Consider the following 127,326-nt stretch of genomic DNA (forward strand, 5'->3'; position numbering starts at 1 on the left):
AATTACTCGAATAAAAATTTAAATGATAGTTGAGATGCAACTGAATTTGGGGCACGGATTTTTACTTTGAATTTGATTTTAGGGAGTCAAGTGAGACTTAATTTTCTTGGAATTTGGTTAGTAATTTCCGTTGGAATTTGTTAAATCGACACGGGTCTGTTTAGAGGGCATTTCCTATCATGCCCCAAAGGATTTTGTAAAGTTTTGAAATACTTGGCTTTCCTGATTGGTAGTTCCAGGACAGTTTTTGGCTTGGTTACATACATAAATAAAATTGGGTGGTTTAATCTGACAATGAAATACAACAAACTTTCGGTTAGATCGTATAATTTCCACTTCTCGCCCATTTCTAGCTATATTTTATATTTTATTTCATATTTTAATTACCCTACATCGCTCACTACTCTACATACTACCTGTCCTTTTTGAAGCTATAGCACTTTCCTTTCTACCAAAACAATAAAATCGCTACTTTACTATTTTACTTCCTCACAACCAATTAGCATTTTATTTACAGGTGCCAAGACATCAATTTGGTTTCAAATATGATGTTTTCTAAAGAACATAGAGCTGGATTGCACTCAAGACTCATCTTCAAATGCGAATCATGTCATGAGGAAGCCACAATTCACACAGAAAAACCCCTTGCTCCTAGAAGGCTTAAAAAAAAGACTCAACGAAAACCGTAGTCAAAAAACGGAAAAGGACTGATTTTGATAGTGTGAATACTATCAGAAAGAAACACAAAACAGAAACAGGAACAGTAAGTGTCAACAAAGAGGTAGTGGTTGGTGCAATAAATGGTGGAATGACTCACGCCCAGGTTCAAGAACTTTTCTCTACCATTGGAATAAATACCCCGTCTCAAAAAGTCTTTACGAAATTTGAGAAAGAAATTTGCGTAGAATTGGAAAAAGTTCTCTATGACTATCTTATCGAAAATGAGAAAACCGAGCGAAGGATGGCACTGGAAGCAGGTGAGAAAATTCACCCAAATGGAGCTGTAGAGACATGTGTTATAGTTGATGGAAGCTGGTGTACACGAAGTTATGGGAATAGATATCGTGCACTCTCAGGCTGTGGAGTGGTGATAGGTTTCTATTCGAAGAAACTCTTAAATCTAGGAATTAGGAACAAATATTGCTGTACTTGCGTGAAATACAATAATCAAGTTAATAGATCTGTTCCTAAACATACATGTTTTATGAACTGGCAGGGGCCCAGTACAGGTATGGAGTCAGATATATTAGTTGACGCATTCCAAATAGCAACATCCATGCACAATCTAACATATACTCGATTTGTTGCCGACGGCGATTCAAGTACCCATTCTAAAATTATAGCAAGGGTACCATATGGCAGAAATGTAGAAAAAATTGAGTGTTCTAATCATGCGTGCAAATGCTTGAAAAACAGACTATATAAGAAGCAGCATGAAAATGCCGAATGCAGAAGATTTCTTAGTGCGGCAATAATAAAGAAAATGTGTGATTTTGCCAGAAATGCAATTGTATGTGCCACCACAGAGAAGAAAAGCGTGAAGGATCTCATCAGTGCGCTGAAGGCAATTCCTCTACATTTTTTTCCGTGGCGACCATAGATTTTGTCCTACACGCTGCTTGTTCTCCGGGAAAGTTCTACAGGTCAATCCTGAAGACACCCCTAGCAACATCTTTCTCAGCCATGTGTATTCAGCCTTTGATACCCTGACCAGAAGGGCTCGTCTACTGATAGGAAACCACACGAGCAACCTGGCAGAATATTTTATGAGCATAGTTGCAAGGCTTATAGGTGGCAAAAACATCATGGTTAGCCAAAGTGCGCGATATACCACCCGTGTTAAAGCAGCAGGAATCCGATTTACGAAAGGTCACTCAGCTCGCCTTGAAATATTTCGAAGAACTGTAGGATCTACACCAAGTAGGCAGTTGAAAAAACTTGCACAACCGCGGGCCATGACTACTGCTCGACGTAAAAACTGTCTGCTAAAAAGCGCCTTTTCACTAATGCTTCCACAAAACTCCCTTCAAAAGAAATCAGGGAGCCAACCGGAGCAGACAAAAACTACGGCTCGAACGCAACTGCTCCGGCTCTTGATTGCAGTGCGCTCGAAATTGCAAAAACAGATTTTTGACTCGTCTTCAATGTACTGCAACAGATATCCTCAGTATCGAAAAAGCCACTAGGCTTCAGAGAAATTCTATCGATAATAGCTGGATAGAATACAGAAAAAACAGAATTACAGCTTCCGTAGCTGGTGCTGTTTGTAAAAGGCGGTTGAAGACTGTGGGCTCATTAGTTCGGCAGCTGCTGTATCCCAGAAACCGCCAAACAAAGGCAATGGAGCATGGTCAGATGTATGAGCCTGTAGCTATTGCAGCTTTTGCAAAGAAAATGGGTTGCATTGTGAACTCTGCTGGGCTTTTCATTCACAAGGAATATGGGTTTCTAGGGGCCAGTCCGGACGGGATAGCAATTTTTCCTTCGGGTGAGAAGGCTCTTGGAGGTGAAGTGCCCTTTGACAGCAAAAGGGCTTACATTGGAAGAGTGGATAGCGCTTAAAAAAAATACATGTCTAGAAAAGAAAGTTAATAGTGAAATAAAGCTGAAAAGAACACATGACTACTATTACCAAATTCAAATGCAATTGGAATGTTGTGACATTGATTTTGTATACTTTGTAATATTTTTAGGGGAAGAGGAATTATATTATGAAAAGATTGGTCGTGACCGTGAATTCTGGTCTAACAAAATGCTGCCAAATCTAAAAAAATTTTATTTTGAGGCACTGTTACCCGAAATTGTCGACGGAAGGTTGCCAAGAAGTATGGAGATACGAGAACCGTTTATATAAATCCAACTGTGCTAGGTATTGGTAGTTATCATGTGTCATTACAGTCTTATCCGAATACAAATTCAGATATACAAATACTCAAGCAACAATCGAACTTTAGAATATTTTTTAATGAACCCGTATGGATAAGCTAAATAAAAAGAACAAGTTTTTTTTAACTGAAAGTAAGGAGCGACATTAAAACTTAAACGAACAGAAATCACTTCGTATATGAAAGGGGCTGCTCCCTCCTCAACGCCCCGCTCTTTACGCTAAAGTTTTTTACTGTTTTAAAAAGTAGAATTGAGAGAAAAAGAGTAAAACTTTAGCGTAAAGAGCGGGGCGTTAAGGAGGAAGCAGCCCCTTTCACATACGAAGTAATTTATATTCGTTTTAAGTTTTAATGTTGCTCCTTGCTTTCAGTTAAAAACATGTCTTTTTTTCATTTAATATCTGAACGTTTTTGAACTAATGCATGTTTCGATTTTGGCTCTCCACAGATGAATAATTAAAACGAAATTTCATATTTATATGGCTTTCTCATAATTTTGATATAATCACTTTGAAAAAAAAGGAGCAGGGGAGGAGGCTTAGTTGCCCTCCAATGTTTTGGTTACTTAAAAAGGCAACTAGAACTTTTAATATTTTACGAACGTTTTTGCTAGTAAAAGATCTACGTAACTTACGAGTTAGCTTACGTAACGAACTTCTGTATTCTGTTAGTGTTAAATTTTAATGCTGCTCCTTACTTTCAGTTGAAAAAACTGTTTCATATTTATTTTTGTATTGTTCTATTTTGAAATAAGGCAAGAAATCCTGCGCTCCCTTCATGGAAATTTTCTTCCCCCATGACAAATTCATCCATGGAAAGTTCCCCCAACATAACCCCCTGTTCTCAACCCCCCTCCAACCAAAAATCCTCCTGAAAACGTCTGTACATTTCCCAATAACCATTACTATATAAACACTGATCAAAGTTTGTAACTTGTAGCCCCTTCCACGGGGATTCTGGTGGAATAAGTCGTCACAGTTCGCATCTAGCATTCATTCAGTGCAGTCGCATTTCGCTAGCTCTGATAATTTGTGACGTATGATTTGACCAGTCAACAACTAATTGAATTTAAGCCGGATTAACTCTGTACCTGTTTGGAATAAATAACGAGTGAAATACTTTTGAACTTGTAATTGAAACTTGTTAGATAAATTTATAAACTTGTATATGGTTACGGCTTAATGATTATTTATGGATTGTGGCTGTGAGTTAGTATTCAGCACTACTATCATCTGACTCGTGCATTGAAATATTCGGATTACTTGCAAATCACTGGATTACTAGCCCCACTCAAAGATAAGTTATTATTTATTCTCATTGCATTCATTTAGCCAGTGTGGATCATTTCATAATTGTGCTTATTGAGAACTTCTCTGTGGATATACCTCTTTCACTTAATTGTTTTTGGACTGATGCCGAGCCGTGAGTGAAATTTGCTTATCATGGACAATTGGAATACCAGTACGCTTTATTATTGCCCAGTTTTGAATTTTGCTCAGCACAATCTCGATGAGGGGTTGGACCATCAGTCTATTGTGAAATACGCTAGTGATTTTTTCCCGTATGAAGATGTTCTTGGAGCTAAGAAACTTTTATGTAGCAATTGCTTCCCAGATGAGCCTATACCTCGTCGTTCGGGATCCAGTGCTAAGAATAGTTCATTGTCGGACATTATCGCTACTCTTTCTCGCTGCTCTGCAGAAAATATTGATATTCCAGAGTTCGTGATCAAATCCCCCTCTGAAGTCCCTAGCATTCCGGCGTCAGCTTATTCTATCCTTACCGCCAAAGTCAACCAGTGCCTTGATCAGTTAAAATCGCTTGCTCACCTCAATAGTCCAACAACGTCTATTAATAGTTCTTTGGTCTCAGATAGTAAGGGTACCAATCACAAACCCTCGTACGCCGTTGTTCTTAAATATCCACCTCCAGAACTAAGAGACCCCGTTTCTCGCAAGAAAAAGCTTGATTTTTTCGCCGGACATGACGGTATTGTGTCGGTAAAGTCCGATCCGGTAAGGAAAAGATGGGTTGTTGTTACGCGGGATAAAGTTTCCGCCAATTCTCTTGCCGCATCTGCTGTTGCGAGCTATCCAAATATTCTTGCTAAAGTGATTGATCGCAAACCTCTTGGAGTAATTAGGGGACTTCCCGATAGTGTTTCTAGCAGTATACTCATCTCCGCTATTCCTGGTCTTGTTGAGGCCAGCCAGATCGGCTCTTCTCATACATTCCGTTTAGAGTTCCTTGATTCCGCTGCACTAAAATCTGCCATCGCTACAGGTCTGCGCTTGGGTTACGAGTCTTTTAAAATATCGGAATACAAAGAATTGCCAAGACGGTGTCTTAGATGCCAAAGTATCCATCATTCGTTAGCTCACTGCCCATGTACCCCGAATGAGATGAAGTGCTCTAAATGTTCTGGATGCCATTCCAATACTAAAGACAATCCTTGCTTAGAGGCTCCGAAATGTGCCAACTGCGGCGAAGCTCATGTTTCCTATAGTATGAATTGCCCAGTGATAAAACGCGCTCTGAACTCTGCTCCAAAATGAACCAAGCCACTATTTTAAGTTTTGCTTCTCTTAATATTAACGGCACAAAAGACAAAGACTTGTTAATTAATGAATTATTAGTCCATGACATAGTGTTCTTGCAAGAACATCTTTTGACCAAATCAAACGTTTCTAGCCTGAAACGATCTTCTGTCCACCATTTCTTTTCGCAAGAAGCCAAGAAAACTAGAGGCCGCCCTTCCGGTGGCCTAGCAATTTTTTTCCGTTCCCCATCAAAGCCCTCTGTGATTCATTGTGATGATAACATCTTAGCGATTCAATGTGACAGTACCGCCTTTATAAACGTTTACTTACCTTGCGATCGACGTTCTATAGCATCGTTCACATCTTTCGCTAAATGTTGCTCCAGTTTAAAGTCTCTACTCGAAAGTCTACGTTTGAAAGACCTAAATTGGGTTTTAGCTGGTGACCTTAACTGTGACATTCTTGGTACCTCCGATAGATCAATCCTCTTGCTAGAATCCCTTCCTAGCATATATCACGTCGCAGTTAAGAGCCTCCCATTCACGTATATTCATAACAGAGGCTGTTCAAAATCGAACCTGGATCACGTGATCTCTTCCAGTTCCAGCTTAATATCATCGATTGTCAGGGTGGACGAAGAGAAGATTGACGACGATCACCTTATTCTTAGCTGTAATTTGTCCTGTGAGCTATCTGGCAAAATACTTTCGGCTCAGCCGAAGTGGCATACGACGTTGAATTGGGATCGTGCTAATGTCCCACTTTACCTTGCTACGCTAACTGCTTTACTCTCGACCATAAAAGTGCCATATCACCTGCTGCAAACGTCAGTTTCCTCGCCTTCAAGTACAGTTGACCTAAATTTCTATTATTGTCAAATCGTCCATTGCCTTAAATCAGCTTCCAAAGCTGCAGTGCTTGTGGATAAAGTTAGGATTGGTACAAGAAAGCCTAATTGGAACGTTGATCCTGAAGTAAAACGTGCTAAGCAAAAAGCCAAATTTTGGCTACGTATGTGGATATCATGTGACCGACCATCTTCCGGAGCTGTTTTCTCTGTGAAACAAAAGTGTAAACTTGAATATAAGGCCAGTTTGAAGAGGGCACGCTTGAATGCATGGCCAGGCCCCACCGATAAGGCCTCCTGGAATAAGGTTATTAATAGTGATAAATGTTCCCCATCTACCCTATCTTGTCTCCAGCTAGTTAATTTTGTTGATCATTATAAGCGTGTGTTCAGTGTATTTAACAGTTTTCTTCAGTCTTTTTATTATAAGTTGCTTAAACCGCTTTTACCATACCGTCTCCTGCAGGCTCATGTCCAGCCTGTAGCAATATCTGAAATTCGCCGGGCTTTAAGAAAAATTAAGCGTTCAAATAGCCTTGATAGTGACGGCCTTTCTTACCGATTTTTTGCTTATGATTGTCCTGCTCTACTTAACCATCTACAAATATTTTTCCAGTCTTGCTTAGCACAGTCGCTTGTTCCTGATAGTTTCCTTTGTGGCCGTGTAACGTCTATTCAAAAGCGAGGCAAGGACCCCACGTCATGTGTGAATTATCGTCCCATTACAGTATCGTGTTTCTTAAGTAAGTTGCTTGAACATTTGTTACTACCAGAAATTGAGTCGAATTGTGATTTTACGCCTTTTCAATTTGGTTTTCGGAAAAGTTTCGGTTGCTCCCATGCACATCATGTTTTAAGCCGACTCATGAAAGATGCCGTAAAAGCTAAAATGTCTTTATACTGTCTTACTGTTGATATTTCTGGAGCTTTCGACAATATTGTGCACTCTCAGGCTCTATTTTCCCTTGCGTCTTCAGGTGTTAATCCTTCCGTACTAAGTTTATTGTCTTCTTGGTATTCAAAGTCTAAAATTCAAGTTACCTGGAATGGCCAAATATCTGACCCGGTAAAAATTAATAAGGGAGTTCGGCAAGGTGCCGTATTGTCTCCTAGTATATTTAAATGCGTGCTTGCATCGTGCCTGCGTCCCCTTAGAAGTTCTGTTTTTTACGGTAATACTGGTTTGTCTTCTATTGCATATGCAGATGACGTTCTTCTTGTTGCCCGGACTCACCGTGGATTGCTTTCTAATTTTACTATATTAACCAATGAACTATCTAAGATTGGACTGTCAGTTAATGCGTCTAAATGCGAGTTTATTTGTTTTAATAGCCCTTATGCGGTCGCTCCATTCGTTACTGGGACTGCAGTTCTACCATGTTCTTCTTTAGTTAGTTGGCTTGGTCTGTGTTTCGGCCCAACACTTTCCGCTACCTTTCATCCCTAGTGAATCAAGCCGTGAAAAACCTACGCGTCGCTTACGGAAAAATATCCCCAAACAAAAGCCGTTACAACCGCAACGGTTTGTGCATGATTTATAACGCTTATTGCGCTCCTGTGCTTTTGTTTTTATCAGGCATGGCTCATCTGTTTCGTAAGAAAGATCGACATACTCTACGTACGGCTTATTTCAGATATTGCAAATTCCTCCTCCGGCTTCCTAGATGGCACCGAAACAAAAAAATAATTGCTCGATTTGGTTTAGTTGATGTGCCTTCTCGGATTCGGTCTTCCAGTGATGATTTATGTAAAAAGACTGTCAACTTTATTCACGTTTATGACCCTCTGCAGCCTTTTTTCCATATAGATACTGGTTGATTAGTACATATTGTCTTTTGTTAGTTTGAATTTTGTTTTTCTTCGCTGTTTATCGTATTTGTTTTTGTTTATTTATTTATATTTATTTATAATACTCCGTACTTTGTGTTTTTTATACTTTACGGGTAATAAAGTTCATTCATTCATTCATATGCTGAATAAAATGGCTATCTCAGAATTGAGTTATAAGGTCAGTTATAAGGGTGACTGTGGGAAAATAATTAGCGTGGGAAGAGGCCTAGGTGCCCTCCAATTTTTTAGATCCCTTAAAAAGGGTACTATATACTTCATTTTTTTATATATAAATCACTTGTATATAACTTCATTTCCGTTGGAATGAGCCCGCTCGCAACATTCTATGACAACTGGTTCGATATAATCACCCCTGGAAAAAAAAAATCCATATTTTTGCTGATAGAAAATTAACACTTCCACGGTAGGGTTCCCTGATAGGCTGATTCGGATGGGTGTAATTTTGGTTTTATTACTTTTATTGGGTGTTTCCCTCTATTTTCTAAAATAAGGAAATTTTTCTTAGACTTGTAATTTTAGATAGGTATCTCATATATTTAAAGTCAGCATTAAAATGCGATTTTGTTCATGTAGCTATTGCTATCAAAAATCCGTTTTTTAGAGTTTTGGTTACTATTGAACCGGGTCGCTCCTTAGTACAGTTCGTTACCACGAACTTTTTGATAAAATGAAATAAATTTGTCACTTCGCTGCGAGCAATTATTTAAATTATATTTTTCTAAATAGGTCTGCATGAAGTAAAAACCCAAAAATATGTACTTTTTATTTGTAATTTCCACAATTTTATAGCGCGTCTCCTGGCAAATAGCCTAATGATGACCAGACCACAGGCACACACGCAGGCGAGGGATTCACCCACCTTAAATTTGTATAATGCTTAATTTTCTCAGCGAAATGTTTAATTTTCCTGTGTTTTCCTGGTATTTCTTTCGTAAGAGTTGAACCCCCCTCCTCCAAAAAAAAATCTCGAATAATAATTTCTCTAATTTTCTCCTCGAATAATAGTTCTTTTCCAAATAAATATTCCTATTTACTTGTTGAATTACGAAGAATGAATATACATTAATCATAATTTTCAGTGAGAAACCCCTTGAGTTTAATGACGGCAGTGAAATCTGATAACCTTGAGTGTTTGTCGATTTGCCGCGATTGAAAAAGGACTGAAAAGAGAGTATAATTTCTGGACGTTTGCGCGGCCTTAACTGATTTAATCGTCGACAAAGCTTCACCAACTCTTGATATCTTGGCCATATCACCCAGAGCGAACAGTGAACTCTTCCGATTAGCAGCTATAGTTGAGGCTGTGGAAGGGGATGCTTTAATATCCTATATGGTAGTTCTAAAAGCAGAGAGACCATCCCTTAATGCTTTATTTTCAGTGTCAAACTAATGCTTGGATTAAAGTGTACTATTTGTAATGGAAACTGAAACTATAGAACAGATAAAACTAAAGAGTCCGTCTGCCAAACTAAATTGGCACTTACAAAAATCTCTTTTTGCCACCGACGTTGAACCACTTCCCTAGATTGGCAAATTTTGCCCAAAAGCGGGACTTCAGGCCCTGTGTTTTCAGACTGGGGAACTGCATATATATACAAAAACTTTAGAAGAGGCAACATTGTTCGGTCTATTGGCCCTGGAGTGCTTCAAACACCCTTTAGAATACCAGTCTGTTGCTCGTAAGAAACATATTCAAGAAATAAAAAAAATGCACAAGTTAAAAACAAAATCATACGGTTGATAATACAATTGAACAAACAGACAAGCCATCAAATATATTTCAAAAGATATTGCAGTGAAAGAACCTTAAATGAAAAGACATTCATTTCCACCCCCCCCCCCCAACTCCCCCCAATGACACCAGATCCGGTCGGGATTCAAAATAAGAGATCTGAGTTACGAGGTCCTTCTAAATAAATTTCATTAAGATCCGATCACTCCTTCGTAAGTTAAAAATACCTCATTTTTTCTAATTTTTCAGAATTAACCGGCGCATCGGAATGACAATGGAAATATTAAAATGCGTTTCATTTTCCTCGAATTGCGTTTCATTTACTGTATTTACAGTAAAGTATATTTAAGGTAAAAAATAAAGATTTTTAGCCGTCCTTAGCCATTAAGAAATAGCCAGGTCCCTAAATTAAGGGCCAATAAACTTATTTTTAAGTACAATTTGTTTAAAATGAAGTGTATTTTATGGTAAAAATTAAATAAATACAATTTTTATCTTCACAAAAACTGAAAGTAATGAACAGCATTAAAACTTAAAACTAACAGAAATTATTGCGTAAATGAGAGGGGTTGCCCCCTCCTCAAAATCACGGTCTTTACGCTAAAGTTTTTCAGTACTTTAAAAAAAGCCATTGTGTTCTATTTAATGTTTTTGTGTTTCTGGAATCATTCTGAAAGAATTGGGACACAATTCAAATTTTAGCGTACAGATGGAGGTCCTGAGGAGAGGGCAACCCCCAACATATTAGAAATTATTACTGCTTGTTTTAAGTTTTAATGTTGCTCCTTACTTTCAATAGAAAAAAAAACTTATTTTTTTTATTGAGTTTTGGTTATTTTTAAATAATTCCAGGAAATCTGATCCCATTTCCACGGACGGAACCCCCCTTACCATAGAAATATCTTCTATATAATTCAATCCCGTTTAAAATCTGCCCCAAACAATTACTTTTAACCACTCCACGCTTAGGATTGACACGGGAAAAAGAAAGCCATACATATAAAAAGAATTTTTTATGAGAATTCTGGCAAATTTCTAGTCTATAATTTCCCTTGACAAGTTCACTCCCTGGAAACTTCAACCCCATAGAAAATTCCCCCGTGGAAAAACCCCCAGCAGAAAATTCCCCCTCCTCCCTGAAAATTTATACATACATCTTAATAGCAACTACTATTGGTAAACAATAGATACATTTTATAACTTAAACACCTTTACCCAGGGGCTGTGAGGGGGCAGGTCATGTTATACTCAAGGGCATAGTTTTTAGGCCTTTTAACTAGGATGAAGAAAATGGCTATCTAAAAAAATTTATCGCAGCATTTTTGAAAACAATATTTGGAAGGGAGGTCGCCTAGTTGCCCACCAGTTTTATTGGTCAATTAAAAAGGGTAGTAAAACGTTTCGGTTTTCTTGAAAAATATTTTCTTGTCATACATTTGCGGTGGCCATCTTATTACCCAGTATTATATTCAGCTGCCTATCTGATTGGAAAGTCATGACCAATCGTAGTAGTTGCGAAAACAATCTTACACAATTGATTTTAAGCGTTGATTGGGGTAGTTTTTGACGCTGGGTTATTTTTCATAGTCAAACATGGAGAATTATTTAAAATATCTGTTACCTCAACAACACCACCTGATACTGAAAAAGGGCCAATTCATGGACAGTGCAATAGATTCTATAGATATCAATAAAAATCATAAGAGGATTGATTTTCCTGTACTGCTTGCTGGAGCTGCAGTAATAAAGAACAGTCTTCAAATTAAAAGCTTCGGTATGAAAACCAACTCGATTCTACATTTTGAGTAATAGGTGGGGATGAGTAAAAGAAAGTAGAGATAGGAAAGAGGTCCGAGTAGAATCATTCTTTAAAAACTTTGATCTTGCGACTGACAAACGAAGCAACAACATGATTTAAGTTAAAGTTGAGGAAATTAGCTCAGTATATGGAGTTATCCTTCTTAGGCCACTTTTTTAAGAAACCTGACTAAAAGCTTGCACACAGACGCAAATCGTGAATAAGATTGTTCTTGTTATAATTTGTAGGCATATACACGTTAATTACTACACGAGCTTCAACCTTTGCTGAATCAACCTTTTAATCAGGGTTCCTTAAGTAATTACAAATAAAAAAAGTTTTTTTTTAATTGCAAGTAAGGAGCGACATTAAAACTTAACATGAACAGAAATTATTCCGTATATTAAAAGGGTGGTTCCCTCCTCAACACCCCGCTCTTTACGCTAAAGTTTGACTCTGTTACAACTCTACTTTTTAAAACAATAATAAATGCATAAATGATGAAACTTATATATTTTAAATCAGCAAAATCAGTATATTTAAAATTTTCAATTTATTTTCTTGACTCAGGATGACTCATGCTGGAATTTCTTGGTTGAGTAGACTTCACGAAGAGCAGAAGAGCTGGGATGTGCAGTAAATTCGTTTAGCAAAGGATGAGCGAAAAATATAATTAGTTCAAAAATGTTAAGGGCTCTATTTCTTTTAAAATGTGAAAAAGAAGAAGAAAAAAGGCACAAACAAGAATTTTACAGAGAATGAAACGAATTTAAGGTTGAAAGTCCTTGATTTTTATTTTAACTTTAACATTACAAGAAGCCTGGTCTGATGCAACGCCTTTCTCTGTGAAAATTAAGGCTATCACACAAAAAGACGGCAACAGTGTACAGGCTTACACAGTTAGTTTTGCAAAATTTACTGCTCAGCTACTGCTTAGCCTAGAAAAGAAAAAAGGACGTTAATCGATTAGAGATAAAAGACATGTAAAGAAGTGATAAAATAAATAAATAAACAAAGACCAGATCATTACTTTAAAGGAGCAATTAGAATGGGTCATCGGGTTAAGATCATAATTCTGACCCGGGTGCAAGGAAGACTACAACCGCCACTAGTCATTTTTAGGCAATCTTTTCAATTAGCCTATTATTATGCTCAAAAAAGTGTCATTGTATCAAGCATCAAGATTCGAACCCTATTGCATTCGTTGTTTTTCTTCGAGAGAATTTGGAGTGTTGTCAAACAAAGGAATCAATTTTATTCCTGTGCAAGTTTTTGGTATACTATTTTTCTGAAGTCCTGTGGTTTTAACCCTTCAACGTAATTCGACATTTCCGTTATCCTTACACATCTAAGCTTCAGCTCTACCTATCCACTAAATTTCCTTAAAAAATGGGTTTTTTGAAGATTGAAAAATAAATTGAAAATATGCCAGATAAATAAATTTCATTTATTGCGAAATAAAATGTTGCAAAAAAATTTTACTATTGCGAGATAAAACTTGCAAAAACTTTTTTTTGCAAGTTACCCATTATCACCTCAAACCCCTAAAAAAATTTAGTGATTCTTATTTTACGACAAACAACAAGATGATTTTCTTCACTTTTGAAGTTTCAGGCAGCTAAATAATCCTCGAAACACACTGAAACTTTTCCAGGTCTACAGTGGCACGGGTGTTCTTCCTTTCTTCTGTTTCTCTCTCCTCATTTGAATAATTTACCACAGATGATAAATGAGACCCAACAATAAGAGCAAATTCTGTGGATGCTGTTGAACATGTAAAAATCAGCTAATGGTTTGTACATGCCTTTATTAGTCTTCCCTACTTGTGTTCAGTTCTTATTATAACTTAGAACTTATCAAAAACGGTATTTCCAGAACCGGCGACAAACCTTTTCTTTTTCCACTAGTTCATTCATGTAAACCAGTTTTAAGTTCTATAAATTTTTTTCGGATCCTACAGAATTAAGAATGTTCACTTATCTACTAAATTTGATACGAAATGCAAAATGGGAATCAAACTTTCTTACAAAGAAAAAGGCTGTTTATTGTCCTTCAAACTCGGTGCACAACAGATGAGAACCGATATTTCACTCTGCCGCTATTGGTATGTAAAATAAAATTGATTGATTAAAACAAATTAACTTTTTTAATATATAAGAGAACTTTAATATGAGAACCAAAAACTTAAACTTTAAGGAGAAGCAAAAACTGTTGTGATTTGACTTGCATCTCAATGTTGTCCTTTTCATAAGTCTTGAACCCCCCCCCCCAAAAAAAATGATACCAAGTCTCTCCATCACTAAATTCACAAACTAAACAATTTCTTTTATCAGTTCTAAATAAAAATTAATTTAATTTACAATAGCTAGTGAAATCCAGAGAAAATAGCCTTTTTTCTTTTTTGGTAAAGTGATAATTTTTCTCGATTGTGTGAGGTATTATTGTGTTTATGTGCTAGTCTGTAAATTCACCTTCATTTGGTCAGTCAATTTTGAGTCAATTTGGTGCAATGTCTTATATTCTTGTTGAAAATTATGGACTGAATTAACCCCCAGAAACTCTCAAAAATTCAAATCTAACACTCAAGCTGTTTTTATAGTAATATAGATACGCGATTCAGACAACCTGGGTACACATAGTTTCTGTCGCTCTAGATCCCTGCTTCGAATCGGTAACAGATTCTAGTAAACTGACTGTGCAGTATTTCACAGATCGTGGTAAAACGAATATTTCTGCGCGAAATAAGACGTCTCGTTGAATTGAGCCATGCAACTTCATTCCATAGACACAGGCCTCAGGGACGTAAGACATCCAATAAATCCACATAAGTGCAAGTGTTTTCTCGAGAAGAGCTACACTGGGTCTTGGTACATGTGTCATCATTGACTATTCTTGTACAGTCTGTATTAGCAATTAATAACCTTTAAATACAAATTTTTATTTAAATTTCTATTTCGTTTTCAATTTGGCGGCTGTCTTATATATTATCCTGAAAATTTTCATCTATACTTTTTATGGCACTTGGTATCTGTCAAGTGACATGTAGCTTTCACAAATTCTGTCGGTCGGTCGGTCTGTCTCTCCCGGTTTTCCTACTTTAGGCACTTCCAGGCAAGCCAGGACGACGAAATTTGGCAAGCAACAGGGACGGGCCCAAATTAAAGTAGAAATTGGCTCCGACCGGCATTAAGCCTCTGATTTTCCTCAGATCTCATATTTCAAATCCCGACCAGATCGGTTGACATTGGGGGGAGTTGGAAGGGGAAACCGAAAATCTCGGAAAATGCTTATAAATGTCGTAGATTCGCGATTGACGTAACCGGACTGGATACGCTCTCTTTGGGGGAGTTAGGGGATGGGGTGCTTTAGCGAGTTTGGTGCTTCTGGTTGTGCTAGGACGATAAAATTGGTTGGTGTGTCAGGGAGCTGCACAAATTGACTTGATAAAGTCGTTTTTCCCGATTCGACCATCTGGGGGGCTGAAGGGAGCGGAAAAATCAGAAAAATTGAGGTATTTTTAACTTACGAGTGGGTGATCGGATCTTTATTAATTTTCATATTTAGAAGGACCTCGTGACTCAGGCTCTAATTTTAAATTCCGACCGGCATTAAGCATCTGATTTTCCTTTTAAAGCAATCTATTGATTCTTAGAATTTTGCTAGAGCTCATACCAAATGAGCTCTTGGCTCTTTCAACCCCGTCAAAAGGGTCATATGAGCTCTTTGCTCTTGTTTATTCTTCTTCCTACACTGAGGACGGTAGAGTGGACATCTCTGTTCTCAGAAACTATTTAACCATCACATTTTTGAGGGGGGCTGAAATCAAGGTCGCTAAGAGATTGACCAGGGTACAAGTGTCAGAACTTAAAGTTTCCGTCGATCCTTTTAACATATTTATAATGCTTCGCTTAAGATTCCTGGAATTTTAAGGGGTATTTCTCCACCCCTTATTTCAGAAATCGGGTAAATTTTGCTAGGCCCGTAACTTTTGATGGGTAACACTAAACTTTATGAAACTTATATATCTTAAATCAGCATAATAATTGAATTTTGTTGATGTGTTTGTTGATATTGAAAATCAGTTTTTAGAGTTTTGGTTACTATTTTAATCTTTCAGTTCAAAAAACTTATTTTCCTATTACTTCAGGACGAAAAATTCAAAACTTACAATTAATTAAAGTATACGTATGCTAAAGTTTATGTATACTATATACTAAACTATATATGTATGCTATATACTGAACTATACTAAGGTATACGCAATAATTTCTGTCCATTTTAAGTTTTGATGTTGCTTCTTACTTCCAGTTAAAAAAAAAAACTTTTTTCTTATTTAATTTTTAATCGTGCTCTCAAATAATGCCGGGAAATCTGGCTCCTCTCCATGAAAAATTCCTTCCTCCACGGAAAAACTCCACCGTGGAAAGCTCCTTTCATATAAAAAATACTCCCCCCTCCAGGGAAATTCCTCCAAGACAATTACATTCTAGCTGAAAATTCCACCCAGAAACTTTCTTGGGGCGATCTCAGGTGAAAAATATTTCTTGAGCACTTTCATTTGATAAAGACTGATTTCTGATTGTTTTTAACATCAGACCGGTAATCCCCTACATGAAAAGTTTTCCAACAAAAAGCCAGCAAAAGGGTATTTTTTAACATTTGTTAGCGGGGGGGGAGGTACAAAAGAAACTTTTAAAAACGCATCAAAAATGTGAAATTGACATCTACGCCCTTATGATTTCTGGTTTACACTGTTATTCTAAACTTAAGAATAACGCTAAACCCCAATATGAGCAGAATTTACTCCGTACAGGAGGGGGATTGCCCCTTTCTTGTCCTCACCTCCACTTCAAGGTCAAAGAAACTTCGGAATGTGCTCATTCCACAAGAAATTAATATTTCTAGTCCTTTTTTGTAGTCCAAGGGGATTGGGGACCAACCAGCTGCGTGGGGATGATACTTTCCACGGGGGGGAGGTATTTTCCGTTTTTTTCAGAAGAAGAGTATTTTCCGTAGGGGATAATTTACCGCGTGTTTTTTTGGGGAGGGGGGTTAAACACCAGCCAGCAAAACAAGGACAAGAAAAGATAGAAAAAAGGCTGCTAATATCTTTAGATGCGTCAAACGAGACATGCTCAATGCTGGTAAAAACCAGAGTAAAACAGAAACGTCTACAATCAGAAAAAAGGAATTACAATTGACCAAGTGAAGAAGAGAAGGTGAAAATCAGAATTGCTCGTCAGTAAAACTAAAAGTAATTAAAATATAACCTGCATTAGGCTGGACTCTTATTACCTGGACGGGATTGGAGTAGCTCAAATACATTTGGTATGCTTTTTTCGTGCGGGAAGGGGAGGGGGGTCAATTGTTTTTGGTTTAAAATAAGAGCTCTGTGCCACGATATCCTTCTAAATATCAAATTTCATTGAAATCCGATCACTCGTTCGTAAGTTAAAAATACCTCATTTTTCAGAAATAACCCCACTCCCAACTACCCCAAAGAGAGCGGATCCGTTCCGTTTATGTCAATCATGTATCTAGGACTTGTGTTTATTTTTCCCACCAAGTTCCATCCCGATCCCTCCACCAAGTGTTTTCCAAGTTTTAGGTTTCCCCCTCCCAACCCCCCCCCATTTTCCCCAGATCCGGTCAAGCTTTAAAATAAGAGCTCTAAGACACGATATCCTTCTAAACATCAAATTTCATTGACATCCAATCACCCGTTCGTAAATTAAAAATACATCATTTTTCAGAATTACCCCCCCCCCCAAACTACCCCAAAGAGAGCGGATCCGTTCCGATTATGTCAATTATGTATCTGGGACTTGTGCTTATTTTTCCCATCAAGTTTCATCCCGATCCCTCCACTCCAAGTGTTTTCCAAGATTTTAGGTCCCCCCCCTCCAACTCCCCCCAATGTCTTCAGATCCGGTCGGGATTTAAAATAAGAGCTCTGAGACACAATAAAATTCCAAACATCAAATTTCATTAAGATCCCATCACCCGCTTATAAGTTAGAAATACATCATTTTTTCAATTTTTTTAGAATTAACCGGGCCCCCACTCCCCCCCCCCCAGATGGTCAAACTGGGTCAAACTCGGTCAAACTGGCGATTGCTATATGTCACTTGGTTAATACCAAGTGCCATAAAAATCGTGACAGCATGAAGAGTAAAAGAGAGAAAAGTAGAGAGGATGAGTGATTAACCTAAGAGAAGTGAAGATTGAAAGATAGAATAATAGAGATGACGAGATTTACCTAAGAATAGCTACCTGAGGACACTAAACTAATTATATTTTCTTTAAATTAAAACTGAAAGTTAGAAATATTTACATTTAACTAGAAAGTACACCTTTAAAAGGATTTTAGAAACAGCGTATCGGCGACTGTCGCCTCGCCATGGTTTAATTCGTTTTTTTCATTAAAATTATTTATTTAATGTTATCGTTGTTTAATTTTTGTGTGTGTGTTTTTAATGTTATTGTTGATTTTCTTTTGTGTTTATTCCACTATTTATCTTTTCATGTAAGCGGGTTATAAATAAATATATAGGACATGGCCCCGAAAAAAAAAACCTTTTATGTAAGAGCGTAAAAAAGTTGGTAGATCGCTCAGTCTCAACTTTATTAAATTGGTCCAAATTAATATCATTCAAACATATGTGCACCGAAAATATTAGCTCCCAACCAGCTGTATATTCAAAAGGATTACAATTTTTGAGGCTACTACTTCTATCAATTTTTTTACTAGTGGTAGAGAATATATCCCACAAGGAACTTTTTAGAAAATCCGATGCAACTCAAGATCAAAACCCTCACACTTCCGCCATTTGTGTGATTTTTAAAAACACGTTTCGATGTAGTTCCGCAGATCAGAATATTATCCAAAGCGAGAAGGAAAACTTAAAGGAAATAGAAAATCTGTGAGATCAATTAAATAAAAGAATGAATAAGAAAGTTAATTTTTTTTAGGCTTCAGGGGGGTTCTAGATGCCTGCTGCTTAAACTTTGAGCTTACCCTCATGGGAAAGCCAATCCTTTTTTTTTGTTCACTTTATTTGCAAAATATGTGGAAAACGCATTCTGATTTTTCTCACTCATTCACAGCTGGCAAGTTCCTTAAGGTGAATTCAAATACGCTTGACTATTCCGGCCACGTGCTGTTGGGTACTTTCCAAAATTCTTTTTAAATTATTATTATTATTATTAATAAATGGGTCATAAGGAAACAGCTGAATCTCCATCGAGTACTGACAAAAAAAAGATTACCGCACTAGGGAAAATAGGGTGTTTGGGACGAGTAAAAAACACAAAACACGTCCTTGAAAAAAAAACTTACTCCTCCCCTTCACACCTAAACAATTAATCAGCAATTCTAAAATTAATAAGAATTAAACCTACAATATTTATTAAAATTAAACTTGCAACTGTTCTTTTGATTTTATTGGGTTCCCTCGCTTTAAAATTAGGCTAAAAAAAGAAGCTAATTAAGGGAGGAAAAAACAAACATAAAAATGTTTCTTGTTGAATCTCACTGATTCTCGCGAACCAACCCCATAATTTTCAGAGCAAAAAACCAAAAAAAATCACCTCCTGACGACACTGGATTCCACAGGTGCCCTTTTGGCCGTGGCAAGACGCAAACTTGTCGCCAATCTGTGGAATGCAGACAGACCTAACTTTTATTTTACATACCTGATAACCTTTCTCGTTATTTGTCACCATGACTTGGTCCGTAGTCCCTGTTCCAACATATCTAAAAAATGTTGAGCGATTCCGCTTGTGATCAGAATTTTGTATCTAAAATATGCACATGTAAGTCAATGTTATAAATAAGTCACTCCATGTGAAGCACAAATTAAGCAAATATAATGTTAGACAGTTAAAACTCAAGAGCGCATCAAACACCTGAATAGTGACTAATGGAAGAACTAAGCTCTCTCTGCATTCATCTCTTAATAATTACTGATAATAATCACTGATAGGTTAGATTAGTTTAAGATTCTGATATTTATTCTGGGATTTTATAACCTAACCTAAATTAAACTTTTACCACCAAAGCGTGTATAAGACTGAAAAAGTGTAATGGCAGCGCAGACTAAATCCAAGCAAAGAAAAAAGAATTTCGTACATTCACCGGTGAATGTCGACATTAACCAGATTTCGGACACTCACTGTAACATATATTTGTTATCAAAACCTACTGGACTTGCAAGTAGATCCTTGGAGAATTTTTGTCTTAATAATTTTATATATACAGGCATAACAAATCAATATCCATAATTTTAATGATGTATTAACAAAGTAAATTAACTAAGAAAGCAAGGACTAGGTAGGAAATATCCCCTCTCTCTGCGTACGAACCTTAAATAATTGCGTTCATTCTCCAACTATGTTTGCCCCAATTTACTATGATTCTTCCTATCTTCAAATTCTGCAAAGGCCTTCGAAACGGCAATCTGAATTTCTTACTACTGTCGTTATAATATACTTACCATAGTCAGCTATATCCTACCATACTCCCTGAAAATTGCAAGTGATAGTAATTACCAATGCATGCGCAAAAATGGAGTTTTCCAGGAATGTTCCATAAATTATCTGGAGTGTTCCAGAAACCAAACATCATTAATGATTATCAACTATATCTTATTACGACTGAGTACTCCAAACCTAGTCCCCCTCCCCCCCCCCCTGTGAAGTTCATAATAAGAAAATATGACTAATTTTTCTTTAGTTTTTCTGTGCTTTTAGTTCTAATCATAGACCTGCAAGAGCATCACTAGCCTTTCACCTTTGGGGGGGGGGGACACCTGAGATATGCCGACGAATCTTAGGCAAGTACTGACAAAAATTCTTCAGATGTCGGTACCCTTTGTTGAAATTTAAACTATATAAAAAAAACGTCGTATATGATAGTTTAGAACAATTAAACAAGAGCTAAGAGCTCATATGGCACTTGTGACGAGGCAAGAAGAGCTAAGAGCCAAGAGATCATATGGTATGAGCTCTTACAAAATTCTAAGAATCGATAGATTGATTTAAAAGGAAAATCAGAGGCTTAATGCCGGTCAGGATTTAAAATAAGAGCTCTGAGTCACGATGTCCTTCTAAATATCAAAATTCATTATGATCCGATCACCCACTCGTAAGTTATATATACCTCATTTTTTCTAATCTTTCCTCCCCCCTTAGCCTCCCAGACGGTCGAATTTGGGAAAACGATTTTATCAAGTCAATTTGTGCAGGTCCCTGACACGCCTGCCGATTTTCACCATCCTAGCAAGTCCAGAAGCACCGAACTCGCCAAATCACTGAACCGCCCCCCCCCCCCAACTCCCCCAAAGACAACGAATCCATTACGGTCACGTCAATCACGTATCAAGGACATTTGCTTGCTTATTCTATCCACCAAGCTTCATCCCAATTCTTCCACTCCAAGTGTTTTCCAAGATTTCCCCCTCCAACTCCCCCCAATGTCAAAAGATCTGGTCGGGAATTGTAGTAAGAGCTTTGAGACATGAATTCCTTCTAAATATCAAATTTCAGTAAGATCCGATCACCTATTCGTAAGATAAAAATACCCCAGTTTTCATGTTTTCCACGAATTCCGGTTTCCTGCTCCAACTCCTCCCAATGTCAGAGGATCTGGTCAGATTTTAAAATTAGAGCTTTAAAGCCCAAGATCCTTCTAAATATCAAATTTCATTAGGATCTGGTCACCCTTTTGTAAGTTACAAATATCCCAATTTTCAAAATTAACCCCCCCCCCAACTCCACCAAAGAGAACAGATCTGGTACGGTTATGTCAGTCATGTATCTTAGACAGGTTTTTAATCTTCCCATCCAGTTTCATCCTGATCTCTCCGCTTTCAGTATTTTCTAAGATTTCCGGTCCCCACCCCCAACTGCCCCCCAAATGACGCTAGATCCGGTTGATATTTAAGATAAGAGATCTGAGTTACGAGGTCCTTCTAAATATGAAGTTTCATGAAGATCCGATCACTCCTTCATAAGTTAAAAATACCTCATTTTTTCTAATCTTTCCGAATTACCCCCCCCCCCATCCAATAGAGGGGATCCGTTCCAATTATGTAAATCACGTATCTAAAAATTCTGCTTATTTTCCCCACCAAGTTTCACCCGATCCCTCCAATCTAAGCGTTTTCCATGGTTTTAGGTTCCCCCAACCCAAACTCCCCCCCAAATGTCACCAGATCCGGTCGGGATTTAAAATAAGAGCTTTGAGACACGAAATACTTCTAAATATCAAATTTCATTGAGATGCGATCACCCGTTCGCAAGTTAAAAATACCACATTTTTTCTAATTTTTCAGAATTACCCCCCCCCCCAACTACCCCAAAGAGAGCAGATCCGTTCCGGTTATGTCAATCATGTATCTAGGACTTGCGGTTATTTTTTCCACCAAGTTTCATCCCGATCCCTAGTTTTCCAAGATTTCAGGTTTCCCCCTCCCAATGTCACCAGATCCAGTCGGGATTTAAAATAAGAGCTCTGAGACACGATATCCTTCTAAATATCAAATTTCATTAAGACCTGATCACCTGTTCATAAGTTAAAAATAGCATTTTTTCTAATTTCTCTGAATTAACCGCCCCCCCCCCCCCAGATGGTCAAATCGGGGAAACAACTATTTCTAATTTAATAGGTGTATAGGTCTCTGATACGCCTGCCAAATTTCCTTGTCCTAGCTTATCTGTAAGTGCCTAAACTAGCAAAACCAGGACAGACGACAGACGGACAGACTGACGGACAAACTTGCGATCACTATATGTTACTTGGTTAATACATTTCCCATAAAAACCGTCATTATTTCAGCTTAAACTAATGTGCACTTCTTATAGAAATCAAACTTTAACACTCACAACAGAAAATTTTACGGGAGACCAGCAACATGATTTCTTAACAATTTCAAAAATTGGTATCTATCATTAAATTTCTCCCAGCTCTTGGGATTAAATTCCAAACTTTCGGACCAGTATGATGCAAACTAAATGCTGCTTGCAATGTTGGCCTAATTTCAAACGAAAAATCAGAACTATGAGATGATTAACGGAAAGTAAGGAGCTACATTAACACTTAAAACGAACAGAAATTACTTCGTATGTGAAAAAGGCTGCTTCCTCATCAATGCCCCGCTCTTTACGTTAAACTTTGACTCTTTCTCTTAACTCTACTTTTTTAAATAGTAACAAACTTTAGCGTTAAGAGCGGGGCGTTGATGAGGAAGCATCCTCTTTCACAAACGAAGTAATTTCTGTTCGTTTTAAGTTTTAATGTCGCTCCTTACTTTCCGTTAAAAAAACTTTTTTTTTTTTTATTTAGTTTCTGAACGTTTTTGAATCAATACGTTTTCATTTTGGCTCTCCACAGATGAATGCTTAATACGAAATTTGCATATTTATTTTTTTGGCTAAATGGCTTTCTCATAGTTTTGATCAAACGATTTTGAGAAAAAAGGAGCGGGGGAGGAGGCCTAGTTGCCCTCCGGTTTTTTGGCTACTTAAAAAGGCAACTAGAATTTCTAATTTTTTACAAATGTTTTTATTAGTAAAAGATATACGTAACTTACAAATTAGCTTACGTAACAAACTTCTGTATTCTGATGTTTTTATTACGTATATGAGGGGCTTCATACCCTCGTGAGTACCTCGCTGTTTACACTAAAGCTTAAATTTCGTCCCAATTTCTTAAGAATGACCCCTGAATCACAAACGCGGTAGAATAAATAGTTGAAATTACTAAAAATACTTTAGCGTAAAGAGCGATGTATTAGGAGGAGGTTAGCCCATCATATGCGTAATAATTTCTGTTCGTTTTAAGGTTTTAATTCTGCTCCTTACTTTCAGTTGAAAAAACTTTTTCATCTTTATGTTTTCATTGTTGTTTTTTTTTAAATAATGCTAGAAAACCCTGCGCTCCCTTCATGGAAATATTCTTCCCCCATGATAAATTCCTCCAATGAAAGTTCCCCTAACATATCCCCCTCTTTTCAACCCCCCCCCCCCCTCCAAACCAAAAAATCCCCCTGAAAACGTCTACACACTTCTAAATAACCATTACTATATATAAGCACTGGTCAAAGTTTGTAACTTGCAGCCCCTCCCACGGGGACTGTGGGGGAGTAAGTCGTCCGCAAAGACATAGTTATAAGGTTTTTCGACTATGCTAAATAAAATGGCTATCTCAGAATTTTGATCCGGTGACTTTGGGAAAATATTTAGCGTGGGAGGGGGCCTAGGTGCCCTCCAATTTTTTTGGTCACTGAAAAAGGGCACTAGAACTTTTCATTTCCGTTAGAATGAGCCCTCTCACAAGATTCTAGGACCACTGGGTCAAAGCGATCACCCCTAAAAAAAAAAAAAAAAAAAACAACAAAAAATAAAACAAACAAACAGGCATCCATTCTCTCAAATAATACAAAATTCCACATTTTAGTAGATAAGAGCTTGAATCTTCTACAATTGGGTTCTCTGATATGCTGAATCTCATGGTGTGATTTTAGTTAAGATTCTATGACTTTTAGGAGGTGTTTTCCCCTATCTTCCAAAATAAGGCAAATTTTCTCAGGCTCGTAACTTTTGATGGGTAAGTAAACTTAATGAAACTTATATATTTAAAATCAGCATTAAAATGCGATTCTTTTGATGTAACTATTGTCTTTAAAATTCCGTTTTTTAGAGTTTCAGTTACTATTGAGCCAGGTTGCTCCTTACTACAGTTTGTTACCATGAACTGTTTGATAATCTTAGGAAATTTAGTGAAAGTTGTCCAAAAACATTATTGCAGCAAAAATTAAAAATGACAATAAAATGATGTCAGTCAACAGAGAAGAAACCAAAAGATCCATAAAGATGGCTAACTGGGGATCTATTATTAATATAAGTCGGGTATAATAATACTTGATATACCCATAAAGAAAAATATCCATAAAGAAGGTTCTAAATACGATACTACCCATAACGAAAAAGTAATAGCAAAATAGAAAAAAAAAATCAACAGAAATTTTGAGAAATAAGTAAGGAAAAAGCTGGGTGTGTAGCAGAAAACAAAATAGAGTGTTGCCTAACATCCCCTCTGATTACTTGTGCAGCCATGAACCATCCTTTGGTTGAACGTATATGCAGTCTTTACCGAGATAAAAATTAAAAAGAGGAGCTTCAGGACCTTGTTTAGCAATGAAAGATGGTGTTTTTACTGAGACACCTTTTTTAGTTTCCACTCATATCACGGTAACATCCTCTCTGATTACTTGTGCAGCCATGAACCACAATTTCAACTTTCTTAATTTCCTTCCAACGGCAAACTAAAAAAAAAAAACACTGAATTTTTCTAGTCTTATGATCTTACCGATCCTGCACCCTTTCCTACATTACGTTCAGTTAAAATATTCTTCATAACTGGGGTTGATAGGACAGCCGGCTTGCCTTCAATGAGTTTCCCAGCTTTTTGATTTGCAGCAGTAAAGGCCAAATTTGCAATCAAGCACATCCGGATTTACATTTGAGCTAGGCTCTTCATCATTCTCTCGATATGAATAATCTTTCCTGAAAAAAGTAAATTACTACTCAAAGGAAATGGCAAAACAGGGGGATAGAAGGGTGATGTATTCCTTCAACGCGATTTAACGACCCTCGAGGATAATCTTTAAAAAAAAATACGCCAAAATTCACAACTGCAAAATGCAAAATGCAAAATACACGAAATCTATTCTGTAGATTTCAGTGAATAATTTTTTTTAATACCTTCCCTCTCCAAAAGCCCTACGGTTTCCGTTTATTACATAAACGATACGAAAAAATTATAAAGAAAAACCAACAAGAATACTTAAAAAATAATTAATAAAAAAATATCAGTTCAAATAGCAGGTAGATAGCAAATACTAAAAAAATAATACATTCCTTTGGATTAATACTGAAAAGAAGGCACTGCAGATATTTATGAAGATTAATACCCGAACTATTAGTAATAATTGAACTATCAATTATTATTGAAGCTATATATAAATCCATCATTCAGAGATTATAAAATAGCAGGATTAGATAGATGGAATAAAGAGAGAGGTGGGGTGATTATTGGAATTAATAAGAAAATCAATTATATCACAATTTATTTGTCAATGCAGGAGGGTTATCAAATGGAGGTTGTTGGATGCAAACTAAATCTTAAAAATAAAGTAAAGCTGAATATATTCAATACTAATATACCAGACAGTAACTTACTCTGAAGTGACCATGAAAATTAGAGATACAGTGCCTGGAGGGGAGAAACTATTGATTATAGGAGATTTAAATGTGCACAATGATCTTTGGTGTGGATGTGGAAATGATAATAGAAATGGAAAAACAATCCTTGAATTTTTAATTAAAACATCAGATATCTGCCTGGTTACCCCAAAGGATTTCCTAACTAGAATCAATAGCGGAACAGGAAGATCAGTGACCATAGGGTCAGCTTCATTAGAAGCTTCATCATTTCACTCCAAAAGTTTCAATAATAAGTGATAAGGAATCTACCCAATATAGTGATCATTTTCCCATTTTGGTAGAGATTTCTCTAGATAATAGTATATACACAAATTATGAAGAACCTAGTAAAGTTAATTTAAATAAAATTAACTGGGAAGCTTTTAAGAATTAATTACAAGAAACAGACGTCAAGTCACAAGTGAATTGTTATGAAGATGTCAATGGGAAAATAAAGACATTTCAAAATTCACTCCTAGGGATTGCACAAGAACTGACTAAATAGTGAAAGAGTTCCTAGTCACTGTAAACTGAGTTTTCAGTGGAACAATGAATGTACAATTGCAAAGAAACAGTTATTAGAGGCAAGAAGAAGGTACATACAGTTCCCAAACTTTCTAATGTGTCAAAGACAATATGCAGCCTTTGGTCATCATTTATTGGGTCATCTGCTGTATTGATCCAACCAATCCCAATTTGATAAAAACACATATATTTAGACATTTAGTCAAAATTTAAGATTCTTTAACTTAATCATGACAAACCAGTACTGGTAAAATTCTAGTTTAGTGACTTCTTACTATCTTGGAAAGGGGTTAGGTTAGAAAAATGAAACTTTTAGGGATGGGTCTACAGGCTAAAGTATATCCCAGGAAGGTATTTTAAAGTACCCACATCAACTCCTTCCCCCTCTAAAGGGCCCTGAAATTAGCCTACATGACAGGTCAATACCTATTGAAATTTTGACAAAACACTTTTTTACCTAAATTTTCAGCTACCAATTGCTTTTTCTCTGCCTTTAGTTCTGAAAATGCAATTTCTGTTATTTCAGTAGAATTCTGAGCCTTATCAAAATTTTTTTCTTCAAAATTAAAGAAATGTATTAGCATATCTTTAAACCTTATAAATGGGATTGAGCAATGTGAAGCTGAAAACAATTTTATAGTACTTCATTCAAGCAGCAGATCTATTTTGCAAGGTTTCACCTTTCTAACACGTATATTTTTAAAGGTCATCAAAGGTTAGGACCCTCTAGAAGCAAAGAGAGTGGAGTTCGGTAGTTCAAAATACTTTCCTGGGACATAATTTGGCCTGTAAACCCATCCCTGAAAGTTTCATTTGGTAAAACTCCAGTTAATTGACTTCTTGCTATCTTGGAAAGAGTTTAGGTTAGGAAAATGAAACTTTTAGGGATAGGTCTACAGGCTAAATTATGTCCTGGGAAGGTATATTAAAGTACCCACCTCCACTCCTTCTCCCAATAGAGGGCCCTGAAATTTGCCTACATGACAGGTCTATACCAATTGAAATTTTGACAAAACAACATTTTACCTTAATTTTCAGTTACTAGTTGCTTTTTCTCTGCCTTTAGTTATGAAAATGTAATTCCTGTTATTTGAGTAGAATTTGGAGCCGTATCAATCTTTTTTTTTTAATTTAGGAAATTTATTTGCATATCTTTAAAACCTTATAAAAAGGAATTGAGCAAAGTCATGAACCTGAAAATAATTTTGTTGTATTTCAATACAATGACTAGTGTCTAGGCAAATCGGGAAAAATTAGTGATTAAGCTGGATAAAACCGTCTCCAAAGATTTCTGTAATGCCATACCAAACATATTGGAAAATGCTACTGCAAAAGTCATCGCTTGTAAGTACCTTAGCTTGCTGTCTATTTCGACGCTTACTTTGACGTTTTGCTTTTTAAAGAGTGCCCAGGAGTCGAAGAGACTGTGAGGTTCAGGAGCTCTTGTGCTGTAAAACAAAGTTTTGCTAATGCTCAATCGCTGGAGCTGTTACTAAGAGATGGTGTGAAAGTCAAAATTTTTGTCTGCAAGTGACAATCATTACAATTATGGGTAGCATAAATAAATTGAAAAAAATCATTGAAATGACAATCTAAAATATCATAGCAATGGATTTATTGTTGCCACATCCGATTTTATTAATTTTTTGAGTACTTCGTGTGATTCGTTCCGACCTATAACAGTTTCTTGCACTATTTTTAAATTGTTCGAGTCAGTTATTTTGGATGAAATTGTTTCTAAATGTTATGTCCCACCCCACCAGTTTGGTTACCAAAAAGGTATTAGCCGGGAGCATGCCCTTTTTGCTTTAATGAATGTTCTTGCTGATGCAGAAAGAAGTAGATCCCATATTATCCTTTGTGCTTTAGATGTTGCTCGTGCTTTCGACTCTTGTATCTTTTCCCAAGTTTTATTTGAAGCGTATAAAAGAGGGGTAAATTTTTGTATAGTGAAGTGCCTTCTGTATATGTACCATCACCTTAAGGCGAAGTTAAAGGGGGGATCTTCCCTTTTTAATATTTTGAAAGGAGTCCGTCAAGGTGGCCTTACCTCACCTTCTTTATTTAATAACTCTGTTTTAAATGCCCAAAATTCTGTTAATTTTAGTTGTATTCACCGTGGATTTAACTTGTCTTTAATAACTTTTGCAGATGACGTTTTGAATCTAAGCCGTACTTTTAGTGGATGTGAAAACGCGTTTAATCAGCTTTATAATGAATATAAAAATATTGGGCTTTCTTTCAATGTTGATAAAACTGCTGTTGTAGCTTTCAACTTTAAAGAGACAAATGGCCCTATTTCTTTATCTTTAGCTAATGTTCATGTCCCCCTTTCTCAAAAATTAGTTTACCTTGGAATGCCTATTGGAAAAAATATGAACGAAACGTGAATATGAAAGAAATGTGAATTTATCCCTAGAACTTTTGAAGAAAAAACTGAGAATTGCTTATGCTTCAATTGCATCTAATATTAAACATATTGATAAATTAAATCTTGTGAAAATTTATAATAGCCTAGTTGTACCTCATCTCCTTTCTCTTTGTCCGGTTTGGCAGTTTTTTAGTGAACCTCAGAAACTATCTGTTCGTAGAGTATATTTTCGTTATGCTAAATTCCTTCTCAGTTACCCTCCTTGGACTAGAAATAGTTACTTAGTGAACAAATTCCGCCTAGTTTCTCCTACATCTATTATTGATAAAAGGCTTCATGATTTTCGTTCTTCTATGTCGATAGTGTCTCACCCATGGTCAGCATTACTTATTTAATTGTTTGATTGTGTTGATTTGTATTTATTTGTACCTTTTTTTTTCTCTCTTATTACTCCATCTTAAGGGCTTTCCGCCCTCTTTTTGTAGATGGGTTATAAATAAATTGAATTGAATTGAATTGAATATATAGGTTAGAAAAGTCATAATAGTGAACAAAATGTAGGATAACTGTAAGAAATATATGATGGCAACAAATTTGTTTTCCATAAAAGAAAAGAAAGAGGAAACATGAAAGGGATTTAAATTTAGATTATCTCAGAATAGAACAATCATCACAGGATAAAAGAAAAAAAAGAATTAGACAAGAAGTAGAATAAAATTTTTTTTGAATAATATACCTATCTATAAAAAACCTTCTTTCAACGATCATTTTCGGCAATATTTAAGAGTGGTTTGCAGGACACTCCTAGTTTTTCATTAAAATTCTGTAGAGTTCTATTGTAGCATAGTTGAGTTTCTTCTATAGTATTTTCATTAGCGTTTCTATCTCGGAAATTTGCTCTGGCCTTCAAAACAGAACTTAGAGATACCCATCCAAGTATTAATACCCATCAAGTATTCCAGCTTTGAACACTTCTCCGTCTACCCGATTCTATCCCCAACATAAAAGCACTGCTTACACAAAAACGATGCTATTTCAAAAAAAAATCAATCAAATTAAAATTATGCTTTCTTTTCAGCATAAAGAAGACACAATTTTAAAAATTACGAGCATAAATGCACTCCTGTAAGTAATCAAACTGAAAGAATCGCTTTTCCAATTAACTGCACTATAATTATATTTGAAGTAAGAGACTATTTTATTTATTTTATAATTATTAATCTATTAATTTAGCAGTATAGATTAAAGAGCACAAAGATACTGCACTTCTTTTTCTAAGATAAAAAACAATGACGAATTCTAGGAATAGGATTATGAGCAAGATTGTCTTCCCAATTTATTCAACCTTTTTATCTGGGTCTCTTCTATAAAACCTAACTCTAAGAACATGAAGTAGTAAGTATATGATAAGCTATAAGAAAACGATATAATAAAGTTCTACTTCAACAAGTTTTTTAATTATTATTAAAATAAAGAAAAAATAAAATGTCCTGGGTTCTTTATTTTTACTGTTTTTTGAATCCAAAAGCGGTTTCTTAGCTTAGGAAGGCCATACAGTGAACAAAAGGAGCATACAGGCCATACAAGGAGCAAAAGGAACATACAGGCCATATAAGGATCAAAAGGAGCATACAGGCCATAAAGGAGTAAAAGAGCTTGGATGAGCAGTAAATTCTTTTAGTGAGGGGAGAGCAAAAAAGATAATTTACTCCAAAAATGTAAAGAGTTCTATTTCTTTTAAAATTTGAGAAGGGCAGAGAAAGGAGCAAAAGCAAGAATTTCACAGATAATTTAATGAATTTAAGATTGAAAACCCTTGATTTTTATTTGAATTTTACGATTACTTGATGCCTGTTATGTTGCAACGACTTTTTATGTAAAAATAAACGCCATTACACAAAAAGACGGCAACAGCAAACAGTCTTCCACAGAGTTCGTTATGAATTACCGCTCAGCTCTAAAATTCAACATAGAAAAAGAAAAGGACGTCAATCGATTGGAGATACAAGACAAGGAAAGAAGTGATAAAAAGAAAAAAAGAACAGCTCTAAAACTTAAAACCGACCCTATATATAGAGGACAATTAAAATCTGCGTTTGTTTTAGCCATCCTTAGTTTTTAGTTCTACTAAGATGTCCTCACTAGAGGATCATTGGTTGATACTACACAAGGATGGAGGACAATAAATTCATCAAAAAGATCTTATTGTCTTTTGCTAGGCAAGAACAAAGCATTGGGCAGCAAACAGAACTTTACTGAGTTAAGTAACTGGTAGATGAAAGCCAGAAGCCCTAGAAAAGTACAGTATAATCTGTATTTAAAACAGGGAAAGGCTAAGCAATTCCGGTCAGGTTAAAAAGCTTAGAAAAGATACAGAATGTCAAAAAGGGAGCTATAGAACAAGCAAATAGCTAGAAGAACTCATCATATAGGGAACGGAAACCGCAGAGTTAAAAAGTGGGTAAGAATTTTGCATCGTCAAGACATTTAACACAAACAAAACTTAACCTATGAGACACTAAATATTAATTAGCACATTTTCAAAATAGAACAAAAAACAACCATTAAGTAAAAGCATGAGTTCATTTGATCTGCAAAAAAAAATGTCTTTAGTCAAGCGCTTGGACGGTGGAAGAATAGAAAAGAATTTTAGCAAAGCAGGGTCAATAATTATCTCGATTCCACAGAGTTCGTTAGGAAATATTTCTCAGCTCTAAAATTCAACCTAAAAAAAGCTCGTTTTGGCCATCCTTCGTTTTTAGTTCTTCAAAGATGTCCTCGCTTTTACGCTTATAATGTGTTTTATTTTGTTGTACTAAACATGTAGTTTTAACTGAAAAAACGCCTTACAAGCCTTAGCCAGATTGATTAGCAACTACAGATACAATTTCAATCAACCACATAGAATTTCAACCACAACAAAAATGGAAAGGATGCCTACTTGGAACCTCAAAAAATTTGCCTGATTTTGAAAAAGGTGGGAAATAACCCTAAGGCATCAAGTGATCCTTATAAAAATCTCACCATCAGACCGAGGGTATCAGAGAACCCTCTTGTAAAGGTTTCAAACTCTTATAAACAAAAATGTGATTTTTTTCCCGAAAGAAAGATCACGGAAGGATATTCATTATTTCCTTTTAAAAATGTTTACTGCTCATACTACAACTGTTGCTACATAATAAACAGAGGTTATTACGCTGAAGCTTTCAAGGAACATTTAGACAGACGTTGAACTAAATCAAAACGAACATTTATCATGAATATTGTCAAAAGGGTGACAAATTAATATCTAAAAAACGGCTCAAATTATTAAGTTAGACCTTTCAGGGTCTAAATAGTTCAGCCGTCTCTCTGTGACCAAAAGAGGAAATGATTATAGAAAATGAGAACAATAACCAACGCCATCTAGCTAAAAAAAATCAACATCACACAAGTTTCATCAAAATACTTATTTTTTAAATGTTGTCTTTTCCTTTTGCCTTAACCTTGATCAGAGATGATTGAGGTATTTCTCCCCAAAAAATAGGCCCATCTGTGTCGCGTTTGTTCTTTAACTAACATAGTCCTTCCCAAACTTACTTCTTCAACCGCCCCTTTTCATGAAAAAATATACCTCAGATCCCCCAGCGGATTATTTACTTTCAAATTTCAAAACCAAATAAACAGAAAACAGTAAAAGCATAATACATCTACTTTTTCCGTAAATCAAACTAAACAAAGCAGGGAATTAGAAAAATCGATGCTATTACTAAAACAATTTTTATTGTTTTATAAAGTATAACAAAGTAACAAAATTATCTACATTTGTAGATATTATTATTTATTAGATATTATTGCTATTAGATAATTATTTGTTTTTGACAAAATCTTTAAACTAGCTGTCGAAATTTTTAAGAATAGAAAAGTAATACAAAAAAGTTCAAATATGCAAAATCATCTCATTGAGGAAGATGAAACTTGTTTACTGCTAATTTAGCTAGACTTGGGGCAATAGTAGACTTATGACACCTGTCCTATTCTGAAAAATCATTTTTTTTGTGTATTTGAAAATTAAAAATAAAATAAAATTACAAAAATAACAAAAAACCAGAAGATAATGGTCCAACATTTAAAAAACGTCTTGTTTTCAGACTGACAAGTTTTTTCAACTGAAAGTAAATAGCAACATTAAAAATTAAAACGAACAGAAATTAATACCTAAATGAAGGGGATTGTCCCTTCCTCAACGCCTCGCTCTATACGCTAAAGTTTTTTAGTTCTTGGAAAGAGCGTCTTGCTGTTCTAATTAAACGACCCTAGTGTTTCAGGAATCATTCTTAAAAAATTGCAACAAAATTCAAACTTAAGAGTAAAGAGAGGTTTTGAGGAGGTGGCAACCCCATTCACAGACAGAATAATTTTGGTTCGTTTAAATTTTTAATGTCACTTCTTACTTCCAGTTGAAAAAAAAACTTTGTCTTTTTACTATATTTTTGATCTTTTTTTTAATAATTTCAGAAAATATGACCCCATCTCCACAGAGGAGCCCCACTACTATGAAAGTATCCTCTAGATAATTCAATACCCCGGACAATTACTTTTAATACCCCGAACAATTACTTTTAACCATTCCTCGTGTAAAATTGAGACGGAAAAGAGAAAGCAAGCCAAATAAAAAGAATTTTATTTAAGTTTTGAATTTTATTAAGGATTTTTATTTAAGAATTTTACGTAAGTACGATTTGTTAAAAATGAATTGCATTTTATGTTAAAAATGAAGTTTTTTTTTTTGCAGTACTTAGCCATTATGAAATAGCTAGACCCCTAAATTAATGGAAAATAAACTTATTTGTAAATACTATTTGTTTAAGATGAAGTGTAATTTATGGTAGAAATAATGATTTTTAACTGTTCTTAGCTATTATGAGATAGCCAGGTCCCATAATTAAGGGCTTATAAACCTATTTGTATATTTGATTCATGCAGAAGAAAGTATATTTTATGAAAGAAATAAAAAAACTTAGATGTCCTTGGCTATTGCTATATAGAAAGACCCCTAAATTACGGGCCTATAAACTTATTTGTAAGTACAATTGCATAATTGAAGTGTTTTTTCTGGTAGAAATAACAATTTTTTAGCAGTCCTTAGCTAATACGAGATAGCCAGGCCCATTAGTTAAAGGCCTATAAACTTATTTGTAAGTATGATTTATTTACAGTAAAGCATATTTAAGGTAAAAAATAAATATTTTTAGCCGTCCTTAGCCATTAAGAAATAGCCAGGTCCCTAAATTAAGGGCCAATAAACTTATTTTTAATTACGATTTGTTTAAAATGAAGTGAATTTTATGGTAAAAATTAAATAAATACAATTTTCTTCTTCACAAAACTGAAAATAAGGAACGGCATTAAAACTTAAAACTAACAGAAATTATTGCGTAAATGAAGGGGGATGCCCCCTCCTAAAAACCTCGGTCTTTACGCTAAAGTTTTTCAGTACTTTTTAAAAAGCCATTTTGTTCTAATTAATGTTTTTGTGTTTCAGGAATCATTCTTAAAGAATTGGGACACAATTCAAACTTTAGCGTACAGATGGATTTCCTGAGGAGAGGGCAACCCCCATCATATTAGTAATTATTACTGCTTGTTTTAAGTTTTAATGTTGCTCCTTACCTTCAATAGAAAAAAAAACTTGTTTTTTTTATTGAGTTTTGGTTATATTTAAATAATTCCAGGAAATCTGATCCCACCTCCACGGACGGAACCCCCCTTACCATAGAAATATCTTCTATATAATTCAATCCCGGTTAAAATCTACCCCAAACAATTACTCTTAACCACTCCATGCTTAGGATTGAGACGGGAAAAAGAGAGCAATACATATAAAAAGATTTTTGTATGAGAATTCTGGCAAATTTCCAGAGTCTGTAATTTCCCCTGACAAGTTCACTCCCTGGAAACTTCAACCCCATAGAAAAACCCCAAGCAGAAAATTCCCCCTCACCCTGAAAATTTATACATGCATCCTAATAGCAACTACTATTGGTAAACAATAGATACATTTTATAACTTAAACACCTTTACCCAGGGGCTGTGGAGGGGACGGGTCATGTTATACTCAAGGGCAATATTTTTTTGCGTAGTATACCGACCGCCTTCTTCTCCAGTCAAGTCTTTCCCCTCTAAACTCCATGATTTTTTGCATCGACCTCATTTTCAAGGTAAAGAAGTTATCCTTTCCGGAGATTTCAATATTGACCTTCTATAAGCCTCAAATGAATCTTCTGTTGAGTTATTGTCTTCTTGCTTTTCTGCGTATCTGCTTCCTACTTGCCTGATACCTACAAGAATTTCACCTAGTTCTGCTTCTCTTATTGATAATATTTTTACATCTTTACCAATTCAAGCAAATTTTGCTGTTGTAAGTGATATATTGGATCATTTCGTGGTTTCAGATTTAGCTTTTACTTATAAAATACCACAGGTAAGTAAGGAACGTCAAGTACGGTTAATAAATAAAATAACATTAAAGCACCTGAATGAAAGTCTTGGACTGTTGGATTGGCAGGATGTAATATCAACAGAGGATACAGATATGGCAACTGATAATTTTCTAAGAAATTTCAATTGCTAACTTGATTCTAGTTGCCCATTTGTTACAAATAAAATTTGCAGAGAAAAATTTCCTAAAAGGCCATGGATAACGTCTGGAATTTTGATATTAGTTAAGAAAAAAAAATCAGATATTTAAAAAGCAGTTAAAGAATCCAACTGATTATAATATTAAAAATTTTCGAATTTTCAAAAACAAATTAACCACATTGATATATTGTCAAAACATAGATATTATAGAGTCTTTTGCAGAAGCTCAAAATTCTCCTCGCAAAACGTGGGCTTTAATTAATTCTTTTATAAAAAAAAAGAAAGGAAATCTAAGTTTCCTGAAGTTATTAGCTTAGATGATGGATCGACTACTAATAAATCGGAAAAAGTGGCTGATATTTTGAATACTTATTTTGCTAATATAGGAGAGAAAATTGTTTCATCAACAATGAACCAGTTTGATTCACGTAGTAATAAACATTTTTTTTCATACCTTCCATCTCCTCAAAGTAATTCAATTTTTCTTGGGCCTATTTCGCAGTCTGAAATAACAAAAATAGTGTGTGATCTAAATCCAGGTAATTCAGCAGGAATTGACAGGTCTAGTTCTAAAATTGTTAAAGAGATATTGTCTTCAGTAATACTGAAGGAAAGATATTGTCTCAGTAATACTGAGGAAAACTGAAGTTTTCCCATCTGCTTTTAAAGAGGCGAGGATAATTCCACTTCATAAAGGTGACTCTCCTGAAAACCCATCTAATTACTGCCCTATTTCTATTTTGTCTGCGTTTTCTAAATATTTGAGAAGGCAATCTATAAGAGGTTTTATGACTTTCTTAAATCGCCTAATTTCTTCACAAATTCCCAGTTTGGTTTCTCGTCTGGACACAATACTGAACATGCTATTGTTGCTCTCATCCAATATATTCATGAATGCTTAGATAGAGGTGAAATTCCAGCAACAATATATTTAGATTTTAAAAAAGCATTCAATACAATATCCCATTGTATTCTTTTTCAAAAATTGGATAATTGTGGTATGTGCAGACAGGCGTTATCTAGTTAAATCTTATCTTGATAAGGGAAAGCAACAATTAGATGGAGGCAATTGCCTTTCTTTGCCTCTACCTCAGTCTTTGAAGGTTGGGGTACCTCAGAGCTTTGTTTTAGGTCCTCAGCTTTTTTTAATTTATATCAATGATCTTCATTGCACTTTTACATTCCCATGTCTCAACATACATTTTGCTGATGACATGGCAGTTTCAATTTCTGAGAGGAATGACAAGGAGTTGAAGGCAAAACTGAATACTGCATTTTCTAATGTTCTTGATTGGTGTCCTTCAAATTGTATTGCTTTGAATGCACCAAAAACTAATTTCATAATTTACAGCAGAAAGTCTAATATCTGCCCTCATATTACCCAAGTTACTTCTTCAAAGTATCTATTATCAGTATCTCAGGTGAAAATGACAAAGTACCTTGGACTTGTGATTGATGAAAGCTTATCTTTTAAAACACACATTCAAAATCTATGCTTAAAGATTTCAAGGTATGTTGGTTTAATGCGAAGGTTGAAGCTTTATTTACCCTACTCTGCTTTAAGAAGTATTTACTATGCTTTGATTCAGACTAATATTGATTATTGTTCTCTAGTATATTTATCTACATTTAAAAGTCATATTAAACCAATACAGATTTTACAAAATAAACCCCTAAGAATCCTTAAACTTTTTATTCCGTCACCTATTGAACTTCCAAATAAGTCTTCAACAGCATCGTTATATACTTATCTAGATATACTTCCAGTTTCTCAACAATTTACTTTTGGAGCAATTCTTTTCAAATTCAATTATGACATTAAGAAATTACCGCCATATTTCCTCAATCAAAGTTTGCTCTCCCAATCACAAGATTTACATAATTATAACACTCTACAAAAAAAGAGTATCTACATTGACAAGTATAATACTGAAAGATCTAAATTTGCTCTGTTTGTGTTGATAGCTTGGTGCTAAATTTTCCTCTATCCATTTAACAAAAAGGAAACTTAAATTTCATTTAGTTCAGGATTATTTTTAATTAAGTATTTTTTTTAATAAGGCAAAGTTATTTGTATGGTTTGTTGCTCTGGGTAATTGTGGGCCTCTCAGCTATCTTCCAGTATTAATTTAATGTTAAATAATATTGAAATTTTCTATTTTTCAATAATATTGAAAGATCCTAGGCAGAGATGCTACTTTCATATTATTGTTGTGTTATTGTATCTTTACCGTCATGTGTATCTCTGTATTGTAGTGTAAGTTTGTTATAGTATGCCTAGGCCTAGTTTTTCAAGCTTGTCTCCCCACGGGCCCATGGGCCTATATATACATGTATGTGTGATTAATAAATAAATGAAATAAAATGAAAAATGAAACACAGAAAGTTGTCCACAAGAAGCCTATTGTTGATTGTGAAACTATGAGTTGTCAATTTGAAAATTTCATGGACTGATAAATTATTTCTTATGGTAGCCAAAACATTAGAAAAAAGTTAGATGTTTTGAAACATCTAAACATGAAACATTTAACATCTACACTAAAAAGTTAGTGTAGATAGGAAACTGCAGAGTCCTCCACAAGAGTCTAGATCAACAACCACAACCTACACCAAACAAAATTCTTCATCACTGGAGCATCACAAGGATGGAAATCCTTATATTGCTCCAAGCTGTGATTTAAGGTAATTTAAGGTAAAGTGAACTAAGTCCTGGCTTAGTGCAAAAACAAGCTAACTTCTGATTTGATGCTGAAAGATGTTCAAGGCAATAAATGGGTCTGCAGCCCCTTTGCCTTGCCTTTTTCTCTTCATTCCTACTTTTTAGCTGAAGGGTGGACACAAAAACGACCATTTATACCCTCAGATACCCCTCCCCTGTTTCTAACTTTTTAATGAAGAGCTATGAATTTTACTCCTTGTTTGAAGTGGAATCATTCAAGGATTTTCAATTTGTACAACTGAAAAACAAAAGATCATCCTTCCCCTGTTACCATCTTTAAAGTAAAAAGTGAATGTCTGAGGCATAAAATGGGCCTTTAGACTTAGGAAATAATAGGTGGGCCACTGCCTTACTTTGTTGACATGTGCAATTTAAGCAATGGAATACAATTTTAGTAAAAATGCAGAATAGTGACTCTCAGAAGAAGACATACTAGAAATAAAAAGAGGTATTTTTAGATTACTAATTTTATGCTCTTTTACGGTTAAAGTCACATTAGTGAAAGTTCCTCCAAAGTCCCCTGTTGATCTTATACATAGCCTTTGGACATGTAGGCAATCTAGCTAAAAAAAGCAAACACAATGAAAGTCTTGCTTTTTAATATGCAGTTTGTTTATATTAATCATATTTTCATGTTTCTTTCTATTATCATTTACATTTTTTATTCATTTAAAATGGTATTCTTTATTCAGCACAATACTTCAGACTGAACTGGATATTTGAGTCTACACAGCATGACCAGTTTCATAATAAATCAATCAATGGAAAGAACAATAAATGCAACCATCAGGAGGAGAGGTGTATTGTCAGGGTAATGAGTATTATGTTGAAACAAAGCAAAATATAATGAATCAAAAATGGTACCATTTTCCTTTTTATGCTTGTTCTATATGTACTTGAAGGTAAATATTTATATTAATGGAGTATTCAGATATCTAAGAAACAAAATTACCTCTATAGCCTAATCAACAATTTATCTTGAATCCAAATATAACATTGCTTATGTTGCAAATTCTATGTTAACCTGACATATCCTTTTTAACCTTAGTTAAATATAAAGCCCACATTAGCCTATACATTTCCCATGCAATTACTTATTCTGAATTTTGTCATAGTCAATTTAATTTACAGGTGAAGTGACAATGAGGTAAAATTCTAGTTAACTGACTTCTTGCTATCTAAGAAAGGGTTTAGGTTAGGAAAATGAAACTTTCAGGGATGGGTCTACAGGCTAAAGTATGTCCCAGGAAGGTATTTTAAAGTACCCACCTCCACTCTTTCTCCCTTTAGAGGGCCCTTAAGATAGCAAGAAGTCAATTAACTAGAATTTTACCAAATCTAATTCTAAAGATAAGTTTATTTCTTAGCTATTTGAATAGCCTGCTCTGTTAATACAGAAAATTCTAGTTAAGTGACTTCTTGCTATCTTGGAAAGGGGTTAGGTTAGGAAAATGAAACTTTCAGGGATGGGTCACAGGCTAAATTATGTCCTGGGAAGGTATTTTGAGGCTCCTACCTCCATTACCTCTCCCTCTAGAGGGTCCTGACCTTTAAAAATATGTGTGTTTTAAAAAGTGAAACCTTGAAAATAGATCTTCTGCTTGAACAAAATACAACAAAATTGTTTTCAGCTTAAATTTTCAAAACTGTCATTTTTTTTTCAAATGAATTATAGCCTATTTCAGACCATGCATTCATTTCTGAAAGTTCTATTTACCTGAATTTAATGCTTTCCAAGGTAGCAAGAGGCCCCAGAACTAGAACTTAACCCTTTGCCTAGCAAAGTTAGCTAAACTTTAAATTAGATATGGGGCTTCACAAACTTTTACAAATTCCTCAATAGGAATATTGTATCTAACATATGGCCTATAGCTTGACTAGCCTATAAGCTAGTGAATTTCAAAATTCCTAGTCCAGAAACTTTTCTGTGGTATATCTTATATGAACTTTAATAACTGTATATTGTATCATCTATATTTAAACCTAAACGATATTTTTAGATTCCAGCAACTGGTAAGCTACACCCTAGCCTGTTTTCTGTTCAGTTAACTCAAAGCAGGCCCATTTAATTTTACCTTTGTGTCTACATCAGCTAGACAATCTTTTCTCCACTGATCAAATATTCCTTGAGATTTTAACTGATTAACAATATCTTCAACAAGAGTTGCGTTCGAATCACATTCTAAGTTGACTGAAACCAGCATTTCGACGTTTTATTTGCGATTCCGAGTTAACTTTGAGCGTTCGATTTGTAAAAGTTGACTGAAAGTTAATGAAAAGTTGACTTTTAACGACTTTTACATTTTGTACGTTCGTCTCAAGTTAACTCGGAAAGAAGGCAAAAGTTTCAATTATAGGTAATCACGGAGTATGAGATGGATCCAGGATGAAGGCACCACTTTTGTGTACCAGTGTGGTGAGTTATTGAGCCAGATTTTTTGTTGTTGGGTAGGTTGCACTAAAATAGACTTAAAAACTATGTTATTACCCTAGTTAAAACTGGCTTTTTTCTTGGGTGGGTTTTTTCTTTTACTGGGTGGGGGGATAGGTAGATAATAAAATGGTTAAGAAAAATCTTATAAAGTTATTGCAATATTAGTTAAAGTTACTACTAAGCTACTTGAGCAATTATTTCAGAGCTGGGTATCCTAATACAATTTGTGTGGCCAGATGTTTAATTGTTAGATTGCAAATTGTGATTTTCATTTGTCTTCTTTTAGTCATTCCATTCAAGATGCCTTGGATATTTTTTTTTTATTGTGATGGATTGTCTTAATGCTCTGAAAAGGTAAAATATTTCAAATGCATAGGATAGGTAAATTTCAGTAGGCTAATCAATTTAAAGTCCTAAATTAGCAAGGGAAGCATTTAGTTCACTAAAAAATCACTTATATACAATGATTTTTTTAAAATTAATGTATAATTTGAGTTCTTTGAACTCCAATTATGCAGCCCTGTTTTTGGCCCCCTTTAGCCTGTATCCAGTTCCTGATTGCCATTTAGTCCAAATTGCATTTTTTCTGTTACTCATTTCTTGTCAATATTACTAAGGGGTCATACTTAAGCACTAGAGAAGTATGCAGCTCTGCTTTACTTTAGCACCAACCCTCCTAATATGGAAATCTAAGGCTGAAATTTCATATTTTCTATTGATTCTGCCAACCTATACCTCAACCCTAGAACCTGATAATTGAAGCAACTGTTGCAAAACAAGAACTGGAAAAATAAGTAGGCTAAAAGGTGGCAAAATACATTTAAAATATATAATTTGGGCTATATATTTGCAAATTAGGCAGGTCAGGAGTAAATTTTTTGTTTTTTCATATTTTGACTTAAAAACAAAGTGAATATACTACTTGATGCCTTTTTGCGTGTTCTTAACAGATATAATAATTGCTTATATTACTACTTTAAATTTAAGCATTTTTTTGACCTTAGCTAACTTAACAAATTTTGGCAGTGAAAAACATACATTATTTTGTCAAAAATGAACAAAACACATACTTTAATTGAAAATTTGGCATCAAAGAAGAAGAAAACAGTATAATATTGTAAAATTTATAAATCTAACTTAATTGTGGAAAATCAGTGCTTGTGAATTATATAACATATAAAAAATAGATTAGTAATGAAACAGTGAGTTTCAGAAGGTTCATTAATTACAAGTCCTAAACTAGCCAGGGAAGTGTTTTTTTTTTTCACTAAAAAATCACCATACTCTTTGAACTCCAATTATATAGCCCTGTTTTTGGCCCCCTTGAGCCAGTATCCAGTTCCTGATTGTCATTTACACTAAATTTCACTTTTTCTGTTACCTATACATGTTTGCACCAGTTTTACCATTGGGTAAAACTGGTAAAAAAGTATTACTGGCTTTCATATAAAGTGAATATACCACTTGATGCCTTTTTTAATGCTGTTTACAAATATAATAATTGCTTCTACCGCAAATTCAGATTTAAGCACTTTTTGACTTCTTAAAAATGACCTATATTTGGGGTCATTACAAATCTGTAATAGTTTAGAAACAAATTTGGGCTACATATTTGCACATCAGGGGGTGGGGGTAAAGTATAGCATATATTAAATATGTAAACTAACCATTGCTGGAATTTTTTTATGTGTGTGCTGTTGCACTGGTGATTTCTCTTATTAAAATTTGATGTGCATAAACACATTAAAAAAAAAAACAGCAATGGTTAGTTTACATATATAATATATGCTATGCTTTACCCCCCCCCCCCCCCCGTTGTGCAAATATATAGCCCAAATTTGTTTCTAAACAATTACAGATTTGTAATGACCCCATTTATAGGTCATTTTTAAGAGGTCAAGAGGTGAAAAAGTGCTTAAATCTGAATTTGTAATAGAAGCGATTATTATATTTGTAAAGAGCATAAAAACAGGCATCAAGTGGTATATTCACTTTATATGAAAGCCAGTAATACTGTTCGCACCAGTTTTACCCTCATTTCTTGTTAATATTACTAAGGGGTCATAGTTAAGCACTAGAGAAGTTATTGTTAAATAACATGTTCTTATGTATATATAGCTTTTTGCTACTTATTCTTCTCTGGTTATATAATGCTTGATGTGGTATAAGCCAAGAGAAGGACCTGTAGACCTATAGAAGAAAACCTGTTGAAAAAAGATGATTCTTTGTAATTTACATAATAATTATAGCTTTCTACATACACATTCTACATGCAGCCCTGCTCTACTTTAGCCCCAACCCTCCTAATATGGAAATATATAGCTGAAATTACATATTTTCTATTGATTCTGCCAATGTATCCCTCAACCCTAGTACCTGTTAATTGAGGCAACTGTGGCAAAACAAGAACTGGAAAAACAGGTAAAAGGTGGCAGAAAACATTGGAAATATATAATTTGGGCTATATATTTGCAAATTAGGCATGTTAGGGGTGAATTTCTTGTTGTTCATATTTTGATTTATAAATAAAGTGAATATACCACTTGATGCCTTTTTGTATGTTCTTTACAAATATAGTAATTGCTTATTTTGCTAGTCCAAGTTTAAGCACTTTTTGACCTTACTTAACCTAACAAATTTTGGCAGTGAAAAACATACATTGTTTTGTAAAAAATGACCAGAAACACATACCTTAGTTGAAAATTTGGCATCAAAGAAAAAGAAATATAGCATAATATTGTAAAATTTATTAATCCAACTTAATTGTGGAAAATCAGTGCTCATAGATTATACAACATGTAAAAAATGGATTAATAATGAAAGAGTAAGTTTGAGACCAATGTTTTAAGCTTTTTTATACCCAAAAACTATTTGAGTATACTTAGGTCATTTTCAAGAGCACAAAAACTTGTAGTTGAAGCACTTATTATGTTTGTAAAAAACATAAAAAGGCATCAAGGAGTATGTTCACTTTATTTGTAAATCAAACATATGAACAACAAAAAATTTACCAATTATTAGTATAGCTGCACAATTTTCCCCTGGGTATGTAGGCTTAGTGGAAGGTCAGTTATACCTGATCATGTCCCTTACTTTTTTGTCTTGGTTGAAAAAAATCCAAAGAAAGTTCCTATTGAAAAGGAAAGAGATCAAAAGTGGGATTGAATTTGTCATAGCTTGGAGGTTTGCCCTTTCTGTCTGTTTGAAGAAAACAGATTCATAATTGAAGCTTTGTTCATTTCAATCTTAGGGATGATCTACATTTGTTACACTTAATTAAATGGTTGTAAATGGATACTTTTATTTATTTGTCTTGTTTGTTTTCTACATAATTTTTTCAATCTAAATTGATATACATTTCTTACAAATTAATTAGTCATATCATAGTTCCACTTGCAAGTTTTGACCTACTTCGTAACCCTGGTCTCAAAATTGCATATAAATTTATTGAAGCTAGGAAACATAGAACTCCTCTCTGTTTAAAAGAAAATGGATGGGCATAAGTAGGTTTTAATACACTAAAGTCCTAGGGCCATGGAAATTAAAACAAAACAATGAAGATTAACTTTAAAATTTTGGACATGACATAAATATAACATTCACAAAGAAAAACCATTCACAAAATTTTACTTTTGTGCTCAGTTGCCAACCTGAGCAATTGCCCTAAATTTTTAAACCTTGCAAAACATTCACCAGCCACCTCTTATGACCTACACTCTTGTCTGTACATCAACAATTCATTGAAAAGGAAGGACCACCTTACTGGCATTTCTTCCTTTGTACTTATGTTTAATGGGTTTAAAAGAAAGCTTCTATGGCTAAGTCAGAAGCCCAGTAAAGGACCAGGTGATCCTTTAGCCAGGAAGTGCAATAGGAAGCTACAGGCCAGTCATCCTATGCTTTTATATACCCTTCCTGCTTACTGACCCTAGATTTCTCTAGGTAACCTGTTAAGTTTGGGCCAATTTTGGCTGAACTTACAGAGTTACATCACTGACCTTTGTCTCAAACCAAATAAACTGCTAATGCCAGGAATTAAACCTGTGCCCTTTGGATAAAGGATTCTCAACCTAGAGTGCCAGCCACTTAGGAAGGAACACAAATGTCACCAGAGAACAAAAATTATTTGAAAAAAGAAAATATTAAAAAAAAACTCAAGTCATATTTGCTGCCATTTTTCACTGCTGTCCCATAAACAATATGTATTGTATTTAGACAAATAAATTTTAAGACAGGTATCAACAAAACTCCATCAGGGATTGTATTTACTTAACATACAATTAGCAATATGAATGCTTAGTTTTGTGATATTCTAGTCTTGAAATAATAAAAAAAAAATTGTATTTTCTATTTGTTTTCCACCAGCTCATTTGAGCAAAATCATTTGTGACAGCAATATACCCATGGTTGGCTTAGAATCTCTCTAAAATGTTTTAAACAGAAGGAATTTTAAAAACAATTATACTGATCAGCAAGAAGAATATTAACAGAACTTTTTAAACTTGGCACTTTTGAAGACAATTTTTTCCCAAGATTTTCGGTTCCCTCAACTCCCCCCCCCCCCTAATGACTCTGGATTCGGTTGGGATTTAAATTAAGAGATCTGAGTTACAAGGTCCTTCTAAATATAAAATTTCATTAAGATCTGATCACTCCTTCATAAGTTAAAAATACCTCATTTTTTCTAATTTTTCAGAATTAACTATCCCTCCCCCAATATCCTCCAAACAGAGCAGATCCGTTCCGGTTGTTTCAATCACATATCTAGGATTTCTGCTTATTTTCCCCATCAAGTTTCATCCAAATCCCTCCACTCTAAGCGTTTCCAAGATTTTGGGTCCCCCAACTCCCCCATATGTCACCAGATCCAGAGCGGATTTGTTCTGCTTATGTCAGTCAGGTACCTTGGACTTGTTTTTATTCTTACCACCAAGTTTCATCCTGATCTCTCTGCTTTAAGTGTTTACCAAGATTTGGGTTTCCTCAACTCCTCCCCCACCCCTAATGACTCTGGATCCGGTTGGGATTTAAATTAAGAGATCTAAGTTACAAGGTCCTTCTAAATATAAAATTTCATTAAGATCCGATTACTCCTTCATAAGTTAAAAATACCTCATTTTTCTAATTTTTCAGAATTAACTCTCACTCCCCCCAACTCCCCCAGACAGAGCAGATCCGTTCCGTTTGTTTCAATCACATATCTAGGAATTCTGCTTATTTTTCCCACCAAGTTTCATTCCCTCCACTCTAAGCAATTTTCCAAGATTTTAGGTTCCCACCTCCAACTCCCCCAATGTCACCAGATCTGGTTGGGATTCAAAATAAGAGCTCTGAGACACAACGTTCTTCCAAACATCCAATTTCACTAAGATCCCATCACCCATTTGTAATTTAAAAATACCTCCTTTTTTCTATTTTTTTCTGAATTAAGTCTAGTCCCTGATATGCCTGCCAAATTTTATTGTCCTAGCTTACCTGGAAGTGCCTAAAGTAGCAAAACCAGGACCAACAGAATTTGCAATTGCTTCCCTGAAAGTTTCTTTTCCTAACCTAACCTCTTTCAAAGATAGTCAAAAGTAGCCAAAGTAAAATTTTGCCCCTACTTTATGTTAAAATCCAGTTTAAACAGCAATCTCAATGAATACAGACTATATAACTAGGGAAAAGGGTAAAATTGGTGCAAACAGTATTACTGGCTTTCATATAAAGTGAATATACCACTTGATGCCTGTTTTAGTGCTGTTTACATATATAATAATCGCTTCTACTGCAAATTCAGATTTAAACATTTTTTGGTCTCTTAAAAATGACCTAAATATGGGGTATAAAAAATCTGTAATAGTTTAGAAACAAATTTGGGCTATATATTTGCACATCAGGGGGGTGGGGGTAAAGCATAGCATATATTAAATAAGTAAACTAACCTTTGCTGTATTTTTTTTATGTGTTTGTGCACATTGAATTTTAATGAGAAGAGAAATCACCAGTGCAACAGTACAAACACATAAAAAAAAATACACCAATGGTTAGTTTATGTATTTAATATATGCTATGCTTTACTCCCACCCCCTGATGTTCAAATATATAGCCCAAATTTGTTTCTAAACTATTACAGATTTGTAATGACCCCATATATAGGTCATTTTTAAGAGGTCAAAAAGTGCTTAAATCTGAATTTGTGGTAGAAGCAATTATTATGTTTGTCAAGAGGATAAAAAGGGCAGGGAGTGGTATATTCACTTTATATGAAAGCCAGTAATACTGTTTGCACCAATTTTACTGGGAAAAGAAGCCAATAATTTTTAGTTTTTAACTAACCTATAATGTAAAGTTACAAACCAACCTATAATTTTTAGTTTTTTCAACTAAAAATTATAGGTTGGTTTAGAAACTAAGCCTGTTAGATTTGGTAATATTTGAATAACCCACCAATGTGATAACTGCCTTCCTGAGAATCAACGTTTTTAACAACATAAAAATTTTCTTCTTATTCCTTATTAAGCTTAGCCTATGCAAGATGGGCCTAGAACACCAAAAACCGTTTAAATCCTAAGGAATATGCATAAGATTACTTACAGGTCACTGAAAAGCTAAGATTATTTCCACTATTAACAATTTCCTTGTCTTTTCTTTAGACTAAACGATTTCATATGTTTAAATTTTTTGCCATTGAAGCGTTCGATTCGCAATTCTGTGTTGACTTTCTAGGTCAACTTTTTACTAAATAAAACGGCAGCAGAGAAAAAAGTCAACTTTTAAGTTGACTTTTTCGAGTTGAATCAAACGCAACTAAGTACAGCATCTCCAGGTTGAAAATTTTTTCATTATTGTCCATATTTTTGTTGCATTCTGACGTTGACGTTGACGTTGACGTTAACTCCCCTCTTGCTGTTCAGCCTAGAGGACGTTCTATGGCAAGTCGATTCTCACTTCTTAATAAATAGTAGGAGGAAATCGTATTTCCTGAAACTTTAATTCAAATGTCCTTTAATCTTGCAATTCTGGTCAGAAACTGTATGACAAGACTAACTATCATACAATTTTCTTCTTCACTATCAAATCCTCCTAATAACATATATAGGCTCGACTGCACTTTCTTCTGTCTGAAAAATTCGGTTATTTCACGTCTTTCTTGTTCGCTTTCACGGCAAATTATCATCAAGTGTTCTATAGTTTCTGATGCACCACACTTAGGACATTCCTCACTCTGTCCCAAAAATTTTGCTTTGTAACAACCAACTCCAGCATGGTGTGATCGGAGTCGAAACAGTTTCTTTGCTTCATATCTAGTGAGTCCTTTATACACCTTCGTTTCTATATTTCCTGTTTTTTCATAGTCACAAAAAGATTCCCAGTCAAATCTTTATTCGCTTTAAAACCCTGACGATCAATCTCTTTAATCACTTTATCAAATATCATAACTTCGTATGGAGTGTCCATGTCGGTTACAAGTGTTCCTGACTCAACTGCGGATTTGGCCTTCAAATCTGCTATTTCATTTCCAGAGATCCCAATGTGGGCGGGAATCCACTGAATAACTACTTTCTTCTTTTTTAATATGTCTTGTAGTTTAATGTAACATATAAGGACATCTCTATTTGGTTTTGCAATAGTATTAGCATTTACAACTGCTTGAATAGCACTTTTTGAATCAGAGCAAATGATAACCTTGTCCTCTTCAACAGATTCCTCAATGAACTCCAGCACCTTCTTAATGGCGTAAACTTCTGCCAGGAATACACTGCTCTCTGGAGGTAATTTGAATTTTTTGGACACATTTTTGAAAGGGCACCAAAACGCTGCTCCTACATGCTTCATTTCATCTACTTTTGATCCGTCAGTGAATAGTGGAAGGTATCCCTTGTACTCTTTTTCCATCATCATGCAGAATGCCAAGTCCGCTGGAGTATCTTGGTCCATATTGAATTCTAATCTTGAACTGATCCTGTTTTCCTCCCATGGTGGAGGGACACCTATTTCACCAACTATTAACATTTTGGAAAGTACTATATCAATTCCATAACTCTTACAAATTTCTAATGCTGCTTCAAGACAATTGGATTGATTTCTTGCTTTAGATGTGTTGGCAGTTGCTTGGCGACCAGGTTTGATGATTTTTGACTTAACTGGGTGGTTATTTTCTAAAGACCAAATCCTCTGTACATATTTTAAAAATCTGATCTTTCTTCGTGTTTCCAGGTCTGCTAGACCACTTTCTGATAGAAGGAAACTAACAGGTGTTGTTTTTCTTGCTCCAAATGCAATTCTTATGGCTGAGTTTTGGATTACATCTAATCTTGCAATGGTTGAGTGACAAGCTGTGCCATAAATTTTTGAGCAATACTCCATTTTAGGCAATACATATTTGATATAATACTGGATCAAAAGTTCTGCTGGTAATCCTCTAGCCATATAAGCCAAACTCTTCATAACATTGAGTCTTTTCAAACATGTATATTTAAGATACATCACATGGGGTTTCCAGGTAAGTTTATTGTCAACCACTACACCTAGTATTTTTGCTTCACTAACATATCTGGCATCACATATCTAACATCAACTGGGTGGCCACTTAAGTACAGATCCAGAAGGGTTCCAATTCTTTTCCTAGTGATAACAATTGCCTTCGTCTTTGTTGCAGAAAACTTTAAGTCAGCTTCTTTGGACCATTTTTCTAATTTTGCAATGACCTGGGTTATTAGGGTCTTTATATGGTAGGTGTCACGCGCCATGACCCACGCAGTATTGTCATCTGCAAAAATAGCTCCTCCATCATCCTTCATGTTGATAGGAATATCATATGATCCTATGTTGTACATGTCAGGCCCCAATGCTGATCCTTGAGGGATTCCTCTTTCAGGAAACACTGTTATATTTGAAATTGTTCCACCAACTCGCACTTTAACTTTTCTTCCTATTAAATAATCATTTAAAAATGCTAACATTTGGCCTTTTATGCCAGCTGTTACTAGGCCTCCAACCATTTTTCTATGAAGCATATTATCAAAAGCGTCTTCAATGTCAATTAAAATCGCTGCTAAAATCCACCCATTTTGCAAAGCATATAATGCCTCCTGTTTGAGGCACATAAAACTGTCTTCTGCACTTCTATTTTTCTGAAACCACACTGAATGACTTTCAAAATTTTCTTCTGTTGTGTCACAGCTTCCAGTCTCTTCTTCACCATCCTTTCCATAACTTTCCCCAAAAACAGGGTTTTTGTTGCATTCTATAATGACTGACTTTTCTTAATGTTACAAATATAAAGGATTTCAATTCACAAGAAAATGGAAAAAGAATCAACTTCTTCTCGAAGTATGTTTCATAAAAGAAAATTTTAAGGAAAATATTTTTTTTTTTTAATCAATCATTACTTTCTTTTCCAAAATATTAACAAACTACTGTATATGAGTATTAAACTATCAGTTCCTGAGTGACGTATTTTCATAACAGGCTAATCTATTCTCAACAAAGAGAAATAAAATCATCAATAAACAGCAGTAGGATGTAAATAAATATTAAAATTACTTCGGAATTAGCCCTGTAAAACAAATCTACTTTAACTCAGAGCTAAATTTTAATGTTATAGCCCCATCATCTCCATTCAATAAAAGCTTATCTGAAGGGGGGGGGGGGAATCCCTAAAATTTGAAAATGGTCCATGTTGTAATATTTTTTTTCATTTTTATATGTTTTCGGTGAAATTTATACCGATTTGATGATTTAACTTATGTGTTGGTAAATTTATTTTTATGAGTTTAAATCTGTGTGCCTAAATTAATAAATTAATCTAAGCCAGATTATACTATAGCTAATAGCCCCGTTTTTCTCAGCAAATCTATCTTCTAATATCTGTTACTAGAAAACAGCTTTAATGAAAACATAAGGGGTCTAATTTTACCTCTTAGACTGTTCTATTGAAAACATTTCCCTTCAATTTGCTTTGGCCAGTGGTCTGAGGACTTTGATGAGACTACCATCAAAGTTCTCTCTTCGAAGTTCTATTTGACAGAAATATTTGATTATTTGCTAATACAAGTGAGCTGTAAGATCTTAGCACATTGAAAAAATAGGCTAATGTTTGTGAGTAGTCTATGTGATAATCACTTACTCAATGGCGTAATTTTGTAGTAATCTATCCCTGCCAAATTGTGAAACGACAATAGAAAGTATATAATATCATCGATGGACCTTTGAGTCAAGTCAAACTAACTTATTTTACCAAACATTTTATTTGACAGCCCAAATCCATACATTCCAATCCATACATGAAAATCCAATCCATACATGAAAAAGATCTGTGTGGTGACAGCCCTGTCAATTCTCATAAATATAAAATTTCGACATTAATGTGATGAATTTATTCTTTGTAAATATATTTCCTTTTAGTATATTTGTTTTGAGCATTCCTTATCTTAAATTGGGTTTCTGCCTTATTAGGTTCAACGCGATATTGGTTGGATCTCGATGCTGAAGTTACTACTAGTTTTTGTTGGTTAGATGGCATAAACAATAACATAACCCGAGTCTTGAACTTGTTGGTGGTTCTTTTGCTTTCGTTCATTAATTACAATGAGTCTCTGAGGCTGCACACCTTTTAGTTTACTCGTGAACCTGTGGTTTACACCATCTTCTGTCCACAGACTGAACAGTCAGATATCCCAATGGTGAAACATATGACTTGAAAAGACTTTATGATCGTAAAACAACCCAAAAACGCCCCTTTTTATGTTGAACTTCATACAATATGTCACAATGAACTAGTCACATAATGCTCACTGTTCATCAGAAGTTGAGAGATACCCCTCCCCCCTTTTTTAATGCTCATTCTATTTATTTGAGTTTATTAAATTACTTTTAAAGCCTTTTTTTACTTAATTGGGCTGTAACACCGCTCATATCACTAACTTGTCTTTGGTTTTTATTCGTTTTAATTCATTATGCAAGTTTTAGCTTTGTTTTTCTCTTTAAACTTTTCTTTAAATTTTTTTATTTATAGTCTCTGAAGTGCGAATTTGGCCCATTTTTGATCATCATTTATTAAACTTATCTTAGCCAAGTTTAATCTTAGAACTTTGAAAGCCTGTACTTGGTCCAATATATTGCTAAAACCTCTCATTTACGGAATATTTTTTTTTTTGTTTCACCACCAAGGCTATAAAAAAGCATAAATGGGTGAGTACTAAAGACAGCTAAAAACAAGACGCATTGTTTAAAGTAATTACAGCTTCTTCATTGATAACATTTTGTCTTCCTCTGGGAAATTAAAATTTACTTAAGTTTTTCTGTTTCTGGGTTCTTGAATAGGTAACTTCAGCCAATTTGCATCAGAATCACGCCCCTGCAGTGGCGAATCCAGGGTGAGGCGTGAGGGGGGGGGGGGGGGCGCCCCCCCCCCCCTTGAAAAGGTGGTGGATTTATGGTTGGGACTGTTTGCTCTGCTTTGGGACGATTTTTTTTTGTAATTGGTATTTAATAGTTGAGGTTTCAATAAGTTTTTAATCATTAAGACTGTATCTTTTGGAAACAAGTTTGAAGCAAGGTTTCACTCACTTTGTGTGGTCTCTGTTAGATTTTACAAATGTTGCATACCGTCAAAAAATATTTAATTAAATTTAGGTTTATCAAGGGAATCTGACCGTATTACCACAAAAGCCAACAGGGATGCGAAAATCTTCGTTTCGTAATAACAAGCAGGGGAAATTTAAAATCCTAACTTCTTTAGGCTGTCGAGATGATATTTCAGGATTGTACTGTCACAACGGGGCTGAAAAGCAAAATGTTCACTTCTTTTTACTGTCAAAAATTTGTTTTCGAGTCTTGTTTTATCAAAGTAGCGTGTTCAACGTAAAACATTAAAGCTAAGATTAAGTTCATACTTCATAACTGTAAAAAATTAAATATTTTTCAAAGTGACAAATAGATGTATACTATCACTTCTGGAGAAAAAAAGATAATAAAACGTATCCGTTCAGAGGGAAGACAGAAATTGGCAACATGTGGTTCAGGAGGAACATTTCTGGTTATAGTGGCTTTACATGTCAGCTAATGGGTACTTTTGCAATTGAAGCAAAAGTTAACGCCATATTCTTACCGAAATTGTCCCTTGCTGAGTTGTTTTCTATAAGTATACGAACTTTCTTGTGTACTAGCAACTGCACTAATTACTGATAAACAAATGCATATTTAGGATCACCATAAATAGCTGATTCTTCGATTTAATAGTTAGATTTACATACTCTCGTTATTGACAAGGGTCGTTATTCAATTACCATTCATTACTATGTAACAATTTGATTTTTGTTATTGTTCTAACCAAATCATACAGAAAAATGTTTTTGGAAAACTAGAGAAAGCTCACTCAGTCAGAAATTAGAACTTATGCTTATTTTATTAAAGGTCAGAAATTATTGGCAGGCAGCCAATAATAAGGCAACACACGTTTTTTTTCCTATTCTGCTCTCTTTCCTTTGGTTTGCTTACAATTACTTTATAGCTCCAGATTTCCAGGGGGGGCATGCCTCCGCCCTTGCTGGCACGCATGACTACAACGCTCTTAGGAGCCTAAGTCATTTTTAGAAAGTGTGAGAAGCGCCCTTTGATTTTGGACATAACAATGTTCTCCTGATGGCAAGGAGGTCTAAATCAATTTCAAATTTTATTTTTAGATTTGCCTAATTCCAACATTTCAATGCCTACTCGTTTAAAAGAAGAAAAAAACTACCACTCCTTCTCAATTAATCCCTACATGTTCAAGAGAAATACATTTGTAATTCAAAAATTGGGCTCTGTTTAATCAAGCTTTTCCGTATACCTGGAGTCACAGCTTCTTAGTGATTAGGACAGTAGACAAAACATGATAAGCTCGATTCCGCTTTATCTGAATAGTCAAAAACAAGAGTTGGTTATTTTCTGGCACAGAGATACATTAAAATAATATACTTTTTATAAAGCAAGATTTTTCGATAGTTTATCATAAGAGTTTGTTGATGAAATTTCTACTCGATGTTATCAGAGCAGCACAGAGATGTATATATATTTAGACTTGCATGTCTAGTCACGTGTATGTCAAAACATTAACAACTAGGTGGTCCCCGTTCATATGTAGAATTCGTTGCTTGGCTGCAACAAGTTACAGCTGAGTATCCAGTTCTTGAGTCTAGAATATCCATGCTTGAGCAACTGCATGGCCTGAAACACATGTATAGGCATGGGTTTTGCTGAAAGGGCGTGTGGAAGCTGCTCAAGTTTTGTAAGCTATCATACTCTTTTTACTACTCCCGATGGCTTTACCTCCTGAGAATACCCCGTGAAGGCTGAAATTCTTCAGTTTAGCAATAAGCGGCGTTCACATGCGTATCTAGCTAGAATCCCATGTCAAGACACGTGTCTTGCCAGAAATCAAAGTCTTGGCAATAACCGTTCACAACTAGAATTCATTGGTTAGTTAAAACTACAAATTCACTTTCAAGTGAATTAAAGTCATAATATCTAACCAATGAAATGAACTTATGCTGGAAAAACTTTCAAATTGCAATTCCTGCTTTTGTTGTCACTGAGGTATTGGATGAGATAAGCCAGCAATTGGTTTATCGTGCTTCACAATTATGTCCGATTTTGCATATTTGCTTAAAATGAAAAAAAAAGATTAAATGAAGAAACAAAAATTAAATTTCAATTTAACACCGTAAATTTAGGTGATGAAAATAGTGGAACTTGGACACATTCTGATTGGCTGTAGTCGAAAATCCTACACTTTGGAGTTTTTAGGGTCCAGAACTGGATGCTTGCCAGTAACTTGTTTAGGCAAGCACCATATTTTACTTGTGAATGGTAGTTGCCAAGACATTGATTTCTTACTAGACACATGTCTAGACATGGGATTTTAGCTAGACACGCATACCTCGTGATTCTATCAATCGGTCATTCTATATAAACTAATCCAATATCCTTCCTCTTACGAGCTATATCGACCATTTCACTGTTTTGGTCGCCCGACATATGTCATCCCTAAAAATCTGCTTTGATTCTTTCAAAATGAAATCCCACACACAAAATCCTAAACAAAAGTATCTAAGGAAAATGTGGTCTAGTGGCGACTCAGCCCTAAGTTTTTAGTGATCTAACCCCATGAAAAACATTTCACAAGGGACATGCTTCAAAAATGTATTAAAAAAGTAATAAAACATTCAAACACTTTAAATGCTGCTTTTATTCAAAACTTCGGCTATATATGTAGAAAATATGCACATACAATAATAATAAAAATTCAGGCTCCTACAAAAAGTAAAAAAAAAAACTACAATTCACCTACCAGTTTAATTGCTCTTTTAAGACTTTTTCATAAATAATTTTTTCTTAGTCATAAAAAAAATGATATGACATCTGGCTGAAACTGGACACTTAGGAAAGCACTGGTACAAGTCGTGAAAAAGTTTAAGGTAAAGCAAGTAAGAATCTGGAACTTTTTTTTTTTGTGAATAAACTATCCTTTCAAGTTTTTTTACATATAGAAAGTAGCAAATGTTCTTAATGCTTAACTGATTTAATCGTCGACAAAGCTTCACCAGCTCTTGATATCTTGGCCATATCACCCAGAGCGAACAGTGAACTCTTCCGATTAGCAGCTATAGTTGAGGCTGTGGAAGGGGATGCTTTAATATCCTATATGGTAGTTCAAAAAGCAGAGAGACCATCCCTTAATGCTTTTTTTTTAGTGTCAAACTAATGCTTGGATTAAAGTGTACTATTTGTAATGGAAACTGAAACTATAGAACTAATAATACTAAAGAGTCCGTCTGCCAAACTAAATTGGCACTTACCAAAATCTCTTTTTGCCACCGACGTTGAACCACTTCCATAGATTGGCAAATTTTGCCCAAAAGCGGGACTTCAGGCCCTGCGTTTTCTGACTGGGGAACTGCATATATATACAAAAACTTTAGAAGTGGCAACATTGTTTGGTCTATTGGCCCTGGAGTGCTTCAAACACCCTTTAGAATACCAGTCTGTTGCTCATAAGAAAAATATTCAAGAAATAAAAAAAATCAAAATGCACAAGTTAAAAACAAAGTCCTACGGTTGATAATACAATTGAACAAACAGACAAGCCATCAAATATATTTCTAAAGATATTGCTGTGAAAGAACATTAAATGAAAAGACATTCATTTCCACCCTCCCCAACTCCCCCAAATGACACCAGATCCGGTCGGGATTCAAAATAAGAGATCTGAGCTACGAGATCCTTCTAAATAAATTTCATTAAGATCCGATCACTCCTTCGTAAGTTAAAAATACCTCATTTTTTCTAATTTTTCAGAATTAACCCGCGCATCGGAATGACAATGGAAATATTAAAATGCGTTTCATTTTCCTCGAATTGCGTTTCATTTGCCTGTATTTTCAACTTATTAGACATCGTGAGCTTGGCTGTGGTAATAGCAAAAAATTTATTTGAAGCTAAAATGGTGATTACGTGAAAATTTTCATTGCGGAGGAATTGATAGCTACGCAACATAGCAGTAGTGCCAATTGAGGGAAAGGTAGAATTCCCTCTAGATGTGGCTATGTGAAAATTTTCATTACGGAGATATTGATAACTATGCAACATAACAGTAGTACCAATTGAGGGGAAGGTAGAATCTCCCCCCTGTTCCATATAAAACCTTTTTTGTACTCTCATAGAAAGAATTTAAAAATGATTGCCCACACTCTTAGATTTAATAAAATAAATTCGCCCCCCCCAAAAAAAACCCTCAAAATTTTCGTGAATTAGCACAGTTGCAACCAAAAGAAATGGCTTTATTGATTAATTAATATTCTACGCATACCAAAGAGATGGTTTGGAAGGCCCATACCCAAGCATAGGGTATAAAATGATGGGGTACAACCCATACTGAAAAAAATCATAGTTATTCTCCTTAAATTAATTTACAAGCTTTAAAATACGAGCAACTTTTGCGTAAAAAAAATAATTAATTTCCTCGAAACTTTTAATATTCTTCTTACAAACCTCCCTCTAAGTTCATAACTGCTGCTAAGCCTGTACCATAGCTCAATCCTAGTTGCGGCAATGAATAGCATATCCTGGGAACAGCTTGGAAAATACAACTCATTTTTTTTTTTAGCACTGACTGAAATTACGATATATTTAAGAGATTTAACTTAGCGTCTTGAGAGTAAACTGACGTACTGGCGGAAAATTTGAAAAAAAAACGACCTTGAAGTTCGAGTCTTCCCACGTTCGTAAGTAGTGCGGTTAGAGCTGCTTCCGTGACTCTCAAAGAGAGTTGCAATCCTACATATTTAAACATGCAAACAATTTACATCCTAATAAATGATGAAAATGTTTCATCTTCTAATCTATATGGCCAAAAACGAATTTTTACTCTCAGAAGACCAAAAATCCCTGCACATAAACAAAATATACAACGTAAATAAGCAAAGGTGCGTGTACTTTCCATTATTCTTTGGGTACCATAAATAGCCTATATAATTATCAATATTGGAAAATGTATTTTTCTATTTAGCTATAAGCTAGCTGACTTTTCTCATGGTTAACTCATTATACAAAAATTTGGCTTCATATTTCCACGATTTACTAATTCTTTATTACTAAGACTTGAACAATATCTTCAATAGACTGAATTTCTGTGGGCTGTACGCAATCTGGGACATGCAAAATACAATGGAATAGAGGAACATTTGCTTGAGATAGTCCAACTTCGGTTACCAGGTTTCAATGGTTGCGAGGCTTATTTTCGCACATTTCAAGTTCACACCCTTTACAGTAGATACTAGAATGCTAAAATGACATGTCCGAAAATGATAAAAGATAAATACAGATAAATAAAAGGTGAATATAGAATGATAAAATGACATGTCCGAGAAAGATAAAAGATAATTATAGATAATATGTACAATATATAACACACTTAATTAACCTGAAACACGACCAGGAATCAGAAACAATAAAAAATAAACAGATTGACATTGAACTTCGAATTAAGCTTAAGAATGTAGTAAAGCTCTGTGTCGTAGATCATTCACACCGCTTGCTGAAAAATATAAAAAAACATCAATGAATTTGACATGAAAGAATAATGCCAAGTAAGACAAAAAATTCACATCGATTGCTGGTGAAAAAATATTAAGTAGAGAAATGACATGAAAGAAAAAAGTGAAAAGTGAGCAAAGGCGAAAAATTAAGGACTTCCCTTTATATAAAGAGTTTGTCAAGAATAGACACTCCAATATACTATACATAAAGAATAAACTGAAAAAAAATGAATGTAGAGAAATAACCCGAACGAAAAAAGTGAAAAGTGAGCCAAGGCGAAAAATTAAGGACTTCCCTTTATATACAGAGTTTGTCAGGAATAGAGACTCTAATATACTACACATAAAGACCAATCTGGAAAAAATGAATGTAGAAAAATAACATGAAAGAAAAAAGTGAAAAGTGAACAAAGGTGAAAAATTAAGGACTTTCTTTTATATAAAGAGTTTGTCAAGAATAGACACTCTCCAATATACTATGCATAAAGACCATAGTGGAAAAAAAGAATGTAGAGAAATAAAATGAGAGAAAAAAGTGAACAAAGGCGAGAAATTCAGGATTTCTCTTTATATAGAGTTTGTGAAGAATAGACACTCTCCAATATACTGTATATAATGGACAAACTATGTGCGGCAGATTTGAGATTGTTTTAATAGACCTAAGCTACCTGAAACGACGACACGAGAGAGAGTGAAAGGCGGCTTAAAAAAAACATAGGAGCTATGTAGTGACCAAGCTGGAAGTAAAAATAAAACGTAAAAAATGAGAAATCGCTAAACAAAAAAGATAATTCTGAAACTTGGAATGCTCTAGTTTGTCTACTTTTCAGTATATAACCCTCAATATTTAATTGATTTTTTACTGATACAAAAAACGATTTTCAGTTGATGGCAAGCAAAATACGAATTTTGTGAACTTTTTTTTTCTAGAAAATGGATCAAATATGAACCTAGATTACGAAAATTTTGTTTTTTTCACAATTATGAGCCCTTGCCTGCGGGTTCTGAAAGGATTCGAATTCTACCTCAGCAGTTAACTTCAGTTCACCACTAAACAAAATATCTTCATTGGGGGGCAAACATTAATTTCACTTTTGTTTTGGAGGAAATTTAAAAAGAGGCTTATCCAACCGGCAAAACTGTGACTAAAATCAATAAAAGTTCCCTGTTTTATGTACTGATAAAAATGTACCTGGGTATTTTCTTTTAGAAGGTTTCGAAATTTACTTTCGCTTAGAGATACCAGCCCAAATTGACTCAGCGACGTCTCTCGGCCGTTAGCACTCTAAAAACGTCTAACTGTCAATGGGGAATAGAGGGGTCCTTCTACAATTCAGCCACCATAACTTAACATAATCGTTTTAACCTTCAAAATTTGCAAGAAATAGATTTGAAAGATCCGGCCAAAAAGAAGAATCTAGAAAGTCTAGAAAACGCTTCCTTGCACATTTATTGCGACTATTTCTATTCAAACCTGTCAAAGGTTAATACTGCTGATAGTGGAGAGTATGTTGTTCTTAAACTTGGGCAGTGTGGTATTAGGTCAAATGCGACGTTTTATTTCAAAAAGGGCAACTTAATACGGCAAGCAACAGCGTACCATTTTTTTCCTACATATAATTGTGTGGACTTGATTATCGATGTTCTCAATTACAAAGCATCGAGGTTCAAAGTGTTTTGTTCAAAATTGGCCTTAATTCCATTTGTAAATTTTCTTTGCACTTGTCAGCAAAAAAAGGAAATAAAAAAGGAAACTAGAATAAAGATTAACATAATTATATGTAATTTTTACATAATTCTTTGACAATTTTTAACTACACACACATACAACAACACACACATACGACTACACACACATACGACTACACACACATACAACTACACACACATACAACTACGCACACATAAGACTACAGACACATACGACTACGCACACATACAACTAAGCACACATACGACTACACACAGATACAACTACACACACATACAACTACGGACATACGACTACGCACACACACAGTTACACACACATACGACTACACACACATAAGACTACACACACATAAGACTACACACACATACGACTTCACACACATACAACTAAGCACACATACGGCTACGCACACATACGACTACGCACAGATACAGGCATATACCACTACAGACACATACCACTACAGACACATACAACTACACACATACAACTACACACACATACGACTACAAACATATACGACTACACACACATAAAACTACACACAGATACAACTACACACACATATGTCTACCCACACATACGACTAAACACAACATACGGCTAAACACACATACGACTACAGACGCATACAACTACGAACACATACGACTACGCACACATACAGCTAGACACACATACGACTACACACACATACGACTAAACACACATAAAACTACAAACACATACGACTACACACACATACAACTAAGCACACATACGACTACACACAGATACAACTACACACACATACAACTACGCACATACGACTACGCACACATACAGTTACACACACATACGACTAAACACACATAAGACTAAACACACATAAGACTACACACACATACGACTACACACACATACAACTAAGCACATATACGGCTACGCACACATACGACTTCACACAGATACAACGACACACACATACGACTACACACGCATACGACTACACACACATACAACTACACATACATACGACTACACACACATACGACTACAGACACATACAACTACACACACACACGACTACACACACATACGACTACAAACACATACGAATACACACACATACAACTACACAAAGATACAACTACACACACATATGACTACACACACATACGACTAAACACATATACGACTAAACACAACATACGGCTACACACACATACGACTACAGACACACACAACTACAATGACATACAACTACGCACATACGACTACTCAGACATAAAGCTAGACACACATACGACTACACAAACATACGACTAAATACACTTAAGACTACACACACATAAGACTACACACATATACAACTAAGTACACATACGACTACGCACGCATACGACTACGTACACATACGACTACACACACATACAACTACGCACATACGACTACGCACACACAGTTACACACACATACGACTACACACGCATAAGACTACACACACATACGACTACACACACATACGACAAAACATACATACGACTAAACATACATACGATTAAACACACATACGACTAAACACACATACGACTAAACACACACGACTACACACACTTAAAATTAAACACACACGATTACACACACATCACTATAACTTTAGAAAAACTGAGCTATTTATTATGCGTGTTTATGTGTTATGTATTACGAGTATCTTAGTGTTATGTATTATCGAGCTATTTAATATATATTAATGAGCTATTGTGAGTATTGTAAGCTACTTATTGTCGTCCTTTTCGTCAAAAGTGTAATTTTGTAGTTTAGTTTTCTTCTCATTTATTTCCTATACTCCTCTGTGTACATTCATCTATGCAATAGAAGACATGTATAAATTATTATTATTATCATTATAACACTCCATTTTGAATTACCAACTTGGGTGGAAATGATAAAAGACTTGAGAGCCATGGCTAATTAGAGTAAAGCCAAGACAAATAGTGTCTATGAGAAGCAAATCTGGCAAAACTTTTCAGAGTTGTATAAAAAATGATCACATGTTGATGATAGTATAGCATCCATCCTAGGGCAGAACTAAGGCAGATTTTGAGGGAGGGGGAAGGGTCTACATCCAGAGAGTCAAGGGGCACGGGTTATATGATAATTTTTTCTCTAAATTATTAGTGGGAAAGTGACCCCCCCCCCAAACGACGCATCTGTGTGAAGGTAATTTAAATAGTCATTCAGTCCTGAAAGCTATTTGAAGGGAAATGTAGATAAGAAAATGATTCGATCATTTTTTACCCGTTGTGGCTATATCAAATTTTGAGCTATGAAAAGAAAGTAAAATCTGGTCAATTTTTCTTTAAGATTGAATAAAAAGTGCAAACCAGTAAAAAAGGTAGAAATCACCGATACATACTTTGGGTACGAATAAATTCATGAATTAAAAAAAACACAAAAAAAAACAAAAAAAAAAAAACAACAGAAGAATGGAAATACACTACTACCCTACCTTGAAGATAATTTTTTCCCACGGCGTATTGGAGCACTCCAATATCCTGATAGTGTGGCACTGCAAGAGGCGCCATTGATTGAGGACCTATCTGCTGCTGGGCCATGTGACCTGTATTTGAAATCCATGGGGTGGCATATGTGTCGTAGTTGAACTGTTGTAAAGGGGTTAAAGGGTTATATTCACATGCGAAGGTCTTAGCAGGGTTGATACTAGGGTAGCTAGGGTAACTAAATTGGTGACGGGCATAAGGATCGGTTAAATTAGGATAATAATAAGGCAAAACAGCGCCACCTAAAATATTGAAACAAAGGAATGTTAAATCTTGTGATTAGGTATATCCATTATTTCAATTCGATTGAAAGAACCTCGTCAGCCATTGTAATAAAAATACATTTTAAAAAACCCAACGATATTTCCACAAGCTCTTATAAGCCACCAGAAATAACAGTGACTTTCAAGAAGGAGTTGAAAATGAAAAAAAGGTGGGAAGATTTGTATTATGATATGTACAATTATGCTAAAAAGAATATGTGCATTTAACAAAACTTCTAAAAAAAAGTATTACGAAGAGGAAATAAGGAATAATCCAGGGACGGATACAGAATTAATGTTTGGGAGGGAGGAGAACACTGAAGAAAACATGGCTTCTCCATCAGTTTTTTTTTGCACATCAACCCTGTAATTAGTACCCATTTTTGATCCTCTGGAGGAATACCTCTAAAAACTACCCCTTGAATCCACTCCCAGAATAATCCACTTATTTTCTGGTAGGTTTGAGTATAATTTCAATCTTACACGTAGTTATTGTTTTCTTATCAAAAACACAGGCTAGAAAAATAATAAGTGGGATATTCCATTCCCCAAAACCAAAGAGGAAGAATTTGTTCCAGAACTCAATCATCGTTAATAATTAACAATTAGCTTCAGTACAAAATGGCAGAGAAATACTTGTACAATTATTTAGTTACAGCAACAAATACATTTATAATACAAATTAATTAATGTATCGCTTTGCGTTATGGTAATTATACTAGCAGTAATTTCTTTATAATAATTTTTAGTTAATACAAATAAGCAAATATATAACCATAGAAGAGTTTTTAACCCTAAAATCAATGCATTTAACAGACCATATGATACACACATAAATTAAATTCCAAAGAACTCTTTTCTTGCACGTAATCACGTACACAGACTAGGGGCGGAGTACAGAATTAATATTTTTATGGGGGGGGGGGGTACCAACAAAACTTTAGCTCCTCCTTGGTATTTTTACTCCTTTAATCCGTGCAATTTTTACCCTTCTGGGTAAGGGGGAGGGGGTGCATACCCTCTTACATCACCGTCTGGATCTGCCCATGACAGCCATAGTCACTGATGTAACAGTCATTTTGCGACCATTTTTGCTATTTTTCTTCATCGTCTTTTTGTTGTTTATTTCCAGTCCTTTCTTCTTCTTGTTTTACTACTCTGATATTTTTAATTTTTAATGGTGCATAAGAATGAATTTAATTATGTAATTGTTCTTTCTAGTATAGTCGCATGCATATAGGCTTGTCTACGGTACAAATTTTATCACAGGCGCTTTTGTTATCATTTGTTGATATTGAAATTTATTAAAAGATTAAAAAAATATTAGTAATAGCAAAGTTTATAATGTAATTAATATAAATCATTCATTAATAGATGTAAAACAATTACAACAATCATAAAGAAAACACTTAAATCTTTCCAAACCAGTAAGAGGGTTATAGCATTATTAGCGCTATTCACTTTATTCTTATTATTACAAAAAACATCAAAGCACACGGCTGAATACTGTGGCTTCATTTTAGTAGATAACCCTGCTTATACCGTCCCAAATATTTTTCTTTTCTATTCTCTCATGGAATCAGACTGTTGCATAAGTTTAGCAAAAAAATAAAAAATAAAAAATAACCGAGAACTATTAGCTAGGCAGGACATCTGAAAAACATCTCCATATTTAAAAAAGATATAAAACAGCATTAAAATTCCAAAATAACTTTTAAAATTCAACATAAACCAAAATTCAACATAAATTCAACATAAAAAATTCAATAAAAAAGTTGAATTACTCATTGAAAATTACCCATTGAATTACATGTGAAATCATTCAATATTGAAATATACAAAAGGAGTTTTGCAAAATTAGTTCAGCATTTTTTTTTTTTTTTCACTTTTCAAATCATAATTTCCTCCAACAGCGTATCGAAATGTTAAGAGAATTTCAGAATAATTATCCTATAAATATTTTATGACTCGTGAAACCATGATTGTTCCATGGTTCCTGATTCCATAGTGGTTTCAGTTAGTAACAGCTTTTTCTATGAATTAGTAAAACAGTTACTAATTTTTTTCATTATATTTTTTTAGGAGGGCAAACACATACTGATAGTAAGTAAAATTACGTTAGGTAGCCTCTAAAAGTTGAATGGAAGTATTTTGGGTCTCCACACAGGAGGAAACTAAAATCACGTTTCAATTTGGCAGATACTGCAAATCTGCCAGAACATCAACATAAATCCTATAAAGTTAATGGTCTCCAATCCATGAACTGCTCACAAATTAGCAGTTTTAGGCCTGATAAAATGGGAGGGGGGGCAAGGTACACCTAGGTATACTAAGGTATTAAAAATAACAAAAAAATTAACGTCGCATCTCAGAAAACTGGGAGGGACAGTCCCCCCCCTCCACCCAGGCCTAGGACCGCCTCTATGCCAAGACAGAACAAGTGTCCATTGAAATCAAATTTGCAAATTCACTATGTCAGACAACTGGGAGGGACAGTCCCCCCCCCCTCCACCCAGGCCTAGAACCGCCTCTATGCCAAGACGGAACAAGTGTCCATTGAAATCAAATTTGCAAATTCGCTATACAGATTTGCAAAATCTGTTAAATTGAGATGCACATTTAAGCAATGAAAGTTGTTTTCCGATACATACCTAAAAGATTTTACTCAATAGTTTTCCGATACCAAAAGAGCGTAATCGTAACCTTAGTAGTTCATGCTTTTTGCTGATGCTGATGAAAAATAGCGTGAAATTAAGTAACGAAGATAGAACTTGCAAGATAGACTATTTTAGCGTCATTATTTTAGTAGCGTTTATTTTTAACTACTACTGCTACTAACAACTCACTGCAGCCCCCTAATAGCATCCCAGCAATACTCCCAAACATACAGTTCAGCCCCTCTTCATTCAAATTTACACACATGATATTATCTCGCAAATCCGTCACTGTTTCATGTTTGTACATAAAACGAAACACACTTTCATTTATGCACCCATGCATTGGGTGTAAATTTTTTCTAACCCTCAACATATTTCTTTCTTTCCCGAAAGGTAAACAACCACTTCTCATTTCAATAAACCAATTTAGATACTCCCTTTTTATAGAGCCTCCAGTTCAGTAACTCTCGGATAGATACCAGAAAAGTGTCACCCCCTCCTTCAGTGACAAAGCTTCGAAATTAATAATCTCTCAGCTCAAATTCGATTTTCAATCAATTTTTTTTTCTTTTATTGGGGGGGGGGGACTTTCTTCTTTCCTAATCATTTCTGAAATGTGTGAGAAGCAGCCTTTAGATCTGGGTACGGCCGTAAGAAAAAGTGTATTGGTACCATTAGGAAGAGTAGCAAGTTCTTCAAAACTACTGAGCATGGCCAAATCCAGGGCATCATCAATGTCAAGCGCTAGTTTTGTAGCTAAAATCTCCTTATCTCCAATGGTCACCTACAATAAGAAAACAACGTGACATGGGATAAACAGTGTGTTCCCGGAGGACATTGCACTTTAATTCGTGTGATGTACTAATCTGGTCAACTATACAAGAATAAGACCTTCACTAAAGCTTTTCTATCTACTGAACACAGCTTAGATACCCAGAGCTGCCAAATTTTTTTTAAGGAGTGTGTCATTTTTTTTCGAAAAATGTGCTCTTGTGTCATATCAGATTCCATAATGTGTCACAAAATATGTCATTTTTTTTTGGTACAAGTGGTATCATATTTAATTGTCAAATCTTTATTTAGAGTCTTGAATATATAATCTTTTCCAAATCAGTTCAGAAAGGAGTAAACTTAACCTTAACCTATTATCTTGGGATCATGAACTTTTTATGACGTCATGAAAGAAATAGAAACATTTGATTAAATTAATGTTACACACTATGAATTTGTGTCTGGGCGGCCAGCGAGGCAAGTTTACATTTATAAAAGTCTTAGGGACAATCAATTCCGACAGTAAATTGAAAATAGACTTTTTGTATGAAGTCATAATCGTAATCGGCTCTATACGTTATCGGCTTTATTGGCTAAGCTTTTTATTTACTCAATATTTAAGCCATACAACCAGCTTAAACTAGTATTTTTGTCATACTTGTTGGTGCCTTTTTAAGCCAGATGGATTATTGTGAAAGAAAGACATCTCTGGAAATTTGTAATCTTGTCCGAGGTGGGATACACCTCCTGTACTCCTAAAAATGGGAGTTGCTGCTTATGCATACAGCTTTGGTAAACTGCATGCTGTTTACTTTTTACTATTAAGTACGTACCAGTTGGCTACATTAAATACTCAATCAAGAAGCCAATTACGCTCAGATATTCAGCTTGCATTTTAATTTGAAATTTCTCCTATGGCTGTTTTCTTCGCGTGGTTTAAATTTTAAATATGGTGATGGCATCTGTCCTGTATTCCGCACTGTTTGTGTACTACTGCCACCGTTAGGTAGCGCTATTCCCTTCCATTAATTTGTAGCTTTTCTGGAGGTAGAAAATTGAAATTTTACTTTTCTTTTATTACCATTTCAAAAACAAGACTTGGATGACGAAAATGTGTCATTTTAAAAAAAAATGTGTCATTTTTGTCGATTGTGTCATTTTTTATTGAAAAATGTGTCATTTTCGTTGATTGCGTCATCATTTCGACTGAATGTGTCATTGTGTCACGCAACATTAAATTGTGTCATTTAGACACAAAATGTGTCTAAAAGTTTTTGCTCGTTCCAGCTGTTAATTGACTCTTACCTTAAACGAACGATTCGATCTCTATTTAATGCTCTTAACTTTTTGCCGAACCGAGAACATGCTCAAAATTGGTATCAATGATGGCGTTTCCAGGATTTTTGTTCGGGGGCAGGGGTATTTTTAAGAGGGTGGGGGTTCACAATAAAACTAAAACACCCATCAAAATTGTATTCATTTTTTTTTTACGTTTTTATGAATCGAAAAATATTCCAACGGGGGGGGGGATCAAAAACCGTGAAAAATGAAGTGTCCTGTGCGTAATTCTGGAGCTGAACAATGCCCACAGTTCTACTTATTTTCCATGATTGACTAGTCAGATCTAAGGTTGAAGGACGACATTTTGAAATTCGAAAGGATGGAAGACTGAAAAAACAGTTTAGAATCTGTACACTAAAAGTTATGATACATAAAAGGGATTTTAGAAGAAAGTATTTGGAAAAAAACCGGTGTTCAAATAAACTTTTTTCATTGTCCTCTCACCATTGAAATTGTCCGCTTCTGTAGTGAATAAGAGCTGAGAGCTCATTTGGCACTTGTGACGAAGTCGGAAGAGCCAAGAGCTCATATGGTATGAGCTCTAGCAAAATTTTAAGAATCAATAGATTGCTTTAAAAGGAAAATCAGAGGCTTAATGCCGGTCGGGATTTAAAATAAGAGCTCTGAGTTACGAGGTCCTTCTAAATATCAAAATTCATTAAGATCCGATCACCCACTTTTAAGTTAAAAATACCTCAATTTTTCTAATTTTTCCTCTCCCTTGAGCCCCCCCAGATGTCCGATTCGGGGAAAACGACTTTATCAAGTCAATTTGTACAGCTCCCTGACACGTCTACCAATTTTCATCGTCCTAGCACGTCCAGAAGCACCAAACTTGCCAAAGCACTAATCTTGCCAAAGACAGCGGATCCAGTCCAGTTACGTCAGTCACGTATCTACGACATTTATAATCATTTTCCAAAATTTCTTGCTACCCCCTCCAGCTCCCCCCCCCAAATGTCAACAGATCTGGTCGGGATTTGAAATAAGAGCTCTGAGACATGAGTTCCTTCTAAATATCCAATTTCATTAAGATCCGGTCACCCGTTCTTAAGTTAAAAATGCCTCAATTTTTCTAACTTTTCCAAATTAACAACCCCCAGCTCCCCCAAAGAGAATAGATCCGTACGAATTATGTCAATCTCGTATCTATAACTTGTGCTTATTCTTCCAATCAAGTTTCATCCTGATGTCTCCACTCTAAGCGTTTTCCAAGATTTCCGGTTTTCAAGATTTCTGTTTCCCCCCTCCAGCCCTCTATGTCCCCGGATCCGATTTCAATTGAAAATAGAGCATCTGAGACATAAGATTCTTCTATATATCAAGTTTCATTGAGATTTGATAACCCATCCGTCAGATACCTCGATTTCACGTTTTCCAAGAATTTCGGTTTCCCCTTCCAACTCCCTTCAATGCCACCGGATCTGGTCGGGATTTATAACGGGAGTCTTAAAGCACAAGATCCTTCTAGATATTAAATTTCATTAAGATCTGATCACCCGTACGTAGGTTACAAATACCTCATTTTTTCTAATTTTTCCGAATTACTACCCCTCCCCCCAAACTCCAACAAAGAGAGTGGGTCCGGTCCGGTTATGTCAGTCACCTATCTTGGACTTGTGCGTATTCTTTCCACCAAGTTTCATCCTGATCTCTCCGCATTAAGCGTTTTCCAAAATTTTCGGTCCCCCCCCCCTAATGACACTGGACCCGGTCGGGATAAAAAATGAGATATCTGGGTTTCTAGGTCCTTCTAAATATGAAATTTCATTAAGATACGATCACTCTTTCGCAAGTTGAAAATACCTCATTTTTCAAATTTTTTATAATTAACCTCCCCCTCCAAACTCCCCCAAAGAGAGCAAATCCGTTCCTGTTACGTCAATCCCATATCTAGGACTTGTGCTTATTTTTCCCATCAAGTTTAATCCCGATCCCTCCACTCTAAGCATTTTCCAAGAGTTTAGGTTCCACCCCCCCAGCACACCTTTCACCAGATAAGGTTGAAATAGCTCTACCCTTCACCAGATAAGGTTGAAAGAGTTCTGAGACATGACATCCTTCCAAACATCAAATTTCATTAAGATCCGGTCGCTCCTTCGTAGGTTAAAAATGCCTCATTTTTATAATTTTTCAGAATTAACCCTCCCCCCCAACTCACCAAAACAGAACGGATCCTTTCCAGTTATGTCAATCATGTATCTAGGACTTGTGCTTATTTTCCCACCAAGTTTCATCCCGATCCTTCCACTCTAAGCGTTTTCCAAGATTTTAGGTTCCCCCCTCAACCCCCCCCCCCCGTGTCACCAGATCCAGTCGGGATTTAAAGTAAGAGCTCTGAGACGCGATATCCTTCCAAATTTCGAATTTCATTAAGATTCGATCACTCCTTCGTAAGTTAAAAATACCTCATTTTTTCTTCTTCTTTTTCGAATTAACCGGCCCCTCACTCCCCCCAGATGGTTAAATCAGGAAAACGACTATTTCTAATTTAATTTGGTCCTGTCTCTGATACACATGCCAAGTTTCATCGTCCTAGCTTGCCTGGAAGTGCCTGAAGTAGCAAAACTGGGACAGGCAGACCGCCAGAATTTGCGATTGCTATATGTCACTTGGTTAATACCAAGTGCCATAAAAAACAAGTTCAACACAGAATGAAGATCCAAGAAAAGTATAAAGATCCTCCAGAGATATTGCGGGGAGATTCTGCCGAATCAACTTTTCAGTTGCTAGGTCTTCTTTACGGAGACAATTAGTAAGCATGTCGCCCAACTTCGAGACAGCGTGTTTCAATCCCTGGGGGCCATATTACCAAGCAGAGCATTAATCCATTGTGCTAACATAGAGCTTATTTTACTGTAAGTGAGTACATTTTGTATAGCTTAATTTATTTGATTATTTGGGCTTATGGAAATTGTTGGTTTAACAAACAGGTCATTTTTTGATAAAAGAGCGAAAAAAAACCAATTTCCGCCAAGGAACATTTCTATAAAGAGAAAAATCTGACTGCGGAACCATAATCCTTCAAAAATCGCAACTCAATGTTCATTAAAATATTCTAAAATGTTATTTTCAGGTAGGTTGATCACTCCCACGTATGATCACTGATATTTGCTTCTGTATATTTTAAATTCATTTCTCTCTTTATTTATATATATATATATATGTATATATATATATATATATATATATATATATATATATATATATATATATATATATATATATATATATATATATAAATAAGTTGTCTGTCTGTCTGTCTGTCCGCATATGACGTCTGAATTATCATATACCAATTCAAAAATGAAAGTATTCAAGCCGATGGTGCTGAGTTGGTAACGCATTATGTTCCAGGTTCGAGGTTCGAGAGGTTCTAGCTTTGAACCTTGACTTTAGTATTAATAAAAAAGAAGAAAAAAAAACTAAAAAAAAGGTAAAAACTACAAAAGAATTAAAAAGCAAAAAAACTAAAAAAACTAAAAAGCTAAAAAAAAGGTAAAAAACTAAAAACTAAAAAAGAAAAAAAAAAGTAAAAAAAGGTAAAAACTAAAAAAAAAACTAAAAGAAAAAAACTAAAAACTAATAAAAAAACTAAAAATAGGCTAAAAACTACAAAAAAATTAAAAACTAAAAAAACTAAAAAAAGGGTAAAAAACTAAAAAAAACTAAAAACTAAAAAAAAAAACTAAAAAAGGAAAAAAACTGAAAAATAAAGGAGATAAGAAAAACTAAGAAAAAAAAAAAAAAAAAAAAAAAGATAAAAACTACAAAAAAAAAAACTAAAAGGAAAAAAGAAAAAAACTAAAACCTAAAAAAAAGGTAAAAAACCAAAAAAAAACTAAAAGGAAAAAAAGGAAAATAAAAAAAAATTTATTTCAAACTAAAAAAGAAAAAAAAACTAAAAAAGGAAAAAAAAAACTGAAAAATAAAGGAGAAAAAGAAAAATAAAAAAAACTAAATAATAAAAATAAAAAAAAAAACTAAAAAAAGGTAAAAACTACAAAAAAAACCTAAAAGAAAAAAGAAAAAAACTAAAAAAGCTAAAAAAAAGGTAAAAACCAAAAAAAAATTTAAAAGAAAAAAATGAAAAAAGCAAAAAATTTATTTCATCATATGGACACTCAAAGAGAAATTACAGACTGAGACACCGGGACACAAATGACGACCGGGACACAGGGAATATAAATGACCTGTACACAGGGAAACAACTACAACGGGGACGTCGGGGGGCACAGGGGGATATATAAATGACGACGGGGACACAAAGAATGTTCGATTAGCAATCACCATCAACAAAGCTCAAGGGCAATCATTAGAATCATGAGGTATAGACCTGAATACGGATTGTTTTTCCCATGGACAATTATATGTTGCAAGTTCAAGAGTCGGTAAACCTGACAATCTATTTATATGCACAGACAATGGGACAGCGAAGAATGTTGTATATTCGCAAGTTTTACGTAGTTAAAAACATAAATATATATATAGATATATATATATATATATATATATATATATATATATATATATATATATATATATATATTCACAGGTGGGAAACAGGGACACAATTACAATGACGCGTAACAAATATGGCGCGTAACAACTTACGTGCGCGGGGGGGGGGGGGCTTGGGGGGGGGCGCTTTCACAGGGAATATAAATGACCGGGACACAGGGACACAACTACAATGGGGACGCCGGGGGGCACAGGGGGATATATAAATGACGACGGGGACACAGAGAATGTTCGATTAGCAATCACCATCAACAAAGGGCAATCATTAGAATCATGAGGTATAGACCTGAATACGGATTGTTTTTCCCATGGACAATTATATGTTGCATGTTCAAGAGTCAGTAAACCTGACAATCTATTTATATTTAGACAATGGGACAGCGAAGAATGTTGTATATTCGCAAGTTCTACGTAGTTAAAAACATATATATATATATATATATATATATATATATATATATATATATATATATATATATATATATATATATATATATATATATATATATATATACTAGCTGTTATATGTTATATATATATATAATAGGTGTTGGGGTGGTGCTTCGCGCCACCCCAACACGTAGTTGGTGGGCGCTTAAGTCGTTACGCTCAATATTAGTTACACGCCATTGTAGTTGTGTCCCAGTGTCCCACCTGTGAATATAGATAGATATATATATATATATATATATATATATATATATTTTTAACTACGTAAAACTTGCGAATGTACAACATTTTTGGCTGTCCCATTGTCTGTGAATATAAATAGATTGTCAGGTTTACCGACTCTTGAACATGCAACATATAAGTGTCCATGGGAAAAACAATCTGTATTCAGATCTATACCTCATTATTCTAATGATTGCCCTTGAGCTTTGTTGATGGTGATTGCTAATCGAACAGTCCCTGTGTCCCTGTGGTCATTTATATATCCCCCTGTGCCCCCAACATCCCCGTTGTTGTTGTTTCCCTGTTACCTGGTCGTCATTTGTGTCCCGGTGTCCCAGTCTGTAATTTCTCTTTGAGTGTTGCGGTCGTCATTTATATTCCCTGTGTCCCGGTGTCCCGGTCGTCATTTTTGTTCCGGTCGTCATTTGTATTCCGGTGTCCCGGTCTGTAATTTCTCTTTGAGTGTCCTGGTCGTCATTTATATTCCCTAGGTCCCGGTCGTCATTTGTGTCCCGGTGCTTTTACGTCACCCGACACACACACACACACACACAGACAACTTATTTTTATATATATACTAATAATGACGTCATATTCCAACGCTCTTTTTACAAACAAACAAACATGCATACACACAATTCGTTTTTATATAGATAGATAGATAGATAGATACAATACAAATTAACTGCGTAAAACTTGCGAATATACAACATTCTTCGCTGTCCAATTTTCGCTGCATATAAATAGATTGTCAGGTTTACCGACCCTCGAACATGCAACGTACAATTGTCCATGGGAAAAACAATCAGTATTAAGATCTATACCACATTTTTCTAATGATTGACCTTGAACTTTGTTAATAGTGATTGCAAATGCTAATCGAATTGGGAATTACAATCTTTTAAATTAAAAAGGCAGATCCGTTGGAATCATGGGAATGCGAGGAATAAGAACAGCCTCACCCTCAAAAGGCCCTGTCAAGATTGTGGCCTCTATTAGGTTTTCTATTTTTATTTACGGCATATCGCCTGCCATTGCAAAGCTTTGGTGGGTTGATATTTCTTAAAAGTATTATTGGTACGCCTATTTTTAGTTGTAGCACGTGTGGTGGAAACCCTGAAAGATCCACAGAATTTAAAAATTCAGATGGATAATTAACCGCTTCATTTGGTTCCAAAACTGTGTCGACTGACTTGTAAAGGACTGCCTGGTCTCGAATCTTGGTCAAAACAATATTGTTGATTTCGTGGACGTCTATATTTTTGGGTGCAAGAATCGCTCTTTCACTTAGCCATTTATTATTTTTATAATTGTTTAGAATATTCGGAAATACTTTTTCAATCAATTCATTTTTGGACGTCACTAAATTACAGAAATCAGCAGGTAGTTGTATACGTCCTGAAATTTAGTCTACTGGAAGCTTTCCGTTTCCAATTGCCAGCAATTGATCTGAAAATGTTTGACCAGAGTCATTGTTTTGCAATCGGACACGCATATTTCTAGTTAATTTTAATGTTTTTACGGTGCCCATAAATTAGAATTTTTCAGGCAAGCATTCATTTCGTCTGCAGGAGTTGATCTAGGTATTATAAGTAATGTTTGCCTGAAATCTCCCGCAAGCAATATTAATGCTGCCAAAGGGTTTCGACTTCCCTCGCAAATCTTTCAAGCATTGATCCAGAGCCTCGAGCGATTTTTTGTGTGCCATTGTGCACTCATCCCAAATAGTAAGTTTGCATTGCTGCAATACTTTACCAATCCCAGATGATTCGGAAATATTGCACGTGGGAGTTTCTGTAGAATGCAAATTCAGAGGCAATTTCAAAGCGGAATGAGCAGTTCTTCCACCAGGCAGCAATGTTGCGGCAATTCCGGACGACGCATTTGCCAACGCTATATCATTTTTTGATCGAATTAATGCCAGAATTAGTTTTATCACAAACGTTTTACCAGTACCTCCTGGCGCATCCAAAAAGAAAATTTCTCCAACGTTGTTATCGACACAATGCATTATCGTATCATAAATGTCTTTTTGTTCCGACGTTAACTTGGAAATGTTATTTTATACATACGACAATAGATCACTCGTACTGTAACTTTGTTCACGATCCAATTCTACACATGTCGAAACAGCAGCGATACGGTTAGGTGAATGCATTCCCAAATCCTGAAGAGGTTTGTTTGCCATACGTACGCACCAATCTTCTATAATAACTAAAGTGTAGTTTTAAATTTCTGATGTAAAATCAAAAGTCATATCTGACGTCTCTAACTGTTTTCGATGGAGTATATCTTCGGACATTTTTGACTTATATTTTTCCCATAACTCTGCAGGAGCTGATGGAGAGCAAGTTTTTAAAATGATGCCAAACAATGCACGAATTTGACTTGGAGTTGACGTTTCGCATGCGTCATTGATGCAGTTATCCCAGTGTTGGGCATTCTCCAATAAATTCAGAGCTTGGCATGCACTACGGTAAGTGTCATGTATAGTACCGTTTATAGTTCACAAATACTCAAAGGATGTTGGACCGGGTACATTCACCAAAAGCAGGCGTAGAAAGAAGCATTCATGTTGATTGGGATGAACGGTGTAAAGTCTTCCTATCGTGGTATCTTTGAAGATGGTAGGTTGGCCGTCGACTGACTTACCCTGTTTTCGACGTTCAAATACTTTATTTTTAGTATTCCACGTGTAATACGAAGGCACTTCAGTATACAGCAGTTTTTTTTGCAAAAGAATCACTTTTGCAAAGCGAAAAAAAACCGGTTAACTTTGTATCCGGTGGATTCAGGGCTCTTTGTTGCACGTTGGTTTCCGAGAAATAAACACGTTGAACATTCTGTAAATGTGCCGCTAAGTGAACAACAGCTGGACTACGTTCATGTATCGGAAATGAAAGAATTCGCTAAACAGCTTCATTACTGCTTATGTATCTTCCAGCCTGATATTGTACGATTTCGTCGATATCTTTGATTTCGGGCTGCAAGCCAAAAACTGCCATGTCACTGCCTTTGTTGACGTATTTACATATGTATTTGATTGTTACAGTATTCAACGTTTATGTGTGCATTAAATGTGTTTGATAATAATGGGGAATATGGAACAACCCACTAGTTATCTACTTCGATGGTGGTACCGTTACGCTTCTTTATTATTGCTGTTTTACCGCCATCTTCAGTAGATCTTCTTCTATATTGTGGGTAACCATCATTGCCAGTAATTGTGTTGGATTCTAAAAGTCGAGGATATTGCTTTGTGCACCTTCCTTTGGCCATGCATGGTGAATTTTCGTTCAGTGCACCGCAAGGTCCACTGAACGCATTTTTTACAATAATATCATTTAACCCCTTATCGATATTTTCATCAGGTATTTCAGCGGAAATCACATCATCAATTTCGTTCGAAGTAATTTTTTATGTAGCCAGATTAATATATGTGCGTGTGGCAAACCTCGTTTTTGCCATTCCACTTAGTACATCCAGCATCGCACTGACCCAAACACTTCAAAATTTACTATGTAGTTTATCGGTGATTTCAACTTTTGCCGGAAGACACGGGCCGTAATGTCATGTCTATGAACCGCCGATTGTCCTTGAAGTAAAAGCTGCAGTATCTCGTCCCAAGATTGATTACATGTAAATGTAATAAATAAATCTGGACGACCATAGAGACGAACATACGCAATAGCATCTTGAGCATATTCATGCATATGACGGGGACTGCCAGCATATGACGAAGGTAAAATTGTTAATCTTCCAACGTTTGTGGTATTACCGTCATTTATAACTGCATCTCGCAAATGAATGTATTGTTCAGAGCGGAGCTTGGTCTGATTCAGGCGGATATATAGCAAACGTTCTGATTCAATTTTAGCATACGACGAATTGGTGAAACAATTGACGGCATTTTAAAATATAATTTTCTTCATCCTGCCGAATCATTAGTCAATAGGAATAATAATGCATTGCACTGCATTTCTTATTCATTTCTTTGCTAGTGGCTTGATTCATCAATTTAGTATTAAAGTGATAGCCGTCGGCTCCATCCCAAAAAATGATAGGATATTGTAGGGCATCGTAGCATCGATGAGTTTCAGCAATTCTTAACAACTGAGCGTTTCGGTTATGAAGAATAATATCTCGAGGTAAAAACTGATCACCGAGCATAATGATTGCCACTTTGTCGATAGTTGGAGCATTGTATCTACGCAAAAATTGGCCAGGAGGCGTTTTGTCAGCGGAAATAACAACTTTATGCGTATCAGTAGGCATTAAATCGATGGCTGTTTTGAACAGACGCACTAAATTATTATTTTCGTGGAAAAAGATGTTGCAATTGGGAAACAATTGTCCTTTCAACGTTGGGAGAAATTTCGCACCGTGCATTCAATTCAGAATTTCTATCACTGATGAAGTACAATTGTAAAAATTTATGATTCTCGCCTGAGAATGGTAGAGGGGACCCTGCTTTATGATACATTTGCCCTTTTACTTTGAAAGTAGGCATAAATTGATCTGGATTTTCGATTTGGGCACCAAACGACGTCATTTGGAAACATGAGTTATATTTTCTGATCTGTAATAAAAAACGCTTAGATTCTGACGTAGTTCCAGTAAGCAAAGTTTTCAATGGCTCTGGTGGTGCAGCCAATAGAGAAAGTTTAACTTTTCCTGAGGCGCAACACATTCCCATTGTTTCACCATTGAATTTCAAGGCCTTGCAATAGGGACAAATTTTAGACATAGTCCCGGTTTGAACACATCTACTCAAGCTATAATCATCGACTGGGCTTTACCTGAATGCCAGGCGATAACTTTCAGGTTGCTCTGATTCCTCGGCACGCTTTCTTTTCTTACTTTCTCTATCAGCAGCAAGCTTGATTTCTTGCTGTTCTTGTGTTTCCTCGGCACGCCTTCTTTTTCACTTTCTCTTTTAGCAGCAAGTCTGGTTTCATGTTGCTCTGGTAGTTCCTCGGCATGCCTTCTTTTTTCACTTTCTCTTTTAGCAGCAAGTCTGGTTTCATGCTGCTCTAGTAGATTCTCGGTACGCCTCCTTTTTTCACTTTCTCTTTTAGCAGCAAGTCTGGTTTGGCGTTGCTCTGGTAGTTCCTCGGCACGCTTTCTGTTCTTTCTTTCTCTATCAGCCTCAAGCCTATTTCCTTGCTGTTCTTTTGATTCCTCGGCACGCTTTCTTTTCTTACTTTCTCTATCAGCCTCAAGCCTGTTTCCTTGCTGTTCTTTTGATTACTCGGCACGCTTCCTTTTCTTACTTTCTCTATCAGCAGCAAGTTTTTTGGCATAGACTCTTTGAGCATCTTCCTCGGCTGTTGCCATTGTAAGTTCATCAGTCATTTTACAGTTAAACATTAATAGATTTCTACGTGAACGCATGTCTTAAATATCTTTAATGACGTCACTGTCATAACAAAAATGACGACAACTAACTTCATGACGTCAGTCAACACACATACATGACGTCAACCAACAGACAGACCCACACAGACACAGACAACTTATTTATATATATATATATATATATATATATATATATATATATATATATATATATATATAGCGACTATATAGCGACTTACGCTATATATATATATATATATATATATATATAGCGACTTACGCTATATATATATATATACTAGCTGTTGGGGTGGCGCTTCGCGCCACCCCAACACCTAGTTGGCGGGGGCGCTTCGCGCCCCCCCCAAGCCCCCCCGCGCGCGTAAGTCGTTACGCGCCATAATAGTTACGCGCCATTGTAGTTGTGTCCCTATGTCCCACCTGTGAATATAGATATATATATATATATATATATATATATATATATATATATATATATATATATATATATATATGGTTTTAACTACGTAAAACTTGCGAATATACAACATTCTTTGCTGTCCCATTGTCTTTGCATATAAATAGATTGTCAGGTTTACCGACTCTTGAACATGCAACATATAATGGTCCATGGGAAAACAATCTGTATTCAGATCTATACCTCATGATTCTAATGATTGCCCTTGAGCTTTGTTGATGGTGATTGCTAATCGACCATTCCCTGTCCCGGTGTCCCGGTCGTCATTTACATCCCCCTGTTTCCCCCGGTGTCCCCGTTGTAGTTGTGTCCCTGTGTCCCGGTCGTCATTTATATTCCCTGTGTCCCGGTCGTCATTTGTATCCCGGTGTACCGGTCTGTATATACATTCGTTTTTTAGTTTTGTTTTTCTCCTTTATTTTTTTCCTTTTTTTTTCTTTTTTAGTTTATTTAGATTTTTAGATTTTTTAGTTTTTTTATTAGTTTTTAGTTTTTTTTTCTTTTTAGTTTTTTTGTAGTTTTTACCTTCTTTTTAAGTTTTGTTAATTTTTTTTTTTACTTATGTCCTGGTCGTCATTTATACTCCCTGTGTCCCGGTGCTTTGTTGATTATTAGTTTTTAGTTTTTTTGTAGTTTTTGCCTTTTTTTAGTTTTTTCAGTTTTTTTTTTTAGTTTTTTATTGGTTTTTACCTTTATTTTAGCTTATTTTTCAGTTTTTTCCTTTTTTTTAGTTTTTTTTTAGTTTTTAGTTTTTTTAGTTTTTTACCTTTTTTTAGTTTTTTAGTTTTTTTAGTTTTTTAGCTTTTTTATTTTTTTTATTAGTTTTTAGTTTTTTTGTAGTTTTTGCCTTTTTTTTAGTTTTTTTAGTTTTTTAGCTTTTTTATTAGTTTTTAGTTTTTTTTGTAGTTTTTGCCTTTTTTTAGTTTTTTAGTTTTTTAGCTTTTTTATTTTTTTTATTAGTTTTTAGTTTTTTTTGTAGTTTTTGCCTTTTTTTAGTTTTTTCAGTTTTGACGTCACCTGATCCAGTTTTTTCAGGTGACGTCACCTGATCCACGATCCACAGATCCACAGACAACTTATTTTTATATATATAGATAGTTTTTTTTTTTACTTATGTCCTGGTCGTCATTTATACTCCCTGTGTCCCGGTGCTTTGTTGATTGCTAATCGAACATTCCTTTTGTCCTGGTCGCTTTCTCTTTGAGTGTCGTCATTTATTTTTTTCTTTTTTAGTTCTTTTTGTTTTTACCTTTTTTAGTTTTTTTTAGTTTTTTAGATGAAAATTTTTTTTAGTTTTTTCCTTTTTTTCTTTTTAGTTTTTTATTGGTTTTTACCTTTATTTTAGCTTATTTTTCAGTTTTTTCCTTTTTTTTATTTTTTTTTTATTTTTTATTTTTTTTAGTTTTTTACCTTTTTTTAGTTTTTTTAGTTTTTTTAGTTTTTTAGCTTTTTTACTTTTTTTATTAGTTTTTAGTTTTTTTTGTAGTTTTTGCCTTTTTTTAGTTTTTTCAGTTTTTTTTTTAGTTTTTTATTGGTTTTTACCTTTATTTTAGCTTATTTTTCAGTTTTTTCCTTTTTTTTTAGTTTTTTTTAGTTTTTAGTTTTTTAGTTTTTTACCTTTTTTTAGTTTTTTTAGTTTTTTTAGTTTTTTAGCTTTTTTATTTTTTTTATTAGTTTTTAGTTTTTTTTGTAGTTTTTGCCTTTTTTTAGTTTTTTTAGTTTTTTAGCTTTTTTATTAGTTTTTAGTTTTTTTTGTAGTTTTTGCCTTTTTTAGTTTTTTTAGTTTTTTAGCTTTTTTATTTTTTTTATTAGTCTTTAGTTTTTTTTGTAGTTTTTGCCTTTTTTTAGTTTTTTCAGTTTTGACGTCACCTGATCCAGTTTTTTCAGGTGACGTCACCTGATCCATCCACAGATCCACAGACAACTTATTTTTATATATCTATATATATAAAAATAAGTTGTCTGTGGATGGATGGATGGATGGATATGTCAGGTGACGTCACCTGAAAAAACTGGATCAGGTGACGTCAAAACTGAAAAAACTAAAAAAAGGCAAAAACTACAAAAAAAACTAAAAACTAATAAAAAAAATAAAAAAGCTAAAAAACTAAAAAAACTATAAAGGTAAAAACCAATAAAAAACTAAAAAAAAAACTGAAAAAACTAAAAAAAGGCAAAAACTACAAAAAAAACTAAAAACTAATAAAAAAAGTAAAAAAGCTAAAAAACTAAAAAAACTAAAAAAAGGTAAAAAACTAAAAAAAATAAAAAATAAAAAAAACTAAAAAAAAGGAAAAAACTGAAAAATAAGCTAAAATAAAGGTAAAAACCAATAAAAAACTAAAAAAAAAAGGAAAAAACTAATAAATGACGACACTCAAAGAGAAAAAAAAGGCAAAAACTACAAAAAAAACTAAAAACTAATAAAAAAAATAAAAAAGCTAAAAAACTAAAAAAACTAAAAAAAGGCAAAAACTACAAAAAAAACTAAAAACTAATAAAAAAGCTAAAAAACTAAAAAAACTAAAAAAAAGGCAAAAACTACAAAAAAACTAAAAACTAATAAAAAAAATAAAAAAGCTAAAAAACTAAAAAAAAACTAAAAAAACTAAAAAAAGGTAAAAAACTAAAAAAACTAAAAACTAAAAAAAACTAAAAAAGGTAAAAACTAAAAGAACTAAAAAAGAAAAAAATAAATGACGACACTCAAAGAGAAAGCGACCAGGACAAAAGGAATGTTCGATTAGCAATCAACAAAGCACCGGGACACAGGGAGTATAAATGACGACCCGGGGGAAACAGGGGGATATAAATGACGACCGGGACAAAAAAACTAAAAAGAAAAAAAAACTAAAAACTAATAAAAAAACTAAAATATCTAAAAATCTAAATAAGCTAAAAAAGAAAAAAAAAGGAAAAAAATAAAGGAGAAAAACAAAACTAAAAAACGAATGTATATACAGACCGGGACACCGGGATACAAATGACGACCGGGACCCGGGACACAGGGAATATAAATGACGACCGGGACACAGGGACACAACTCCGGTACACCGGGATACAAATGACGACCGGGACACAGGGAATATAAATGACGACCGGGACACAGGGACACAACTACAACGGGGACACCGGGGGAAACAGGGGGATATAAATGACGACCGGGACAAAAAAACTAAAAAGAAAAAAAAACTAAAAACTAATAAAAAAACTAAAAAATCTAAAAATCTAAATAAGCTAAAAAAGAAAAAAAAAGGAAAAAAATAAAGGAGAAAAACAAAACTAAAAAACGAATGTATATACAGACCGGGACACCGGGATACAAATGACGACCGGGACCCGGGACACAGGGAATATAAATGACGACCGGGACACAGGGACACAACTACAACGGGGACACCGGGGGAAACAGGGGGATGTAAATGACGACCGGGACACCGGGACAGGGAATGGTCGATTAGCAATCACCATCAACAAAGCTCAAGGGCAATCATTAGAATCATGAGGTATAGATCTGAATACAGATTGTTTTCCCATGGACCATTATATGTTGCATGTTCAAGAGTCGGTAAACCTGACAATCTATTTATATGCAAAGACAATGGGACAGCAAAGAATGTTGTATATTCGCAAGTTTTACGTAGTTAAAACCATATATATATATCTATCTATATTCACAGGTGGGACATAGGGACACAACTACAATGGCGCGTAACTATTATGGCGCGTAACGACTTACGCGCGCGGGGGGGCTTGGGGGGGGCGCGAAGCGCCCCCACCAACTAGGTGTTGGGGTGGCGCGAAGCGCCACCCCAACAGCTAGTATAGATATATATATATATATATATATATATATATATATATATATATATATATATATATATATATATATATATAGCGACTTCGCGCCACCCCAACAGCTAGTATATCTATATATATAAAAATAATTTGTCTGTTGATTGTCGTCAGACTAGGAAAAAAACTGCAGCAATTTCATCATATACCAATTCAAAAACGAATGTATTCAAGCCGAAGTAGCTGAGTTGGTAAACTAAAAACTGAAAAAGAAAAAAAAAGGATAAAAACTGAAAAATAAAGGAGAAAAAGAAAACTAAAAAATATAAAAATAAAAAAACTCAAAAAGGTAAATATATTCAAGACGAAGTAGCTGAGTTGGTAAAGCGTTATGTTCCAGGTTCTAGGTCCGAGAGGTTCCAGGTTCGAACCTTGGCTTTAGCATTAATACAAAAGAAGGAAAATACTAAAAAAAAGGGTAAAAACTAAAAAAAAACTAAAAAAAAACAAAAAAAAAGGTAAAAAAGTAAAACCTAAAAAAGAAAAAAACTAAAAAAAACTAAAAAAAAGGTAAAAACTACAAAAAAAACTAAAAAGAAAAAAAAAACTAAAAAAACTAAAAAAACTAAAAAAACTAAAAACTGAAAAAGAAAAAAAAGGATAAAAATTGAAAAATAAAGGAGAAAAAGAAAACTAAAAGATATAAAAATAAAAAACTCAAAAAGGTAAATGTATTCAAGACGAAGTAGCTGAGTTGGTAAAGCGTTATGTTCCAGGTTCTAGGTCCGAGAGGTTCCATGTTTGAACCTTGGCTTTGGCATTAATACAAAAGAAGAAGAAAAACTATAAAAGGTAAAAACTACAAAAAAAACTAAAAAAGAAAAAAATTAAAAAAAACTAAAAAAAAAGTAAAAACTACAAAAAAAACTAAAAAGAAATAAAAGCTAAGAGCTTGTATGGCACTTGTGACGAGGCGAGAAGAGCTAAGAGCCAAGAGATCATGTGCTATGAGCTCTAACAAAATTCTATGAATCAATAGATTGATTTAAAAAGGAAAATAAGAGGCTGAATGCCGGTCAGGATTTAAAATAAGAGCTCTGAGTCACGATGTCCTTCTAAATATCAAAATTCATTAAGATCCAATCAACCACTCGTAAGTTATAAATACCTAATTTCTTCTAATTTTTCCTCTCTCTTTAGCCCCCCAGATGGTCGAATCTGGGAAAACGACTTTATCAAATCAAATTGTGCAGCTCCCTGACACGCCTACCAATTTTTATCGTCCTAGCACGTCCAGAAGCACCAAACTCGCCAAATCACTGAACCTCTCCCCCCAACTCCCCCAAACAGAGCGAATCCAGTACGATTCTGTCAATCCCGTATTAAGGACATTTGTGTATTCTATCCACCAAGCTTCATCCCGATTCCTCCACTCCAAGTGTTTTTCCAAGATCTCCCCCCTCCAACTCCCCCCAATGTCAAAAGATCTGGTCGGGATTTGAAATAAGAGCTCTGAGACATGAATTCCTTCTAAAAATCAAATTTCATTAAGATCCGATCATCTATTCATAAGATAAAAATACCCCAATTTTCACGATTTCCAAGAATTCCGGTTTCACCCTCCAACTCAGCCCAATGTCACACGATCTGGTTGGAATTTAAAATTAGAACTTTAAAGCACAAGATCCTTCTAAATATCAAATTTCATTAAGATCTGGTCACTCTTTCGTAAGTTACAAATACCTCAATTTTCAAAATTACCCCCCCCCCCAAATTCCACCAAAGAGAGCAGATCCGGTCCGGTTATGTCAGTCACGTATCTTAGACAGGTTTCTATTCTTCCCATCCAGTTTCATCCTGATCTTACCGCTTTAAGTATTTTCTAAGATTTCCGGTCCCCCCAACTGCCCCCCCCCCCCCAATTACGCTTGATCCGGTTGAGACTTAAAATAAGAGATCTGAGTTACGAGGTCCTTCTAAATATGAAGTTTCATGAAGATCCGATCTCTCCTTCGTAAGTTAAAAATACGTCATTTTTTCTTATTTTTCAGAATTACCCCCCCCCCCAATTGAGCAAATCCGTTCCAATTATGTAAATCACGTATGCAAGACTTCTGCTTATTTTTCCAACCAAGTTTCAGCCCGATCCCTCCAATCTAAGCGTTATCCATCATTCTAGGTTTAGTGACATTTAGGTTTTGACATTTAGTTTTAGGTTTTTTGACATTTTAGGTACCAATTTTCATCGTCCTAGAACGTCCAGAAGCACCAAACTCGCCAAATCACTGAACCCCTCCCCCCAACTCCCCCAAAGAGAGCGAATCCAGTATTATTCTGTCAATCACGTATCAAGGACATTTGTTTATTCTATCCACCAAGCTTCATCCCGATTCCTCCACTCCAAGTGTTTTTCCAAGATTTCCCCCTCCAACTCCCCCCAATGTCAAAAGATCTGGTCGGGATTTGAATAAGAGCTCTGAGACATGAATTCCTTCTAAAAATCAAATTTCATTAAGATCCGATCATCTATTCGTAAGATAAAAATACCCCAATTTTCACGTTTTGCAATAATTCCGGTTTCACCCTCCAACTCCCCTCAATGTCACAGGATCTGGTCGGAATTTAAAATTAGAGCTTGAAATCACAAGATCCTTCTAAATATCAAATTTCTTTAAGATCTGGCCACCCTTTCTTAACTTACAAATGCCTCAATTTTCAAAATTACCCCCCCCCCCAAACTCCACCAAAGAGAGCAGACCTTGTTTGGTTATGTCAGTCACGTGTCCTAGACAGGTTTCTACTCTTCCCATCCAGTTTCATTCTGATCTCACCGCTTTAAGTATTTTCTAAGATTTCTGGTCCCCCCAACTGCCCCCCCCCCCCAATTACGCTTGATCCGGTTGAGATTTAAACTAAGAGATCTGAGTTACGAGGTCCTTCTAAATATGAAGTTTCATGAAGATCCGATCACTCCTTCGTAAGTTAAAAATACGTCACTTTTTCTAGTTTTTCAGAATTAACCCCCCCCCCCCCCAATAGAGCGGATCCGTTTCAATTATGTAAATCACATATCTAAGATTTCTGCTTATTTTTCCCACCAAGTGTCATCCCGATCCCTCCACTCTAAGTGTTTTCCAAGTTTTAGGTTTTCCCTCCCAACTCCCCCCCCCTCCCATTGTCACCAGATCCAGTCGAAATTTAAAATAAGAGCTTTGAGATACGATATCTTTCTAAATATCAAATTTCATTGAAATCCAATCACCCGTTCGTAAGTTAAAAATACCTCATTTTTTCTAAATTTTTCAGAAATAACGCCCCCCCCCCGACTACCCCAAAGAAAGCGGATCCGTTCCGGTTATGTCAATCATGTATCTAGGACTTGTGCTTTTTTCCCGCCAAGTTTCATCCCGATCTCTCCACTCTAAGTGTTTTCCAAGTTTTAGGTTCCCCCTCCCAACACCCCCGCCAATGTCACCAGATCCAGTCGGGATTTAAAATAAGTGCTCTTAGACACAATATCCATCTAAATATCAAATTTCATTGAGATCCGATCACCCGTTCGTAAGTTAAAAATACCTCATGTTTTCTAATTTTTTTCTAATTTTTCAGAATTAACCCCCCCCCCCCCCCAACTACCCCTAAGAGAGCGGATCCATTCCGATTATGCCAATCCTGTATCTAAGACTTGTGCTTATTTTTCCCACCAAGTTTCATCCCGATCCCTCCACTCTAAGTGTTTTCCAAGTTTTAGGTTTCCCCCTCCCAACTCCCCCCCCCGGGGTCACCAGATCCGGTCGAGATTTAAAATAAGAGTTTTGAGACACGATATCCTTCTAAAAATCAAATTTCATTGAGATCCAATCACCCGGTCGTAAGTTAAAAATACCTCATTTTTTCTAATTTTTCAGAATTACCCCCCCCCCCAACTACCCCAAAGAGAGCGGATCCGTTCCGGTTATGTCAATCATGTATATATGACTTGTGATTATCTTTCCCACCAAGTTTCATCCCGATCCCTCCACTCTAAGCGTTTTCCAAGATTTTAGGTTTCCCCCTCCCAGCTACCCCCCCCCCCAATGTCACCAGGTCCGGTCGGGATTTAAAATAACAGCTTTGAGACATGATATCCTTCCAAACGTCAAATTTCATTAAGATCTGATCAACCGTTCGTAAGTTAAAAACACTAAAATTTTTATTTTTTCCGAATTAACGGGCCCCCCACTCACCCCAAATGGTCAAATCAGGAAAAGGACTATTTCTAATTTAATCTGGTCTGGTCCCTGATACGCCTGCCAAATTTCATCGTCCTAGCTGACCTGGAAGTGCCTAAGGTAGCAAACCCGGGACCGACAGACCGACAGAATTTGCGATTGCTATATATCACTTGGTGCCATAAAAAAATACCAAATGCCATAAAAAAGAGACATAATAAAATATTGATGGATAAAGAACTTCAGAAATAAATCAATGCAAAGTTTCAACCAAGTATCAACGTAGTTAATAATTAATCTTCTGCGGATGAAGGATGACAGATTGTCGAAAATTGTCCATTTTTGGCCAACCGTCCAGGTTTAAACGGAAGGCAGTTCGTTCGTGGTTGTTAGTAGTAGTAATAATTAGCCTGATTAATATAACGTAATAATTTTAAGGGTCACATTTTGAACTAAGGATTTGAAACCACTATAAGACTGTCTAGCCATGAAAAGACCTTGACCTTTTTTGTTCAGAAAAAGAAAAAAAAATTAAAATGAATTCAATTAACAGGAAACTATTGTGGCAAAGCAAAACCACAGTCCGGTATACATGAAATACAAATCAGATCTTCAGCCTTCACAACATATGCAGGGTTTGTATTGTAACTGAACACTCTGCTAAGTTATAGTCGTTCTTTGAAAATATGCAATTGCTGTCCCGGTTATGAGTGAACCGCTTAAAAGTGCAAACTAGATTTAGGTTATTCGAGTGACATTCGAGGAGATAAATGGAAAATTTTTTTTAAAATAGAGCAACAGATCGCAAAAACAAAATTAGTTTTAGACTTCATTTAGGCACACACGAAAATAAAAAAAGACGGTATTTTACATATGATTTGACTTTTCACGCATTCGAGAGAACTTTCAGAGAGTCGGTTGGGAATGATTTTATCAGTTATTTACAACCGCCAAACAGCCGTTTGTATTTAATTGACATATTGTGTCATATCTAATATAACTAAACAGCATAAATATAATTTCAATCGACTCTCGATAACCCGAAATCCTTGATTTCTTGAATTATTTTTAATCCCCTCGGAAAAACATGTCTCAATAAATGAAGTCATTTTTCTATAATCCTGAAAAAGGCTTATGCCAGCTTTGCCTCTCACTAAAGACTAACTGTCTTGGCTTTTTCTCTAATTAGCCATGTATTTGAAAATCAAATCTTGGCATTTTGAAAGTCAAGTCTTGATTTGTCAAGTCTATATTACACTAATAGTTATTCTTAACTTTTTAGTGGCTATATGGAGGAAATTTAACGGTTTTGTACCCCTATTACTCAAATTTTCATTTTTACTTTATAACTTGTTACAGGTTTACCTATATAACTTTTTACCTTTTTCAGTTGAATTTTGTGTAGAATTACCTCTATAACCCAAACTATGCGTAACTCAAAGGAAAATCGTTGTCCAGTAAATTTCGAGTTAGGGAGAGCTGACTATATAATTATATTTTTGCTAAAAAAAACAAGTTACCTTGTAAACATAGTCTGTTTGGTGTATCAACGACTGGTGGATTGTTACTTTTACTTTTTACTAGTTACTTTTAACTTTGGGACTTGCTACTTTTATAAGTTGAATATTATGTAGAATGACCTCTATAACTCGAACTATGCGTAACTCGAATAAAAATCGTGGTCCATTAAATTTCAAGTTAGCGAGAGCCGACTATATAGTTATATTTTTGCAAAAAAAATAAGTTACCTTGTAAACATAAAGTCTGTTTGGTGTATCAACAGCTGGTGGATAATTGCTAAAAAGTTGTAATGTCGGCATCCCCCATCCGTGCATTTCACAAACACGCATAAGCTCCTGAAAAATAAGTGTTTATTTTTATATAAAGGCTAAAAGGCTAGGAATATGAGACATTTTCAAAGTTCAATCATCCGTTCCTTTTTAATTGCAAATTACTAAAATACAGATTGTGACTACATAATCAGAAATTACAACAAATATAGCTACATTTAATCATTAAGTTGTGTAGTTAATATGAACAGGGACGTTCAGTAAAGAGCTAATAATACTGAAATAACTTAGAAGCAACAAAATCCCAAATTTTAACTTTGAACTTATGCCTAAAAATTATACTTAGAAACTCGATGCGATGAATTTATTTTCAAAGAAGTCCTACAAACAAGCTAATAAAACTAAGAGAAAATTACCCAAACCATTTTTGCTCAGTTTCAACGAAATTTTTTATTGAATTTTCACACACAAAATATCAAGCTTTGAAGACTTTCCCGGCAGCCCCTTAAAATCTGCCTCTTTTGTTGTTTCTAAAATTGCTATGTACGTTAACATTAACTGGATTCGGTGTTCAAGGCGAGACAAAACAGAATAGTCATAGTTAAAACCAACAAGTTTGACCCTAATATAGAGTGACTATGAATAGCAACTTATCTAAGGGGAGGGACATGATGCAGTTATCAACATAAAAAACTCCACTAATTCTCAATTTAGACGTCGTTTTCAAGAAGAAAAAAAAGAAAGAAAAAGACACTTATGAAATTTCATTTCTCCTTGGATTTTAGTTAAATTGGAAAGAAATTAAATTCAGATATTGTTGAAATAAATTTGGTCGTTAAAAAAAGAATAGCAGTTGCATTATCGAATTACATTGCCAGATGTGTCAATTGCCTTATATTTTTCAGGGGGTGGGGGAGGGGTAACAAGCCTCTCGCCTAGCCTTGTTGCAGCTCAGATCAAGCCCCAGTTCAGTATTGCCAAGCAGAGATCAATACACTGCGTTACCATGAGGATAATTACAATACACTATGGTAGCCCAAACTTAATTTCTTAAAGATTTCTCTAAAGCTCACTGGCATTCGAGAAGGGAGAACTAGTGGAGTTGTTAATTCAAACTAATAGGTTAAGCTAGGCAATTAGCTAATTATCAATTAGCCACTTTCTAGAGTTACTTAAATAAAAAATACACTGAAAACCAATGCTGATGTCCCTATGAAAACTGTAAAGAGTGACAAGAAGCTATTCTTGATATATTCTTGATTTATCATCGATTTTTTACTTTTCACGATTTCATCTCATGGCATGTATGCACATATATAGGGACTCTACCGATTCCCTTAAAGCAGGGAGCTCTTTTTAATTTCCCTAGAATCCTAAGGAATATCCAGATTCTTCTGGCACCCCACATTTTTCCGCTGAAAATGTATAAATGTATAATTATAGTTATTATTATTATACTTTTAATTGCAATTATTATAATTATAATTGTAATTATTATAATTATAATTGTAAAATTATAATTGAATTAAAATGTATATGGACGACATATTTATTAAAGCTACAAAAATGAAATCAATCTCAGATCCTAATAGAAATGATGAGTTGGGCAGGATTCGGTGTCAACATCCCCCCCCCCAAAAAATCCCCCCATGCAAAATTAAGCAGCCACAGAAAAAGTACAAAATAGGTACCTTAAAATGTCCATAAGATGTCCTAAGGGATAACAAAAGGATCAGATATCCAGAATAGTTTTAGGACTGGGGTTGGTTGGTCTACGATCACTTTTGACCTACAAAGAAGGACTAGAACTCTCAATTTCCGACCCAATGAGCCTCCTGTGAAGTTTCTACGATCACTACGAGAAGACTGGGGATGAGGAACGGGCAGCTCCCCTCCTATACAGAATAAGTTGTACTAATTTAGGAGTTTAATGTTACTCTTTAATTTCATGATAACATCGTCGACCAGAAATAAAGGGGGTTAAAATATCAATTTATACATTCACCCCTCGCCCTTCCTTAGAGCCAAATCTGCACTGATCTGAAATCTCAATGAGAGTTCAGATGCTTTGGCGTTAAAATACAGGCTTTGAGGCATAGATTAGACCTTTTAGCTATCAGACCTTTTGACTAGTGTGAACAAAATGTCAATTAAAGAATTTTGATAATTGCTAAGGAGTGAGGGCACATAAAAAGAGCAAGGAGAGGGGGGTTGCCCTCCAGTATATCTTCAACTCTCTCACAACTTATATGGAAAGTTTCAGCCTAATACAATCAGCTGTTGCTTAGATATTGCAAATATAACCTTTTCACAGTCAGTAAGGACATAATGTGTCTTGATTGTTTGGCATACCTCTCAACATTTTTTTTTAAATTTCATCTTAATACTCTAAGTTTTTATGCGAGATCCAGGATCAAACATACCCCCTTTTCTTAATAAAAATCCTTATATGCTAAAAAAATGAGCAACTTGAATAACTTACATCCCAAGCAACAGGGGCTACCCGAGGAGGGGGGGGGGGGTCAACCCCGAAGCCAGTTATTTGTTCTTTGGATTAGTTTTAATCAAATGGCTATCTCAAAATTTTGATCAGATGCATTTGGGTGACAAAGGGTGTTGTGGGTGGGGGTTACCCTCAGATTACTTTTGAATATTATAAAGGGCACTGGAACTTTCGATTTCCAACTAAACCCCTTACAAAGTTTATAAGACCACCCTTCTCACAAAAACCTTATATCTTAACAATGGGTTGCTTGTATAGCTTATATCCCTTGTCCTTGGGGCTGGACGGGTGGTTGTCAAACCTGGAGGCATAGTGATTTTACCTTTGGACTATTTTGAAGAAAACAGCTATCTCAAAATTTTTATCAGATGAGCTTAGGGAAAAAAAGGTGTTGATGGTAGCTTGTTGCCCTCCAATCACTTTTGATTCTTAAAAAAAGGCACTAGAGCTTTTTATTTGCAATCGATTGAGCCCTCTCCAAAGCTTATACAACCATCCTTTCTTTATGAAGTGCCTCCGGGAAAAATTAAATAAACAAATAAATAATAGTGCAATAAACCCTGAAGGCTCATTACTATAGGCAACGCTATGATATTGCCTCTGACTTAAACAGGTAAGCAGAACTTTCGATTTCCCTTCTGATGAACATCCGAAACTATCCAGGGGAATAGGGGGGACTACCCGGGGGATCATTTGCAGGGGAATTTTCTTCGGGAGGGAGGGGAATTTATGCGGGGGAGGGGAATTCCTTGGTTCCAAAATCCTAGACACGAGTTCGGCATTTCATTTTAAATAATGGGAAAACGCAGAATTTCATTATTAGAAAAGCCTTCAGAGAATTAAATGCATAAAATTAAGATAACGTTGACCGTGTTGTCAATAATAACTAAACTATCAAAACAATTTTTATCACAATGCACACATCGAAAGAACCTGATCGAAATAACTAAAATCGAAAGTCTGATCTCTTTTTTAAGAAAATTCCATCTATTTTTGGTAATTTTTACGCGCTACTGCAATATTTAGAATAGCTCCATACTGTAAAACATACAAGCGATCATTTTCAAATCACCTTTCATGGTTTTCCTCCTGTTATTTCAGAGCAGAACAAATAAAGCCAGTTGGCAACTGAAAGCATTTTATTCACCCCCATCCTGCATACATATTAGACAAAAGTACCCCCATAAGTCAAGAAGACTGCCAAATGAATTGACAGAAGAAAATGCTGTTGGCGTCAATACTCGACCCTATAAATAAACAGGGCTTAACGGTTCTGGGTAATGGGGAAACAGGGTGCATAACAAATTTTGAGTGTATGCACCATCTAAATATATGGTGTTTTACTACTAGATGGCTGTTAATGAATCGACAATAGCAAAGATTTTAAAGTAGAACAAGAGCTAAGACCTCAAATGGCACTTGTGACGAGGCAAGAAGAGCTAAGAGCCAAGAGATCATATGGTATGAGCTCTAGCAAAATTCTAAGAATCAATAGATTGATTTAAAAGGAAAATCAGAGGCTTAATGCTGGTCGGGATTTAAAATAAGAGCTCTGAGTCACGATGTCCTTCTAAATATCAAAATTCATTAAGATCCGATCACCTACTCGTAAGTTATAAATACCTCACTTTTTCTAATTTTTCCTTTCCCTTTAGACCCCCAGATGGTCGAATCAGGGAAAACGACTGTATCAAGTCAATTTGTGCAGCCTACCCCTGACACGCCTACCAATTTTCATCGTCCTAGCACGTCCAGAAGCACTAAACTCGCCAAGTCACTGAACCCCTCCCTCCAACTCCCCCAAAGAGAGCGAATCCAGTACGGTTACGTCAATCATGTATCTAGACATTTCTAATCATGTATAAGACATTTGCTTATTCTATCCACCAAGCTTCATCCCGATTCCTCCACCCTAAGCGTTTTCCAAGATTTCCGATTTTCCCCTCCAACTCCCCCCAATGTCAACAGATCTAGTCGGGGTTTGAAATAAGAGCTCTGAGACACGAATTCCTTCTAAATATCAAATTTCATTAAGATCCGGTCACCCGTTCTTAAGTTAAAAATACCTCAATTTTTCTAATATTTCCAAATTAACACCCCCCAGCTCCTCCAAAAAGAGCGGATACTTTCCAACTATGTCAATCACGTATCTAAAACTTGTGCTTATTCTCCCTATCAAGTTTCATTCCGATCTCTCCACTCTAAGCGTTTTCCAAAATTTCTGTTTCCCTCCCCCAACCCCCTATGTCCCCGAATCCTACTCGAGTCGAAAATGGAAGCATCTGAGACACAAGATCCTTCTATATATCAAGTTTCATTAAGATCTGATCACCTATTCGTAAAATAAAAATACCCCAATTTTCACGTTTTCCAAGAATTCCGGTTTCCCCCTGCAACTCCCCCCAATGTCACAGTGTCTGGTCGGAATTTAAAATAAGAGCTTTAAAGCACAAGACCCTTCTAAATATCAAATTTCATTAAGATCTGGTCACCCCCCTCCCCTCCCTCCCAACTCCACCAAAGAGAGCAGATCCGGTCCGGTTATGTCAGTCATGTATCTTCGACTTGTTTTTATTCTTCCCATCCAGTTTCATCTCGATCTTTCCGCTTTTAGTATTTTCTAAGATTTCCGGTCCACCCCCAAACAATCCCCCCCCCAAATGACGCTGGATCTGGGTGAGATTTAAAATAAGAGATCTGAGTTACGAGGTCCATCAAAATATGAAATTTCATGAAGATCTGATCACTCCTTCGTAAGTTAAAAATACAGTCATTTTTTCTGATTTTTCAGAATTAACCCCCCCCCCCCCAATAGAATGGATCCGTTCCAATTATGTCAATCACGTATCTAAGACTTCTGCTTATTTTTCCCACCAAGTTCCATCCCGATCCCTCCACTCTAAGCGTTTTCCATAGTTTTAGGTCCCTCCCCACCAAAAAAAAACCCCACCCAGTGTCACCAGATCCGGTTGGGATTTAAAATAAGAGCTCTGAGACTTGAATTCCTTCTAAATATCAAATTTCATTAAGATCCGATCACCTATTCGTAGGACAAAAATCCCCAATTTTCCCATTTTCCAATAATTCCGATTTCCCCTTCCAACTCCACCCAATGTCACAGGATCTGGTCGAAATTTAAAATTAGAGCTTTAAAGCACAAGATTCCTTCTAAATATCAAATTTCATTAAGATCTGGTCACCCTTTCGTAAGTTACAAATACCTCAATTTTCAAAATTACCCCCCCCCCCCCAACTCCACCAAAGAGAGCAGATCTGGTCCGGTTATGTCAATCATGTATCTTAGACAGGTTTTTATTCTTCCCATCCAGTTTCACCCTGATCTCTCCGCTTTAAGTTTTTTCTATGATTTCTGGTCCCCCCCCAACTGTCCCCCCCAGTGACACTGGATCCGGTTGAGATTTAAAATAAGAGATCTGAGTTATGAAGTCCTTCAAAATATGAAGTTTTATGAAGATCTGATCACTCCTTCGTAAGTTAAAATACGTCATTTTTTTTATTTTTCAGAATTAACCTCCCCCCCAATAGAGTGGATCCGTTCAAATTATGTAAATCACGTATCTAAGACTTCTGCTTATTTTTCCCACCAAGTTTCATCCCGATCCCTCCAATCTAAGCGTTTTCCATGATTTTAGGTTCCCCCATCCCAAACTCCTTCAAATGTCACTAGATCCGGTCGGGATTTAAAATAAAAGCTTTGAGACACGATATCCTTCTAAATATCAAATTTCATAGAGATCCGATCACCCGTTCGTAAGTTAAAAATACCTCATTTTTTCTAATTTTCAGAATTAACCCCCCCCCCCCCAACTACCCAAAAGAGACCAGATCCGTTCCGGTTATGTCAATCATGTATCTAGGACTTGTTATTATTTTTCCCACCAAGTTTCATCCCGATCCCTCCACTCTAAGTGTTTTCCAAGATTTTAGGTTTCCCCTCCCAACTCCCCCTCCCAATGTCACCAGATCTGGTCGGGATTTAAAATAAGAGCTCTGAAACACGATATCCTTCTAAATATCAAATTTCGTTAAGATCCGATCACCCGTTCGTAAGTTAAAAATACCTCATTTTTTCCAAATTTTCAGAATTAACCCCCCCCCCCCCCAACTACCCCAAAGAGAGCGGATCCGTTCTGGTTATGTCAATCATGTATCTAGGACTTGTGCTTATTTTTACCACCAAGTTTCATCCCGATCCCTCCACTCTAAGTGTTATCCAAGATTTTAGGTTTTCCCCTCCCAACTCAACCCCCCCCCAATGTGACCAGATCTGGTCAGAATTTAAAATAACAGCTCTGAGACACGATATCCTTCCAAACATTAAATTTCATTAAGATCTGATCAACCGTTCGTAAGTTAAAAATACTTCTATTTTTCTATTTTATCCAAATTAACGGGCCCCGACTCCCCCACCCCCCCAGATGGTTAAATCGGGAAAACAACTATTTCTGATTTAATCTGATCCGGTCCCTGATACGCCTGCCAAATTTCATCGTCCTAGCTTACCAGGAAGTGCCTAAAGTAGCAAAACCTGGACCGACAGACAGACAGACCGACAGAATTTGCGATTGCTATATGTCACTTGGTTAATACCAAGTGCCATAAAAAATCAGAACAAAAAAAGTGAAAGATTAAGTTCACCTTAGATAAGGTCTCTCCGATCTAACTAATTAGAAATGATCATATTGACTTGGTCGCCAAAGGCGAACATTTTACTAATTGACAATAAAGTGGAGGAGCGCCAAAACCCTTTACCCATTGGGTACTCCAGACCTTGGGACTTGGTGTGATGAACAATAACGTAGTATTTAGAATAATGAAACGAAAAACATTAGAAAAAACAGACCTGCATACACTCTTCAAGCCACACACGCCTGGATCTTCTCACTGTATCCTGTGCTGCCTTTGTACTCAGTAGCCCCGCGGCACCGCGATCCGGGCGGGTTATACAATTGGCGGTAATTGACTCCAAACTTCAAAAAGATATTTGTTAGAAATTTTAAGTCAAGAAGCTTTATTTATAGGAAGTAACAAGGCACTTGAATACAAAAGAAAATACAAAACGCCCAAAACTCCAAGATAAAAGGTGCCTCAAAAAGAACTCCGGCTTTGAAAAGTCCTATGTTTTTACGGCTTTGAAAAGTCCTATGCTTTTACGGCTTTGAAAACTCATGCATGGCATTAATATATACTTGTAAAGGCAGGTATACAGAGAGCTTCCCCGGGTCAAAACCTTACAAAGTGTTCAGATTATTCAAACTTTCATGAAACGATCACTTTGCCTTTTCTCTTTGATGAGCTGAGTCCCATGCCTAAAAAAAACCTTATGCGTACGTACCTGGTGTAATTTAAATGTTTTTATAAAAATTTAGGTCATTTACTATATCTAATTAGTAAGCAAAAAACACAAGTTAGATTTTTCGTAATTAAAAAAAAGTGAATCGTTTTGAGAACCAGGAATATTTTCTTGATTCTGATTCTAGGGAATACCTGATGTTCCTGATTACTGGTTCCAATAAATCACCCTTTCACTAATTGCAGGCTTCAGAGATTTTGGGAACAGTTTTTATGTAAAAAGAGAAAAAAAATTATTCTGATTTATATGATAAATAATTTGTATTGCATCTTAATGCTTATTTCGAAATTTGAGATGCTCCTTATAACATACTTATATTTGAAGACTATCTTTTCATATTTTGTAGCTCAATTTACATTCCTCCCCCAATATTTATTCGCTTAAGTACCAAGGACATACAAATAATAAGCTTTTTGCCCCCCTGGGCCCATTTTTTAGCCTATTCATACCCGAAACACTGTTTTTTAAGCTTCTTCTTTTGATTGTTACAAAACTTTGAAGCTATTAGGACAGGGTCACATTTACGCCAAGAAAATTCAACTGTGAAAAAAAAATTAGTTAAATTTGAAGACGCTTTTCGTCCGTAAAAAATCAAAAATTAAAGACCTGTTGATTCACAAACACAACTAAAAACTCAAAGGAAAACTGTACCTTTTGTCTGGTGCCACATACTCTTAGCTTTTATTGCTGATTATTCGCCCACATGTCTTCTTTTCAAATTTGGCGCCACTACTAGCTAACATTTAACAGCTGCATATGGCGATCTTTTTTTTTTTACTAAAATTGAATTGAAGATCTTATTCGACATTTTATACAGGGTTGTGCAATTTTCCGCTTTTACTGTCCTTGGTATTTAAACAATTCAGATTTATAAGCAAGCGAAAAATTGTTAGGGACAATCATTTGTAGCAAATTAGACTGCTAAAAACAGCTTTAAGTTTGTCATTCTTCAATTAAAACAACAACTACTAAAATCAGCAAAAAATAAAGCTTACTTTGGTAGAGGTCCTCCGGGCAAACTTCCATTTGAAATACTCTCTTTTCTGGCTTCATATTCGGTTCTATTGACGGGTCCACTACTTGGAGGTCGGTACCAAGCGACCTCCACTACTGCGTTATTTATTATTGCTGGCTCGTGACCTACCAAATAAAAAAGAAATGAGGTTAAAAATAACCACACTGCGCTGTATTCAATAGGAGGAAGCTTCCATCTTAGTAACCATTTTTCTGGCACACACACACACACATACACACAAAAAAAAAGCGGTTGATGAGACTGATATACTTTATAACAATATAAGCGAGGTAACGAATATGGTCCATACGAAACAAGATGATTTTAAAAACGTAACTCCGAGTATCTTTATTTTGCACGTACTAGGAACTGCGCCATCTGTCTCAAATTTGAAAAAATGGTAGCATGAAATGGTCTGGACTGGATGAAAGTGATCGCACGATATCACTTTCAACTAATCATATGCGTTTTTCACTACCGTGAAGTTATTGAAAGAGAAAATCGCATTTTATTCCTTTAGTCAGAGCGTCACCGACAGCTAATGAAAACTACTCTCTGTTGAGTAAAATCAGAATTCTGCGCTACTAATGATTTAAATTTGCGCCAGATGGTCTCTGAATTGAAACAGAAGGTTGAGAGATGGCCAAAATAGCGATACTGGGGTCCTACGCAAATGAGACTGGTGGACCACGTTAGCCACCCTGATAAGACCGTAATACTTGCACATACTTGCAACCGCCATTTTTGTTGGTCGTTTTAACGCAAGGCAAAGAAATCAGTTGGCAATGACACCAACTTTTAGCAAAAGAAAAATTAACCAGCTCTACTCTATTGTATATGGCCATTTTATGGAGAAAACCATAGATGCACAACAATATTGTCTCCTTACTTTAGATTGCTCCTTTACTTTACCTGTCTCCTTTACTTTAGACTATCACCACTCGTCAGAGACTAGAAAATAAAAGATGCCATATAAGGGCTTCAAAAACACAAGTCTGACTTAATTTGCTCTCTGGAGGGGAGGGGGGTCAGCGTAGAAGCACTTGACTGATTCCTACTTTCATACGGTGAAAAGGATATTCCCTAAGAATGAGGACATTCCTTGTGTAGATATATCCTAAAACCCAGGGTAGATTGCAAGTTTTTAGGTGGGTTCCCCCAACAGTTTCCTATAACTGTCATATAAACCACCTACTTTAACTGATTTGAAAACTCCCCCCTCCAAATCTTGAAACAAATTCACAAATACATAAAATCTGTTTTCAATTATTAGCATGATGTAGACCCGTGATTCCCAACGTGGGGTACACACTCCTCCGGTGGGGCATGGATATATTATTTTGGGTCACGGGCAGGACGTACACCCTCCAACTCACAATAGTGTAGAGCCTTAATTAAAATTTGATCACATTCACATACATTTAAAGAGCAAAGCAAATACATGATAGTAATACACTAACGTCATACATTGTATGAAAGGTATTACATACAGAAACAAATTTTCATTCGCAAGATGCATCTAGAGGACATCTAGAGAATACATCTAGAGGACAACTTAAAAAACGATACCAAGTTAATGGCTTTTTAAATCTTCAGTTGAATATGCGTAAAATGTTGGGTAACAAAATTTAAATATCGCGAGGGGTCATCAGGATTTTAGAAATGCTTGGTGGGACATAGCCCGAAAACGGTTGAGAACCGCTGATGTAGGCCATCTTGCTGTCCCTAGTAAAGCTGTACTGTCAGTAGTACATGCAATTCTCAAACCGTGTTTCTAACAGGCTTAATCCGGGTAGCTTTCTACAGTTACAAGGACATGCTATAGAACTAAGGGATCACACCAAAAACATGGAACTTTTATTGTCATTAAATAAAGTCTTATTTTTTAGAAGTCAATCTGACGAAAATTGTTTAAAATGCAATTAAGAACATTCTTTACCCTAAGGCTATAGAATATTGCTAAGCCATTCTTACACCCCCTCTTAACAGAAAGGAGAGGCAGGCCTCATTTCAAAGTACCTCTGTCAAGGGGGTACCAAAAGGGCAGAAGCTATTGGTGCTCCATTGCCATTATTTTTTGGGGGAGGGATGGAGGCAATTGGTCTTTGTGGCCTGAGTCTCAATTCATTTTGTGATTATGCCCATAATAACAATAAAAATATTAATAACTATCTTAATTTCTAAACTGGCTGTACGAAAAGAGTATTTCAATTCCCACTTTCTAGGGCTTAAATGAAAAACGTTGAGATGGCTAAGGCACGTTGTGCGAATGAAGGATGACAGATTGCCAAAGATTGTCTTTTCCGGCCAACTGTCTAGGGCTAAACGAAAAGCAGGCTGTCCTCGTCTGGGGTGGGAGGACGTCATAAAGAAAGATTTAAAGGAAATGGGAACTTCCCGGGAGGGTATAAAGAGGGAGACTTTGAATAGATTGGGATGGAGGAGGAGCGTGAGTAGCTGTGTTGGCCTTAGGGGGCTTGGTGCTGCGGTGAGTTGTTAGTAATAGTAGTAAATAAAAATGGTCGTTATGCTTTTTTCTAATTTTGCTTAATGTTAAGTTGGGTTAACATCAATATTGTCAAATTAACAGCATTGCTATTATCAACCTCTCTCAATAAAAAGCTTATTATCATTTAATCAACTAAGCTTCATGAGCTGTGTAAACAATTACAAATTTGCAACTTACAGTTTTTAAGAGTAACTCTAGTATTTGTGCATCTCAATTAAATAGTAATTTTTAATCTACCGTTATTGTTAATCTACCGATATTTTTAATAACATTATTTTTAATCTACCGATAACTTGTTTAGGTGTATTTTTATCGCGTTCTTATTAGTCAGACAAAGATCTTGCGGGGTTTATACCCTGGATAAGGCCTTGAGTCCAACTTTGACTGGTGCCCACCCAAACATTAGTTCTTATATAGAGCCTTCCTGAAAAGTTTGTGAACAGCTACGAATTTATCCTCTATGAACCAGATGTAAAAGTTGAGAAGTTTGAATATCTAGCTATATGTAAAACTTAAATGCAAGGTATAAAAAAATGAGACTAGAAGGCTATGAATAATTGAGTGTAAAAAATGAGCTATAATGTTTAGTATGATTTCAGACCTTAGAAATAATCAATACATAAAGTTTGGTTAAAAATAAAGGTACATAAGATGAACTAATGTTTATAACTTACTTATTTTTATTATCCAATTTCATAACCAAAATCTAAGTTTCACTTGTTATTTCAACATATATTCGATGTATGTAAGTTTTACTTAGTGGGTATTTATGCTGACGTTTACCCCCTCCCTCTTCTCAAATAATATTGCCTTGGAAAATAGCCTCCTGTGGAAAATACCCCCGTGGAGTATATAGAAAAATAGAAAACAATACGAGACCAAAAGAAAACCAAAAAGATGTAATTTTTTTCCATGAGAAAGACTGTCAATGAAAACGAACAGAAATTAATTTTTAATTTTTTCTACAAAACAAGTTTTGTCTAAAAAAGTGAAGAGCTTCATTAAGACAAAAATGAGTAAAAATAAATTCAAATAATTGTCCAAGCTTAAGACTACCACAAATCACCATCAATAAATAAATTAAACCCAAAACAAACAGAAATTAGAATAAATAACCGAGTCAAACTCAAAACTAGCAAAACTTAACGTGAGTAGGGCTAACAACCCCTACGCCATCTCAAGACGAGAGCATAATTTACAATTTACTGAAAACAAATACATTTTAAATGTTATCAATATTTTTTATTTTAATAAACAAAAAAGTATTGAGACTTTAAGGTATATACCTCAGAATATGTATATTTAACTGACAATCCACGGTTATTGGTTTCCGGGTTATTTCTTCACGGTGTATTTTCGGGGGGAGGAGGTATTTTCCACGGGGAGATGGGGGTGTTTTCCATAGGGTATTTTCAAGGAGGTATTTTCTGGGAGGGGGTATTTTCCGCGGAGGGGGGGGGGTATTTTCCGGGGTAAACGCCTAGAACCGTTATAAAACATGTTCCATAAGTTTTATCCTAATGTCATTTTATCTTTACACGTTTAATCTTTGCCAATTCGCATTTATTTAAATTTAATGTTATTTTAATGTACTTTTTAATCAGCTAAATTTATATTTAGGGCAGGACATCAACAATTTCTTAAAAAATTAAGCAACGTAAGTTACCTTCATGTTGCAAAGCTTCTAATGCTGGAACAACCCCAAAATAATAACAATAATAATAATAAAAGCTTATATTTTTACAATGGATAAGGAAATTAAAATTTTGTTAGTAAATAAAGGCCAATAAGATGAACTAATATTCATAAACTATGTTTCTTTGCGTAGAAGTGTTTTAACGTCACCGGTTTTACACCACCATATGTTTTCCGCCATATTTTAATTCAGGTAGGTCAGAATAGACCTAGATATAGACATAGACATAAGAACAGACATAGACATAGAATTAAACATAGACACAGATATAGAAAAAAACATAGGCATAGATATAGACACAGACTAACCTAACCTGTTCTATTCTGACCCAACTAATCCACCTGATGATGCCAGATTTCCTGGGTGGCGGAAAACATACGGTGGCGGAAAACCGCTGTGGTGTTAAAACACCAACACCGTTTCATTGTAATCATTTGTTTTATCATGCAGTTTCAAAGCCAAACTCAAGTTGACTTGTTTTTCAGCACATATTTAGTAGGTTCAGAAGTTATGTGTAAAGAATATTTTTTGTGTTTGTATAGGCCAGCCCGTAATACTTTAAGTTTCTTGAGTTTTATTTTCATATCAATTTCGCTTTTGACTTGCATAATGTTTTCTAGTTCACGTTTGTTTAAATTTAACTTTACGTGCTGCTAATCATCTAGAATTGCATTTAAGGCAGGACGCCAAAAAAAAAAAAAAAAAAAAAAAAAAAAAAAAAAAAAAAAAAAAAAAAAAAAACCACTATCTCGAATGTGACCCCAAAATAAAACAAAATGTATAAAAAAAATTGTAAGGGCTTAAAAAATTATGTAACTGAGGGATGAATTGATGAGTATTTATGGAAGTCAATTTCGCTTTTAAGAGCCTTCGATCTCAGAAAAGCCAAAATAGTTCAAAACCCATCAATACAGGGCTGTGTAGTCAGAATGAAGAGTTGTGGAGTTGGAGTCTTAGTAAAATTTTACTGAATAAAGTAATAGTTAAGAGTCAATATATTAAAAATATCTGGAGCCGGAGTCGGTTATATAAAATCTAGATAAATGAAGCTTTAAAACAGGGCTGTGGAGTTGGAATCGTTGAGTTGAAGTTGGAGTCGGGATATTGAAAATGTCTGGAGTCGGAGTCGGTTATAGGCCTAACTTATAAAATCTAGTTAAATTAAGTTTCAAAACAGGACTGTGGAGTCGGAGACGTGGAGTCAAGAGTTTTAGTATATTTTTTCTGAATGGAGTCAATAAATTTAAAACGTCTGGAGTCAGTTATGACTTATAACCAACTCCACAGGCCTGCATTAATACAAAAAGTTAATACAAAAAATTTAAATACAAAAAATTTAAAGTAGAAATTGAATATCCCCGTGACTGCAGCGTTTCAGAAAAGACCAAGAAGAATTTATAGCTTCACCCACCAGATGATTTATGCGTTAATATTATAATCAGCAATAACTTTTTCTTTTCAATTAACTCTCTTTTTGTTTAATGAACTTGGGCAAAAGGCTTCAGAACAGTTTATACAATGACTACTGAGCATTGCTTTAATTAAAAGCATTTAGTTAAATAGTTTTGTAGTTTGAGTTGAACGAGCGTTGAGTTAGAAGGGATTGAGTTACACGCATACCAGGTATATGATCTAACTTGTGATAAATATATTGGCATCGTTCCTATGTAACTCTTGCTAACTATACCCTTTTCAGGAGCCCAAAATTAAATCATGAGTTCCGAGGTAAAAACGCTCGGAACAAGAATAGTTATGCAGTTAGTCTAAATTACTAAATATATTGGCTTTGTTCCAATCTTAAGACTTACTCAGAGTAACTTCTGACCCCTCCTAAAGTTTATTAAATAAAAAACAAGTTTTTTAAAACTGAAAGTAAGGAGCGACATTAAAGCTCAAAACAAAAGGAAATTATTCCGTATATGAAAAGGGCTGTCCCCTCCTCAACGCCCCATTCTTTACGCTGAAGTTTTCTATTGTTTTAAAAAGTAGATCTGTGTCGAGGAGTCGAACTTTAGCGTAAAGAGCGAGGCGTTTAGGAGGGGGTAACCCGTTTCACATACATAATAATTTCTGTTCGTTTTAAGTTTTAATGTCGCTCCTTACTTTAAGTAAAATGTTTTCTTATTTCTGAACGTTTTTGAATTAACGCAGGTTTTGATTTTGGCTCATTGTACATGAACAATTAAAAAAAAATTTGCGCATTAATTTTGCTTTTTGAAAGCTAAATGGCTTTCTCAAAGTTTCGATCCGGTGACTTTGGGAAAAAATTAGCGTGGGAGGAGGCCTAGTTGCCTGAATCCCCCACAGTCCCCGGGGGAGGGGCTGCAAGTTACAAACTTTTACCATTGTTTACATATAGTAATATAAACAATGGGCAAAATTCATAACTTGCAGCCCTTCCCCTGGGAACTGTGGGGGATTAAGTCGTCTTCAAAGACATACTTATAAGATTTTTCGACTATGGTGAACAAAATGGCAATCTCAAAATTTTGGTCCGGTGATTTTGGGAAAAAAGAGCATGGGAGGGGGCATAGTTGCCCTCCAGTTTTTTAGGTCACTCAAAAAGGGGACTAAAACTTTTAATTTTCGTCAGAATTAGCCCTCTCACGACATTCTAGGACCACTGGGTCGATACGATCACCCCTGGAAAAAAAAATAATAAACACGCATGCTTCATCTTTCTTCTGACAAAAAAATACAAAATACCACATTTTTGCAGAGAGGAGCTTGAAACCTCAACAGTAGCGTTCTCTGATACCCTGAATCTGATGGTGTCATGTCCAATAAGATTCTATGAATTTTAGGTGGGGTTTCACCCTTCTTTCCAAAATAGGGCCAATTTTCACAGGCTCATAACTTTTGATGGGTAAGACTAAACTTGATGAAACTTCTACATTTCAGCATTAAAATCCGATTATTTTAATGTATCTACTGGTATCAAAATCCATTTTTTAGAGTCTTGGTTACTATTGAGCCGGGTCACTTCTTACTACAGTTCGTTACGACGAACTGTTTGATAACTACAATGCAGTTTTCATAGACCCTTGGAACGATACAAGTTACAAAATTAGGTAAAATCTCATCGTCTCTTTTATTTAGTCTATCGGAATATGGTAATTCATTATATTGCATATTTCAAGGAAACCAAATGAATATAAAGGCATGCTTTATGAAATTGGAAAAGAAGGAAAACTAGAAGTATATACAGTTTGAATATAATACTTAAAACAAGGCTCGATACATTCTTCGCATCAGCCGCTATCAATACCAGAAATAATTCATAAAAGGATCCAGCCTATTCGTCATAGATTGTAAATCTGAGAATTGGGCAGAGCTATTTGGGTTATTTAAAGCAACGATAAGAGCACGGTAAAATATTACATAAGACTAATTTACTTAGTGGCAGTTCTGGTCTCTTTTATGCCCAGGGCAAAATCTTAATTAGCCCCTCGCCCTCAGTCTACCAGAATTTTCAGGCCAAATTTTGACAAAACTCATTTATTAACAAAATTTTCCATTTGTTTAAATCCGACTATTCTTACTTTATATTGAAAAATTGAAAATTTTGAATTCAATTTGCTTATTTTTACTGCGAACTACACCCTCTACTTTATTTTAACAATAATAAAATTTAAAAATTACAAAATGATTACAAACGTTGGATTATTTGTTTAAGATTTTGTAACCTTCAAATTTCTGCGCCCAGGGAAAGGTCTCTCCCCCCCCCCGTTAAAGCCACCTCTGAACATACTCGATGTACTACTGCAAGTGAAAAAAAAATACCAAATACATCAAAATAAAAACATTTTTGATCTCTGAGCCCATCTTAGATCTATTCATACAATATAGCCACGATTTTCTTGGAATTTTCTTTAAGTTACTTCAAATTATCTTCACAACGCCATCACATTTTATCCGATGTTGCAACGTTAAATAATGAAAATATAAAAGTAAAACAAAATAATTGAACTAAACTAACCTAAATAGCTAATCTATATAAGTAAAACTAAACTAAATAAATAAAACTGAACATTAACTATATGCTCAATTGTATAGCAGGGCTTTTGAGTCGGAGTCGTGGAATTTTAGCAAACATTTGCTGAATGGAGTCAGAGTTCGGAGTTGGAGTCAGTGTATTGAAAATGTCTTGAGTTGTATTCGGTTATAACTCACAGAATCTAGTTAAACGAAGCTTTAAAACACGTATGTGGAGTCAAAGTCGCGGAGTCGGAGTTTTAGTAATTTTTTCTGAATGGAATCAGAGCGAGAATTGGATTCGGGTCGGCTATAGCTTACAAAATCTAGTTAAATGATTCTTTAAAACAGGGCTGTGGAAGCAGATTTTTAGTAAATTTTTGATGTATGGAGTCAGAGTCAGTATATCGAAAATGTCTAGAGTCAGAGCTTGAGTTGGAATCAGTTATAACTTATAAAATCTACTTAAATTAAACTTTGAAACAAGGATTTGGAGTCAGAGTCGTGGAGTTTTGGTAAATTTTTGCTTAACGGAGTCGGAGTTGAAATCGGAATATTAAAAATATTTGGACTTGGAGTTAGAGTCAGAGTCGGTTATAACATATAACCGACTCAACAACCCAGTTCCGAATACAACTACACCTTCAAAGTAAAGCTACCTTCATAATCTGTTAAGTGCCACATAGCTTTAGCTTAATTTTGTGGCTTTTCCCCCACGCCTCTTTTTTCAGATCTGGAGCCCTCTACTGCCAAAACTACATAAGTCTAGAAGATCTTTTGCGTTAAACTCGAATTCCCAATTTATAAGATATTGTTACGTTTGTTTCTCGTAACCAATTCAAACAATCAAATTTCACTTTGATTGTCCGTAAGAAAGAAAAACACTTCCAAAAAAGACGTTCTGAGTTCTAAATAAAACTTCCTTGTATATTAGTGGAATGTAAAAAATACCACTAAAGAATAAGTAAAATGATCAGATCGATTTAAGAATTGTTTTCTGAGCACATATTTTTCATTTTTATATCACACTGTAATGTTTCACAAGTCACAACTTGCGTCGTAATTCAATATATTAAACTGCGTTAACTATTTATGGGTTAGTTTAGATGGCACTGACAAAGGTTTTAAGAAACTCAAATGCTGAAACAACTATTGTTAGCTTATTAATCGAAGTTAAGAATAATAATAGCCATAAATTAACGACTTGAACTTGATTATTTAATTGAGATGCACAAATAGTAGAGTTACTCGTAAAAAGTTGTAAGTTATAAACTTGTAATTGTTTACACAGCTCATAAAGCTTAGCTAATTAAATAATCATTATTCATTTATAAATGGATGTTGATAATAACAACATCATTAATCTGACAACACTGAGATTAACATAACTTAATTTTAAGCAAAAGTATCCTTTCATAGAGGGTCACGCATACTGTGCAACTGTCAAATCACGCTAAAGGCATACCTACCAAAACTAGAGGTAAGAGCTCATATGGCACTTGTGACGAGGCAAGAAGAGCTAAGAGCCAAGAGCTCATATGATATGAACTCTAACAAAATTCTAAGAATCAAAAGATTGATTTAAAAGGAATATCAGAGGGCCTTTAGCCCCCCAGATGGTCGAATCTAGGAAAACGACTTTATCAAGTCAATTTGTGCAGCTCCCTGACACGCCTACCAATTTTCATCGTCCTAGCACGTCCAGAAGCACTAAACTCGTCAAATCACTGAACATCTCCCCCCAAATCCCCCAAAGAGAGCGAATCCAGAACGGTTACGTCAATCCCGTATCAAGGACATTTGTTTATTCTATCCATCAGGCTTCATCCCGATTCCTCCACCAACTGTTTTCCAAGATTTCCCCCTCCAAATCCCCCCAATGTCAAAAGATCTGGTTGGGATTTGAAATAAGAGCTCTGAGACATGAATTATTTCTAAATATCAAATTTCATTAAGATCCGATCACCTATTTGTAAGATAAAAATATCCCAATTTTCAAGTTTTCCAAGAATTCCGGTACCCCCCCCCCCCCAACTCCCCCCAATGTCACAGGATCTGGTCGGAATTTAAAATTAGAGCTTTAAAGCGCAAGATCCTTCTAATTATCAAATTTCATTAAGATCTGGCCACCCTTTCGTAAGTTACAAATACCTCATTTTTCCAAATTACCCCCCCCCCCCTCACAACTCCACCAAAGACAGCAGATCCGGTCCTGTTACGTCAGTCACGTATCTTAGACGGGTTTTTATTCTTCCCATCCAGTTTGATCCTGATCTCTCCGCTTTAAGTATTTTCAAAGATTTCCGCCCCCCCCCCCCAACTGCAACCCAATGACGCTGGATCCAGTCGAGATTTAAAATAAGAGATCTAAGTTACGAGGTCCTTCTAAATATGAAGTTTCATGAAGATCCAATCACTCCTTCGTAAGTTAAAATACGTCATTTTTTTCTAATTTTTCAGAATTAAGCCCCCCCAATAGAGTTGATGCGTTCCAATTATGTAAATCACATATCTAAGACATCTGCTTATTTTTTCCACCAGGTTCCATCCTGATCCCTCCAATCTAAGCGTTTTCCACGATTTTAGGTTCCCCCGACTCAAACTCCCCCCAATGTCACCAGATCCGGTCGGGATTTAAAATACGAGCTTTGAGACACGATATCCTTCTAAATATCAAATTTCATTGAGATTCGATCACCCGTTCGGAAGTTAAAAATACCTAATTTGTTCTAATTTTTCAGAATTAACCCCCCCCCCAACTACCCCAAAGAGAGCGGAGCCGTTCCAGTTATGTCAATATGTATCTTGAACTTGTGCTTATTTTTCTCTCCAAGTTTCATCCCGATCCCTCCACTCTAATTGTTTTCCAAGATTTTAGGTTTCCCCCTCCGAACTCCCCCCCCAATGTCACCAGATCCGGTCAGGGTTTAAAATAATAGCTCTGAGACAAGTTATCCTTTGAAACATTAAATTTCATTAAAATCTGATCAACTGTTCGTAAGTTAAAAATACTTCATTTTTTCTATTTTTTCAGAATTAACGTGCCCCCACTCCCCCCAGATGGTCAAATTGGGAAAAGGACTATTTCCAGTTTAATCTAATCCGGTCCCTGATATGCCTGCCAAAGTTCGTCGTCCTAGCTGACCTGGAAGTACCTAAAGTAGAAAAACCAGCACCGACAGACCGACAGACAGACCGACAGAATTTGCAGTTGCTATATGTCACTTGGTTAATACCAAGTGCCATAAAAAGCGAAGGCCTGCGCAGTTTTCTCTTTCCCACTTGTGGAGGATTCCTGCGACATCAATAAAGCTACTAACGTTTTACACGAGATCCATACCATAAGGTTCTGGTCATCCAAGAATTTCACCTTTTTGAATTCAAACAAGTTTTTCGACTTTTATAGCAAGTTTTGTAGCAGCTTGGTTGACTGTCTTCAAAAAGTTAAAAAAAATTGAAGTTCTTTCGCACTATAATAAATTAGAATTGTGAGTAGTAAAGTATTAAAATAATGGAAGGAAAACGTCTTACCAACTTTGCGGATGCCATAGGATCAAGGGGGTAATTTGTTATGGAGAAGGGGGGCAACTGCCACTTCAACACCTCAGTTTGCTCTGAACATGGTCTTGTCTGTAATGGACCTTCACTGTGATTTGTCACCATAAAAATCGACTTTTGAAAGGTGGACATGGTCGAGCTCATCAGAACCGAGGGGTCGTTCACTTCTTACCACCTGATGTACACCTCGATGGCTCATGTTTGCCACATAGTTCCGAAATGTATAGCAGTTACTACACATATGGTATAGTTCTAACATATGTGGCACAATCCCATAACCCTTGGCATAGTTTCATCACGTTTGACATGCGCCAACTTACCTTACCTTGGACCTTAGTTCCTCCAGAGCCATCGGTGGCGCTTAGGGCGTCAACAAAGCCTCTCCATTCATCCCGCATTGATGCTGCAACGATAACGTCTTCCCCTTCAGATAGTAATGAGATACCAGCCGTCCTATGATTTCGGTCATATGTTCATCTCAATGTATTTGTGGGGTGGCCTCGCTTTCTTCTACCTTCTGGCTTCCATTCACAGGTTTTTCGAGGAAGGCGACTCTGTTCCATACGAAGAACGTGTCCTAGGTATGTCCACCACCTTCTTTTCATTAACTCAGTAACTTGAGGTTGACCTATTTTCTTGTGTATTTCTGTATTTGTAATTTTCTGTTGCCAGCTTGTATTCAAGATTCTTCTGAGGCCCATATTTTCAAATGCAAGAATCCTTTTTTCAAGCTAGGTGTTTATTTTCAAACATTCACATGTGTAAAGGAGAATTGAGACTACATTGCTGTTGAAGAGCCGAAGCTTCAATCGCATTGAATATTTGTTACTTCTCCAAATAGGCTTCAATCTATTGAAGGAACCTGTAGCTCGTCCAATCTGTTTAATCTTGGTCGAAATCCCATCACAGTCAATCTAGCTACCCAGGTACTTCAAGTTCAAGTTCATTTATTTATTAATCGCACATACATGTATATATATGACATAGGCCCATGGGGAGACAAGCTCGAAAAACTAGGCCTAGTCAAAGAATAAAATAATAACACACTACAATACAAAGATACTTGAACTCCAGGACTTGTTTTAGATCCTTGTTTTTGCAATGGAGAACAAGTGGCGAGCATGTGATTTTTGAAAGTTGGCAACCCCTCGATAAGAACTGCTTATGAGATACAACAGAATCACTGTAGGCATATATAATACTGTTTATATTCATAAACAAAAAACAGGACACACGAATTCACCCGAATTATCTTCCAAGAAAATCCACTGACTTCTAGCTTCCCAAAGAGAAACCAGGTGACTGGTCTAACTGAATAATACAAATATGTAATTTGACAGTAAAGTTTACAATTATACCCTCCCCCTCTGGATCTGTATGCAACTATGATGGCATAGAAAATATCTTGACCCTGAATAATTGACTGATCCAACATAATTGATACAATTGATCCCATAGATTGAAAATTCAGTTTTAGTCCCCAACACCCTTTCCAATATGTACATGGAACACAGAAAACACCGAAAATATTTGAAAAGATACAGAATTACATCTTATATGATTATAGGAAGATTCGGCTTGAGTCCGGGTTTCGAAATGAACGAAGCAGAAATCTTTCGTTTTCTTGACTTTCTCTATTCCAGTCAAAACGCTTTCAAGAAATCGGCGTATATTTCCTTCCGTTGTATGCAGCTGTAATCCTCGAACGTAAAGTATTCTCACCTGAGAAAAGAAAAGAAATAAAACAGAACGAAAAATGATCAAAGCGTACGACAGGATTTATTCTATAGAGCCCATCATTTGGGGGTCAAGAGACAGTGGTGGTTCTGACATCTCTTGCGCCCAGGGAGAAATCCTGACTAACACCCTCCCCCTCTCTCCCCCTGTCTCCCGAAAGTTTTCAGGCAAAATTAAAAAAGAAATCATTTATTAATAAAATTTTCCAGTTATTTAAATCTGACTCTTCTTACTTTAGCCTCTGCAAAATTATTAGCCATCTCATCCCATTTGACTGATTCTAATTCATTAATTCGGTCTACTTACTCTTTGCTTAAAATCCAATTTGAAATAGCTGAAATTAGGTTTAATTACATTTATTTTCAAGGAATGACGGAAATACGGGATAAAATGAAAACTATGGATTCAATTTGCTTATAATTACTGCCAACTGCGCCCTCCATTTAAAAAAAATGAAACCCAAAAATTACAAAATGATAATTGAAATGTTGTCCCCTTAAACTTTCTGTGGCCGGGGCAATTGTTTTTTGTTGCGTTTTTTTCCAGTATTTGACCTAGTTCAATAACAGGCATAATTATAAACTATTTTCAAAAAACGTACAAAAATAGGTGAATAGTATCTGAAATTTGAGAAATTAAAGACAGTAAAAAAAATATCGATGATTCGGGAAGGAGAGAAAACTTAATTCCAGCAATTTAACCTACAAGCCTTAAGAATTGGAAGGATGTTATTGCACGGTGGTTCAGTGGTGGGTTCAGGGGGCGCTTGGGGCGCGCACTCCCCCCTGACGTAATGGTGGATTTGTGGTTGGGACCGCTTGCTCTGGTTTGGGTTAACATGACATTTTTTTTGTAATTGGTTTTAATAGTCGTGTTTTTACAAGTTTTTGATTATTAAGACTGTTTTGTTTTACAAACAAGTTTGTAACAAGGTTCCAGATATTTTGTGCGGTCTCTGTTAGATTTTACTATTGACGCATACCGCCAAAAACTAATTAAATTTAGGTTAATCAAGGGAATCTGTCCGTACTACCATAAAAGCCAACTGGGAGGCAAAAATCTTTATTTCGTTATAATAAGAAGGGGAAATTTAAAATCCTAACTTCTTTATGCTGTCAAAATGATATTTCAGGATTGTGCTGTCACAACGGGGTTGAAAAGCAAAATATTGACTTCTTTTTACTGTCAAAAATATGCTTTGATTCTTGCTATGGCACTGAGGCGAATAAATTGATATCATTACCTTTTGGTTTTGTGGGTTTACTTTTTTTGCCAAGCACGGTGGTTTTTTACAACCTTATTGTTTTCGAGGGGATTTGTAGCCTATAATAGAAAGTAAATATATGAGAAGCGCGAAAATTATTAATTTGAGTTTTGGATTTTGGTGAGCAAATGGTAACCAGTTTACTGCCTGTTTTCATCTAATTAAAGCTCTGCAATATATGACATATCACCTCCTCTGTTCATCCTAAAACATTAAAATAAAGGCCAAATTCTTCAGGACTTTAATAAAGGTTCGTATAAGTATATATCTAAAACTAAGTATATGAGTCGAGACACTCTTTCAAAGGTCGGAGTAATCATTTACGACGAATAGATTTTAGAAAAATTTATATATACATAAAAATAAGTTGTCTGTCTGTCTGTCGACTGACGTCACTGTCCGCATATGACGTCTGAATTATTTCATCCTATACCAATTCAAGTTCGAACCTTGGCTTTAGCATTAATGCAAAAGAAGAAAAAAACTAAAAAAGGTAAAAACTACAAAAAAAAACTAAAAAAGAAAAAAAACTAAAAAAGGTAAAAACTACAAAAAAAAAAACTAAAAAAGAAAAAAAACTAAAAAAACTAAAAAAAAATAAAAAAAAGGTAAAAAGAAAAAAAAACTAACAACTAATAAAAAAAAAGAAAAAAAATAAAAACTGAAAAAGAAAAAAAACTTAAAAAAAAGGAAAAAAACTGAAAAATAAAGGAGAAACAGAAAACTAAAAAAAACAAAAATAAAAATAAAAAAAACTAAAAAAGGTAAAAACTACAAAAAAAACTAAAAAAAAAGAAAAAAAACTACAAAAGCTAAAAAAAGGTAAAAACCAAAAAAAAAATAAAAATAAAAAAAGGAAAAAAACAAAAAAATTGTTTCATCATATACCAATTCAAAAACGAATGTATATATAGACCGGGACACAGGGAATATAAATGATGACCGGGACACTCAAAGAGAAATTACAGACTGGGACACCGGGACACAAATGACGACTGGGACGTGTGTGTCGACTGACGTCATGTTTGTGTGTCGACTGACGTCAGTCGCAAATAACGCAAATTTTCTCAGGCTCTGAACTTTTGATGGATAAGACTAAACTTGATGAAACTTATATATTTAAAATCAGCATAAAATGCGATTCTTTTGATGTAAGTATTGGTATCAAAATTCCATTTTTTAAGGGTTTTGGTTACTATTGAGCCGGGTCGCTCCTTACTACAGTTCGTTACCACGAACTGTTTGAGATTACCACGAACTGTTTGAGACCTCTTTCATTCAGAACGACCTGCTTTTCGTTTGGCCCAAAATGGGTGTTCAAAAAGCCTAATCTTTGGCAATCTGCCCAGTGGCGTAATTTCATCAAAATTCTGAGGGGGAAAGTAAAATTGGAGACGTTTTTCCCAATTCAAGTGAAAATAAGAGTGAAAATTAAAAAAATGGGGGGGGGGGGTAAATTATTTGGACAGTGTGAAGTTAGAAAACAATTCCTACTATGGTTTATTATACGCCAGAAATTTGAAAGGAAAAAAATGTATACCATTAGGTTCTTCATTTGATGCTCTTTTCAAATATAGCAATCGCTGCCGTTGCAATAGCGTCTCTACCATCCACCCCTCCCCCTAACCGGAACAGATATACGCCTAGGCTATACACAAAAGTTGCTTATTGATGTTTATTTCTCATCAACAGTTGATTCATAATACAAAATAAAGCCACTTTTCCGTTTCGTTGAATCTTTTCCGATACCCAATAGAATCCCTTCGAAGAAAAAAAAATTATTTTTTCCTGTGGAAAAAAAACTAAAGAATGATAAATAATAAAACATCGGAGCCTTATGGCCTTTACAACCCTAAAGCACTGCCACTGATATCCTTGTAATTGGGCCTTATTATCCTTGTATTAGGATCGGACAGTCCCCCTCTTATATTGAATTAAATTAAAAAAATTAATTTACAATTGGGCCTCGTAGTAGGGCCTTTGATGAAAGGTCATCAAAGGCCCTGACCTTTGATGACCTTTAAAAATATGTTTGCTATAAAAGTGAAACCTTGCAAATTAGATGTTCTGCTTAATTGATGTACAACAGAATTGGGTAAAATTCTAGTTAATTGACTTCCTGCTATCTCGGAAAGGGTTTAGGTTAGGAAAATGAAACTTTCAGGGATGGGTCTACAGGCTAAAGTATGTCCCGGGAAGGTATTTTAAAGTACCGATCTCCACTCCTCCTCCCTCTAGAGGGCCCTGAAATTTGCCTACATGACAGGACTATACCTATTGAAATTTTGACAAAACAACATTTTACCTTAATTTTCAATTACTAGTTGCTTTTTCTCTGCCTTTAGTTCTGAAAATGCAATTCCTGTTATTTGAGTAGAATTTTGAGCCATATCAATGTTCTTTTTCAAAATTTAGGACAAGTATTTGTATATTTTTAAAACCTTATAAAATGGAAGTGAGCAAATATATGAAGCTGAAAACAATTTTGTTGTAGCCTACTTCAATTAAGCAGAAGATCTATTTTGCAAGGTTTCACTTTTATGACACAAATATTTTTAAAGGTCATCAAAGGTCAGGGCCCTCTAGAGGGAGAAGGAGTAGAGGTAGTTGCTTCAAAATACCTTCCCAGGACATACTTTAGTCTGTAGATTCATCCCTGAAAGTTTCATTTTCCTATCCTAAACCCTTTCTGAGATAGCAAGAAGTCAATTAACTAGAATTTTACCCAGAATTGTTTTCAGCTTCATAATTTTGCTCAATTCCATTTGATAAGGTTTTAAAGATATGCAAACACATTTCCCAAATCTTGAAAAAAAACATTGATATGGCTCAAAATCCTACTCAAATAACAGGAATTGCATTTTCAGAACTAAAGGCAGAAAAAAAACAACTAGTAACTGAAAATTAAGGTAAAATGTTGTTTTGTCAAAATTTTAATATGTATAGACCTGTCATGTAGGCATATTTCATGGCCCTCTAGAGGGAAAAGGAGTGGAGGTGGTTACTTTAAAATACCTTCCCGGGACATACTTTAGTCTCTAGACCCATCCCTGAAAGTTTTATTCTCAAACCCTTTCCGAGATAGCAAGAAGTCAATTAACTGGAATTTTACCGAAATGTTTATTATTTGATAATTTGTAATAGCTTTCAGGGGATGGTCCAGTGTCTAATCTAGGCTATATTCCGTAATGTCTTTTGAAGTATATTTAACTACCTCACCCCCTTTTCAAGAGCATTTTTCTTAAGCATTAGAAACAACGAAGAACTAGGGATAGGAACCTGAAAATGGGGAGTAGCCTAATTAAGGCTCTGTCATTCCTGAAAGTTTCTTAGGCTATCCTAGCTCTACTAGAACTTGTCTAGGCTACTTTCTAAGACACAAAAATCCCCTCATATAGCCTAATATTTTAACTTTTTTCCTGTCCCTACTGGGAGAGGGTCGAAGCTCCCTATGAAACAGAAAATGGATCATTAGAATCTGTGATTAGGTCTATAACAAAAATTAAGCTTACATTTTTCATGATTTCGTCACTGACCATAGGCTCAAGCTCAGCCCAATCGACTACTACTCTCTGCTCAAACAAAAGAATTTTGTGTGGCAGCAATTTCCGACGTGCCATCGCTGCCGCTTTATGGCTCTCATATTCCACAAATGCAAAGCCTCGCGATTTGGATTTGTCAGCAATACCAGGGTAGCAAATGACATCAACAACTCCTTCCGTAACTCGAGATATTTCATCAAAGATTTCTTCTCGATTTTTATCTGTAGGTAGGCCCCCAATGAACAGTCTGCAATTGTCAATCGAAACAGTGACTCCTAGACGATAATTGGGACGGATTGGAAATCTATCAAGCTCCTTCACAGCCCTGGCTGCCTCCTCCGGGGTTGAATAAGTTACAAAACAAAAGCCACGATTTGTTCCAGAGAAATTAATAATCAGCCTCATTTCATAAATAAATCCTACTCTTTCAAAAATCGGAACTAGTGTATCTTCGAAAATATCTCTCGGAAGCTTGCCAATAAAAACTTCACTCCCCTTGGGAGGAGGGGGCCCCATCCAGTTTGGTGGCGGGCCGCCATATATGCGCTGACTATTTTCTTGAACCAGCTTATACCCTGTTCGACTAATTAGCTGCAATAAACCAGGGGTCTGATATTCGAACATTATCATTCACGATTTGAACTACCCTTCTTATCTGAGAGAATTCCACGACTGATATTTCAAGCATCCCCCTGACTCAAGGGAAAGGCAATCTTGAACGCTGATTGGCTAATATTTATTGAAGGCGTTCACTTCTAACTTCTTAAATGTCAAATAGAGGAATTTGACCGTTATGAAATTGAGGCATTCGAAATAGCCAATTCCTTTTCAATGAATCATCAATGGCTAATCATCTTTTTTGTTCCCGCTAGGTGTTTAACGAATTTCGAACAAGGAAAACAAAGTCTTAAAAATGTATTGTAATTTAGCTAATCTGTTCTTTCTTTAGATCTGTTATTTGTATGTATTCATCGTAAGTAATCAATTTTCTTAAAAAATTTTATCTAGACATTTGGACAAGTTTTTAGATTTTTTTCGTTTATGCTAAAATTGCTAAGTTGTATACCTTAAACACGTGAATGTTTCCTTAATTGGCTTCGAATTTTCTTCAGCCCTGCATTCTGGATTGTATTTGAGAAATACCTCACTTGTTTGCGAGGCCTAAAACTTCTCTCTTAGAATTTATGGGTGCATTACTATAGGAAACGGTGATGGGTTGGTAAGAGGTTTGATCCAAATCTGTACGGATGAGGAGCGAGAGGAGGTACATTCCTGGGCTTTGTCTTGCCGTTTAAGATTTGGACAAACTACACACAATGTCCTGCAACTTTTAGAATTAATAGGTACGTTAAATGTAAGAAACAATGAAGGAAGACGAATCCAAACAATCCAGATATTTAAAAGGGGGACCAAATATTAGCATGGGTAGCTGTGAAAATGCCGCAATATCTACAAAATATTGCAAATGATGGAAATGGGCCAAATTGAAAATAATAAGGACCACCATAAACATTTTTAGAAGAAGAGCCTTTAAATTCTCCCATTATAATTTTCTTATCTCACTGAGCTTTAAATTAAATTTCATCTTCATTTTGCTTTTGGGTCAATTTTGTCGCACGAAAGGAAATTATATTTTTATAAACAATTATCTAGCTGTTCATATTCTGAGAAGGAGGCCTAAGCCCAAACTATATCCCCTCCCCACTGGGTCGGGTTTGGATATAGACCTTTGAATGTGCTAATCCTTAACTGTTTGGATCATTCATGTTCCTTATGTATTTCTTCTCTTTTATAGCAAAGTGGTTCAAATTTAAACCAATCGACAGTCATGTTAGATGCATCTGCCCTTATCGAAAAAAAAGATAGAATGATTTGTGAGCTTAAAGAAAAGCTCATCGTGTCCACTCATGATCCAACGCCAAAAGGCTGGAATGCAACCGAGGTATTTTATATATATATATATATATATATATATATATATATATATATATATATATATATATATATATATTGATATATATATATTTATTTTTGGTATAATTTTATGCATACAGAAAATTGATGTGTAATTTGATGTATGAAATTATAGAGAAAAGCTTTGTAGCAAAAAGCTCGGAGAAAAACTCGTCACAGAAAACTTGTCATTTAGATTTTCACAAAACACTTGTTCAAAAATAAAATCTCGAAAAAATCAATTCTAGTGAGGATTTGAAGAACTGTCCTAAATATTCTACCAATATTCTCTAATTAGATTTTGCCAGACGAGCAAGAATTTACCACACGAGAATTATTGTACCATATTTACATATTAGTAAAAATATTAGTAAAGTAAGTACTATACTTAAAAAGAACTTTTTAAATGTCAAAGTCTTTTTGCCAAAAGAAGGAAAGGAGGATCTGTTTAATACAAAGGATTACATCATATTTGACATCATAAGTGTTTAACTCGCGTTCCATTGTTGCAAAAGGGATTTTAGTAATTTTAGTAGAAGCTAGTAAAAACAGTAGTACAATACTAGTCTGTTACAAATCAACTTCTAAAAATTAACTAGAAGCACTTCAAAATCAGAGTCTACTAATGTGTGCCGCAAACACTGACAGCACAAAGAAAAAAAATGAATGGAAGGGATAAAGTGAAATAATGTTTTTAAGAATTTCAAAATAACTTTTTACTAACTGTTTTTTTTAGTGCACCCCAAAGTCTTTTTGCCAAAAGAGGGAAAGGAGGATCTGTTTAATACAAAGGATTACATCATATTTGACATCATAAGTGTTAGCTCTTGTTCCATTGTTGCAAAGGGATTTTAGTAATTTTAGTAGAAGCTAGTAAAAACAGTAGTACAATAGGCTACTAGTCTTTTACAAATCAACTTCTAAAAATTAACTAGAAGCACTTCAAAATCATAAGTCTACTAATATGTGCTGCAAACACTGACAGCACAAAGAAAAAAAATAAATAGAAGGGATAAAGTGAAATAATGTTTTTAAGAATTTCAAAATAACTTCTTGCTAAATGTCTCTTTGTAGTGCACTCCAAAGTCTTTTTTCCAAAAGAGGGAAAGGGACTTACCATTCAAGCATATGCAAATATTAATTTAAAAAAAAATCCCGGCTGATTGAAATTTGTATCATTTGTTTGATTAACTACCCCTCTAAGCTGAATTGGCGGGAATATGGATGTAGTCTTATCCATAACTATTTTGTACCCGATGACATTTATGGGTGGCAATACTTATTTGTTGTTTTTTTGGACCAACGAAATAAAAGAAGATAGTTTTTTGAATGAAGTTAGGAGCAGCATTAGAACTTAAAACGAACAGAAGTTATTATGTATATGAGGGGGGTTGCCACCTCCAAAACCCCTACTCTTTACCCTAAAGTTTAGCTTTTGTCTAAATTCTTTGAGAACAACTGCTCTTAACACTATAATATCAATAGAATAAGAATTAAGATCAGAAAATTTCTAAGTCACGGAAACTTTTGCTTAAATTGTAGCGGGGTTCAGGGAGAGGAAACCCCTTTCGCATAAAGAATAATTTCTATTCGTCTTAATTTCCCCTCTTTTTTGTAAGTAAGGCAAATTTTCTCAGTCTCGTAGCCTTGATGCGTAACTTTAATCGTGATAAATTTCATGTATTCAATTGATTCAATTGATACATATATCTATTGCTGTCTAAGCTCCTTTCCTCAGTGTTTGGGGTACTACTAGCCCTGGTCGCTCCTTGCTTACAGTTCGTTACCACGAACTGTTTTGATCATCCAGCAATCTCAGCATGACCATTTTTAAACTTCTTCTAAGCCTAACCTAAGAGATAATACAAGGAAATACAAACAAAAGACAAATTAAAGCTAAAAGTTCAAATAATACTTTCGGATTTATATATAAATAAGATTTAGTATATGCGTATTTTTTGATTTTTCTGTATATTGGAAGCAGTGCAGACAGATATACACAGACACATTCTCACGCATATATATATATATATATATATATATATATATATATATAATATATATATATATATATATATATATATATATATATATATATATATATATATATATATATCAAGGAGGCACACTCGTGCCTCTATAAAGAGGCGACACACGACAATGTTAAGCGATCTTCGGTTCCTGTGGTCGCAGACGGATGGGGAGGGATGCATTTCGTAGCCCGAGCTCCAACTAAGAAACCTGCAAAATTTCATCCCCTTCCAACTTTTTCTTCATGGGGAAAATCTGGCCGAAAGTTTCGACCTGTCAACCCAAGCCCCCCTTTAACGTTGTCCGATCGGGCTGAAATTCACAAGTTAAGGTCCCCTAGGGCCCAGGAGCTTATCCGCGAAATTTCAGCTTGATCCGATAACTCCTTCCCTGTTTTCCAGAAACCACGCATAGCCACTTAAAATTCATTTACTTTTTTTTCCTAGACGCCTACAGGTCACATCCGACATCGGATTTGGGTGTACGAAGACTCATTCGATGCGGAATTCTCCGAGTAAGTGCCCATGAAAGTTTCGTAGGAAAATCTTAACCCCCCGAAAGTTTCGACCCTCCAACCCCCCCCCCACGCCTTTTAACGTTGTCCGATCGGGCTGAAATTCACAAGTTAAGGTCCCCTACGGCCAAGGAGCTTATCCGCGAAATTTCAGCTCGATCCGATAACTCCTTCCCTGTTTTCCAGAAACCACCCATTAGCTATTTAATTAACGGATTTCTCTCCATAAGAGCCCATGTTAATTTGAAATTTTTTAAAGTTGTTGAGAAGTTATATTTACACACATGCAAGTTATTAGCTCAGTTGGTAGAGCGTCAGACTTTTAATCCTCGGGTCAAGGGTTCAAGTCCCTTACGGGCGGTTTTTTTTCACAACATCAAAAAAAATTTGATAACACCTGGACAGCTTATTATTTGAGAGATAACAGAATATTAGCTTCTTATGAGCAAAAGAAACATTTCGGTCATTCTATCTATTTTTTTTCTATTTTATACAATGATTTAAAAGCGGGGGGGGGGGGTTCCTCTCCTAATTCCTGTACGAGGAGTACAGGAATTATTAAATTACATCCACCATGGATTGTAGAAAAACGTACAGAATTAATATGAAAAAAATTAAACCTGTACAAAAGAGTCTTTAAAAGCGGGGGGTTTGCCTCTCCTAATAGTCTTCTTATAGTCCTAAAAATTTTGATAACACCTGGACAGCTTATCATTTGAGAGATAACAGAATATTAGCTTCTTATGAGCAAAAGAAACATTTCGGTCATTCTATCTATTTTTTTTCTATTTTATACAATGATTTAAAAGCGGGGGGGGGCGGCAGCCACCCAAGTTCCTCTCCTAATTCCTGTACGAGGAGTACAGGAATTATTAAATTACATCCACCATGGATTGTAGAAAAACGTACAGAAATAATATGAAAAAAACTTCGTTTTCTTAAAGAGTTAAAGAGGCTGCGTCCCAAAGTCGAACCTTAAAACGTACAGGAATTAGAAGAGGCAGTTGGGGGGCTGCCGCCCCCCAAACCCCCAGCTTTTAAAGACTCTTTTGTACAGGTTTTTTTTGTGGGGGGACTTCATTGTTACTAATTACTAGTTTCGGCGCAATGGTTCTCCTGTCCTCTTGTGTTTAACATTTTTCGAAGTTATTCCATTATTCATTCATTTCAATTTTTTGTTAATTAAAAGAGGGCCTTTCCGAAGCCAAGAGCGGGGGGTTAGCAAAAAAACAAAAAACCTGTACAAAAGAGTCTTTAAAAGCTGGGGGTTTGGGGGGCGGCAGCCCCCCAACTGCCTCTTCTAATTCCTGTACGTTTTAAGGTTCGACTTTGGGACGCAGCCTCTTTAACTCTTTAAGAAAACGAAGTTTTTTTCATATTATATATATATATATATATATATATATATATATATATATATATATATATATATATATTATAAGAAGTGCATGGTAAATAAAATTTTCTAAATTTTTAAATCGATCTATGATGTTTTTATAGAGGTTCGACAACCCCCCCCCCGTCCAGAATGATAAACAATTTTTCGAAATCCAGGAGAAATTTCTGGCCAATCCTACATCTCTGCCCCTGTCACAGTCCATGTCACCTTAGTTATTTAAATTTTCGAATTTTGCCTTTGTTTTGCAGTTGGAACGAGCAAATCGACGAAAAACATGGTGTCCATCTTCTTCTAAGAATTTGAAAAGATTATCATTTGAGCTTCCACGAGCGGATCGAAGTTTGAACATTCAAACACCCCTCTCTGTACATGAAGAATGTAAGTGTTTATGTGTTTGTATTTTTGCTTTTAAAGCTCATTTACGCTATCGTATTTTTTACTTCGATGTAGTTTTTGCTTCAACAGATTATCGAAGATTGTCCTTTTTGGCCAATCGTCTGGGGCTAAACGGATAGCGGGACGTTCGCTGTTGGAGTGGGAGGATATCATAAGATTTAAGGGGATGGGAACTTCCCGGGAGGGTATAAAGAGGGAGGCTTTAAATAGATTAGAATGGGGGAGGAGCGTGCGTAGCTTTGTTGACCTCAGGTGGCTTGGTGCTGCAGTGAGTTCTTAGTAGTAGTAGTCGTAGCAGTAGTTTTTACTCAGTATTTTGGTACGTTTGAGGAATATTATGTTTCAAAAGAATAGCTTGATGAATTTTGTAGAAACCTATGATATAACGAGAAAATGTAGGGATCACTATATGATATAACGAGAAGACGTAGACAATGAATAAAAACGTGGTAGATCACAACCAGTGAAAAAGGAGGAAAAGTAAAGTAATAGTAAGAGTCAAGCAACAGTGGAAAGCCAAATGAAAGAAAAACCGGATGTTGAATGGCTCACCAGACGTATTCAGTTGCCTTTTCTCCAGCTTTTTTGTAAGGTTTGTCCTTTTGTATTGTACTGTTAACTTTCCCCTATAGTTTTTTATTCTTTTTCTTGGTCTTATGATGGTTATGCGAGATCCCAGCCGGATTAATTGCAGTTTCTTTTTTTCACTAGCTATGATTAGCACCATTTTTCTTCCTTGTTCTACATTTTCTCTGGTGTCATTCTTAGCCAATGTGGTCTTATTAACTGTTTAGATCTTTATATTTTCTTGTCTATCTTTCTTTAGTATTATTTTCTGGTAAGTTTGCTAAAAAATTTGCTTTGTTCCCTTAAATAGTTCTTATACAAAATTTGCTTTTCAGATTACTTTTAATCAGCTCGGAAGAATTGTTCTTTATGAACCTACAGTATTTTTGTGGCATTTGGCTCAAAGGAATTCAGTATTCTTTCCGAAATTAATAAAAAAAAAAGAATTTCATAAAAAGAATAAAAGAATACTCATTAAAAACAATCTTTGCCTATGTAGGTCTTTAGCAGTTTTGCTAGGCAAAATTTATCTTCTCCTTTAGTGCAAGTTTGTGCTGTTATACTTTAATTCTGGCTTGGGTTTAGGTTTTACTCACACTGAAATTTAGCCAGCGCTAGTTTGAGCCGATCAGAATTTTTCATAGATGTTTCAGCCCATCAGAAATCTAATTGGCTCAAATTAGCGCTAGCTAAATCTCGACAAAATCTCTTCGAGAATAGACTTAGGTACTATCTAGTGCTACCTAGTTATATTTGTTAGTTTTTGTGATATTTGCAAGTCACAGCACGCGCACTCGATAATCCAGCCTTAGAGAGTTGAATTATGATCTTTTATTTGCATGTTTTTCCCCCTTTTCTATGGCACTTGGTATTAACCAAGTGACATATAGCAAACGCAAATTATGTCGGTCTGTCGGTCCCGGTTTTGCTACTTTAGGCACTTCCAGGTAAGCTAGGACGATGAAATTTGGCAAGCGTATCAGGGACCAGACAAGATTAAATTAGAAATAGTTTTTTTCCCGATTTGACCATGTGGGGGGGGGGAGTGGGGGGCCCGTTAATTCGGAAAAAAAATAGAAAAATTGAAGTATTTTTAACTTACGAACGGGTGATCGGATCTCAATGAAATTTGATATTTAGAAGGATATCGTGTCTCAGAGTTCTTATTTGAAATACCGAACAGATCTGATGATATTGGGGGGGGGGAGTTGGGAGAGGAAACCTAAAACTTGGAAGGCACTTAGAGTGGAGGGATAGGGATGAAACTTGGTGGGAAAAATAAGCACAAGTCTTAGATACATTATTCACATAACTGGAACGGATCCGCTCTCTTTAGGGTAGTTGGGAGGGGGGGGGGTAATTCTGAAAAATTAGAAAAAATGAGGTATTTTTAACCTACGAACGGGTGATCGGATCTTAATGAAATTTGATATTTAGAAGGATATCGTGTCTCAGAGCTCTTATTTTAAATCCCGACCAGATCTGGTGACACTGGGGGGGGGGGGAGTTGGTAGGATGAAACCTAAAACTTGGAAAACACTTAGAGTTGAGGGATCGGAATGAAACTTGGTGGGAAGAATAAGCACAAGTCCTAGATACATGATTGACATAACCGGAACGGATCCGCTCTCTTTGGGGTAGTTGGGGGGGGGGCTAATTCTGAAAAATTAAAAAAAATGAGGTATTTTTAACTTAAGAACGAGTGATCGGATCTCAATGAAATTTGATGTTTAGAAGGATATCGTGTCTCAGAGCTCTTACTTCAAATCTCATATAGATCTGGTGACATTAGGGGGGGGCGATTGGGAGGGGAAACCTAAAACTTGGAAAGCACTTAGAGTGGAGGGATAGGGATGAAACTTGGTGGGAAGAATAAGCACAAGTCCTAGATACATGATTGACATAACCGGAACGGATCCGCTCTCTTTGGGGTAGTTGGGGGGGGGGGGCTAATTCTGAAAAATTAAAAAAAATGAGGTATTTTTAACTTAAGAACGAGTGATCGGATCTCAATGAAATTTGATGTTTAGAAGGATATCGTGTCTCAGAGCTCTTACTTCAAATCTCATATAGATCTGGTGACATTACGGGGGGGGCGATTGGGAGGGGAAACCTAAAACTTGGAAAACACTTAGAGTGGAGGGATCGGGATGAAACTTGGTGGGAAAAAAAGCACAAGTCCTAGATACATGATTGACATAACCGGAACGGATCCGCTCTCTTTGGGGTAGTTGGGGGGTGGGTTAATTCTGAAAAATTAGAAAAAATTAGGTATTTTTAACTTACAAACGGGTGATAGGATCTCAAAGAAATTTTATATTTAGAAGGATATCGTATCTCAGAGCTCTTATTTTAAATCCTAAACAGATCTGGTGACACTGGGGGGGGGGGGGCTGGGAGGGGGAAACCTAAAACACCTAGAGTGGAGGGATCAGGATGAAAATTGGTGGGGAAAATATGCACAAGTCCTAGATAAATGATTGACGTAACCGTAATGGATCCACTCTCTTGGGGTAGTTGGAAGGGGGGGTTAGTTCTGAAGAATGAGAAAAAATGAAGTATTTTTAACTTGCGAACGGGTTATCGGATCTCAATGAAATTTGATATTTAGAAGGATATCATGTCCCAGAACTCTTATTTTAAATCCCGACCTGATCTGGTGACATGGGGGGAGGAGTGGGGAGGGGGAAACCTAAAACTTGGAAAACACTTAGAGTGGAGGGATCGGGATGAAACTTGGTGGGAAAAATAAGCACAAGTCCTAGATACGTGATTGACATAAACGGAATGGATTCAATTTTGAAAATTGAGGCCCCCTCCCACGCTAATTATTTTCCCAAAGTCAACGGATCAAAGTCAACGGGATGATTTTCTAGCATTATTTAAAAAAATAATGAAAAAATAAATATGAAAAAGTTTTTTCAACTGGAAGTAAGAACAGCATTAAAACTGAAAAAGAACAGAAATTATTACCCATATGAGGGGCTCACCTGCTCCTAATACGCCCCTCTTTACGCCAAAGTATTTTTAGTAATTTTAACTATTTATTCTACGGCTTTTGTGATTCAGGGGTCATTCTTAATGATTTGGGACAAAATTTAAGCTTCAGTGTAAAGAGCGAGGTACTTACGAGGGGGCGAACCCCCTCATATATGTAATAAAAACTTAAGAATATAAAACTTCTTTACGTAAGATAATTTATAACTTACGTATATCTTTTACTAATAAAAAGATTCGTAAAAAAATAAAAGTTCTAGTTGTCTTTTTAATTAACCAAAAAATCGGAGGGCAACTAGGTTTCCGCCCCCGCTTTTTTTCTCAAAATCATTCGATCAAAACTATGAGAAAACCATTTAGCCCCCCCACCCCAAAAAAAAAATATACAAATTTCGTTTTAATTATTCCTCTACAGAGAGCCAAAATCAAAACAAGCATTGATTCAAAAACGTTCAGAAATTAAATAAAAAAAAAAACATGTTTTTTTTAACTGAAAGTAAGGAGCGACATTAAAACTTAAAACGAACAGAAATGACTTCGTATATGAAAGGGGCTGCTTCCTCACCAACACCCCCCTCCTTACGCTAAAGTTATTTAATGTTTTAAAAAGATGAGTTGAGAGAAAGAGTCAAACTTTAGCGTAAATAGCGGGGCGTTGGTAATTTCATATACGAAGTAATTTCTGTTCGTTTTAAGTTTTTATGTCGCTCCTTACTTTCAGTTAATTATTTTTCTTTATTTAACCAAGGAAGGATTTAATGGAAATAATACCTTCGCCAGATGTGGTAAAGAGTGAAGCCTAGAATAAATTGAAGTTGAGAACTCTGTGTTGGCCGCTGACGGCTTTGTTGGTGTAATGGGTATTAGTTGCAATAGTAGCAGGGGCTCAAAACATAATTAGAGATTAACTGAGGCTGGTGAGTTCGGGTACTAGTGAAAAAGAACACAAGAACAAAAGGCAACAAAATACGTGATTTAAACGTTAAAGTTAAACCAACATGTATGAGAACTTTAAGTAGAATTGTCCATTGAAATGCTATAATGAAAAAAGGGTTAAAATGGCTAGGTCCTGTTTTACGGATGAAGCGTAATAGATTGCCAAAGAATGCGCATTTTTCTCCTCCATCTTGACCCGACGGAAAGATAGCCGTTTCTGAACGGGGGTGGAAAGAGGTTATAAAAAGATTTAAATGCAACTGGAATTTCATCGGAGGAGGTAAACTGTGAAGCTCTGAACAGATTGGGATAAAGGGGGAGCGGCTGTGTTTGCCTTGGGTGGTTTACTGATGCAGTGAGCTATTAGTAGTAATAGTAGTTGGCTATGTCATTGATAAATTGCTTCGATGTTTTATCACACTTGTTGTTTTTCAAAGGAGAAAACCCAAAATTAAGAGGAAAGAATTTTATTTGCCAAACTTGACAGGCAAATTGGCCGCCCTGGCCGAGTGGGTTGGTGCGCTGGATTCGGGATCCCTTGTCTGAGAGGACGCGGGTTCGAATCCCAGTGTACCCAATTCTTCAGTTTGGGACGGGGGTCAGTGGCGTGACTCTGTAAGCTTAGCCAGAGTCGATCCAGCTCTAAATGGGTATCTGGAGAAATCTGGGGAAGATAAACAGGAAGGGTGTGCGAAAGCACAGGATGGCTGGCCCCCAACCCCCCATTGCACTTCCTGGCTGAATGGCCAAGAAATGGAGATGAGCACCACTAGTACGGACTGTAAAGTCTAATGCCGTATCCTTTTTTTTAAACTTGACAGGTGTCTGGACATTGCTTCTACGCAATCTCCTAAGCCTTAGAAATAGGGGACTGAAAACTTTCCACCAAATTTGGTGGACAGTCCTGTAATGTGGGCTATAGATCCATTTATGAAAGTTGCACTCACCTAACTCTCCTGGTTTGACCAGAGAAAATAAAAACGCGTGAGAACAGGGACATTTTTGAATAGTTTCAACTTTTGAATTGCCTGTCAGTCAAAACACGACAGAAGTGTTGATTTAGCTTATGATTCTCTTATTAATTGGTGACACAATTTTTGAGAAGAATAATTGCCTATAGTGTGGATTTAATAACTTCAACAATCATGTACATCAGGAGGCGTGTGCCAAGTGTGTCAAGCGTGGTTGTTAAAACTTATGGGGACTGTGGAACGTGTGGTGGATTTGTGTGGCACTACGAGATGCACGCCAGATGATAGAAAGTGGCCTCTGTTTATTTCAATGTTGAATCTGAACGTTTTATTCACCTAGTTAAAAACCTTCCCAAAATAGCTAAGATACCTTAAACTCTGCAGTTCTACCCCCTTGCAATTCCGATGTCCTTGAAACGGGTCTCAAGCACCCCGGAGATAGCGGTAGAGTCCACTTTCAGATGAATAGACGGAGGTGAGCATACCAAATGGGCAAACACTAAGGTTAATTTTGCTGTTGCGTGAATTTTAAATACAAATAATCATAAAAATAGCTACACGACACCTAAACTGTTTTTGCAAGGTGTTATTTGGATCTCAGGTAATAGAATAGGCTGTCGAGTTATT

The 127,326-nt window shown here is 35.5% G+C and overlaps 1 protein-coding gene and 1 long non-coding RNA gene across 3 annotated transcripts; both read right to left on the reverse strand.

The window, feature by feature from the left end:
* Window positions 1–12,147: 12,147 nt before the first annotated feature.
* Window positions 12,148–40,301, reverse strand: LOC136027485 (uncharacterized). Of its 2 annotated transcripts, none has more exons than XR_010617609.1 (3): window positions 40,230–40,301; window positions 25,023–25,219; window positions 12,148–12,591 (listed from the first exon to the last, which is right to left on the reverse strand). It is a non-coding gene; the product is annotated as an uncharacterized LOC136027485 (long non-coding RNA). The 2 variants fall into 2 exon arrangements; XR_010617610.1 differs by lacking the exon at window positions 12,148–12,591 and adding an exon at window positions 19,254–19,453.
* A 14,444-nt stretch (window positions 40,302–54,745) lies between these two features.
* On the reverse strand, window positions 54,746–115,565 carry LOC136027742 (probable RNA-binding protein 46). The gene is made up of 8 exons (XM_065705198.1): window positions 114,906–115,565; window positions 109,943–110,114; window positions 96,635–96,779; window positions 95,130–95,256; window positions 87,721–87,828; window positions 65,498–65,609; window positions 61,854–62,147; window positions 54,746–57,647 (listed from the first exon to the last, which is right to left on the reverse strand). The coding sequence occupies exons 1-8, from the start codon at window positions 115,563–115,565 to the stop codon at window positions 57,601–57,603; spliced, it is 1,665 nt and encodes a 554-aa protein (XP_065561270.1). The 3' UTR covers window positions 54,746–57,600.
* Window positions 115,566–127,326: the final 11,761 nt, after the last annotated feature.

Source organism: Artemia franciscana, chromosome 5 (assembly GCF_032884065.1).
Source record: "Artemia franciscana chromosome 5, ASM3288406v1, whole genome shotgun sequence".
Classification (NCBI taxonomy): Eukaryota; Metazoa; Arthropoda; class Branchiopoda; order Anostraca; family Artemiidae; genus Artemia; species Artemia franciscana.

Excerpts from the sequence above, each read along its gene's own strand:
- LOC136027742 (XM_065705198.1), bottom strand. The coding sequence starts at position 115,565 with ATGATAATGTTCGAATATCAGACCCCTGGTTTATTGCAGCTAATTAGT. Across the intron at positions 96,780-109,942 it reads TTCCTATAATCATATAAGAT|GTCACGAGCCAGCAATAATA; the intron begins GTAATTCTGTAT and ends TTTATTTGGTAG. Across the intron at positions 57,648-61,853 it reads GGGAAAAAATTATCTTCAAG|CAAGCGGTGTGAATGATCTA; the intron begins GTAGGGTAGTAG and ends TATATTTTTCAG.